The sequence below is a fragment of the Mauremys reevesii genome, linkage group 4 (assembly GCF_016161935.1).
Source record: "Mauremys reevesii isolate NIE-2019 linkage group 4, ASM1616193v1, whole genome shotgun sequence".
Taxonomy (NCBI): Eukaryota; Metazoa; Chordata; order Testudines; family Geoemydidae; genus Mauremys; species Mauremys reevesii.
Genome location: NC_052626.1, coordinates 114,027,882 through 114,172,060, shown reverse-complemented (window position 1 = coordinate 114,172,060; position 144,179 = coordinate 114,027,882). Strand labels below are relative to the sequence as shown.

Sequence of the window (144,179 nt, the reverse complement as noted above, 5' to 3'; positions counted from 1 at the left end):
AGGAGGAATGAAATGTTGTCACCCTGATTGGGTAAATGGGGAACTACAAAATTGCCTTGTGATGGGGGGTTTCATTGTCAGCTGGATAGCGCTTGCTAGATGGGGCACATGGGTTCCAAAACCCATTGAAAGGAGAGAGGCTGGGGACAGATGTCTGTACTTGGTGGTGCAGGCTCCTTGTGTGAGCCAGAAGCACCAGTTCCACCTATGCCTCTCTCCACTGTAGAATGTCAGAGTTAATTTTTTGATTCCATTAAGAATTGAGATACCAGTTACTGAGCTGAACTCACTGGCACTGGGGCTCCCCTACTATGAGCTGGAATCACTAAGAGCTGAAATCACTGAAGAGCTGGACTTGCTGAGCTGAGAGCACTGAGTACTGTGCTAATGAGTGGGGGAGCCTGAAGCCATACTGTGGAGCAGAGCAGATGGCAGAGCGGAGTGGAGCAGTTTGTGCAGCCACTGGGTGAGTGGAGCCAAGCAGCTCGCGAGGATGGCTGGAGTGGCTCACAGGACAGCTGGTGGACCAGAGCAGCCCACAGAGCAAGCGGAGCTGAGCTGTTTGCGGGGATGACTAGTGGAAGCAGAACCCCATGAAGAGGCAGGGCAGTTGGCCCCAAAACCACGTAAGGTGCCCCTTTCTACCCAGACTGGGGAGGGGGACCTCTGCAGAGAGACTCTTGAGCTCTGGGGCTGCACTGACCCGGGACAGAGACTTTTGGATTGTGGGACTTTTGGGACTGTGGGTGATTTGGGGGTTGCTGGACTCAAGGGCCCCGAGAGAAGGACATGGCCCAATTTGCTGGAGTGGGTCTTTGCTCACGGTTTGACCTATGAACTCTAGCTGAGGTATTTTCCCAATTTAATGCTTGTTGTTTGTCATGTAATTAAACCTTTTCTGCTACACCAAGACTCTGTGCTTGCGAGAGGGGAAGTATTGCCTCTTCGAGGCGCCCAGGGGAGTGTGTAAGATTTTCCCAGGTCACTGGGTTGGGGCTCGAGCTGGTTTTGCATTATGTTGTGGGGAAGGGACCCCTATGTATTGAACCCGGCCCTTGCTGCTATCGTTTCGGCCCAGCAGAAGGGTTACAAGAGGTATGTTTATGCCTGAAGCAGGAAGGTTTATATATCTTCCAAAACTCTTCAATTGTTGGTTTTTTCTAGTATCTACGACAACCTTGGATATTCTCATTATCCATATAAATGTATAATCCCTTTTTGCATCCTACTAAACTCTTGGCCTTCATCATATCTTGTGGCAATGGAAACCTCCAAGCTATTTGTGCATTGTATATATAGGTTTGAATTTGCCACATACGAACTTTACTGAATGTCCCCTTGGTCTTGCATTATAAGATGGGATAAATAGAAGGTACTGATTAAGCAGAAAGCAGCCATACCACAGTTAGGATCTGGGCCTGAAAGTCACAAAATAAAACAAACACATTAAAAAAAAACCCAGTGCTGCTCTTGGGTGGGCCAGAGAGGGCTTTTAGAATGACACAAGATGTTCCCGCTCCTTGGGAGAAGAGCGAGTTCCTTCTGGAGCCCTTGAAATTGCAAGTTATTTAGTGTTTTAATGTTTGTTTATATTATCCAGTGTGCCAAACTCTTCCTCTTGCCATCAGAAGATTATCACTTTCCTTAGTACAGTTACTAGCTGGTTTCAAGCTGTGCAGCCAATCTCTGCTTTAGACTTCTAAACAATATGTTTCCTTCTCCTTTCCGCAACCCCAATAGGCAGTGAACGTGTGTCTGCTTTTCAGACAAGTATCATTCAGATGATTTGGGGGGATGGGGGGTATCTCAGCTAAGAAGAAAATCTGTTTAAGCAAGTTTTGCATGTGGTGGCAGCAGCTAATTAATATGAACCCAACCTGATTTCTTCATGTCCTAGCTACAGGAAGGCATACAAGGCTGCCTGATGCACGGCTGGAACAAAGGGGAAAGTGATATTGCATCCAAAATCAGGGAAGACACCATTGTTTGGTGCTTGTTGGGACACTTTCCAATGACAGGCCTGAGATCAGGTGTCAACTGCCAGAACTGATCTCCACTGGCTTCAGGGATGAGGTTCTCCTCCTTTCCCCCTTAGCTTTCTTTTCTTCTGCAATGAAACTCCCCACCTCAAAGGCCAATCCATAAGGATGGAATATGAAGCAGAAACAGAGGGATGGAGTGTGAACTAGATAGATGAGATTGCAATACTTGAGCATTAAGAAACTTGACATTAGGCATGGGGCTTTCTCTGCTTCAGGAAAGTGAATCTGTGGTCCCTTCTGACAATTTGTCATCTCAGCTCAGACACTTGGAGAATAATGTCCATTGCCCTGGAGGATACACAGCAATAAAAGGCTTTTATGAAAGATTAAATGCCAAGGTTTTGCTGAAGCAACTGATAATGGCAATAGCTGTCAGCAGTAAGTACTAGTCCAATAACGTGAACATTATATAAAAATTAGATGACAAACCACAATATATAAAGAAAAATCTTTTTTTTTTCTTGACACATGAAGGATGCTAAATTCTGTTCTGCCACCATCTTAGATTTTATTTCCTGGGACCCTGGGAATTAGTCAGGATTCAGTGACTGAGAGCCAGAAATCAGTGTAGTTGTACCAGTGCTGATCCCTAAATATAGACAGGAACTAACTGGAGTTTGCACCAACTGAGCTAATCACCTCTGTGCAAACAATGGCATGTCCTTGACTACACTTGAATTGCTAGCCATCAAATGCTGAATGAACTGAGGATGGACAAGCCCTTAGACCAGTGGTTCTTAACCCGTGGCCCATGGGCCTCTTGCAGCCCAATCAGCACACAGCTGCAACCCATGCGACATCCTCAGGGCCATAAAGATAGTATATGTATTGTGTGGATGCGGCCCACATAACACATAGAAAGCTGCATATGTAGGCCACAATGGTAAATAGGTTGAGAATCACTGCCTTTGAATCTCCACTGGCTCACGGTGAGGTTGTGGCTTGGAGGACTGAGTGTTTGAGGTTGGATTTAAAATAGGATTCATTCTCTGAAGGACCGGTCTGCATGGAAAATGAGTGATTAATAATGCTGGACCAAATTTAAAAACAAAACAAAACAGACTTTACATTTATGTCATTAGCTGACCTCTCCACTGGAGAGAGAATGCCTGTTGTATTTGTGCTGTAAGCAGTCAGCGAGGCTACACTGGGTTCTTTAGCCAAATAAATTTGCACAAAAGTGAGAGTTTCACCATCTTATTTCCCCCTCTGGCCCTCCTTTCTGTTTCCCTAAGCTCCTTCTGCTGTTCTCAGGCACGTATTTACTCACTCCTACGCTAGTCAACATTTCATGTATTGTTTCAATTTTCTCTTTTTTACAAGATATTAAAATTTTAACATTAATATACCTATTATATTTTAATATGTATAATATGAATTACAGTTGATATTTTATAATATAATGGTTTGACACTACTGAAATCATTCAGCATTATCTAAGTAAAATGTTTTCATGGTCTCAAATAGAATTTAATGACAGAACAAGGAGTAAAGGTCTCAAGTTGCAGTGGGGGAGGTTTAGGTTGGATATTAGGAAAAACTTTTTCATTCAGAGAGTGGTGAAACACTGGAATTGGTTACCTAGGGAGGTGGTGGAATCTCCTTCCTTAGAGGTTTTTAAGGTCAGGCTTGACAAAGCCCTGGCAGGGATGATTTAGTTGGGAATTGGTCCTGCTTTGAGCAGGGGGTTGCACTAGATGACCTCCTGAGGTCCCTTCCAACCCTGATATTCTATGATTCTGTGAATTGGTCCAACACATTTGATATCGGATTCAGCCGGGACTGATACTTACAGGATGAAAGGAGTAGATGGATTTTATGTAGTTATATTAATTAGGTTAAACAGCAGCATTTCAATTCAATGTGCATTTAAATAGAGAGTAAACAAAGTTTACCCACTATCATCCTCTAAATAATCCGTATGCTTACTCTCTGTAAACAAGAACCTGACCAGATAGCAGATTCCATACAAAATGGAATCTTCAGCATACTGCTTTGAACCAGTATACACTGGGATTTTCAATTGCAAAATGTTGGCGTTCCAGTTTTTCATTTCCGTGGCCACTCTCTCCCCCTTTTCCTACCCACGAATGCATTGGTATCATTTCAGGCAGGAGATCCAGCAGCAGCAGCAGTGAATGACCCCAGTTTAGAACTTCACTGATCTCAAAGAGTCCGTGACCTGGAAAATAAGTAGTGTTGTTCCTGTCTCCCAGTTTCCTGGAACATGACTTCTTGGTTGGTACATAAACAGTTTGAACAGAAATCAAATCAGCTCCTACTACCAGCTGTTTCTATTTGTTAGGATAGATGTCATAGATTAGATGTAATATTTGTACAGTATTTGCCCAGCTTGGTTTGCCAGCAAGATACCAGTACGTATAAACCAGGCTGATGATAATGTACTAGCACAAATATTTACTTAGGAACAGATAAACATGTGAATAAATCTCGGACCATAGTGCTTGTCATAACGGGCCAGATCAATAGTCCATCTAGTCCAGGGTTTCCCAACTTCCCTCTCACCCAAATCCAGATTTTTTTTCTTTTTTTAGTAATTTAGAGTTATGGGTCTAGTTTTGCTTTTTTGACAATAACAAATAAAATCTTCTGGGGAAAAATGCGCATTGTGCTACTTTCTAAAAAAAAATTCTCTTCTCTCTTAGACGAAGGGTGCCCTGTCATGTATCTCATCACAGTAAGGAGATTTGGATAGTAAACATTTTCCTTACATGTAAACACATTCCTTAACGTTGCCCTGCATATGACAACTTTTACACCATTGATACTTGTTATTGGCCAGCGGTTCAACAAGAGCCACACAAGACCCTCGCCAGGATGCTCCAATATTGTCCTTGCCTCCACTGGAACTTCACGTTGAGTGCTGGCAGTTTCCTTGGAGTGATCTTGGAAACACCAGCTGCTCTCACTGATGTCTTTAGTTTTAGTTTTACCTGTGCTAGTGCACTCAGCTGTAAAGCAAAGACAGGGCAAACATAATGTAAACTCTACATTCTCCTGGGAGTACCAGTCCATCTGTGCAACCCACTCATATCATTACTTAAAGGCATGACATTCCCTCTCCTGGAAGAGACTGGTTATAACAACCAGAATATTGGAATAGACACTCTGGGTGACACAGGTGCCAGAGGCATGAATGACCCTTTGGGCTGCTGAAAATCCAACAGGAAGCCTCCAGAAGACAGTTGTTCAATGAAGTAATGACACATTCCTGATAGGACTGTGAAAGTGTGACCCCTTTAAATATAAGGAAGCAAAAAGATCTCATATGCACAACCACTGTTTGCATGCACTCCTGAAAATGACAATGGGGCAGCCATGAAATCTTTAAATCATGATCTGAGGACTTTAGTAACTCAGACAGAAGTTATGGGTCTACGACAGGAGTGGGTGGGTGAGATTCTGTGGACTGCAATGTGCAGGTCAGACTAGATGATTATGATGGTCCCTTCTGACCTTGTAGTCTATGAGTTGCATGCATTCGGGCAAAATTGCTATACATGTAACATCCCATTAGTTTTCATGAAGTTAAAACACCAAATACACTCTAATCCATTTAACAATTACTTTGATCCGTACTAATACACAAATGAATTGACTTGGGATTTCGGCATGAGCTGTCACCTGGTCTGCCAGCATCCTACCCCATTTAAAAGTTATTCTGTGTTAACCCCATTCAGGGGAGAAAATTGTAGGCATTTGTGAGGGGTTGAGAACGTTTGATACGTATTGTATACAAAGCCAAGATATTTTCAAAGGATATTTTCAAAAGGTATTTTCATAAGAGGTGTCTAATTCCCATTGAAGGACCCTTTGAAAATCCCACACTAAATAAATAAGTGTTGATGTCACTCTCTTTCAAAGTGGCAAGTCATAAGAAGATGGAGAGGGGGAGGAATGACTGTAATTCCTTGTTTGTTTACAGCCAGATTCTCACATCCTTACTCCATGCTGAATAGTACCTTTATTCATGAACACTCCCATCGACATCAAGGTACTAAAGGTGAGTAAAAGTGGCAGAATTTGGCTTCCAATTAGCACTTAACTAATCTCTGAAATGTCAGAAGGAATGCAGACAATGAAGCTCTTTAAAACAATTCTGTTTTAGAGGGGTTTTAGAGGAAATCATAATTACATTTAAAGGTCCTGATCTTCAATGAGCTTCATTCAGAGGAACCCCTGTGCCCTGTGGAATGCTGTTAGCCTTCAATGGGGTTCCATAGGGAAACAAGAGGTCTGCCTTTGTGAAGTTCAAAGCAGGATTGTACACTACAATTGTACACTGGAAAATCAGGGATCAAAAAAATACGTTCCTGGTTTAGAGTGCTGGGTGACTTTTTGTTTTGTTTTGCGAAAGTATCTACTTTCTGGCTACCTACCACCAACCACCAGGAAAATCCCATAACTGGTTCAAGAAGTTCTCATAGCATATTTCATACTAGAGTAGGATGAAATGAGAAATCCAGGAAGTACTCGGGAAGAAAAGAGAAATAAACTTAGAATTAGCTCTTGGTTTTTGAGGAATTTCAAATATTCCTCAGGAAAATTAAAATTACACTATATCCACTTCTTCTAATCTAGTATAAAATGAGATAACAGAACAATTTGTGCAGGCACTTAAAGTGGAAACATGGGGCAAAAATAAGATGGTAGAACTTTGAAACATTCTGTTACAAATTTTATCAGTGTTGTCAACCTGAAGCATGCAAAAATCATGAGATTTTTTTAAACATAAATTTGGGGTCTTATTTTCCTTCTGTCTTTTGAGCCTTTAGGGTTTGCATTTTCAAGCTTTTTCTCTGCAAATGTGAGGTCAAGAAGTTTTATTTTAAAATGAAAACTGAGATTTGCCTGCACTCACATGACTACAGGATCTGGGGCTTTCGGATAAATACTATCAGACTCACAATAAAATCATAAGAGTTGGCAATGTTGTATCATATGTCTAGTCTACCACTCTCAACCTCCAGATATTAAATGCCAATTATGAATTCGATTTGATGCATTTAGACCAGATTTAGCAAAATAACTTTATGAAAAGGAACAGATGTAAGGGCTCCCTATATCTATATTAATAGATATGTACACACATACTCCAAGTCTTGATGCCTAAACTAAAGGGGAGAAAGGAAGAGTCTGTGTGTGTGTGGTTATAAGTGAATGGAGAGTCCTATTTTGGCTACATTTTATATTAATTTTGAACAGATGTAAATGACCACACAAAGTGCGAGGTAGTAGAAAATCAGGTTTCTAGATTGTAGGGCTAAATTCTCCTGTATGACAGCACTTTCTCATGTAATAGGAACATACAAATTGCCATGCAGGGTCAGATTCTAGTCCATCTAGTCAAGTATCTTGTCTCTGACAGTGGCCAGTAGCAAATGCTTCAGAGGTAGGTGCAAAAAACCTCACAGTAGGTAGATGTGGGTAATCTGACCCCGTGAAGGCCTAATCCCTAAATAGTTAGAGATTGATTTAAACATGAGATTTTTATGTCCCTTGCAATACTCTTTTTGTTAGCATTAGCCACACGAGGGCAGCAGAGCCTATTTTATTTCAAACTTCTGCACTAACAAAGGATTTTATCTTATAGGAAAGGACTCTTCAGCAAGGTACTGAACACACTGCCAACATATCTGCTCAATTTAACACCTATGGCCAATATTTTTCAAAAATAGGAGCCGAATGTTCGGCTCCTACATCCACATTTAGGTTCCTAAATAGGGGGCCTGGTTTTCAAAAGTGTTGCCTATATGCACTTCAATTCCCATTAAGGTCTGCAATTTTGAAAAGAAGATCACTTATTTAGGAGCCTAAATATGGATGTAGCAGCCTATTTTAGGTTACTTTTATAACACTGTGGGTCAAGATTTCTTTTTAAGTTGAGTAATGTCTAATAGGTTGCATAGGTTTACTTTCTTCAGGGTCACTTTCAGATGCTTGTAACTGTCAAAATTTTACCTTTTCAGGCTATATAGGACTCACAATTTAAAGCAATTTAGTTTAAATTTCCTAGGAAGTCCACTTAAAATCAATCACTTACATTTTCCCATGAATATCAGGCACTGATCACACAGAAGAATGCCTTCCTCTTTTAAACCATACTCAGAGAAACACTGCTCCAGACCTAGCTATGGAATTCATTGGGAGTCAAATATAATTAATTATAATCTTAGACAACTTTGTAAAATGGGAATATTGCATTTTCCTATGACTTACACATTTTAAATCTTTCTCAGAAGTATTATCTGTATATAGGTGCCGTTTGAGCCCACTGACTGACTGATTCAATTTCTTAATGTCCCTAGGATAAGATGTTTTTCATGCAAGGCAATGTTCAGATTTGTTGGCACTACATGCTTTAATAATTCCATATGCTGATGACAATCTAAAGTTAGCCAATTTTTCCCTTGGTATTTCATTAAATTAAAAAAATGAATTCATGATGTGTGATATTATCATAATTGCTAAGCAGGGCATTTGTGCAGTCCTGAAAGCCATTATCTCCACTTTTATTGCTCATACAAATTGAGAGCAATTTGTATGAGCAATAAAAGTGGAAGGAAACAAGAATGCAGATCACATGGCTTTGGAAGAGTAACCCCTTTGTCAGAAACATTTTATTTAAAAAAAATAATAATCACTTGTGAAAACTTTTTCTCTAAAGCTCATCTGTTTGCACTAAACATTCTACAAAATCTATTATAAACTATCTTCTTTCAGTATTGGAAAATGCTTTTAGAAATTATGTTATCGTTTGTGGTTGCATTCACCTTTCCTTATCTGTTTTTGGATCTTTATTAACCACATGCTTTTTAGACATTCTGGGCAACATTTGTCCTTGGTGAAAAACCACAGAAGTCAGTGAAATAACACCAGGGATGAATTTGACACTGTCTGTTCAGACACAGTGTGCTTATGGACAAAGTCCACTGACAACATATAACATTTGTAAAAAGTCCACCAACTGCTTAATAATCATTTGTAAACTTGTTCTGTTTTCATTGCACATCTTGAAAGGGGCTGAAGTCTGTAGTTCAGTCATCAGGTTTTATTTTCTTTTAGCTATAGCAAATATTTTGATTAGCCAAGGTCTTAATAAACACACAAACCACAATAATAAACCTCTCAGCATTTGTAAATCCTCACTGAGCCAGTTAAACAGAATTAAACACTTCAATTTCTGCTAAAAATCTGAAAAATATTTTTTTTTAGATGCTTGCCTATAGACTCAAAATACTCTCTACTGACACATTTTGGTCATGATTGCTATAAACCTCACCACCCCCTTCTCCAAGTGCAAACACACTTTCTCAGTTTTGTTTTGCTAATATAAATACATTAAACAGTGTACATATAAAGATGCTAAATTATATATACTAAAAAATAACCCCCTACAATTTCCTTCTGAGGAAGGAAAGAAAGAAAAAAATACATGTGACAGGTGCTAGTCAAATTGCCTACTGCACTTCTGGCAGATGTTCAGATACTATGGTGATGGGCATAAGACTCTGAATAGAACAAAATAGAATAGACACGGCTGCACATTGAAATTTGCTGTCAGTGAAATTTCAAGCTTAAAATTTAGTTTTTGCAAGTGTTCATGTTAGTAAAGTTCAAACAATTGAATGTGCATTGAAAGCAAGCAAAAAAGGGTTGTAAACACGGTTGAATTACTTAGGGTATGTCTACACTAGGAAATTAAGTTAAATTTATAGAAGTCGATCTTTAGAAAGCAATTTTATACAGTTGATCGTGTATGTCCCCACTAACCTCAGTAGGTTGGCGGAGTGCATCCTCAATACAATGGCTATCATCGACTCATGAAGTGGTGCACTGTGGGTAGTTATCCCACAGTCCCCGCTGCCCATTGGAATTCTGGGTTAAGCTCCCAATGCCTGATGGGGCAAAAACATTGTTGCAGGTGTTTTTGGGTACATATTGCCAGTCTCCCCTCCCTCCCTCCTTGAAAGCAATGGCAGAAAATCATTTTGCACCTTTTTTCCTGGGTTACCCGTGCAGACGCCATAGCACGGCAAGCATGGAGCGCGCTCAGCTCAACGCTCCTGTTGTGAGCATTGTAAACACCGCACGCGTTATCCTGCAGTATGTGCATAACCTGGCTAGGAAACAGCAGCACAACGACGATTGTGAGGAGGACATGGACACAGATGTTCCTGAAAGCACGGGCTGTGGCAATTGGGACAGCATGGCGGCAGTGGTTGATACAGTGGAATGCCAATTCTGGGCCCAGCAAACAAGCACAGACTGATGGGACCGCATAGTGTTGCAGGTATGGGATGATTACCAATGGCTGCGAAACGCCACTTTCATGGAACTGTGTGAGTTGCTTTCCCCCACCCTGAAGCGCAGGAATACCAAGATGAGACCTGCCCTGACAGTTAAGAAGCGAGTGGCGATAGCTCTGTGGAAGCTTGCAATGCCTGACTGCTGCCGGTCAGTCGAGAATCAATTTGGAGTGGGCAAATCTACCGTGGGGGCTGCTGTGATCCAAGTAGCCAAGGCAATCACTAACCTTCTGCTAGCAAGGGTAGTGACTCTGGGAAATGTGTAGGTCATAGTGGATGGCTTTGCTGCAATGGGGTTCCCTAAATGTGGTGGGGCGATAGATGGAATGCATATCCCTATCTTGGCACTGGATCACCTTGCCAACCAGTACATAAACCGCAAAGGGTACTTCTCAACAGTGCTGCAAGCACTGGTGGATCACAAGGGACGTTTCACCGACATCAGTGTGGGATGGCCGGGAAAGGTGCATGAAGCTCGCATCTTTAGGAACTCCGGGCTATTTGAACAGCTGCAAGAAGGGACTTACTTCCCAGACCAGAAAATTACTGTTGGGGATGTTGAAATGCCAATAGTTATCCTTGGGGACCCAGCCTACCCTTTGTTCCCATGGCTCATGAAGCCATACACAGGCAGCCTGGACAGTAGTAAGGAGCAGTTCAACTATAGGTTGAGCAAGTGCAGAATGGAGGTAGAATGTGCCTTTGGATGTTTAAAAGCTTGCTGGAGCTGTTTGCTGACTAGGTTCGACCTCAGCGCAGCCAATATTCCCATGCTTATTGCTGCTTGCTGTGTGCTCCATAATATCTGTGAGAGTAAGGGGGAGACATTTATGGTGGGGCGGGAGGTTGAGGCAAATCATCTGGCAGCCAATTTTGAACAGCCAGACACCAGGGCTATTAGAAGAGCACAGCTAGGTGCACTGTGAATCAGAGAGGCTTTGAAAACCAGTTTTATGACTGGCCAGGCTATGGTGTGACAGTTGTGTGTGTTTCTCCTTGATGCAAAACTGCCCCCTTTGTTGAATTTACTTCCCTGTAAGCCAATCCGCCTCCCCACTTTGACCCCAGCTGGCAAAGGAAATAAAGTCCCTCTTGTTTTGAATCCATGCATTCTTTCTTTATTTAAAAAAAACATGAGATCACTGACAAGGTAGCCCAGGTGGGGTGAGGGAGAAGGGAAGGACAAGGCCACATTGCTTATTGTAGCCACACTACCGATCAAAACTGTTTGAATGACAGCCTTCTGTTGCTTGGGCTATCCTCTGGAGTGGAGTGGCTGGCTGCTTCCCCCCATCCACTGCATCCCCCCTGGGGAATGATTGTAAAAGGGGCCGGGGGTAAAAGCACAGTGGGGCAGGAGCTAGGGTTGGTCTCTGGAGCAACTGAGGGGTCAGGGGTAAACTGCAAGCACAGCAGGGCTGGGGAGGGGGCAAACAGGATCCCCCGCAGTCCCTGCCCACATAGAGCGGGTACCTACCTGGTTCTAGCCCATTCTCTTTGTCTCTCTCTGCACTGAGCTGCCCCACCTCCCACAGCAGCAGGACAGGTTCTCTTCCAGCCCTCTGGGGTGGGTGTTGGGAGTGGGAGGAGCGGAGGCTAATGTGGTTCCTCCTATAACCAGACATTTAGTTTCCAGTCAGCACTGCTAACCAGACACTCAGGTCCTGTTTTCTACTGGAGTTTCCAGTCTAAAACTGGATACCTGGCAACAGGGCTGCCAGAAAAGCCTGAGAGGGGGAGAGGGGCAAGCAATCATTTTTAAAAGTAAGAGGGCTAAGCCTTAAGGGGGGCGGGGCAAGTGGTGGGTTGGCTAGGGAGTGGAGAGGAGCTGGTGAGCAGGGCCATGTCTGCTGTACTGCCCAGGTAGGTTGGAGACTGTGGGGATCAGCTGACACAGTATCCAGGGCCGGTGCAAGGATATTTTGCACCCTAGGCGAAACTTCCACCTTGTCGCGCCTCCTCTCCCCCGACCTCCGGAGCATCGCTTATTATAAATTTTCAAAAATGAATCCAGTGGAGTCACATCTTACGCGGGGGTTAGAGTCTAAGGTCAGCGTGTAAGAGGAAAATTGCATATAGTGAAAATTACCATAAACTACAGTATACAAGCTATACACTGTATACTCTAGAACAGAGGTCTACAGCACACGTGCCAAAGGTGGCACGCGAGCTGATTTTATTTATATTTTTAATGGCAGGCTTCAGGTCCCAGCCCCGCTGAGCCTGCTGCCAGTCTGGAGTTCCATTCACTCAGCTGCCAGCCGGGGTCCCAGCCAGCAACTCCGCTCAGCTTCCTGCCGTTCACCCAGGCTGGCAGGAGGCTGAGCGGGGCTGGTGGCCGAGACTCTGGCTGGCAAGGGGTCGGCAGCCAGAACCCCAGATTGTCAGTGGGCTGAGCAGGGCCGGTGGCTAGGACCCCGGCTGGCAGGAGACAGCCCACTGCCGGCCCTGCTCAGCCTGCTGCTGGCTGAGTGAACAGAACCCCAGGCCGGCAGCAGGCTCAGCAGCGGCTGGGACCCGCAGCCTGCCATTAAAAAATTGTTGGCTTGCATGCCACCTTTGGCATGCGTGCCGTAGGTTGAGGACCCCTATTCTAGTGTATACTGTACTTTATGGTAATTTTCACAACACACAATTTTTCTCTTACGCAGTGACTTTAGAACCTAACCCCCATGTAAGATGTGACTCCACTGTAGTGTAAAAAAAAATGTTGGGCATCGCTTTTTGGCACTCTCAAATCTTGGCATCCTAGGCGGTCACCTAGTTCACCTAGTGGTTACACCGGCCCTGACAGTATCCCCAGCCCAGGTGACATGACAGCCGGTGGTGGATTTAGAGTTAGTAGGGCCCCCACAGCCCTGTGCTCAGCCTCATTTTTGGTGCTCCTCCATGGGACCCAGCCAAGAAAAAGAACATTCTCTCTTATCACCCCCCACCCCCATTTTTCATTCTTTTTTTCTTCATCCTCCTCCTATAAGTAATAGCAAGTAAATGAAAATAAAGTGAGGTACCTTGATTGTTCTTGTAGTCTAACTTATTTTTCCACTGACCACTTGAAAATCACAGAGGGTCTCGACGGACCACTTAATGATCTTTCCAAATATTGTAAAAAAATGTTCGGGTGCAGGGTCTGGCCAGGAGCTAGAGCAAGGGAGGGGCTCAGGGTTGGGGCAGGAGGTTGGGGTGTGGAGTGCTTACGTGGGGCAGCTCCTGTTTGGTTCTCAGGATGGGGGTGGGGTTGTGGGGGGGTGGGTGCAAGTTTAAGGGCAGGGGCTGGGGGGGGGCGTGAGAGGGGATGCAGGAGTCAGGGCTGGGGAGGTGTGAGGGGAGTGCAGGGGTCAGAACAGGGGGCTGGATGTGTGTGGGGGGATGCAGGGGGCTGTGTGTGGGGGGGTGCAGGAGTCAGGGCAGGGGGCTCAGGGTATGTGAGGCAGGGCAGGGGGCTGGAGGTGTGTGAGGGGCTGCAGCGGTCAGGGTGGGCAGGAGACTGGGGGGGTGGGTTGGGGTCATGGGGGTGCTCACTCCGGGGGCTGGAGGAAGAACGGCCCAATTCCAGCCCCTTCCCCAAGGCCTCACCCCACCTCTTCGCCTCCTCTTCCCCGGAGCAGTGAGCGTGCTGAGGCTCCCTTTTCCTCCTCCTCACCCCCTCCTGCCAGCAAGCAGCTGATCCAGCTGATTGGTGGCGGGGCTGGGGGAGGGAATGTAGCACCCTGGGGAAAGAGGCGGGGCAGGAGCCAGGCTGCTGCAGGCAGCATCAGGCTTCTCTGACCCCACAGGAGATAGCGGGGGGCGGAGAAGAGCAGGCCAGGGACCCTTTCAACCATGGGCCCGGCGCCAGTTGCGCCACTGTAAATCTGGTATTGTCTCCCCATACAGCAATCAGATACAGTGTCTCCCGTTTGCTCCATGCTGGAGCTCATTTGCTATTCTGGGGGGATTGCATGGTCACCTGTGCTGCTGAGTTCGCCACGCTGACCAAACAGGAAATGAAATTCAAAAGTTCCCGGGGCTTTTCCTGTGTACCTGGCTAGTGTATTGGAGTTGAAAGTGCTGTCCAGAGGGTCACATTGGAGCACTCTGGGATAGCTCCCGGAGGCCAATACCATCGAATTGCACTACGCTGCATCTGCACTACCTCAAATTCGAACCAAGAAGGTCGATTTTAGCACTACTCCCCTTGCCGGGGAGGAGTATAGCAGTTGATATTAAGAGCCCTTTAGGTCGACGGAACGGGGTTGGTTGTGTAGCCGCATTGCTTATAAAATCGACCTAACACGGATAAGTTCAACCTAACCTTGTAGTGTAGACCAGGGTTTAGTTTGTAAATTCTTTGGGAGCAGGGACTAGCATATTTGTACAGCACCTAGTACAGTGCGGCCTGGTTGCTGACAGGGGCCTCTAAACATATTGTCTGAGAACTACTATAAGGCAAATAATAGATAATACTAATTAACATTGTAGAACTCAAAGAAATATTCACAAATAATTTGCAGTATCCTCTCAGCTCTTGGTACATGGCACACAGTTCAACAGTTCTGAATCTATCCACTAGATGGCGATGATGACATGTAGACTCATAGACATGTAGGGCTGGAAGGGACCTTGAGAAGTAATCAAGCCCTGCACTGAGACAGGGCCAAATAAACCTAGATCATCCCTGACAGGTGTTTGTCCAACATGTTCTTAAAAATCCTCCAAAAATGGGGATTCCATAACCTCCCTTGGAAGCCTATTCCAGAGCTTAATTACCCTTATGAACTAGAAAGTTACTAATATCTAAGGTAAATCTCCCTTGCTGCAGATTAAGCCCATTACTTCTTGTCCTAACGTCAGTGGACATGGACCAAATGATCACCGTCCTCTCTATAACAGCCGTTATCATATTTGAAGATTATCATGTCCCTGCTCAGTCATCTTTTCTCAAGACTAACCATACCCAGCTCTTTTTTTTTTTTAACCATTCCTCATAGGTCAGGTTTTCTAAACCTTATGTCCATTTTGTTGCTTTTCTCTGGACTCACTCTAATTTGGTCACATCTTTCTTCAAGTGTGTCACGCAGAAATGGACACAGTAATCTAGCTGAGGTCAGGGCCAGCTCCAGGGTTTTTGCTGCCCCAACCAGCAAAAAAAAAAAGCCGCGATTGGCGGCAGCTCCACTGCGCTGCTTTCTTCTTCAGAGGCAGGTTCTTCCCTCCAATAGGGACCGAGGGACCCACCGCTGAATTGCCACAGAAGAGCCCAATGTGCCACTCCTTCCCCTTGCCGCCCCAAGCACCTGCTTGCTGAGCTGGTGCCTGGATCCAGCCCTGGATGAGGTCTCATCAGTGCTAAGTAGAGCGGGACAGTTACCTCCCATGTCTTACATATGACACTCTTGTCAATGTACCCCAAAATATTAGCTTTTTTCACAACTGCATCACATTGTTGACCCATATTCAATCTGTGATCCACTATAATCTCCAGATCCTTTTCAGCAGTACTACCAATTAGCCAATTATTCCCCATTTTGTAGCTGTCCATTTGATTTTTTTTTTCCTAAGTATAGTACTTTGCACTCGACCTTCTTGAAATTTCATTTTGGTAATTTCAGACCAATTCTCCAATTTGTCGAGATCATTTTAAATTCTAATCCTGTCCTCCAAAGTGTTTCTACCCCTCCCAGCTTGATGTCATTGCAAATTTTATAAGCATACTCTCCACTCCAAGACTTTAGTGAAAATATTGACTAGTACTGGACCCAAGACTGAACCCTGTAGAACCCCACTAGATACAGCCTCCCAATTTGACAACAAACCATTGATAACTACTCTTTGAGTATAGTTGTTCAATCTTTTGTGCACTCGCCTTATAGTAATTTCATCTAGACCACATTTCCCTAGTTTGCTTATGAGAATGTCATATGAGACTGTGCTAAAGCCTTACTAAAAATCAAAATAATCACATCCACTGCTTTCCCCCATTAACTAGCCCAGTCACTCTGTCAAAGAAGGAAATTAGAGTTGGTTTGACATGATTTGTTCTTGGCAAATCCAGACTCGCTATTTCTTATAACCCATTATTCTCTAGGTGCTTACATTTGACAGTTTAATAATTTGTTCCAGTAATCGAAGTTAGGCTAACTTCTATAATTTGCTGCATACTCTTTATTCCCTTTTTAAAAGATGGGTATTTTATTTGCCCTTCTCAAGACCTCTGGGTCCTCACTTGTCCTCCATGAGTTCTTGAAGATAATTGCTAATGGTTCCAAGATTGCTTCAACTGATTCCTTAAATACCCTAGGATGAATTTCCCCCTTCTTGTTGATAATTAATTGTGTTGGGTAACTGGTTACCATTAACCTCTTTAGTGAAGACTGAAGCAAAACAGGCAAAACCTAATCCTTCTTGATGTAATCAGTTATTAGCGCTCCTTCCCTGCTAAGCAGAGGACCTGCACTTTCCATCATCTTTCTCTTGCGCCTAATGTATTCATAGAACCTCTTCTTATAGCCTTTTATGGCCCTTGCTAAGTATAACTCTTTTTGTGCTTTAGCATTTTTGATTTTTGTCCCTACATGCTTGTGCTATTCTTTTTTACTACTACTTAGCAATTGATCCATGTTTCCACTTTGTGTGAGATTCCTTTTTGATTTTCAGGTCATTAAAGAGTTCTTACTGGAGCCATATTGGCCTCTTACTGTTCTTCCTATTTTTCCTTCACAACAGGATAGTTTGAAGTTGTGCCTTTAATGTTGTCTCCTTGGGAAACCCCCTGTTCTTCTGAACTCCTTTTCTCATATACTTTCTTCCTATAGGATCTTTCCTACCAGTTCTCTGATCTTGTTAATCTGCTTTTTTTGAAGTCCATTGTCCTCATTCTGTTGCTCTCACTCCTTTCTTTCCTTAAAATCATTAAATCATCATCTCATGATCGCTTTCACCCAGGCTGCCTTCCACGTTCATATTTTCAACAAATTCTTCCCTGTTGGTCAGAATCAAATCTAAAATGGCTGCCTGCTCTGGTTACTTCCTCCAGCTTCTGAAACAAAATATTGTCCCCCATACATGCCAAAAATGTAATGGAAATTTTGAGTTTTGCCATATTACTTTTCTAACATATGTCTAGGTCGTTAAAGTTCTCCCATTATTAATCGGTCTTGTGTTTTGGATATTTCTGTTACTTGTTCTAGAAATGCCTCATCTACCTCCTCTTCCTGATCTGGTGGTCCACTATAGACCTTACATGATGCCACCCTTTCTTCCCCCTCCCCCCTACTTTTATCTTTACCCATAGACTTTCAACTGGTCTGCCTCTCCCCTCCTTCTGGCCTTCAGAACAAGTGTGTATATTATTGATATACAATGCAATACCACCTCCCTTTTTTATCCTGCCTGACTTTCCTGAAGGAGCTATATCCTTCTATATCAATATTCCAGTCATGAGGCTTATTCCACCAAGTCTTCATGATGCCAATTAAATTATGATTTAGCTTATGTACTAATTTTTCCAGTTGTTCCTGTTTATTCCCCATACTCCTTGCATTTGTGTATTGACATGTAAGATGTTGAGCACATTTTCTCCCCCACGACCCACTGATTTTCTTCTTGTTGCTTTTAAGACATTATAGTAATTTTTCATATGTGTCCACCCTAACATCTAGACCTCTGTTAAGGTCACCTTTCTTTATACCTACCTATGGGCTTTTGTCACCTGCCCCCTTTGAATACAGTTTAAAGCCCTCCTCACTATGTTGGGAAGTTGGTGTGTGAAGATAATCTTCCTCTTCTTAGTCAGGTGGACCCCATTGCTTCCCAGCAGACCATCTTCCTGGAACAACATACCATGCTCAAGGAAGCCAAAGCCATGCATCTGCTCAGCCATGCAGTCATCTCCAGGATGCATGTGTCATTGCCTGGGCCCGGGCCCTGAACTGGAAGGGTGAACGAGAACACAGCCTATGCCCCCAATACCTTCATTTCTACTTCCAGAGCCCTGAAGTCATTGCTGATGTACTCAGGTCATGCCTAGCGGTATCATTAGTGTCCACATGAATGAGCAGGATGGGATAGTGGTCAGAGAGACAGACGAGCCTTTGCAACCTTTCGGTAACATCTCTGATGCACACCTCCCAGGATATCTTGGCAGATGGATGCCTCTGTCTCCCCTAGAAGGGAGTTCCCAAGAACCAGCACCATACACCTTTTTCTTGAGTGCAGTAACTGTGAACCTCCCAGCATTGAGAGCATAGGTCATCTCCTCCTCCTCTGCCATTGGGGTCTGCTCCTCACCTCCTGTTGCCATTACAGCATACTAGTTCTTCACCTTGATGGACAGGGTCCTGGGTGGAGCACTGTCTATTGCCAGAGATGGCCAGCAGCCAGACTCCTTCCTATAAAGCAGGTTCTCCTTCCTCTCTGGTGCTGCTGCAGTAGGCTAGCATCCTCTGTTCCAGATGTTTCTACATGTGTCCTGTTGATTAAGTCCTCACACAGATGCTACGCAGATAAGCTACTTCCTCCTGCAGCTCTCTTACCTGCTTCCATCTGCCTTTCTTTCATCAGCTGCGACATGCAGGCCATGTTCCCAGCAAGTAAAGACACAGACCTGGGTGGAAGCCTCTTGGGTCAGGATGCCTCTCTGGCAGGGGTCTATGGGTGCAGGCAGAGGAAGAGCTAGCAGTGGTGATGGAGACATGCTGTATTCTCCCCATTGCAGGATCTTCCTTGTAGAGCACTTACAAGTTAAAGAAAGGAAAAAAACAACACACAGCCCCTCCTTCCTCTGCTGGCAAACTCCCTTAGTCTCCCAACTATCTTTGTCTCATCAGCTACTGGGAGCCTGCATGCCCTTTGAAGCTGAGAAACAGCTGGACCCAATAGACAGCTAGAAGGGTGACTCTGTTGCCTCTAATAATAATCACTAGCCTAAATGGATCAAAAACTGCACCGCTCTCACTTCAAAGAGTCCTGCTAGAAACCTGGTGCTGCCTCACCTAACTGCAAGGCAACCTAGCCCAGAGACAGCAAGCAAGCAAGCCAAGACATATACATCAGTATCTGATGCATCTATTGGCAAAGAAACTGCAGTGTAATAACTTTTGACACTGATACTATGCATTAAGTATTAAAGAAAACTCTTATCAGTAGAATGTGCATAAATATTAGGCTTTTGAGTGACCGATAGCCCCAGAATGGTGGATTATTAGCAAAATGTTTCGCAGGTGGACATTGTACTTAGGTATATTGCCTCAAAAGTTTCCAAGAATGCATTAAAATTCTACTTTTTCCTAACAATGTTTTCAGGCTAAAAGGGTTTTTCCCCCCAAATCTTAGAGGGGTGCCAAGAATAAGGCTTGTAATAGGAGATTGGTTGCAACATCAAGGCTTGGCAGAACTTGATTTTTATGATTTTAATGGATTTTTATTTTTAAGCATTTTTAATTTTATTTTTATCAATTTAAATGTTTGCAGTGGTGGGAAATATGGTTAGTGGTCAGACAATGGAAGGGAGTCAGAATAATTATCTTATGCCAGATGCGGAGATTCAAAAAGTTAAAGCTTTGTACCCATTCAAACACAAATTGTCAATATCACATGTCAAAATATACAAAATAAATATCCTTAAATCAGTGCTAACATTCTCAAGTAGCATGTCTTTTTGCCTACCTGTCCATTTCTATTATAGATGGAAATCTTTTTTTCATTGGGATGTGTGTGTGCGGTGAAATAGACATTCACCAACATTAACTGATTACAAAATCTAATTCTTCCAAGCTGTAGCTGTTGCTAATATGCAGGGGCTGGATTGTAGTTTTTACCTGTTCCCTTACTTTAGAAAGCCTCCAACTGCAGATCTTCATCTCAAAGTCTGGTCATCCTCCATTCTGCTAAATGACCTTAGGCGCATGCTGTGCTGCAGAAGATGCTGTCCTTCACACTCAGGACATGGCTCATATCCCAGCATCCAGTGTGACATTAGGGGCCCTGTGTTGCTAAAGGGGCTACCTGAGTGGATGTGACTGTGAACAGAAGGGGAATTGGAGATAAACATTTGAGGGAAGGGAGCGGGCACTAGGAAAGAATAAACAGCTGAGAAACACAGCAATTAAGGAGAGAAATTACAAGCTATGGAAATTTGTACTCTTTAGAGTTCCTTAACCACCTACGATCTAGCTTTAGGCCTTGGAATGGAACAGAAACTGCAGTCACCTCAGTCAATGATTTCTTGCTGACAAGGGAAAAGATCAAGTGATTGTGCTGAATGTCTTAGATCTATTGGATGCTTTCGATGCCACTGCTAAAAGATGATCTTGATATGCTTGCAGGCTCTGGTGGAAATAGAGTGGCTTTTGGCTGGCTTTCCTCTTTTCTGTATGGAAGGATTCATGTAGTGCTGGGTGTTCTTGTCTTGTACAAAAACTTTTTCATGTAGGGAAGTCACAATGTTCTATTGTCTCTGAACAGGAAGGGCAATGTGTATGGGAGGTAAGTGGGAGAGACAGTGAGTCAGTGGAGTGGTTGTGTCTCCATTATGCAGATAACATTTCATTTCAATGGGACTTAGGTGCCAAAATTGCTCAGGCACTTTTGAAAATCCCACTAAGCAGCTATCTGCATCTTTAATCGCTGCCCCCTACTGCCAAATGCAGTTGCCAACTTCCTTTGTGGACTTGCTTGTAGGGAACATATTGTACCTGTGCTCCAGAGCTTGCATTTGCTTACAATACATGTCTTGGGGCAGCCTGGTAGGTGTTAGAATACAAACAGTGATCAATACTATGTGTCTGGCTGCTCTCTTCAAGTAATTCTAAAACAGATGAGATCAGGTGAGGTGCTCAAGCTAGCAACTCTCAAAGGTAAATACCAGGGTACTGGGAGTAGGATGTTCATAGTGAAGAATCCTTGTGTCAGATCCTCAGCTGCTGTAAACTGGCATATTTCCATTGAAATCAATGGAGGTATGTGGCTTTACACCAGCAGAAGATCTGGCTCTTGATCCATGGAAGTCCTATCGCCTGTGTTATACAAAGGAGGTCAGACTAGATGATCTCGATGGTCCATTCTGGCCTTATCTATGAACTCTAGAACGAACTCCCATGCTGGTTCAGCAGAACCTAAATTTGTTAGGCTTTGCATGCCTTTGCATGCATGGTTTGAAAGCTTTCTTTCAGAGGATGGATAGAGTGATGAGGAGGTATTGGGATGAGGGAGTTGAAAGGGTGGTTAATTGTAGCCGTTTGCTCAATCAGAGGTTTTTATGCATTCTAAACTTAATATACCTAGGCACCTGGAACACTGGAGAGGTGTATTTATATTATTTAGATTTATAAACTACAACTAATACCAATCGCATGCTCTAGGTGATCTTTGTAATTCATGTCCACGATAACTTACATGGATTGCCGACTTCAGAAAAATAAGTCATTAAAAGAAAACCTAAATAAATAGATTTTTTTAAAAAAGCTTAAAAAAGCTAAGAGCTGGCTCCTATTTCCCTCTTCCTACTGCACTCAAGGATGCGCATAAAAAGCTGACTAGCAGATTTTCCTGCTAGATCTAGCAGCCATCAGGAAAGGTTGACTGTGTAACAGACCAGATTAACAGTGGTGCTCCTTTTATTAGGTGAAAGAAGCAGGAGTTAAGAGAGACAAATTCTACCCTTCTAAGCTTTGGATGAGTCAGCATTATCTCCCTATTCTACCATATATTTAAGGCTTTAGGGAGGGGTCAAGTCAAGTAGAACTCCTCTCCTCTGCCAAATGTTGGTAAGATGGTAGAATTTGGTTCCACTCTTATGAATATGAATGACAGTGGCTAAAATGGCTGAATCATTACCATTCTGGGTGAATAGACCTGGGAGAGAAGAGGGCCTGGGATCTATAAATACAGGGCTTTCTGCTTTCTCAAGTATCACAGACCAGGTATGGCGCAAGAGCCATTCCAAACAAGCCTCTGGCCTTTGTTGCTGGTATGTGTAGATCTTGGCTGATATAAGTCACTTTTGAGTAGTTCTTGTAGTTAGTAGTATTCACACTGTTTGCTGTTTTGTGAATAAATCAAATTTTGTCCTTCTGACATAAAATCTTGTGTTTAGTACTTTGCTGATGTCACAGTTCTGCCCCTATCACCGTACACAAAGACATGCATGGCCATTTTGTATATGTATATGAAAAGGCATTGACACAAGTAGCCTAGCAACCTATACAGAACGATTTAAACAGAGCAATTTCAATGCCTTTGTCCCACATTCTTGAACAAGTGTTCCAGTTCAGTTATTACCAATACATTTCCCCAACATATTCTTGGTGGGAAAGTTGCTATGGGACACAGAGTTGCCAATGGTAACATCCTAACTATGAACTGGAATCTTCTGTTGCAACATAGAAGAGAAAGAAATGTGAAGGAAAAAAAATGCTCTTAGTTCTGTTTATAAGGAAATCACACTGCTATTTTGGCCAGCTAGCAAACTGGAAAAACATCTGTTCATAAAACTGACATTGAACCTAACAATGTAATTCTCTCGATGCCATCAAGTCTCATGTAATTCTGCCTCAGGTTACTCAAAGTGGAGTGTTTGTTCATGCTAAACTGGTTGACTTCTGAAAAATTGAGCAATGAGGTTAATTCAAGTAAACACATCAATGGCTAACTTTATGTGGTTCCTATCTGGAATGTTCAGATTTCCAGATAAGATGCATGCTGACAGTTTTTACCAGTGTCTAAGGCCATGTCTACACTACCACTTTTGTTGGTATAACTTATGTCACTAAGGGGTCTGAAAAAACACACCCCATGAGCGACATAAGTTTCACAGACAGAAGTGCTGGTGTGGACTGCCACACGTGGAGGTGGTTTTATTATGCTGATGAGAGAGCTCTCTCTCACCAGCATAGAGCGGCTACACGAGCGATCTTACAGCAGCACAGCTGCATCGGTACACCTGTGCCTCTGTATGCTTACTAGTGTGGACATGGCCTAAATGCTAATTTGTCCAGAGTAGACACAAGTAAATTTAATGGAGGTCTTTCAGATACAGAAACATTGTAAGAAAATTTAGAGCAGGGAAGCCATACTGCACATAGGGTTGCCAGGTGTCTGGTTTCCTAGGTGCTGACCGGTCCGCTAAAAGTCTAGTTGGCCGCAGTGGTTGGCTCCATGCAGCTCCTGGAAGTGGCTGGCATGTCTCTCCAGCTCCTAAGTGCAGAGGCAGCCAGGAGGGCTCAACGTGCTGCCTCTGTACATGGTGCAGGCACCACCCCAGTCACTGGCTCTGCAGCTCCCATTGGCCGGGAACCGCAAGAGGTACATGACGGCTGCTTCCAGGAGCTGCCTGAGGTAAGTGCCACCTGGATCCCGCACCCTGAACTCCCTCCTGTGCTTCATCCCATTGCCCCAACCCAGAGCCCCCTCCTGCACCCCAAACCCCTCAACCCTAGCCCTAGCCAGAGCCCTCATCCCCCTGCACCTTAACCATCTGCCCCAACCCTGAGCCCCTTTCTGCATCATAAACCCCTCATCTTCAGTCCCACCCCACAGCCCTCACCCCAACCCTCTGCCATAGCCCTGAGCCCCCTCCCACACTCCAAACCTCTCATCCCCAGCCAGAGCCCTCACCCCCTACACCCCTCCCCTCCCCTTGAGCCCCTCTCACACCCCAAACCCCTCATCCCCAGAGCCCTCATCCCCCTGCACCCTAACCATCTGCTTCAACCTTGAGCCCCCTCTTGCATCATGAACTCCTCATCCCCAGTCCCACCCCACAGCCCTCACCCCACACCCCAACCCTCTGCCATAGCCCTGAGCCCCATCTCACACTTCAAACCTCTCACCTCCAGCCCCACCCCTGCACCTGCCCCCTCCCCCAAACTCCCTCCCAAAGCCTGTACCCCCTCCCTCCACACCCCCTCCCATCCCCAAACTTCCTCCCAGCGCCTGCACCCCTCCTCCACCCCAGACCTCCTCCCCCACCCAAACTCCCTCCCAGAGCCTTGGGCAGGTTGGGGGTGGAGTTTTGGGGGGGCAGAGTTTGGGCAGGGGCAGATCTGGGCACCATCAAAATTTCTACAAACCTGCCGCCCATGCTGGCCCTAGCCCAGAGCCCATACCCCCTCCCATATCCCAGCCCCCTGCCCCAGCCTTGAGCCTCCTCACACACTCCGAACCCCTCATCCCTGGCCCCATCCCAAAGCGCACACTCCTGGCCAGAGCCCTCACCCTCTCCGGCACCCCAACCCATGCCCCAGCCCGGTGAAAATGAGCAAATGAGTGAGGGTGGGGGGGAGCAAGTGACAGAGGAAGGAAGGGATGGAGTGAGTGGGGGTGGGGAGAAGGGGCAGGTCTTCGGGTAGGTGGTGGGGCCAGGGTGTTCAGTTTTCTGCAGTCAGAAAGGGTATGTCTACACTACCCGCCGGATCAGCGGATAGCGATCGGTTTATCGGGAATCAATATATTACGTCTCATCTAGACGCGACATATCGATCCCCGAACGTGCTCCTGTCGACTCCAGAACTCCACCAGAGCGAGTGGCGGTAGCGGAGTTGACAGGGGGAGCCGCGGCCATCGATCCCGCGCCGTGAGGACGGGAGGTAAGTTGAAATAAGATACTTCGACTTCAGCTACGCTATTCAGGTAGCTGAAGTTGCATATCTTACATCGACCCCACCCCCTAGTGTAGACCAGGCCAAAGTTGGCAAACCTAACTGCACATACAGTAGCCAAGGGAGTCTTGGAAAGGCAGGGGAAGCTTGTTGGATGTGATTAATTTTAGTAGCTCCAAATATGCTGAAATACACCAACAAGTTGTTTCAAACCACCTATTGCTAAGTGCAGGTAAATTAGACCTTTAGCTGATCATTCAGATCCCATTAGCTTGCCAGGGTCAGATGGAAGAGTCCTATGGAACGAGTCACATCATGTTTCTGCTGATGGTGTTCATCACATCTTTAGAAATGAGAAATACGCCAGCTACAGAAAAGAAATCTGAAATGTCTTCATTGGGAAATGAACGGCACCTCTAGCAGCACAGGACTCCTTAAGGCCATACTGCATGCCAGGACATGGATCATATCCCAGATATGAAAGGCAGCATCACAGCATACAGTAACTCCTCACTTAACGTTGTCGTTATGTTCCTGAAAAATGCGACTTTAAGTGAAACGATGTTAAGCGAATCCAATTTCCCCATAGAATGAATGTAAATGGGGGGGTTAGGTTCCAGGGAAATTTTTTTTGCCATACAGTACAGTACAGTACTATAGTTGGGAGGTGCCCCTGCCTTACTCCACTGGCACTGGAGACAGTGAGGCAGGCAAGGAGGCTGAAGTTGCTGTAGGCTAGGAAAAGCACGTTGCACAGCAGCAGAGGCAGCTTCCCCTACTCGGCAAGCACCAGGGTGGAGGGGCTCAACCCTCAGCCTGCCCACACCACCCATTCCCCCAAGCCTCCACCCTTAACCCGCCTCTTCTTCCCCCCCCCCCCTTTACTCCGCACTCCATGTCCTCGCTCCTCCCTCCCCTGCCTCCTGCCAGCAGCAAGCCAGCTGATTGCTATGGGCAGGAGGCGGGAGGAGGAGGGGGAAAGCACTGATCTGCTGGGTCTGCCAGCGGGCGGGAGACACTGTAGGGGGGAAGCATAAGGGAGCTGATGGGGGGCTGCCAGTTGTGGACAAAGCAGGCAGCCAAACGACATTATAGTGAAGCATTGCACAACTTTAAATGGAGCATGTTCTGTAATTGATCAGGGACGTAAGATCGAAACAAGTTAAGTGGGGAGTTACTGTACTATTAACAGAGATGACTCATGGTCAATCTTTGTGGGGGAACACCTCCAGCAGCACCCACTATCATGCTGGGAGATGGCCCAAGCCAGGCTCTACTACAAAGGGTTTCACTTCAAGCAGTTTACCATCTGTCTCATGCCTGATTGAGTTACTGGGAAATGCAACATGGCCAAGTTATGAGAGACAGCAGCTCCAGTAATCCAGGGCAGGAGTGGCTGTAATATTAGTCAGGTAGGGAAAGTCAAGTTAGGTTTGCGTCTATGACTTCTCTGACCCCATATGATGCAAAGCTTCTCGGGGAATACTTCATGTTTATCAGTTGTAGCTGAAGTAGGATCAGAATTGTGACAAAGCAGTGACTCTAGCCTGGTGCTCTCTGATTTGGGACAGCTAGCATAGTTATTTGGTGAAATGATAAATAACCCCAGCATTTTCTTCCAAATGACATGCTTGAAAACCTGTTCCCTTCCACATATGGATGGTGTAGGAAAACATGCTGATTATGACCTGAGACATCTAGGAAGTCCTCCAGCAAAACAAGAGAAGACCAGACTTGATGTATTTGATATTTCAAAGGTTTAAAAAAAATCAGAAGAGAAGCCTTAATAAATAAATTCAGATTGACAGAATTACTTCCCTCACCAGGAAAATGAATGGCCATCCAGCTGTTATAAAATTCTAATGAAACAATATCACCCTTATTCAAACTGAAAAAGTTAACAGAGTTCAAACAAACTTTCAGTACTTTCTCGTGACAAAATGTAGATCCACTTTTTGGTACTACTTTTATTATTCAGAATTATGTAAAGAATGTGAAGTCTTTTTCCAGGAAGTGTGATATCTACATCTTTTCTTAAAATCCAATTGTTCTTTTTTGCAGTTCTTTGGGTAAATGATATTGGCTCTCAGGTCTCTATTACCAGGAAAGTTCTACATATCTTGCACCTGTGTTTTCCAGTGTCATGTTTTTCACTCTTTCCAAGGTGTCCACAATGACAAATGTTTGTTTCAAAGAAGCTATTGTTCTTCAGTGAGACTGACTGTATTTATCTTTTGTACTTTATTGTATGGGTCAGGGGCTATTATTTCTCCCCTTGTTATAATTCTGTCAATGCTTTAACACTAAATAACGTAACCGAGCTGGTTCAGCATTATGTAATGAGGGTCTAATTCAGCACTGGTCTGAGCAGGTACAATTCAAATTGACTTCAGTGGAAGTTACACCTAGTTATGTGAGGGGACAGTTAGATCCAGTGTTTCTGCTTTATTCCTTATCATCTTCTCCTAGTCTCTAAAATGATCCTGCCTAGCTTTTCTCAGGGCTATTATTTTTCTCCTTCAATATAAAGAAACCTCTATTCCTTATATCTTGGCTTTAAAGGACGGCGCGATGGCCCCTGCATGAATTTCACACAGAATGATGGTCACCCTCCCACTTAGTGTTTAACAATAAGCAAATATCCATGGCAGGATTCCCACATGAAAAGCAACGTGATTTGGTAAGTGGCCTTAGCATGAGCCCAGCTGTTCCCTGAGCACTACAGAGCCGGTTCCCTGCCTTTGCCTCACATTAGTCCCTTTTCACCAGAGAGCAGCACCTCGCCCCTCCCTTCTAACACCCAGCCCCCCCAACAGCCCGTTGTCCCTCCCCTGCCCGGACCTTCGCTACCATTTAGCCCCGCCTCCACTTCCCCATTTTAGCCCCGCCCTACGTCACAACGTCGACGGCTTCAGGGGCGGGGACTCAGCGGAGGGGAGGAGATGGTTTCCTCCGTCCCCGCCCCCACGCGCCTCTTCCCTGCCCCTCTAGGCCCCGCCCGTTCCCAGCGCTGCGCGCCTCTTTCCCCTGCTGGCCTCCGCCTCGCTCCGCCCCGCCCCGCCTGCTTGCGGCTGGCTCAGCCAATCGAGGCGCAGCCGGTAGCCGCGGCGCTCGCGCAGCTCCTTCAGTGCCTTGGCTGGGTGTGTGCGTGTGTGACCGGCCGACCGGCGCGCGCCCCGCTCCGCCGCTTGTCCCGTAGCTGCCCCTGCCTCCGTCCGTCCCCTCATCGTCGCCGCGAGCCCCGGTAAGTGACACCCCCTCTGCGCAGGGACACGGCAGCGGCCGGGTGGTAGAGCTGCGCCCCGTAGCAGGGGGCCCCCATGGCAGAGGGCACGGCGGGGGGGGGGCGGAGGTCGCTCCCTGGCAGAGGGCACGGCGGGGGGGGGCGGAGGTCGCTCCCTGGCAGGGGGCTGCGAGGGGGTTGAATCCCGCCCTAGTAGTGGGGTCCCCATTAGAGAAGGGTTTAGGTTGGGCGTGGTGGGGCAGGGCGATGGGTTGGGGGCTCCTCGGGCGGGGCTGGGGGTGGGTGAGCACTGCAGGGTCCTCTCATAGCGGGGGGCTTGGGGGTGGGGTGTACGTTGCCCTCAGCTTGACTGAATTCCAGAGCGGCATGTGCAGCTTTTCCCTGTTGTCAGCAACGAGGTTCCCTCCCTCCCCCTTCTCCTTGCTGGGGGGTGCCTGTCCTGTTGGGATCCTGAAAGCGACCCCTACCCAGGCAAGTCTCCCAGTCACTCTGCGGTGCTCCTGCAGGGGTGCTTCAGACTGCAGGCTCACTGCACCGGCTCCCGCACTGAGGAATGAATGAAACGTCAGTCATTTTGCCTCACCCACCCAGAGCTCCTTCAAGAGAAACGGTATCCAGCTGATTCACTGTCACCCCACGGCTCGGCCCCACCAGGGCCAGCGTCCACCTCATCTGAACGAGTGTTCGTTCTCGGACTGAGATCACTCTGGTTAAAAACGCAACATTCTAAAATAAGGCCAAATGTAAAACTGTAACTGTGCAGCAGTGCCATTTTACAAGGAAATATCTATACATGATACATGAAAGTTAAAATATTCAGGCCAGGAAAGTTGCAGAAACCTTTCATTTGTTGTGCTACAAAACATCCAGTTTCTGTGATCAAATACACAAAGTAAATTATACTCCATAGCATCTTATCTCTAGTTCTCTGTATGGTACAAGAAAGGGCAGGTACATCACAAAAATGTGACTTTTTGCATCTGACTGTATTTGCCTTGACTTCAGTTTTAGAACAATGAAGCTATAAATACGGGGAGAAGGGTAATGGTGGGATGGAGAAGGCTGTTAGAAGATAAATAACATGTAATTCATGGTTAGAATTTACCACAAGTGTAATTTGTAGCTCTAGGAGAGTGGGATAGGGTGAGTGGATCTTGGCTAAAAAAAAAAAAACCCTTCACAATCAGATATCATGAGCTGCTTTCCAAATTTTCATGGTTTCCTGCCCACATGTGCTCTACCATGGCACTCTTTCTTATGTTTGGGATGGTCAGCTGTCATCCAGTAAGCAATCTAATTATGCTGGAACTGTAACATATTTGAACACTATCTCATACTTGTCAGTATTCTTAGCTAACATCTGAATATAGAAAACACCTGGAAGTGAGGCACTTCTCCTGATTTCAAAATACTTCTCAAGATACTTAAAATCCTTTTCAGTGCAGTCTGTACACTGGTGTACGGCTTCTGGTGAATCTGCTGCACCAGGGGAGATTTTTCCAAAAAAACTAGTGTAGGTATAGCCAAGTGCAAGAAATTTCAAGTCTTATAACTCAAATTCTGTTTCTACCTTGTAGCTGATTTGTGCTTTACGTGATCAGTGAATATACTTTTTTTTGTTGTTTATTTGAAAGGCTAGATTTTGGAGTAAATTTCAACAGGAAAAAATACACTTTGCATCATGGTGTCTTTAAGAGTGCTAGGTCTAAGAATGGGGAATGTCTTTAAACTCTTTTTATTACACTATTCTCTTCCCTAAGTGTCTGATTACTTGTCTTCCCAGTTCTAAAAGTATATTTACTTTAATCAGCTTATAATACACTTTATTACCTGTAAATAATAATGGAGAGAAACTGCTCTCACTGATGTCAGTACTTACAGCAGTGAGGTTTCGTGGCTACCAGTCCTCAGACTGTTGTTTCTGACTCTGTGGATACTGAAAATGATTGATTGAGATAACACAACTTAAAACCACTACTACAAACATGTGACTAGCATAAATATAGAATGTCAACAGAGATCCAGAGGGTTACATTTGTAAGCTGTTATTAAAGTATTAAACTTCATACTAGTGCCTTATATCTGTATTTGGAGAGAGAATCAGATGCATTAGCTTGGGGATGGGACAGTCTGGGGAGAAGAAAGAGACCTAAAACCTAGAGGAGCAGACCCCAATCCTGTTACAAGTTCCAAGCTCTGCAACAGTCTTGGCATAGCTTGAAAGCTAACTACTAGTGCCTGAGCTTTCTAACACTTAAAATTTTGGGGAGCTACAGCTTTCACTTATGGACCTTTTCCTTAAATGAACAATTATATTTAGAAAAACCCTCGGAAATCAGACTGAACATTTTTTACCTACTATAAAGACTATTACCACAGAAAACAATTAGAGAAAAAAGTCTCTTTCAGTTTTACTTTGGGCAAAATACCTCTTTTAGTATCAATTTCTTAGTTCTATGATGGGCTGTATCTTTTTTCTACTTTAAATTAAAGACAGCTTTATTCCCTCTGACTTTTTTTTTTTAAATGGGGAATGCATTTAAAGTCTGCTCTTAAACTCTCATTTCTTGTTAGTAGCGGCATGTCCCATTTTGTTAGACCGCTGGCAGTGAAACAGGATCTATAGTCTGGAGTGTAAAAGACAAATTGAGCTTTTGTTGTTCAGTAGTGCATTCTGCAGCAGCATAACCTTTCACCTACTTTTCTGCAGCAGTCATGTGACTTTCTAGTGCTGTGGAGGAGGAGTGCGGTTTCAAGAAAAGAAATATCGGTTGCTCAGTGGAAGTGCCCTTCAAATGACGCATCAGAGCTTCATAAAACTAAACTGCAGATCCAAATGTATTCTCAGTTATTTGGTCGGAGGGTAGGGGTAAAAAAAGAGAACAAAAATGCATATGACTGTCCAATTCAAATGTTTTCCTGTCAGGAAAAATGGTTAACCTTTACAATATGCCAAGGTAATGGAACTGGTGGATCTAGCTTCTTGCTACTTTAAAAAATGTTTATAAGCCCAACCTTGGAGAGTTTTTTATATAAAAAGCATCTTAAATGGAAGCTTTTTTTTAAATTGGCATGCATCTAAGTTGGGTATTGTAATTCAATAAGTCCTCTAGGACTTGCAGTATACTGTAAAGTATTCCTAAACTCCAGATTTTTAGGAGAACATGCATATAAACAATTGTAAAGCAGTCCTCCTGCATGTTCAAATCAGCTTTTTTTTGTAGGGTCTATTTAAATAATGGCACCAGTGTTTGACTTTTTTGTGTGGTCTTTTTAGTCCCTAGGGCAAATGAAAAGTCTACCTCTTGAAGGCCTCTAGTATTTATGCCTCACCCACTTGCACTGTAAATCAAATAATCTGCTGCCTGAGGTGACCTCACTGTTTTTTGTCCCCATTGGCCCTGCTTAGCAGTCATACTGATAGCAGTTTTGAGCCCCCCCCCCCCCCGGAGAATGTATGCTTAGCTGATAAAAAGCCTGTCACTCCAGTTATCTAGGTTAATGTACGGGAGGGTAAGCATTACAATTCTCTGTTACTGCTGGAGTATTAGAGAAGCTAATTAGTGGAATGTCATTATTCCGGTAATGTAAACGTGTATCTTTCACAACAGCAAACCAACCCCCCTCCCCAATCCCACCTCCAAAAAAACCTACCCACTAGTCTTCAGCTCTTTTTTTGCTGCAGAGCAAAATATCTGTATGGTGTTTTGGTTTTACATATCTGGCTTTTATGTAGCAGAATGTACTTTAAACTTCCAGAATGTCATAAAAGGTCGCTTTTGCATGGATGTATAGAATAACATGCATTGTAGTACAGGTCTGAAGTAATGCCTTTTTCTAGGCTTGTACTATATAGAAAAGAACATATCTGGGCAGAGAATAAGGAAAATATCTTTCTACTAGTATTTTCCTGATAAGTGAACGTTGAACTGAGTTGAGCTGTGTGTCTGTCAGTCTGTGTTGTTAGACTGTACATTTTAGTGCCTTTCCTCTACCTGTATCATGCTGCTGTGGAAGTGTGCTGGAGTGACAGTCCTCTAGTATTTATGCAGTAAGTACAGCTCAGGCTGCTGCAGTCAGGTTACCCCATTCTTATTTGCCCATGTGCCTCTACCTTGACAAAATAGTTTATTCTTATACTTGGTAGAATTTGATTTTTTTAAATAATTTTGATGAGTAATATTGTTTGTTTTTTAAGCATTTTTAAAAATTTACCTGTTTAAAATTTCACAGTTATACAAAATTAGGAGTTTTAAACATTTTTTTCTGGATTTCCGTTGATTTAAATTTTCTCAGTTGTGGGAAAATATTACGGGAGGGTGTCAGGCAATTATTTAATGACAGTAGATGCTGAGATTAAAAAAGTTAAGCTTTATAACAGTTAAAACCCAAAATGTCAATATCAGATGTCAAAATATACAGTAGAACCTCAGAGTTATGAACACTTTCGGAATGGAAGTTGTTCATAACTTTGAACAAAATGTTACTCTTGTTCTTTCAAAAGTTTACAACTGAACATTGACTTAATACAGCTTTGAAATTTCACTATGCGAAAGAATAATGCTGCTTTTAACCATCTTAATTTAAATGAAACAAGTACAGAAACAGTTTTCTTACCTTGTCAAATCTTTTTTTAAACTTTCCCTTTTTAAGTAGTTTACGTTTAACACAGTACTGTCCTGTATTTGGGTTGGGTTTTTTTTTGGTCGCTGCTGCTGCCTGATTGCATACTTTCAGTTCCAAATGAGGTGTGTGGTTGATGGGTCAGTTTGTAACTCTGGTGTTCGTTACTCTGAGGTTCTACCGTACAAAGCAAATATCCTTAGATCAAACTATAAGTGCTCAAGTAGCACTTTTCTTTGTTTGCCTATCTGAAATATGTCATCAGTTTGTGTACAGTGAAATCAACATTTACTGATTAAAAATCTAATCCTTCTAAGCATACTTAGGCTTGGTTTACATTAGCAACTTATATTAGTATATCTTCTCACTCAGGGGAGTGAAAGATCCATACTCCTGAGTGATGCAGTTATACTGACCTAACTCCCAATGTAGACAGCTCTATGTCAATGAGAGAACATCTCCGATCAACCTAGCTACCAGCTTTCGGAGAGGTGGAGTACCTACGGAGAAGCCCTCCTGTTGGCGTAGGTAGCATCTTCACTGAAGTGGTACAGCTGTACTTAAAAATGCGGCAGCAGCATAGAGAATCCCTGAGTTTGCCAGCTCATTTTGCATAGGCCTCCAAACAGGTAAAAGTTACATGACTTGGTTACTCTGGTTTGGAATTGGTGACTTAGATTTGGAAAACACTATAACCATTTACCAGTCATTTCCCCTATATGCAGCTGTACAAATAGGGCAGGATGAAACACATCATTCAATTTAGATCAGTGCCTTTAAACAAAACCTAAAAAACTTAGTTCTGTTTCACATTGGACTATCACAGCAGCACACTACTTCTAGAAGAAAAGCAGAATTTTTATTGAACTCCATTGAGATACAGGAAGAAATAATAATAAAAAATAGTACAATCTCTTGCCTGTGCAATTTATAGAACTTTCATTTTTCCCTCTCTGCCATACCCCCCAGCAGATGGTTTTCTTTTCTCTCAAGAATTGCCTGAAGGGGAAGGGTTTTATAGTTGCTAGTATAGTAGGCAGAACAGCCTGGAGAAACGATACCTCCAAAAGGGGTATCTCCGTCCTTACTTGGCATTTGGGCCCCCAGCATCATTTTACTCTGTATGTTAGCTAAACTGGTTTGAGTCCTTAGAATCCTTGCTGGGGACACTGGGTTGTTACTTTCAGCCCTCTCCACTCGTGATCAGCTCTGACCTGCTGACTAAAGATGGTTCAGCAAGGGAAACAGGTCTGTTTAATATCTGCACCTGAGGACATGGTGTATATATGTGTGAAAGGGTAGTATGGTTTTGAAGTTTGTATTTGGGACTACTCCCTTGTTTGTCACTAAGTTTCCTGAAACCCTTCCCACTCCTCACCTCTGACATAGTCTCACTGTACTGGGAGTAGCAGTCAGTTTATGAAACCCAAGAGACTGGGGTGGTTCAAAGTCAAAGCTTTTTTTGTGTGCGTGTATCTGTATATGTCTTCATGACTTCTCCAGTGGGGCGCTATAATGGACTGTTTTTTATTACTGTATAACTCTGTATCAGTTGATAGTATTAGACTAAACAGGATGTCTTTCTTCTCCCACTTCAACTGAAGGTTCTGTGCCAACTCCACAAGGATATCGGACCCAGCTGGTTTGGGAATAAGGTGTTCTCTATGCCAAGGGTTCTTAACTTTTTTTCTTTCTGAGCCCTCACTCCCCCAACATGCGTAAAACCTACACAGACCACCTGTGCTGCAACAATTGTTTTATTGAATATCCAGTAGATTAAAAGCTAGGGCTGGTGTTAGGGGGTAGCAAACAGGGCAACTGCATGGGGCCCTACGCATAGCTAAGTTGCTTGGGCTTTGGCTTCAGCCCCCAGTGGTGGAGCTCGGCTTTGGCTTTCTGCCCTGCACCCCAGCGAGTCTTAACACTGGCCCTGCTCTATGGTTTATTTTGGTGCACCCGCTGAAACCTTTTCAAGGCTCCCAAGGGAGCCCAGGAACCCACAAAAGAGTGCTGTGTTGGGTGACTTGGTTACAACACAATTCTATTTAATAGGGTAGGTGGGTCTTTAATCGTATTCACAAACCATAGTAAGAACTTGGACCATGCAAGTTATTAGCATGGTTTGGGAACTCTGAAGTTCTTCAAAAATTTTTGCACTTCAAAATGGAACTTTGTAACCAGATCCCCCATTATGCTTCTGCTTGGGCCTCAGTGGGTTTTTGTTGGTCAGGTCTACATGCAGGTCAGCATCACTGGTTTTTGTTTCTTTCCCCCTCACTCTCCTTCCCCCTCCTCAGCATTGCCCAAATTTAGGAGGGGAAAGGAGGTAAGTGGCAGAATTAAAGTAGAAATCTGGGTAAAACTTCCAAAAGGATCTCCCATAGAATGCAGGCCAAGAACAGCTAATATGAACAATGCACATTCTCAGCTGCCCAAGGCTGACCACAGGAATCCAGGGATACACTTACACTACAGTAAAAAGACCTACAGCATGGCCTCAATTGGCATGGGCTTGCGGGCTATAAAATAGCAGTAGAGATGTTCAGGCTTGGACTGGGGCCAAGACTTGGACACCTTCCCTCCCTTGTGGGGTCTCAGAGTCTGGACTCCAGCTCAAGCCTGAACATCTACACTGCTATTTTTAGGCCTGCAGCCAAAGCCCCGTGAGCTCAAGTCAGTTTACCTGGGCTCTGAAACTTGGTGCCACAGGATTTGTATTGCAACGTAGATATAGTCACGCTCACAATACATAGGTGCAGCTTGTTCTTTGCCATTGGCCCCAGCAAGCCACCCAAAGACTCAGACATCAGGTTGCCTGTAAACATTCTGGCTTGCAACACATCCCCAGTGTTGCGGTACATGTGTGAAGGACTTTGGCTCATCACTGTAGATGCACACTGTAAATGCAACTCTTACCCCAAATAACTTTTAAAATATTACTTTCCCAAAGGGACAGTGTCAGACACTAAGTCAGATTAATCCAGGGTAGGTGGTATGAGTTTCAAAAGGATGAGAGCCTTGGGTCAAGCCCCAGGTGTGCTAAAAAAAATTAAAAACTATTAAATTTGGATGATGTGACTTTGGGGTGGGGGTGCTGTATCTTGGGAATGCCTGGCTCAAACAACCTAAAATGTGGACTACTAACTATACCATGGACTACCCCGAGGCGCACAAGTTTTCACGACAAATCAGTCAGCATGCAGATTTTAAAGTACTTTTCAAAATTTGGCTGTTAAACAGTAAGCTAGTGCCAGTCTTAACTGTAGTGGTGCTATGACCCCAGTATAATTGTTTGCTAGAGTCAGTCAACTTAATTTTGTTTTCATCCAAGTTAAATAGTAGTTAAACTGAATGTTTCTTTAATTCAGGTTTGAGGGCTATGTACATCTGAAGCATCAATTCTGTCTATGTCTCTGATTATGTCTGTATTCCTTTTGCTCCATCCTTTTGCTAGAGCCATCAGATTCAGCTGTCAAGTAGAACATTTTGGCTCATGCAAGTCTCAAGCCATTTCTGTGCAGTGAATATTTGTTTTCACTTTTGCTTTGCAAATTTCTCTGAACAGTGTTGCCTGTCTGATATATTAATAGTCTTAAAATACAACTTTCTCATAGCCACTGTAGTATCAGTTGTACCGATAAGAATTAAGTGCAGTGAGTTTGTGTGTGTCTTGGGCTGTTTACCTGCTAAAGTTGAATAGCATGATTAGATATCAGTAAGGATGAGTAGAATTTGAGGAAAATAGGGTACTGCTTTGAAATGGAAATACTTAAGTGAATAACAGCACTTGGAGGGCTTTCACAGGCAAACTTAGACATCAGTTTTTGCAGGGGTGTCACATGGCACGGAAATGAGATAGCTACCCTGATTCTGAGCTTCTGCTGTCTTACCACTATTTTTTAAACTTGGAAAGCTATTAATACTACTACTTTCCTGTCATGAATGACTAATATAAATAGCCAATAGTCAGAATCCTCTTTCTTCACACAAGTGCTTCTTCACACAATTTTCTGAGGACATGAGTTCTAGCATTCTTTGAATGGCATAGCAAGAAGTGTTCAATTAAGCTTCCTAATAGCTATACATGAGTATATAAAATTCTAGAAAAACCTGATCCCCAGTCTAAGGTATGTTTGGCATTCTACTGAATTGCATATTTTTGATTAGCTTCATGTTATGAGGTCGTTGTTCAAATACTGCCTTATGTGAGCAACAGATTCACACCAGTGAAGAATTTTTTGGCATCTTTAAGCATGAATAGTCAGCTTACCCTTAGGGCCAAATTCTGCCATGATGAAGGTGGATAAAGCAGCCCAGAAGTTAATGGAGTTGTACTCAAAACAAGCCTGAATGTGACCCTAAATTACCAAACTGATACTCCAATGAACAGAATTCTCTAGTATGGGCCGTGTAGAACAAACTATTAATTGAATAGTGAAAACTCTGAAATATACCTCTACCCTGATATAATGCTGTCCTCGAGAGCCAAAAAATCTTACCGTGTTATAGGTGAAACCGCATTATATCAAACTTGCTTTGATCCGCCAGAGTGTGCAGCCCTCCCCCCCCCCTTCTTTGCTGTGGGGCTGGCTGGGGTTGGCTCTAGGCGCTGCAACCTCCAGGATTGCATCGCTGCTCAGGTTTGGCCCCGCCCCACTAACTGGACCAAGTTTGTGTGAGTAGAGTTGTGACTTGGCTCATGGAGTTTCAGTGCCACTCACTCAAATTTGGCCTACCCAGACTCCCGACATCATGACAGTTGGGCCACAGCTCAGTGGTGCTGGGACCCCAGAAGTTGTAGTGCCTGGCGCAAGGAGATGAACCCAAACAGCCCTGTAGGACAGGGGCTATCATGTGACCCTTTGAAACATTCTGGCAACCTAATTTTGGGTTCTGATCCATGGGTTGAGAAACCCTGTACTAGTGCCCCCCCTCCCATCGTTGTTACCACAGTAGAGCTAAAATTTTCATAGCAATGTTGGAAACTTTATGGGGGGGAATCCTAGTATAGGCACAGCCTTGAGATGTTTTGCCCCCTACATCTTTTAATTTTGTCTCTTTCCTATATTCTAAATTGACAGGTAATTTTTATTTCTCTTAGAAAACTTGCCATTGTTTTGACTTTTCAGTTAATTGATTTTACTGGTTGATAGCCATTTGATTTGAAACTTGCATCATCTGTTTGAAGTAACTTGATAATTACAGTGTGCAAATGAATTGCTGGCTGTCTCATCTGACTTTGTTTTCTGAAGCATAGTTTATCTATTTTCAAGTTGATGAGTTTACAAATATTTTAATATAGTAGGCCGCATTGTAAAAGGCCACCAACTTGAAAATCACATTTTTACCTGAAAATCTTGTTCTTGCTATTAAAAATAATACCTACAACTTTTAAAATTGAAAGACAAAAGAAAAATGTATTTCACTTTTTTCTGTTTACTTTGCACTTTTGACTGCAGTATCTATGCAGCTGGCAAGGGTAGAGTGCTAGCAGGGCAACGGGCAGCGTTAAGTCTGCTCTTGCAGACACCCATGCACACAAATGGCTTGTGAACTGCGCTAACAGTGAATTGAGAGATTATAATTATTATTTTTGCAAGTGTAGATGCCGCCCAATAGTGCGTTTAACATCAATGGTAGCAGACAGGGAGGGAGCAGTGGGCCTGATTGTACTTCACAGATTGTGTTTCATGGAAACATCAAACAAGATGAGTTGATAGACTTCAGTTCTTCTGCAGCATCCAAACTGGGATAGACATAAGGGAGTTCAGCTTGATGTATGTGTAATCATAGTTATTTTTTAAGAAAATTATTACAGTACTATAAAAATCCAGCATTTTACTTTTATGTGAATCCAGTGCTGTATTTTTGACATAATGAGGTGGTCACTTTTCTATGAGAGCGCGTGAATAACCGCTGAGAGTGAGATGTCTGTTGGAACTGTGGACCTTATTCATAAGGAATAGGACCTGGTTTCTGAAAATGAATTTGCATATGAAAAAACAGGAATGTCAGAGAATGAGGTTTTTTTTTTTTACTATTTTTTTCTTTTGGAGCTTACTGCGAGTTTGTTGGAGATCTGAAGAGGCAGCAAGGCAGGCTGTTCCACTACCTCATCTCTGAACTGCCAGGTGAATGACTCTCATGTTTTCCCCCTCTATGATGATTATGCTTTTGTTTCCACCCAGCTGTACTTAGCTGAAAGTAGAAACTATGATAAATTCCTGAGATAAGGGAAAAATAAGGCAAACAGCAGTGTGTTCACCTTTTTGCTGTTCTGTGGCATATGACCTTTATCAAACCCACATCCAGGTGAAGATATTTTGATTAAGGCTAATGATTACTGCTGTGTGAGACCTTGCAGTATAATTTTTTGCAGTTCATCTGTTGGTTATAATGGAAAGGAGATTGCTGGCATGGCTGTGTAGAATAGTTGCTTACCATTAAACTGTGAAACTGATGGCAAAGTGGAAGTAATCTGAAAGTGGAAGTCATTCTGAAACATTGGCACTGACTGTGTTGTGTTTTAGCTACTGCAGTTTTACTGCCAGCTGGAATGTCTATCTTAAGTCAGTTGCTACAGGATGACATGGTTTGTATACTTTGCTTAGATGGCGTAGAAAGTCTTGACTACTGCACTTATGAGCCACAACAACAGGAATCGGAAGAATCCTCAGAGTATGCCAAAATTCTCTTCAATCTGCCTCCAATCTGTAAAATTTTTGTGGGGATTTTTATTTATAATCGGACTTATTATTTATTTTTATATCGTATGTCAAGACACAAAAAAGGTCACTGAAAAAATGTTTGGCTTTCTAACCTGCCTTTGCTGCAGATAGAATAAGTAGAAACAGTTTCACAAATCACACAGGCACAATGTTTCTTAGTTTCTAGCAATATAACTGTCTTTTCTCTCTAGTTTTTAAGATAGTTAAATATTCACATGGAAAAAAGTCATATTTAGAAGTAAGGTATAAAGATTAAGTTTTCCCATCTGTTGAGAGTGTTCCCACCACCCGGAAAGGATGTTATCAATCTTAATTAGTAAACATTGTAGACTTTTTAAAGCACTTTACATACATGCTATGTTAGAGGTAAGTTCAGCTGCACTAATTAAGAAAATTAGTTGGCTGTTTCTAGTGTGATCAACCATGAAAATATTCTCTTCTGTTTAATATCAAGTTAAGATGATTGCAGGAAGCTCAAACTTCTTTCAGTACTATTGTTTCAGTAGCTACCTGCCTTAATTGCAGTACTGTGTCCCTTGGTTATAACGCCCAACATAATCTTGTAACATAGACATAACTGAAGCACTTCTGAATCTTGCTACAGCCTTGGATTTCACTAAGTTTAGTGCAAAACCTTGGACTTTACCATGCCCTATTCTAAATTCCAAACTGTGTCAACCCTAGAGCGTGCTGTTGAGTTTTAACTAGGTCCAGCCAAATGATATGCCAGTTGACTGTCAAAGCAAAGGCAAACAAGAAATTATATTACTTCTGTGTTTGTCTTTTCTCTTTCCAATAACTGGAAAAGTGTCTGACCCATAAGATAATTTAAATAACCTTTCTGACTACTTTGAAGAAAGGGATAAGGAAGAAAATGATTGGTTCTGAAGAGCCTAAAGTTTAACAATTCCCATGGTTGGAATCTCTCAAAAAACTGGGATACCTCTTAAAACATATGTTCTACCATGTATAGCTTCTTCTGATAACATCTGTTTGTGAAGGAACTCTTATTTCTGTGCATGTTTATAGAGATGAAGGCTTCACTCTTGTGGTTTTTCTTTTGAAATATAGCTGTTTCAGAACAGGTAAAGACTCTGAGCCAATTGCACAAAGTTTCCCAAGGCCTATTAGATTCCAATTTTAAACTGAACGTTTAATGTAGCTCAGTGAAAGTGAGTGTCCAGTGGACTTTCTAACTAGAATTGGATGTAATGTACTTTCCAGTGATGCCCCTCTTCCCAACTCTTTAAACAATGTAACTGTAACTTGTCAGTATCACTTTCTTGCCCCTCTCTCTCCACTGTTGCTGTTTGCCACAAGTGCTCACCTAATGGACCACAGTTGCAAGTGTATTTTTAGGTCTCACTGATATTCTCTGGGCTCGCTGCTTGTGATGAGACTGCATTCTCTACTTACTGTTTCTCCAAGGAATCATTAATCTTTGATCTTGAAAACAGAATAGTAGAAGAGCCTTTTTTCATTTTGTGTACTTAGTTTGTCATCAGGCATTTAATTAGCATTTATGTACAGAGCACACATTTCATAATAATCTGTAAATATTATTAAAATACTGTGAAAACCACTTCTTAAATTATTAAGTTGGTTTGGAGGTGATAGTGGTGGAGATACAATCACTCACCAGATATTGAGATATGGCTGAACCTTGTAGCCTTAGAAATCTGCACTTCTGTTTTATTCAGTTGTTTTGCATTTACTAATTTGCATCTTCTGAGCTCTTACTGCTATTATTATTACTTAAAATGTCTGTTTTCTTCTATCTAAATGTCTTAAAATGTACTGTGACTCAGAAGGTTTGGCCTCTTGACTACTGGGGAAGTGTCAGGCCTCTGCTACCGCAGGGGAAACCAAAGAGTTTTCTGGTTCTGTAGCAGATGGGTCATAAAATGGGTGGGAAGCAAGTGGCTAAAATGAGTGCAGGGGTGGGGAGTGCCTGGATATCTTATTAAGGGCAAGGGAGCTGCGGGGGCAGGAGGTGATCTTCAGCTGCCTTTGTATTCCCCCACCCTACACAGTCATTAGATCTGATTGAAGAGGGAGTTCTTTCTACCAATAACATTCCCAAAATAATCTCTGCTGCAGAAGAGCCTGATGCTAAATGCCCCCATTGTATGTAATATGTTTTCTAAGATGTTTAGTTAGACTAAATCTTTTCTCAATTAACCTGATGCTGTTTCAGATATATATATATAGAGAGAGAGAGAGAGAGAGTGATTATTCTGCTGTGTTCTAGGAGCTTGTTCACTAGAACATGCAATAGTATTTTTCAAATGTCCACTTTCTAACTCCAAGTGCCTTTTTTTATACGCTTGATTAAATGAATGGGTCCTGTAACTACTGCCTTTGTGAGTTTGATTTATTTTTCAGATCTGAGATCCTGATTATTTTTTTTAAACACAGCATTTTACTTTGTGTTCTCTGACACAAAAGGTGTTACAGAGAGACAAAGTGAGTGAAGTAATATATTTTATTGGCCCAGCTTCTGTTGGTGAGAGAGAGAAGCTTTCAAGCCAAAAAGAGTTCTTTTTCAGGGCTTGGAAGCTTGTTTCTCTCACCAACAGAAGATGTCCAGTAAAAGATATCTCACCTACCTTGCATCCTGGGACCCAGATAGCTACAACTACACTACATACATCATAGGAGAAAAGGCTGTTGTTCCCTGAAATCATAGGGGAATATGGGTCAGGGGCATGTCTGGTTAAAAGTTAACTTTCGGTCGGGGCAGTATAAATGTCCTAAAGAGTCGCAAAGATAACATAGTGGGCAGGATTAACAAGTAGATTTTAGGGCTTGGCTATGCTTGAAAGTTGCAGCGCTGGGAGTTACAGCGCTGGTCGTGCAGCTGTGCAGGAACAGCGCTGGTGTGTGGCCACACTCACAGCTACCAGCGCTGGTGTGTGGCCACATTTGCAGCATTTGCAGCGCTGTTGGGAGTGGTGCATTATGGGCAGCTATCCCAGCGTTCAAGTGGCAGCAACGCGCTTTTCAAAAGAGGGGGGTGGAGTGGGGTCTAGTGTGACAGGGAGCGGGGGGAGAGAGAGAGAGTGTATTTTTGGAGCCAACACTGTGTGTTACCTTCCTGCCTTGAAAAATCAGAACATGTTCCCGATCCCTTACCCTTAACTCTTAACTGCAAACAGCCTGCATCCAACACGACTCCCCGCTGTTTCACTCACTCCCTGCCTGCCTCTCATTTGATTGTTTACAGCCAGGTACAGATTGATCACAGCAAACAGGAGTTCTGTTTGTTTTTTAGCTAAGCAGCACCGCAACGGAGCTCCGCGCGGAGCTCGGAGTTCACAACAAAACAAAGAGAGGTTGCATAACAAAACAAAGAGAGTAATTTAGTTAAAAGCATTCTGGGATATCTCCTAATACCCTGGAGGCCAATTAAAGTGCTGGTGTGTGGCCACACTTGACAAGCAGTGCTGGATCACCAGCGCTGCACTCGTTATACCCCAACCAGACCAGGTGTACAGCCAGCGCTGCAGCCAGGGAGTTGCACTGCTGGATGTGCCTTGCAGGTGTGGACAGTTACTAATTGCAACGCTGGAAAGCCTCCACCAGTGCTGCAACTTTCAAGTGTAGCCAAGCCCTGAGCTGGGGAGGTCAGCAATATTATTTGTTGTTTTTTCTTGTTTGGGAAAACCAGCTGGGCTGGTGGTATTCGCTGTTGTTTTGTTATAACAGAGAAAAAGCATGCTGAACTGTGGTTCCTTTTTTTTAAACTATCTTGCTTTGAATGAGTGGTCTAACTGGGTTAATGTTACAGCTGGTTTCAGTAAGATAGAAAACAGGAGAGTGTGTGGAACAAGCAAATCTTACACTTTCCCTCCTGAAAGGACATTGTAAGATTTCTTTACACTTGTATGGATGTGAATGTATTTTTAAAGAACACTTACAGAAATGAAATTCTGTTTCAAAATGACATTTTTAGAAAATCATAGTCAACTTTTTAATACTCTAAGATTTTGCTGAGTCCTAAGAAAGTCACAAACATCCTAGCTTTGTGGTTCACTGTTTGGGGTGAGGCTTATTAGCATGTACTGTATGGAAACATTTTGCTGACTACTAGTTTGCCTGCAGCTAAAATGAATGATTGTTTTCCTCTTGGTTTGAATGAGTGGTGTGGCGTCTGTGTTACTAAACATTGGCAAATCGAGTTGATGAATAAAACGCATGCTCAGTTGAGCTGTGCCTTTCTACCTACTTTACTGACAAACATGTGACTGCCTCAGAAATGTGGAAGCGGGGAATGCATGGAGCAGATTATTAAATTGGCTTTGGAGAAGCAGAAAAGAATTCCCTTAAAGAAAAGGGCTTCAAGGAAGCTTTTTTTGGGCTACACAGCCAGTATTTATTTTGAAAGTGCTTTTTTTACCCCCCCCCCCCTCCAAAAAAAAAAAAGCAAGCAGTAGTTTTGGTTGGGAAGCTGCAGTTCCTCTCTTTATGAGGAAGGACTTCTGATACAGGGATTACCCTATACTCCCCCTGAATTTCCACAATACCTCCCCAGTGGTCAACTAGTTACATGCAGTGTTGCCAATTTAGTCATTGGTTGGGAATTTGAATGGAAATCGAAACATTAATGCATGTTTTAAAAGCATTTACAGTATATGATAAAGTACTTGAACCTATTGTGTTTTTTCAGGTACAAGTATGAACAAAGACTAGCTTCCTCACCCAGCTGTTGTTTTTTCTGACAGTGTCGGCGTATTCATTTCAGTGATATTGCCCAACCTAATAATTTCAAACGATGATTTGTAAGCAAGGTCTGAATGAGCTTTCCCCTGACGGCTAATGATGAACCTGGAGATGGGGGTGTGGGAAAGGATTCAGGACCAGACTCTATTTACATGAACACACCTATTCTGCCTAAGTATCCGGCAGACAGAGCTGTGTTTCCCAAGTGATCAATTTTGGCTGGTGTTAGGTTACAAATCATTTCATTGCCACTACATTCAATATTAAAGTGTTGGTATCCTTATTGTATACGTAAAGGGCAGCAGAACTGTACTTAACCTGTCCTGATAGGGGGTCACTTTTAGTGCCAAATCTTTGCCGAGTCTGAGCCCCGGCACATCTAAAGTAATAAAGTAATAGTAATAATTGGAGATATACCCAGTGATGAACTGCCAAAATCATAACAACCGGTTCCCTCCTCACCCCAGGAGGAATCATGCCCCCCCCGCCGACTCCTGCCCCAACCAACCCCCCGCGTTCCTTGATGCCCCCCCCAGGGACCCCTGCCCCATCCACCCCCCTTCCCTGTACCCTGAGTACCCTCCGCCGCCCCATCCAACCCCTCCTCTCATTCCTGATGGACCCCCAGGACCCCTGCCCCATCCAACCCCCCCTTCTCTCTGTCCCCTGACTGCCCCTGGAACCCTTGCCCCTGACTGCCTCCCACCGCCCCATCCAACCCCTGATCCTTTCTAACTGCCCCCCCAGGACCCTGGCCCCCGTTCAAACCCCCTGTTCCCTGCCCTCTGACCCCCCCCCCCCAAACTCCCCTACCCTCTCTCCAACACCCCCTCCCTGCCCCCTTACCGCACTGCCTGGATGTGGCTGGGCCGGGACAGGAGTCGCGCGGCCGGAGCCGGAGGATGCAGCGGGAGTCCGGCGGCCGGAGCCAGGTGGCTGGCCAGGTGGAGCCAGGGAGGGCTGGAGCCGGGCAGCCGTGGCCGCCGCTACACCCAGACCTGCCCTGTCGGAGCCCGGCTCCCTGGCAAAACAGCAGGAGTGGCTGGAGCCACAGGGCCAGGCTGGGCTAGAGGTGGGGGGCCGTGTCCAGAGCCGGGCATCCCGGTAGGTGGGGGCACGGCAGGGCCGGGGGTGGGGTTCGGGGGGGGGGGGGGTCGGGGATTCAGGGCTGTGCTGCGGCCGGTGAGGGTCGGGCGGGGACCCGGGGACGGGGGCGGCGGCAGGTGAGGGTCGGGCGGGACCCGGGACGGGGTGGGGCGGGCTGGGCCGCTGGGCAGGGTTGTGGCTGGGGGTGGGGGGGCGGGGGAGGGTCGGGCGGGGACCTGGGGGTGGGGGCGGGGCTGGGCGGCTGGGCAGGGTTGTGGCTGGGGGTGATGTGGCTGGGGAGGGTCGGGCGGGGACGTGGGGGTGGGGGCGTGGCCGGGGCCAGGGTGGTCGGGGATGCGGAGCTGGAGCCGGGTGGCCGGGGAGGGTCGCGGACGGGGCACACGGCGCCCCCCCCCCCCAGTTTCCTACCTCAGCGTCGTCTTCCTGGGCCAGGGAAGCCTGCTTGCTTCTCAGCCCTCCCAGGCTTCCTGCACGAACAGCTGATTCGCGGGAAGCCATGGGGGAGGAGAAGCAAGAAGGAGCATTCATGGCAGGAGGTGGAGGCAGAGCTGTGAGGTGAGCTGGGGCCGGGCAGCAGGGAGGGAGCGCTTGTTAAATTTAAATGCCCTTTTAGAACCAGTTTGTCCCACGGGGAGCAACCGGTTCTAAAGGGGGCTTCTAAATTTAACAACCGGTTCGCAAACCGGCTGCAGCTCACCACTGGATATACCAATCTCCTAGAACTGGAAGGGACCTTGAAAGGTCATTGAGTCGAGTCGAGTCCAGCCCCCTGCCTCCACTAGCAGGACCAATTTTTTTTTTTTGCCCCAGATCCCTAAGTGGCCCCCTCAAGGATTGAACTCACAACCCTGGGTTTAGCAGGCCAATGCTTAAACCACTGAGCTATCCCTCCCCCACATACCTAGGCTTGGTATTTCATGGCTGCAGGACTTCTGGACTTGCCACATCAGTTATGAAAGTAAAAAACTTTCCTGAGCCCCAGCACTTCTTTCATTATGAATTAAACACTGGTCACCCTTAACTGAACTGCACTCACTAAGCGAGGGTTTGGATGGCAGATCCCAGTGAGGGGGGGAAGAGAGAGAGGGTGGGGATAGATGTTTTGCTTACTGGTGTGTACTCTGCCTAAGAGTCACAGGCACTATTTGACCTTCCCCCTTTCCCTTTTTAAAGATAGAGCTGATTAGGCTCCACTGAAAGTTTTTTTTGTTTTGTTAAGTGACCACTAGAGCTGAAATAACTGATAATTAGGTCTCAGTGCTTAGACCCGAGTGGTTCTGTGGAAGACCTTGCCCAGCCTGCACTAGTAGTGAGGTTCCACCACTGAGAGCTGAAATCACTGAAAGCTGGGTGGAACCTCAATAGACTGATTCATAGAGGTCACAATGGCAGGTGGCAGCAGGAGCGGTGACGTGAACAGTGGCACAATGGACAACAGCGGCTGGAGTGAGTGGCAAATGGCTGGAGGAATGAGCAAGATGCCTTCTCTCGCCCGCCACCCTCAGGGTGGGAGGTGAACTCATGCGAAAGCACCTCTGAACTCTGGGTCTCCATTGACCAAGGACAACAATGAGTGAGGTGCGGTGGAGGGAGAAGGGAGGAGTACGTTAAAGGAACATTTGTTTGTTGGACTATGTTTTAGTGACTTTGCTCCAGAATGCTAGATTTGTGACTGGGAAACTTATATAAATATACATTTTCTAGTAGGCCAAGATTTCTAAAACGTGTTATTTGCCAAGGTCGTTATCTCACATTGTTGCTATCTCGTGAGGTCGTTATCTTGGGGAGTTTCTGTACTAAACATTTTTATTATTATTACTTTTTATGTAAGAATGACCATACTGGATCAGACCATTGGCCCAGTATCCTGTCTTTTGACATTGGCCAATGCTAAGTGCTTCAAAGGGAATGAAAATAATAGAGCAATTATCAAATGATCCATCCCCTGTTGCCCACTCCCAGCTTCTGGAGAACAGAGGCTAGGGACATTCAGAACATAGTGTTGCATCTCTGCCCATCCTGCTAATAGCCATTGATGGACCTATCCTCCATGAACTTATCTAGTTCTTTTTTGAACCCTGTTATAGTTTTTGCCTTCTCAACATCCCCTAGCAAAAAGTTCCATGGGTTGACTGTGTGTTGTATGAAGAAATACTTCCTTTTGTTTGTTTTAAACCTGCTGCCTATTATTTTTATTGGGTGACCCGTAGTTCTTGTGTTATGTGAAGTATTAAATAACATTTCCTTATTCACTTTTTCCACATCAGTCAAGATTTTATAGACCTCTATCATATCCCCTGAGCATGGGTAGCAAGTTTGTAGAAATTTTGGTGGTGCCCAGAACCTGCCCCCCATTCGGCCCCCCCAAACTCCGCCCCCACCTGCCTAAGGCTCTGGTAAGGGGGCTTGGCGGGGGAGGTCTGGGGTGCAGATCCTGGGCTGGGGATTAGGGTGCAGGAGAGGTGCAGGGTGCAGGCTTTGGGATGGAGTTTGGTTGCTGGGTGCAGGCTCTGGGCTGGGGCAGTGGGTGGGTGTGCAGGAGGGGGTGAAGGGTGCAGGCTTTGGGACGGAGTTTGGGGTTGGGAAGGGGTGTGTGGGAAGGGGGAGGGGGTGCACCTTCTGGGGAGGGAGTTTGGGGATAGGGAGTACAGGGGTAAGGGCTGTGGGGCTGAGGATGAGGGATTCATGATGCAGGAGGGGGCTCAGGGCTGGGGCAGAGGATTAGGGTGCGAGGGGATTAGGGTTCTGGCTGGTGCTGAGGATTAGGGTGCAGGGGGATGTCCGGCTGGGGATGAGGATTAGGGTGCGGGGGGATGAGGGCTCTGGCTAGGGCTGAGGGTTTGGGGCGTTGGAGAGGCTCAGGGTAAGGGCAGCCTGCCTTGCCATTTGTGGAGGGCAGGCACCAGGACCCTGGGGCAGCAGACAGCCGTTTTGCCGGGAGCTGATCTCTGACAGCTCCAGCAGGCAGGGGAGAGGCACGGCTGCTTTTTGTCAGGCAGGGACGCGGCGCGGGGCGGGGGGGGGTGGCAGGCGGGGGCTGGGACCTGCTCCAGGCAGGGACGCGGTGGGGCTCTGCCAGTTGAGGTGAATGTTCCTTTTGTTCTAAGTAGCTGAAAAAGCTAACCCTATATCTCTGTATACAGTTAAACAGGGCTGGGGGAAGAGACCCAGCTCCAAATATTGCTGGAGCAGGGCACCCGGCTCCTGAATATTCCTGGAGCCCGGGCACCGCAGGTGTATATAACCTGCCGCCTATGCCCCTGAGTTGTCTCTTTTCCAAGCTGAAAAGTCCCAGTCTTATTAATCTCTCCTCATGTGGAAGCTCTTCCATATCCTTAATCATTTTAGTTGCCTTTATCTGTGCCTTTTCCAACTGCAATATATTTATTTTTGAAATGGAGCGACCAGAACTGCACGCAGTAGTCAAGATGTTGGCATACCATGAATTTATATAGTAAAAGTGAAGGAGCTTGGTTTGCCAGACTGATCGGCAAACCGATGCTGACAGCCTTTGTGAAAAGGCTGCAAAATACCAAGCCTCTGGACTTCATTAACATGCAGAAAACCTTATCAACCAATCACTGTGAGAACCAATTTAGAAATACTTCATGAAGCTGTTAATAGAGACAACACAGTTTATGCAAACAAACATGGCTGTCTCATCATACTTTCTATTTAAAAAGAGAGACCACACAGTACAAACTGGGGACCAGTGTTAAGTGCATTGTCACTTGTTAATTCTGAAATTGGACATTGATTCTGACCAACACCAGCAGATGCTCACTATCTTTCTGTAAGAAACTCAACTGACTGGTTAGAAGCATGTGCTGCAACCGTGAAAGACTCAGCAGCTGAAAAAGTGAAGAATTCTCTTACCGCATTCAGAAAATGTGCATATGTGGCCGATTAATCCACTGATGCAAATGGGCGTCAAGTCATTGCCTAGGTTATCTTGATGTCAGTGGTAGGCCAATAGATGCATTTCTAGATGTTCTGGTTATAGAAGACATATCGGCTGTATCTGTGACAACTCATATCTTAGAAGAGTTAAATGCTTGTAAATTGAACCGCAAACAGATTGCTGCTTGTGCATTTGATGGAGTTGCAAACTTCTCTGGAAGACATAGTCGAGTACAAGCTTTGCTCAGAGAAAAGTGTAATCCTAATCTCTCCTATACACACAGCAGAGGCCATCTACTCCAACTAGCACTAGTCAAGCTGCAGAATCTTCAAAAGACATTTAAAAAAGCCTTAAATTTAATGTGTTCGTTATACTTCTTATTTTTCAGCAAGAGTCCAAAAGGACTGAACATCTTGGAAAAAATAGATACACTAGGACTGAAGTTCAAATGAGTCCAACCTGAGAGAACCTGCTGGCTTTCTCATGAGCAATCTTTGGCTGTTATCTTAAAAGTACAGCAACCGTTATTATTGACTTTGGAAAGTATCTACCAAGATGGGACGGATCTAAGTAGTGAGGCTGGTGAACTACTTTTGCTACTAAGTTCAGAGAAGACTATTGCCATTCTCTCTCGTAAGTCTATTGTTGAAACCACTTGAATTATTAAACAATGCCATCCAGGCATCTAGTACAACAGTAGTAGATCTTTGTCCAGCAATAGAAGCTTCACTTAGATCAATTGACGAGAGAGCCATTGAAAACATACTGGAAGAAGCAAAGACTTCAATTCAGAAGTTGACTAAGGCATTTATATTGACTACTTCAGTAAAGAGGACAAAAAGTGTTTAAGCCAGCTGAAGAAGTACACAGACTTGATTCTTACAAATCTACAACAGCAACTTCTAGATTCTACTAAACCTTTATTCAACTTTTACAGATGCCTGTCTTATAAAACACCAACAGTTGAGTGGAGTGAGGCACTACCACCAATGGAGCTGCTACGTGATCAGGATAGAACAGAGAATTTGAACACAGAGTGGAATATCATATGATGAATGAACAAAGATTTGATTTCAACTTCTTTATCATCACTAGTGGTTCGACCCAATCTTTGTGCTATGTTTCCTGTGATGAAAGAAGTAGGAATTCATCTCTTGCTATTCCCAGTCACAACAGCTATAGTTGAACATACTTTTTCCTCATTGAATTTCCTCATTGTGTTCTGAAAAGAGACGCCTTCTGCCTAATCATGAGCATATCACGAAGGACCGGAAGTACCAGACATGTGAGAAGCCACCAAAGATGAATGCACTGCATTCGAGAAGTTCATTAACAGAGTTGTGCAAAATTACAACAGGAAACCAAGAAGGATGTAGATATAGTACATGCTTCATAGTAGGATTGAGTAGCCAACTTTAATTTGTGTGATTTTTGAAACATAAGTTAAATCTAATAAAATGGTCATGAAACATTTTTCAGTTTTTATTATTGTGCCATACAGCCCACCTTCGCCCTCATAGTCTCACCCCATGTCAGCTATTCTCCCCCCACACACACACACACACACCTGTATATTCGAACACTGCCACCCTGCTAATTTCAATTCCTGGGGAAAACACTGTTGCAGAAGGAAGACTATTGCCACGAGATTTTTCGTGTCTCTAGGGGTGTAGTAATCTAAGCAGCAGACACTGTTTGTTTTCAGGGCTCATACTGATGAGGTGATTCTCATTGGATCACTTTTTTTCTTAAATCTGAACTTTTGGAGAGGCTAGGTTATTTTTCCATGGGAGCTAATATGCCTGTATATTTGAGACATTCAGATTAAAAATATTTTTAAAATGCTTATTACCTAATTCCTTTATATTAAAACTAAAATCTTTTAAAATGAATATACTTTTCACTGTTGATGCTGTTTGATTTACTGGTTGTAATTCTCTTAGCTTAGATAATGGAAAGAGCATAGCTGATTTCACTTTGAGATTCTCATGCACTAGCCCGGTGGTCCTCAACCTTTTCAATTATAAATCAGCCCATACACTCTTTTAAGTCTAATGATTTCTACCTTCTATCTTGTAATGCTCAAGGAGTCTTCTTTAGAATAAGAAATAAGGGTCGCTCATAGGTTTAACTGCATTACACTCATTAATGTGCTGACAAATTCACATGGCTAACTCCTGCTGAAAATATGACCCTGAATGTTAAAATATTCTAGCTTCTGGATTTCTCAATAATGAGTTTAGTAGGATATAGAAAAAAAAATTGGGGGGAGAGGGTCTTAAGCTTACGATTTGGCTGCAAATTTGTTTTCTCCATAAAGTCAGATCTCAACTGGCAGAACCCTCCACACAGGTGAATGTTCTAAGTACCTTTTGTTCTAAGTAGCTGAAAAAGCTAACCCTATATCTCTGTATATAGTTAAACAGAGAAAAGTTTACTTACTGCTTGCTCTATACCAGGGGTCGGCAACCTTTCAGAAGTGGTGTGCCGACTCTTCATTTATTCATTCTAATTTAAGGTTTCACGTGCCAGTAATACATTTTAACATTTTTAGAAGGTCTCTTTCTATAAGTGTATAATATATAACTAAACTATTGCTGTATGTAAAATAAATAAGGTTTTTTAAAATGTTTAAGAAGTTTCATTTAAAATTAAATTAAAATGCAGAGCCCCCCGAACCAGTGGCCAAGACCTGGGCAGTGTGAGTGCCACTGAAAATCAGTTCAGGTGCCTTCTTCGGCATGTGTGCCATAGGTTGCCTACCCCTGCTCTATACTGTTTTCTGAATATAACTTGATTAAGCCATTATGCTGTTCCAACTGTATTCTAAGGATATGTCTGCACTGCAATTAGACGCCTGCAGTTGGCCTGTGCCAGCTGACTTGGAGTTGCAGGACTCGGATTAATGGGATGTTTAATTGCAGTATAGATGTTCAGGCTTGGGCTGCAGCCCAAGCTCTGAGACGCTCCCATCTCTCAGGGTCATAGCACCTGGGACCAAACATCTACACTGCAATTAAACAGCCCCTCTAGCCCGAGTCAGCTGGCATGGGCCAGCCACCAGTTTTTGATTGCAGTGCAGACGTACACTACCTCCATTCTGCAGATATACACACCATTTGATTAATTTTACCAGTGAAAAAACCTAATATAATTGGGAGAAGATAAGACTCCTATTTATAGATTCATAAATTAAGGCCTGAAGGGGAACATTAAATCATCTACTGAGATTTCCTCTATTGCATGGGCCATCTGTCTGAAATAGGCCATATGGAATTGGGTAGTACTGTACATAATTGCAGCCCACTTCATGATCTCTCCCAAAAATATTGGGAAATTGAGCAAGCCAAGGATGTTTCACTGGAAATGGAGTAGCTTCTGGACCAATAGTTCCTCTGGGATAGTAAAATCCGATTTGTTTTATATAATTTTTAACTTTTTTCTTTTGGCAGAACACTTTTTGAAAATGGCAGAAGCCCATCAAGCAGTAGCATTTCAATTTACAGTAACTCCAGATGGGATTGACCTGCGAATGAGCCATGAGGCTCTCAGACAGATCTATCTTTCTGGTCTCCATTCCTGGAAAAAGAAGTTCATCAGATTCAAGGTATTGAGTTCCTGTAGGTTTGAATGCATAATCCAAACCTATTTGATATTTTTAAAACTTGCTTAGATTTTGCATGAGTAGAACTAAATATTGATGTAGCTATAGAAAATAATCATCATTCATCCTGATTTAATCAAAGTCTTTTTTTTATTCTAACAGGCTGATTTTGTTCTCAGTTATAAGTGCAAACATTGAGTTATGCTGAAGAATTTAGCACTGAGCTATTTTACTGTTTCCACAAAATATCACTATGTGAAGGCTAACATTGAGGCATTTTTATTGGCCTTTTATGTATGAGGCCCAGGTACACAAGTTTCAATTATTTTGCTAATTTATTTCAAATACCCGTCAGCAAGTATGTCTGTAACAATACAGACAACAAAAGAGGGTATGTCTACACTACGGGATTATTCCGATTTTACATAAACCGGTTTTGTAAAACAGATTGTATAAAGTTGAGTGCACGCGGCCACACTAAGCACATTAATTCGGTGGTGTGCGTCCATGGTCCGAGGCTAGCGTCGATTTCTGGAGCGTTGCACTGTGGGTAGCTATCCTGTAGCTATCCCATAGTTCCCGCAGTCTCCCCCACCCATTGGAATTCTGGGTTGAGACCCCAATGCCTGATGGTTCAAAAACAGTGTTGCAGGTGATTGTGGGTAAATGTCGTCACCCATTCCTTCCTCCATGAAAGCAATGGCAGACAATCAGTTCGCGCCCTTTTTCCCTGGATTGCCCTGGCAGACGCCATAGCATGGCAACCATGGCGCCTGTTTTGCCTTTTGTCACTGTCACCGTATGTGTACTGGATGCCGCTGACAGAGGCGGTACTGCAATGCTACAGAGCAGCATTCATTTGCCTTTGCAAGATAGCAGAGATGGTTATCAGTTGTTCTGTACCGTCTGCCATGTCTTTGTAAATTGGCGATGAGATGACGGTTATCAGTTGTTCTGTATCGTCTGCTGCTGTCATGGGTGCTCCTGGCTGAGGTCGGCCGGGGGTGCAAAGACAAAAATGGGAATGACTCCCCAGGTCATTCCCTCCTTTATGTTGTATCTAAAAATAGAATCAGTCCTGCCTAGAATATGGGGCAAGTGTGCTAGAGAACCAGTGTATCAGAGAGCACAGCCGCTCCGTGTCAGATCCCACAGAAATGATGAGCTACATGCCATTCTAGGGGGTGCCCCTGCAACAACCCCACCCGTTGCTTCCCTGCTCCCCCAACCCTCCTGGGCTACCGTTGCAGTGTCCCCCCATTTGTGTGATGAAGTAATAAAGAATGCAGGAATAAGAAACACTGACTTGTTAGTGAGATAAAATGAGGGGGAGGCAGCCTCCAGCTGCTATGATAGTCCAGGCAGTACAGAATCTTTTCTTTAGACATGAAGGGGGGGGGCTGATGGAGCTCAGCCCCCAGTTGCTATGATGAAGACGGTTACCAGCCGTTCTGTACCATCTACTGGGAATGACCGGGAGTCATTCCTATTTTTACCCAAGCGCCCCCGGCCGACCTCACCTGAGGCCAGCCAGGAGCACTCACAGGCTGATGATGACGATGGACAACAGTCATATTGTACCGTCTGCCACCGGGGATGGGAGGGGAGAGGATGCTGCTGTTCACTGCCGCAGAATCGCGTCCACCAGCAGCATTCAGTAGACATAGGGTGACATTGAAAAAAATCAAATGATTTTTTTTCCCTTTTCTTTCACGGGGGGGGGTAAATTGACGAGCTATACCCTGAACCACCCCGGACAATGTGTTTGACCCTACAGGCATTGGGAGCTCAGCCAAGAATGCAAATGCTTTTCGGAGACTGCGGGGACTGTGGGATAGCTGGAGTCCTCAGTATCCCCTCCCTCCCTCCATGAGCGTCCATTTGATTCTTTGGCTTTCCGTTACGCTTCTCACGCAGCACTGTGCTGAGTCCCTGCTGTGGCCTCTGTCTGGAGATTTTTTCAAATACTTTGGCATTTCGTCTTCTGTAGCCGAGCTGTGATAGAACAGATTTGCCTCCCCATATAACGATCAGATCCAGTATCTCCCATATGGTCCATGCTGGAGCTCTTTTTGGATTTGGGACTGCATCGCCACCCGTGCTGATCAGAGCTCCATGCTGGGCAAACAGGAAATGAAATTCAAAAGTTCGCGGGGCTTTTCCTGTCTACCTGGTCAGTGCATCCGAGTTCAGATTGCTGTCCAGAGCGGTCACAATGGTGCACTGTGGGATACCGCCCGGAGGCCAATACCGTTGATTTGCGGCCACACTAACCCAAATCCGATATGGTAATACCGATTTCAGCGCTACTCCTCTCATCAGGGAGGAGTACAGAAACCGGTTTAAAGAGCCCTTTATATCGATATAAATGGCCTCGTTGTGTTGACGGGTGCAGCGTTAAATCGGTTTAACGCTGCTAAAATTGGTTTAAACGTGTAGTGTAGACCAGGCCAGAGATTCCCCCAGGAGTAGAGTTAATGAAACCCCTATGACAACCCAGTTCCTGTTTCTCTATTATGCTTTTGTTGGACACCTCAGTATGGGTGTGTCAGCGTGCCAACTGGGCACATTTTTAGGGGCCTCTGGTCTCAGACACCCATACCCTCTACCTCCCAGAGTCCACCTGCATGGCGTACCCCAGTCCAGACACCTGTACCCCCCAGGGAAGAGCTGCATGATGTGCTCCCGCCTCCTGTACCACCCAGGGATCCAGAGAGAGACAGCCTGATGTTGAGTCCTGGGCATGTACAGAGTTTCCTGCATGCTGCCTCCTTCCTTCAGGATGTGCTGGGAACCCTCTAGCATCCCCTTTCCCTCCTCCTTCCCCTGGCAGTGTCCTGTATTTGTGAGCTGGAGAGCTGGGCTCTGCTGGGTCCAGCCACCCCTAATGGCAGCCAGCAGCTCTGCAGCACCATTCTGCAGGGGGAAATGAAATTCTGCACAGAACATTAATTCTGTGCTAATTTTGCTTTGTACAGTGGTGCAGAATTCCCCCACAAGTAAAATTAAATAAATCTAATGGTAGGGTTCTTCCTTCGCTCTTCAGTTAACAATAGTCCAAATCCCAAAATACCCAGAAGTAGCATAACATGGGTTGTCACATTTGGTGGTCATATTGTTAATGAGAACACCAGGAGTGAACTAACAGTGTTTAAATTAGAGTAGGTAGTCATTTCAGATTGAGAAAAGTTTGTGACTCTTGGTTGAACAAAATTTTGGCTCTTCTAGATCCCAGTCTTCCAAACGTGTATGCTTCTTATTACTGAGAAGCCTCACTGAATTATTCCCGTCTAAATTTTCACATACATAAGAATTTACAATAAAACCCTGATTGTGCATACTTTCTGTCAAAATTAAGTTTCCAAACTGTCAAAAAAATATTCATGAAAACATGACTTTTTGAAGATTCTGATGTTACACAAATGTGTTCTAGTAAATTAAACTAAGAAATAGATAGTGGATCTCTGATGCGTGGAACACTTAGAATTTAATGTAAAACCCAGATTTGACTAAGTATTGGAGTTTAGATTGTTGTGAATTCACTGAGCTTTTTTCCAAATGTCTGTTTTTACATTGTTTATTTATGCATTATTCCTATTAGCGTTGACAGACTGTAATCTGATATAACTGTATGTGAAATACTGAAATTACTTTCTAAAATAGTTTTATTGTAAATATAGAAGTGTACTTGGGATTCTTATATCTGTGTAGAGAACTGTTTTAATTATATAGAAAACTTAGCTGTGTTTTTAGAATCCAAATTGATAAAATGTTGCTGCCACACTGAGCATCTGCTTTAGAGAGGCCAGTTTCAGATGAAGTGGATGTTCCATTAAAGAGTTACTTGTGCTAAAGAGAGCCATTCATTTCAACCTCTCTTTAGCAATCTTCCCCACTGCAAAGTGCAGCCCCTCCTGGTACGGCTTCACGCTTGCACAAGGCTTGCAGTTTGGGTGGGCAAATATATATATTTGATATATAACTGAGAATCTCTATGCTCATTTCATGCATCATCTGGGTATAACAACTTCTGAATCACAATTGCTTCTTCCTCCCAATCTAGTCATCTCATCTGTGTCCATCTCCTTGTTCTGAGTTAGACGTGTATTTGGAAGAAAAATATTGGATACCAATGTTAGTGTCCTCTTAAAAGCTGTTTGTATAATTAAGATTTTTTTTTTGTATTGTGAAATAAATGACTTTCGTATGGAAAGGCTAAGTAAGGGATTCTGTTTTTCCAGAATGGAATTATCACAGGCGTGTATCCTGCTAGCCCATCCAGTTGGCTTATTGTAGTAGTGGGGGTGATGTCAACAATGTATGCCAGAATTGATCCTTCTTTAGGAATAATAGCTAAAATCAACCGGACCCTTGATACAACGTAAGTAGACTAGTACCTATTTCCTCTGAATGAATCAGTTTTTTAATGCAAATCAGCATTTCTCTAGTCAGATATATAATTTAATAAACTTTCACATACCAAGTTTTAAGTTAAAGAACTAAATCATAATACGGTATATAATGTGAAAGTCACCATTACCACCTCATTTTGTTAGCATGAGTATTATTTGAGGAGTACAACTGATAGCTTTTCATCGGACAAGAACAGACAGCACTGGTGTTGTGGACAGGACTGAAATACATTAACAGAGCCTGTAAAGAGGAATCTTGTACAACCCTGCCCTACAACTTGCCTGGCTTAGGCAATGTACCTCTGAGTGCTAAATTAATTCATAATTTTAAGAAAATAAAAAAATAAATGAGATATCTCAATGGGATGTTTCACCTGCAGACTGACTTGTATATCAGGACACTATATTCATGTCTCTGTTTAGATATGAAGTACAGTTGACTACAAAATGTTGCCATGATTCTATTTATACTGTAGAAATTGATTTAAACCTTCTTTGACTTGTTCAGCTATGTAAGTATTAGGCTACTGGTAGCCAGAGCTATTTGGAAGCATCTGTAAATACTGTAAGCTCAATCCTCCAAAGTCGTGCAGAAACTTGTGAGCATGAGTTTAGGCCTCTTATCCTGTATTGCTTTAGAAAGCTATTGCATGCATCTCACTAGCTGGATTGGAAATATAACTTCAGTTAGTATTTTCAGAAGTCCACCATATGTTTCAAATGTGGTTGGGAATATGTGTGTGATAAACTGCACTTTTGACACTATATATTTAAATAAAAGAATTCTTATCATGCCAAGCTTGGATGGGCATATTGTTTTATGAATTCCACATATATTCGACACACACAAGGTATAAACACTAAAGTCTTTGATATGGTATTTTTCACCCCAATGTTCCTTGTCAGAGGAGGAATAGTACAGACCACAGCCAATCAAAGCACTGGTAGACATGAGGCAAGCTTTCTACCGTGTCTTCTGCTAAGTTAGTCTTGTGCAGGATGGAACCCACACAATATACTGCTCTTCCGGCTCTGGGCCTTTCTTAGTAGTGGCAGAGTATGTGGTAGTTTTCTGATATGCACAAATGAGACAAGGATGAAACCACAAACTCTTTTGTACTTGTGACTGAAGGAAGGAATTTGTTCTCTTATAGAGTTGTAAGGCTAATAGGTCAAATCATTTAGTGCTACCTTTCTCTCAGTTACTACCATTTTAACACACTTTTCTGCACATCTTGTATATACAGTCACTGCAGAATCTGGGTGAATTATGTTAAATCATGTTGGACCTTTCTAGTGACTTACGAGTGTAAATCCAGGGTGAATGAGAACAGAATTTATCCTCTTCTCTATTCCTACAGCATGATGAGAGGAAGTGTGTGGGAAAGATGCTACTAATACTTAAATATTATTTAAAGCTCCCTTTTTAATAGTCATTTTTAAGGATTTGGAGAATTGATGCCCCAGAGAAAATTCTGATCCATACTTTTTATCTCTCTCAATTGAAGAAAGTGGACTTAGCATGTAGAAAGAGACTAGCTTGGCAATGGCCTCAAAAGGTGAAGTTGGTTTATCCACAGTCTAGGTACTGCATTGACAGCTGAAGTACAAGTTGCATCACAGCACCCTCCAGTGTGTCTCACCTCTGAGCAGGAAGGATCACCTATAGGGAGTGAGAAACTTCCCTTTGCCATTCAGCCACTCTCCTCTTTGAGTTTGCCTAGATTAGTAAAAGATCTAACCACAGTAGTTTCCTTTGTGTAAATGCAGGTTAACATCTTTTACCTCAATTTCTGTTGCTCAAGGTCAACCGTACGATAAAGCCTAGGGACCAGTGAGGAATTAGGCATATTGGAGCTCCTGCACACACACCTTATTTCCTCCCCCATCCTAATCATCCCCTGCCTCCAGAATAGCCCTTACATGTGTGCACACAACTGCTTTTATGTAGGGTAGTTGGCAAAGGAGGTGGCAAAACTATCCCAATAGAGTTTACCTATGCCGGAGGAATTCACCACCACACAATAGAGAATGACTTTAATGGACCAAAGAACCCTCTAATTCTCCCAGAAATCTGTTGGTGAAAGGTTAGCTATAGGACCTCCATATAGAGCTTAATGTGGCTAGTCACTGGGAACAAGCAGGGTTCATGTTAGCACTTTGGTAGTTCTTATATACTGTTTTACCTCTTCTGACATTAATTGGTGTAAATTGACTTTTATTTTAAATAGTGGTTATATGTCCAACCAAACGCAGAACATTGTGAGTGGGATGCTTTTTGGCACAGGGCTGTGGGTAGCCCTTATTATGACAATGCGATACTCACTGAAGATGCTGCTTTCCTATCATGGATGGATGTTTGCTGAACATGGCAAACTTTCCTCAGCAACCAAGATTTGGATGGTAAGGAAATTTTGTCTGTTTCTGTTTTAATTGTGGCACTGATAAGATATCTTAAATACCATTTGATCTTTTTTGTGTCATTAAGCTCTTAGAAGCCAGTTCCTTAGTTATTTTTCAGTTTTCTTTGTCTCGTTCATTCATTCATTCTTAATGTTTGGTATGCATTGGGGAATGTCCTTGTACAATGCTATTTACTCTCCCAGTGTCTTTGGTTGCTGTCATCCAGTTGCCACCCGGGTTGTTGTTGAAACTGTTCTGGTAGTTCTTGGAGAAGGGAGAGTACTTATATAATTTGCTAATTCACCCAAAGTGGGGGATCAGATATACGTCCTACAGCCACCTCTTCTTTAGTGTGAAAGTACAACTCCGAGATTACAGGTCCGAGCATACAGTGCTGCATCTTCTACAGAATGACTTGACCTAACTGACTAGTGCAGGATGGAGCACTACATTTTGGGAATTGTAATCCCTGCAATGTGATATCCCTGCTCTAGTTGAGAAGCACTGTAATCTACTCGATTTAAAGTAAAATAGTTGCAGCCCTCTGGTTCCTGGCAACATGGCTTTCAGTTGGATGCTCTTGACTCAAAACAACTGCAACATTTGAAAGACTATGGTTGTGCCTGGTGAACAGAGAGACAACAGCAACACAGAAGATAAAACCTGTTAAGCAGTCTAAAACAATAAAGCTCCCTTTTACTGTTTCCCCCATGATCCACCTTTTTATTGATGTTTAGTTTAATTTCATTTACTTGAAATTTTTTCTCTCAAATTGATTTCCATATACACCTCTACCTTGATATAACGCAACCCGATATAACACACATTCGGATATAACGTGGTAAAGCAGTGCTGGGGGGGAGGTGGGAGCTGCGCACTCTGGGGGATCAAAGCAAGTTCAATATCATGCAGTTTCACCTATAATGCGGTAAGATTTTTTTTTGGCTCCCGGGGACAGTGTTATATCGAGGTAGAGGTGTAGTTGAAAATAAAGGACTTTGGTCATTTTATGGTAAACGTGCAGTTTTCTATACCTATTTTGGTCTACAGTATATATGTATTTGTTTTTAACTTTATTTTGCAATGAAAGAAAACATAATCTTTTCAAAGTATTTAGCACTTTTATGTTCAAAGCATGTTGAAAACATAAAAGCACAAAATGCCTTTGTGAGGTTAGTTGGTTTCTGTTACCCATTTTACAGATATGGGGGGAACTGAGGCAGACACCTAATGATTCATCCAAGATAGCAAAAGAAGCCATATGCCTCAAATGATGTGTTTAGAGAGGTCTGTTTGCATGTGAGTGAATGTATTTTGGGGAGGGGATTTGCTGTTAATCAAACTCAATTATGTCAACAAACATACTTACCTTGTTTTGCCCTTGGTTGTATTAAACATGGAGTAGGAGCCTGATTAAAATAAACATGATGATACCCCTTATTCACCACATCCTCCAGGTTTACTACAGTGTGTGGTTAACATGTAGTGGCTATGTTATGAAGGATGTTCAGTAGGCATGTAGAATGATATGCTAAAATAATTCAAAGGTAAATACGTATGCTATAAATGAAATTTTTGATAGTCCCCTCAGATATGGTACTGAGAGCCTCCTGATATGAATTTATACAGTACAGGTACTGAATGGTAAGGTGCAGTCCGCTCTGTCAAAATTGCATACACTAAGACTTGGTTATTAACACTGGCATCCTCATACTTGTTTTCATTGCATTCTTAGAAACTGTACTATGGACTTGTTGGGCCAGTGGTTTTTGTTAGGAATGTATTTTTTGGGGGGTGAGGGGGAAACACTGTCTAAGTTAGATTTTTATATCAGGCTAAAACTGTGTAGGAAAATGGTTCTCAAACTATTTAATTTTTTAAAACGTTGTAGCTAGCTAGTGTTCTTATTCTAGCATGCGCCTTAACCCAGTGATGGAGTAGGTTTTGAGAAACCATATAGATATGTTCGATTTTCAGTCTTGCCAATCCTTTAGTCTTCAAGGATGTACAGTAACTCCTCACTTAGTCGTCCCGGTTAACGTTGTTTTGTTACGTTGCTGATCAATTAGAGAACATGCTCGTTGTGCAGTGCTCTCTTCTAACATTGTTTGGCAGCCACCTGCTTTGCCCACTGCTTGCAGGAAGAGCAGCCCATTGCAGCTAGCTGGTGGGGGCTTGTAACCAGGGTGAACCAGCAGCTCCCCACTCACCTAAGTTCCCTGTGCTGCAGCTGCCCAGCAGGCTATCAAGGCAGTTCAGCTGTCCCTCCCCTCACTGCCATGTGCTGCTCCTGCCCTCTGCCCTGGAGCTGCTCCCAGAGACTCCTGCTTGCTGTGGAGGGGGGGGCTAATGTCAGGGTGTCCCCCTGCTCCTGCACCCCGCTTAGCCCTTCTCCATATAGAGCAGGGAGGGGACACGGATGGAGAGAGACAGAGAGCTTGGGGCAGCAGCTGCTGTCTCAACTTCCTGATCCACTTAAAAAGACAATGCACTTAAGAGTGGGTCAGCTTACTTAAAAGAGCAGTGTGACACGCGCGCGCACACGCGCACACACACACACACAGTGTGTCTGTCTCTCCCTGCTGTGCTGTCTCCCTTCTCTCGTATTCGTGTTGCCTTGTGTGAGAGGCTACATTAACAACGTATTAACCCTTGAGGGCTCAGCTGATTGCTAGTTCATCATTTAGCAGCAAGGCATTCCCTGGGAAATATCTCTCCCTCTTCCACCCTCCAACTTCACCAACTCAACCAAGCTTCGCAGTCATCATAGCTGTGAACAGTATTAAATTGTTTAAAATGTATACTGTGTGTATATCTATATATAAGATATAGTTTTTTGTCTGGTGAAAAAAATTTCTCTGGAACCTAACCCTCCCCTATTTACATTAATTCTTATGGGGAAATTGGATTCGCTTAACATTGTTTTGCTTAAAGTTCATTTTTCAGGAACATAACTACAATGTTAAGCAAGGAGTTACTGTAAACATATTCAGAAAAACACTTTATAGAGAACTTTTATGGTCTACATCATAGACATTTCTCCTGTCAAAGGCCTTTGGGATGGGAACAGAGGCGTTTACCAGGCCTTTACCATACAACAGAGGCAATGTGTCCTAGTGGCAGAACATTAGATTGGAAAACTGAGGCACAAACAGGTAAAGTGACTTGCTCAAGGTCACTCATCAGGCTGGTGGCTGAGCTGGGGACCCAGGTCTCCTGAGTTCCAAAATGCACTATGAGGATAATGATGTTTACCTCTTTTGTAAAGTGTTTTAAGATCTACTGATGAAAAGCTAGGGTATTAACTTTCATCTCGCACATACTTTCAGTTGTTTTGAATGTAATTGTTTTTTTTATTTCAGAGGCTGGTAAAGCTTTTCTCAGGTCGTAAACCAATGTTGTACAGCTTTCAGACATCTCTTCCACGACTGCCGGTCCCAGCTGTTGAAAACACTGTAAACAGGGTGTGTTGTTGGAAGAGCTGAATTTACCTTTTCACAATTTGATTCCAAATGTAGTAATGGTTTTCAGTGTCTTTTATATGCTAAATGTACTGAAGTGGTTAATGCTATTAACATTCCAATCCCTCCAATTTTAGTAACAGATTAACAGTTATGTATCAATTAAAATAAAGGCTATGACAGACCAAGGGTAATTCAGAGTTAAAGATTGACGCGTTTTCCCTTAATCTTTATCTTTGGGCCTTGGCTCTCAGTGGATAAATGCATGATATTACATGCCTTGTCAGTAGATACAGCAGCACACAATGGGATAGAGCCCTTGATATCCCTTGCTTTCATTATCTGTACTGTGTATTCTTGATGTTATTTAAGTATAGTGCTCCTGTTATAATAGGCTTTGTATTAGGAATTCCTTTAGGGAAAACTGCAACTAGTTTTAGGCTTATTTTGATTCTTGCAGGTAAAAAGTCTCTGTTGGCCTTAGGCAAACTAACTGTATATGAAAATTAATAGGCAACAAAAATAGTGATAGCAGTTAAGTTAGCCCCCTCTAACTAAAAAACATACCTAAAATGGCTCAAAATTAAGGAAATACTTAATTCATAATATAAAATATATCACCTACTAAAAGGAAAATCACTTTTCCAAAAATTCTATGCTAATAGATGTGCTTTCATTTATGATTTGGTAGCAAGTAGTGAGTAGATGGGGTAGGAGTGGGAAGAGAGAGTACCATATTTGAAGGGAGAAATAGATACAGTAATAGAAAATGAGTCTGTCTTTCAAGATGTATGCGCTCAATTATTTTTTTTACCAACACCTGTTACAGCTAAAACCCTGTAAACCAACTTTAGAATACTTCCCTTTGTTTATTAAGCGCCTTGCAAATAAATGACAATAAGCTCTAGTGAAAGCTATGGCACTGACATTAATTCTTTTCTCTATTTGTTCTAGTATCTGGATTCAGTTCAGCCACTTATGAATGATGAACAGTTCAAAAGAATGGAGGGTCTTGCCAAAGATTTTGCATTTAATCTTGGACCAAAACTACAGTGGTATTTGAAACTGAAATCCTGGTGGGCCACAAACTATGTAAGCAGATGACCCAAAGGCTCTTATGAAAGCACACAGTTTAACTCCCTCTCCTATTGCATTTTTTCCTGGTTTTAATACACGCTTTTTCAATTTTCAATCTTCTGTAATTTTAAAGGAAGTCCAAAACCAAAATTACTAAAAATGCCTTGCACTTACATCTTTACTGTCTTTCATATCCATTAATTCTTACAGTACCTCTGTGTACTAGGTGAGTACATGTGCAGTCGAACACCACAGTTAAGAACTGACCGGTCCACCACACAACTCATTTGGAACTGGAAGTATGCAATCAGGCAGCAGCAGAGAACAAAAAAAAAAGCGAATATAATACAGTACAGTACCGTGTTAAATGTAAACTACTAAAAATATAAAGGGAAAGCAGCATTTTTCTTCTACATAGTAAAGTTTCAAAGCTGTATTAAGTCAATGTTCAGTTGTAAACTTTGAAAGAACCATAACATTTTGTTCAGAGTTGCAAACATTTCAGTTGTGATCAACCTCCGTTCCCGAGGTGTTTGTAACTCTGAGGCCATTTTCTAGGTGGAGAAATTGAGACAACGATTAAATAACTTCCTCAGTGTGGCACAGTAAGTGACAGAGCCACGAGTAGAACTTGAGAATTCCTGTCTCATTACTCTAGACCAGGCTTCCTGTCTGTCATTGAACAGGACTCAAAACCTACCTACTGCTATATTTGCTTATTAAATTAACTTGCAACATCTCCACCTGGCCGGTCTGAGATCCAGGGAGTGGAAAGGCAGTGTGGTTTAGAGCCACCTTTTCCTCCTGCTCTCCTCAGCTGCACTGAGTATGAACTTAATGCAGATGTGAATCTGTCCAATTATGTGTACATGTTAGAGCGGGAAACAAAGCTGTAGCCACTGGGATGGCTGGGGCAGGAAGAGTGCAGTTGGGGTGGGAGGAAAAAGGGGGCACAAAAACACACCTTACTGGCCTGTTATCTAAATCTTAGCTATACATGGTAGCTTGAACAAGCTTATACAGTCCCTAAAGCAACCCTAACATAGGATGAATAATATTTCAGAAGCTTTATTATGATGTGTATTGTAAGGACACTTTAAAAATACTGTCTGAAGAGGAGATGGGAGATTGCGTCAAAAGTTGCTTACCTGAGAGTTAAGGCTCAATTTCTGACCTTAGCTTCGTGGGTCCTTGTGGCTCTCTTTCCCCAAACAGTGACTCTTCAGCATTCAGAATTAATTAAAAAAAAAAAAGCAATTCCTTCTGCACGGTGTATAATGTTAGCAATGTTTTGGAGCCACTACAGTCGAGGACCTGAATCAGTTGAAGAGCAGAGGTACAGGCTAATGAGTTTATTCTAAATTTTGTTCTCTTCATTCTGTAGGTTAGCGACTGGTGGGAAGAATATATCTACCTTAGAGGACGTGGGCCAATTATGGTTAATAGTAATTACTATGCAATGGTAAGTAAATCTTCTGAACCTTTTTATAGAAACACTCCTTCTTAGGATTCCTGTTATCTTTTGTTTAATACTTCCTTTCTTAACTCCACTGCTACTAACTGATATGATCTGTGCTTTCTTCCTGCTGGCATAGTCTGCACATAATATCTTACAAAAGCGCTGATGTCTTTTAATATGGAAATTTTCATAATAAATTCAGTTCCTCTGTCTTTAGCCCTGTTTTATTAGGTAGGACTCTACTTCAGATTTAGAAGTTCAAAGAGTATTATTGCTTCTTGTAGATCTTACTAAATATTTACAGTGACAAGCATTGCCTCTTGGCTCATAAATGCCTATGACTGATTCCAGTGAGCATTCTCTGTTGACTACCCACTAGGATTTCTGTAAGGAGAATCCAAGTCTCTGTGTCTGGACTTCTGGGGGTGTGTTAAGTTTCTACACTTACTATAGCAAGGGAAGCTGTTCTTCAGTCAGTGTAGTAAATCTACCTCTCCAAGAGGAAGTAGCTAGGTCAGCTGAAGCATTCTTCCATAGACCTAGCACTGTCTACAGGGGTGGGCAAACTTTTTGGCTTGAGGGCCACATCTGGGTGGGGAAATTGCATGCAGGGCGATGAATGTAGGGCTGGGGCAGGGGGTTGGGGTGCAGGACGGAGTATGGGGTGTGGGAGAGGGTGTGGTGTGCAGGAAGTGGCTCAGGGCAGGGGGTTGGGGTGCAGGGAGGGGTGCAGAGTGTGGCAGGGGGCTCAAGGTAGGGGGTTAGAGGGCTCAGGGCAGGGGGTTGGGGTGCAGGCAGGCTCTGGCCTGGTGCCACTTACCTTGAGCGGCTCCGGGGTGGTAACAGTGTGCAGTGGGGCTCAGGCAAGCTCGCTGCATGCCCTGGCCCCACGCTGCACTGCTCCACTACCAGAAGCAGCTGGCACCATGTCCCTGCGGCCCCTGAAGAAGAGTGGGGGGCAGAGGGGGCCACAGGGACATGGTGCCAGCCGCTTCCAGGAGCGGCGTAGAGCTTGTGGCACCACGGGGAGTGGTAATCCCACCGGCTGGATCCAAAGCCCTCACGGGCTATATCTGGCCCACGGGCCGTAGTTTTCCCACCCCTGGTCTACACTGAGGCTTAGTTCAGCTTAACTGTGTCTTAGTGGTGTGAGATTTTAGGTGTAGATCAAGCCACAGACACTGATGACAGCAGTTTTTCATAATACAACTTCACAATGTCAATCGGAATTTATAAGTTGTACAGACATAGCCCCAATTCATCACAACTCCATATACTACTTAATCCACAAGCATGTTGTTATACTAGATGCTGCTTTAAATTCTTGAATATGTACATGTTGGAAGTAAAAAATATATAAACTTCTGTTATCAGAAAACAAGCACTAACTGCATCTAGGCTTCACTGTCTCCATGATTTGATTTGAATTAAGGTTTTTAGTATTGCTCTTCTGTTGCAAGTGTGATGCCTGGTCTACACCTAAAATGCAGGTCAGCCTAGCTATGTTGCTCAGGAATGTGAAAAATTCACACCCCTGAGAGATGCAGTTAAACTTACCTAAGCCCTAGTATAGACACTGCTAAGTCAATGGAAGAATTCTTCCATCAATCTAGCTACCACCTCTAGAGTGGGTGGATTTACTACAGCAATGGAAAAACCTGTTCTGTCGCTGCAGCAAGTATCTACACTACAGTGCTGACAGTGGCGTAGCTGCAGCTCTGCTGTGGTAGTGCTTGTACTGTAGACCTAGCCTAAACAAGCTGTTTGAGACACTAGATTTCGGTCAACAAGTCTTCAATCTGATGCTATTCGAGGAGCAGGTACTGCTATTATTTTGTGACTTTTTAAGAAAACTTGTTTAAAGTAGGAAGTTGTTAGTCACACTATGGCTAGTGACTTGGCCAGTTTCCCTACATGAACACCTTTTCTGTAATGACGCTGGAATTAATTATGGGGAAAATTGTATTTTGACTAATGCATGATTAATAAACTCCGTTTGCTGAATGGAGTTTAGCAATTATAGTACATATATTAACTTACCTTTCTTCTATATTCAGGACTTTCTGTATGTTGTTCCCACTTCCCTGCAGGCAGCTAGAGCAGGTAATGTTATCCATGCCACCCTGCTCTACAGGAAAAAACTGGACAGACAGGAAATCAAGCCAGTATGTAAATCCATTTCAGTAGTTTCTAATGTCTTCAAATTTACTTTTTTAACAAATCAGCCTCCTTTTTGAAAAGTAACCTAGGAGAGAAGTAGTGCCTTATGTTAAGGTACAGTGTATGTAACTGTAGCTAACGTGTGACCGCAAACTCATTGTGGGTGCTAGTTAAACTCCACTTGTGGGACCTTTTATTTAGAAAGATGTAGACCTCTACAATGGAAGCTAAAGGAAAACTTCCTTTTGCTACGGTAGTGTTTGAATTTAACTTTGCTGTGAGCTGCACTCCACTGGAGGGCAAAATAGTCATGTTACACTTGAGTATTCTGTCTAGTAGAAGCCAACGATATACATACATGTTAATTAGTATGATGATATATTCAAACTGCAGAATTCTGGACTACTCTGTAGGAAGATGCAATTGTGTTGGGTTTTTTTTTTAAGGCAAGTTTTAAGATTTGTGCAATAGGATTTTAGTGGACAAAAGCCAGATGATAATGACATTCCTGCTGCTCCTGGAAAATGTCATTTTCATTTCGGAATAGTTTGCATTCTTTGTTTACCTTCATGCTGCTCTCTGTATTCTTAAAATGCAGCATATGTATGCATGCACGCACACATGAAGGACAAACAGGACCAACCTTGAGTCCTTAAACCTAGGCAAATAAACCTGGCAAAATGGAGGAACCTATGTAATGGGCATATTGATGTGGAAATTGAAATGTGACAACTACCATAAATCTCAGTGGCAGAAATCCATCTAACTACATTTCCAGTCTATCCTCACAGTACTTCAGTTCTAAAATGAGTAAAATTGTGCTAAATTTTGAAAAACTTCAAACTTTTAAAATCCTGAAAACTAAATGTAAAAATTCGGTAACTTTATCAAAAAGTGCAGCCTTGAGGAGAGTAATAAAAAGCATCAGGAAATCGGGGTTTTTTAATACCTGGGTAAGATCAGATCATTTCACTGCCTTTTGAGTAGACATTAAGTGCTAAATAAGTTAAGAGGCTAGAGGCATTTTCAAACCAAAAAGTAGATTAAAACTTGTGTAGAGCTAGAAAACCCTTTCTGTGCATGCCATTGAAATGGATACTGCATACCAATAATGCATCACATAGGGCTGTAGGAACCTACTGGACAAAATTGATTCCTAGACAATCTTTTTTCTTAAAGCAGGCATCTCAGCGAAGTGACTTCTACTATTACGTTGCAGCTGAAGCAGTTGAAGGATGTGTCCAGGAAATCATACTAGAGACAGATGCAAACCAAAACCCAGCATCTGAATAGTTCCAAACTTTGGGGAAATTCAGATCCTGATATGGGCCTTATGGCTTTAGTACATTTCGCTGCGTCCTATAAAAATTTAAAAATAAGGCTAGAAAATTCTTAACCGCTATTTAAATGGTGTTTGAAAACTTTAGAAGAAAACATTTCTAAATATGAATATCTTCCCCTCTCCATTTTGGTGGTATCACTGTTTGTTTTAAAAACAGTCATCGAATGAGTCTCAGGAGGAGGATGATTTTTTTTTATGGAGTAATGTACAGGTAATGCCATGCCAATGGCTTTTCTGTTGTTCATACAAAGGGCTTCCCCTTTCCTCTGTGCCTTCAGTTTGTAGTTAATGTCTACTCAGTTTTGTGGCCATTTATTTTAATGAATAAATGCTGCTAATGGAGGGAATCAGTTCTGCTTGAGACCTAGGATCATATGACTGTTTTAAGAGACTGCAGTCTAATAAGAATCTGTTCTCTTGCATATATACATATATAAAATATGTTCACTGATATGCCATGTAACTGTGAGGCATCACAGGCTGTGAAGAGGCAACTCCCAATGGATGATATGAAGTTCTGCATCAGTGATTGGCACTGAGAAAACCTTGAATCTGTTAATCCCCAGCTTTGATCATCTGCTTTTAAAGGGGAAGCTTGTAGTAGCTGGGCAGTATATATATACGACTAGTGGAAAAACTATGGAACCTAACATGGGTAGGTCAGAGGACAACTGAAAAGAAAGGGGGGGGGGGGAAAGGGTCTTTGATGTGTTAAGAATCCTCATGTTATCCTACAGTCTCTCTCTAACCAGCATGTGTGTTTTTTCTCTCAATTTGCTAATTGTATATATAAAAACGCAATTGTAATGTACGTTTGCGGCATAGATTCTTCTGATGGGATCCACTGTTCCACTCTGCTCAGCTCAGTGGGAGCGAATGTTTAATACCTCCCGTATCCCAGGAGAGGAAACAGGTAAGCGGGGCCAGCCAAGGACAAGGAACGTCAGGGAGTCCAAACAGTCTGCAGAATATTTCCGAAGGGTGTCCTCTTAATATATCCATAAGCTGCTAGACCTGTACTTTCAAAGAGCAAAACCTGAAAAAGGAGTAAAAGATGCTCTTATGTTAAACTGAATGTGTGCCATGACCATTTCTCAGCGATTAGCAAATTAGCATAATAGTTTCATAGACATTTCTCCTTTTGACTGACTTCAATTAGTACGGTAGTATTCTGACAGATTAATGGTTTTTGGCTGTTCCTTTCCTTTGTTTAGAAGCTGGCCCTAGGAAACTGTTAACTGCCTTGTTATTTCATATTTACTTTTTCTCTATTCTGTTCCTTAAGGTCCTTTTGGTTTTATCTACGTTTTTACCTCCATGAGAGTTCCATTCTCTGTGAGATCTCACAATCGTTTGAAATCTTTTTATTTTGTTTTTGACTTTCCTTTTTTCCTTTCAGCTTATGATTCAAAATACCATCCCAATGTGCTCTTCTCAGTATGAACGTATGTTCAACACTAGTCGTATACCAGGCATAGAGACAGGTACAGTTTTAGTCCTGTCAGTGTTTTTAGCCCCTAATTGCATCTTAACCTTCTTTGTACTTGGCAAGAGATGTCACGGTTGAAATCACCTATAGTAATGACACTTTTTTTTTATCCAAACTGTGATTTCTCCGTAACATGCTCTAAGATAATTATATTGCTTTTTAAAATAAGTAAGAGCTCAATTCTTCAAAGTTATGAACTACTTCCACAGCGTTGTGAAGGCTTGTCGATATAATAAAGGGAGTGTCTACTGGTTAAAATGGAGCAGGGAGTCTACTCCTGCAATTTGTTCTGTGTCTGCCACTCATTGTGTGACACTAGGCAGTTCCCTTTCCTGTGCTTAGTTTACCTGTAGGAAAAAAAATTATTCATCTACCTTACAGAAATCGTGAGGTTTAAATAATTGTAAAAGGTTTGAGCACTCTTCAAACACAAGTCACTCTAATGGTGGAGCAATATAAATAGGACATAGTAAATAGGTGTAGTTAAAATCTTTAGACAGAGAGAAAGGGGAGTGGCTAGAAAGTAAGGCACTATTTAAATTGTGTATGTTGTATTCCAGGTCTGCACTCATAAGAGATTTATACATACAGGTAGTTCTGGGGACTAGCAAAGGGATATGAAACCTTTCATCACTAGTACAAATCACTGGGCTATATGAAATGGGTTGATGGTATGTGACCGTATTACAAAAAACACTCTTGCAGTTGGTATCCTTGTTAATCTGGGAAACTGTGGCTCAAGTAGACTTGGAAACTAGAGCTATGTTCTTATCCCCTAAAGTGAGAGTTGAACTGCTAAGGTTATTAATCTCATCTTCCACCAGCAATTACAAATTGCTACAAAAGAGAGCATCCTAGCGAACATACAAGAGTACATATATTTTACACACTTTGGCATTTTTAAAAATGTTTCCTGCCATTTCTTAAAATTATATCCTGCAGCCCATCTTCTGTTACTTAATCCTGCAGTGAAGTCCCAATGGTGAGTGTGATATAAACTTCTGTGATGGTGGATTGTGGTGTCACAAACACAAGGTGTAATGATTCACGCAGAATAAAACAATTACTTCTATTCAGGAAAAAAAACAAAGAAACTGGATTCAGAAGCAGATAGCTTTTTGTTTTAAAACAAAAGTCTTAACAAAAACAGGCCAATTCTCCTTTGTGGAGAGATTTGTTAGGAGTATTTAAGCCATCAAGTATCCTCAGTGAGCAGTGAAGACTTATAGAATCAGACTATCAGGGTTGGAAGGGACCTCAGGAGGTCATCTAGTCCAGCCCTCTGCTCAAAGCAGGACTAATCCCTAGACAGATTTTTACCCCAGTTTCCTAAATGGCCCCCTCAAGGATTGAACTCACAACCCTGGGTTTAGTAGGCCAATGCTCAAACCACTGAGCTATCCCTCCCCTATGTCAAGTAGAACCTTGGACGATCACAGCTGATGCTTTGATAAGAATCTTATTACACATGGGAATCAGATGAGAGCTTGGTTGAATCTTCTCAGAACCAATGGAAATACATTTCACACCAGTAGTTGTTAGCTCTCACTTGGAGCCAGGATGTCCGTGGCTAAGGCATAGAAGGAGGGAAAGGAAAAAAAAGGCTTCCAAGGGGAAGGACCTTCAAAAGGTCCAGGGACCACAGAGACTGCTCTTTTTGTCTGCTTCTCGGGTACATGTTGCCCCAAAATGAGCAAGGAAGAAAGCAAGACTATGGCACTGATCCCCACTTCATATCCTCTCAGTGCCTGAAGAGTGGTCTGGGCATAGAGAGGCTTGGAGGAATAGGCTCTGACCTGTAGGCAAGTTCAGGGTTTGTACTATAATTACTTGGAATACTCTGAAAAGAAATAGGCCTTGATACTGAGTGTAAGAACGCTACGTGTAACTGGTTCATATACTTTCTGTGCATTGAGCTTTGCAGAAATATGATATAAAATTGACATACTGTTGTTGTAACAAATTACAGTTAAAGTAAATTCTGTACATTTGAAAACCACTACAGTTGTACCCTAATTTTTCTGCTGCTCCAGGCAGCAAACTTAAAGTATTTTATATGAAAATCTTCTGTCATCTTCATAAAATAATTAATCACTTTCCCTTAATCATTGTTTCATGTCCTGTTTGCTCTTTTCAGTTTCAGCATGTTTTTCATTTTTCTATTAAAAATAAATTATTTCAGTTTTCTATGAATAATGCATGTAATGTGTTGTGGCTTTGTTCTCATTTTGCACAATGTTTACTGAAATCAGTTTCTCTGCATCTTGAAGGGATTAATTTCTATTTTCAATAATGACTGGCATGGTATCTTAAATAATTTATATAACAGCCTTAAAATACAGGAATTTTGTTTTAAAAATATGTATTTCACTTCCACATTGCCAGTGATGAAACCTTAATTATCTCAGTACAGTATCCATTAAACAGTTACATTATGTTTAGTTGTAAGAGAAATTTTTTAAAAATATTATGACAACAGAGAACTGTTTATATGAGACCTCAGCGGCAGAAAAGACCAGAGAGATCATCTGGTCAGTCCACCCCCATCACCGTAGGAAACCCCTGCAATTTTCTTCAAACATTACAGATGTACAGAAATAATGTTATTCTTCTAGTAATAGAACAAATGTTTATGGAAAGTTATTTATGTAATATGCTAATCTTTTCATACTTTTTAGGCACCTAAATCTATATTTAGGCACCTAAATAAGTGATCTCATCATGAGAGGTGTGGAGCACCTGAAATTCTTATTGAAATAGTGGAAGCTGGGGGCATTTGGAACCACTGGAAAAGCAGGGTCCTGATTCTCAGTCAAGAGCTGTGGTCCCTTTGTAAAAGCATAAAGGAGCCATAAAACTAGTGTACTGTGGCCAGATAAGACTCCCCAAAAATAGAGTTGAATCCCTGAGTGTCAGTGTGTTCCTTACGTCACTACCCTTTTCATAGCCCCCATCTGAGGGATGTGGTGGTAGCATTGCTGACTGCACCCATTCCCAGCTGCCAGAACAGATATGATTGTGGGCTACAGGCATAAGTTAGGGCAGTCCTGAAGAGCCTGGATGATGTAAAGCCACTTTTACACCCGCCCTTCCTGCACTAACTTCCTGGCCATATCACAGAACTGGAACTCGGGTCACTTTCTTAGTTGCTTAACTTTGGCACCCAAGTTAGAATGTGTTTGCATTATGTATATATGAAATTTAGGGTTTTGTTTGGCTATTTTGTATAGCAGTATTTTCTTGCTAAATTTCCAATAATAAAATGGGTCGCCAATGTTATAAATCAAATGAAAATGTGGGATTTAATATTTTGTAAACAAGTGTGCTTAGACACAATGGTATTTTATGGTAAGCATATGCCCTTTAGAGTTAAACATTCGGTATCTGATTGTTTGCATCCTAACATCACATGATCTAAGGTTGCTTTCAAACCTTTGATTCCGATTTTAGACACTATCCAGCACATGAAGGACAGCAGACACATTGTTGTGTATCATAAGGGCCGTTATTTCAAAGTCTGGCTATATCATGATGGTAGACTGTTGAAGCCTCGGGAAATTGAACAGCAGATGCAGAGAATTCTAGATGACAGTTCAGAACCTCAGGCTGGAGAAGAGAAGCTAGCAGCTCTTACTGCAGGAGATAGGTATGAATTTTTTTAAACAGTAACTTTTCTGATATTTGAAGACAGTTGTTTAAAGATGCCAGGCTCGGTGCCAGCTTCTGAACCTTACTGTCTGCAGTTAGTTGATTATTCCATAATCTGTGCTGTTGCATATCACTGTCATGTGAAACAACTGTTGAACCCTTTCTAGTTTGAGTTAGAAGTAACTTGGCAGTGACCAGTCACCTTCATGCACACTTTCTGCCTATTTGGAGTTTGAGAAGCTTGCTTTAATTATGAAATAAGTGACTCAATAAGTGTTTAATTGAACAATATTTGACGGCTAATGAAAATTTGTATAAATCTATTTTCTGGGGCATTACCATACCTACTAAAATTATCAAATTTTAAAATCAAGACACTTTGTCAGATTCTGCTGTTACACTAGTGTAAATCCAGAATCTCTCTTAACTTTAGCGGTGTTACTCCAACCTAATTTATGCATATCTAATTGAGAAAGTAGTCTGCTTGTGTTGACTGAATTTATCCCTGTTACAACTTTACTGAATTCAGTAGCCTTACATCAGAGATCAATTTGTCCCCTTGTTTCTGGAAGATTTGGAAAACAAATACATGAAAGCTCAATGGTTCCTTATTTTTACACTGTTCACTTCTTTTTTCAGGTTTTTGGTTTCAAATGCACATCTTAATGGTAAAATGTAATGTATGTTAAATGTACAATTCAGTAGCATAGTATATGAAAACCTTTCGTTTGGAGAGTACAGTCTTATTTATATTATAACACACATTTTGGGTATCTATAGTATATAAATTATACAAATATACACACTCACTCACACTTACACAAATATATATATGAGCAATTGTACATGTTTGACTCCAAAAATCTAGCCATCTGCATACAAGAGAATTGAGTTACAGTTCTTGGACTCGGATTTCAGATAGTCAGACCTTTATAAGTTAAAATCTCAGACATAACCATTTCATTAGCATAGTTTTAAGCTGAATGTGTGGATCTATCCAGGTTCTTACATTGGTCTCCTTTGTCATAGTATTTGAGCACCTGTAGATTTGTTTTGTGACCTTTTTATATCTAATTTCTAGTGTGCATGTGACTTTCCACAGAGATGCATCAAAAAGTCTTGCTTTGTTAGGCTGTAAATGTGCAAAATGTGTAGTATGCATTTTGTGTAACAGACACGTTTAATTCCTGAAAACCAAATTTCCTGTCTGTGTACTACTACTTGAGTTGGCCTCTAATGGTACTGTAGTAATTCCTTTTTCATCCCAGGACTCTGATTCAAGAATATCTGTAGCAATATCCTCACCTGTCACAGCTAGTATAAATTCATTAGGCACAGGGTGAAAGCCAAAGGACATTTAAATCTGTTAAAAAGTAAGATTGCCCTATAGAATCATACTGTGCTCTTAAAGGTAGTAAAACACTGACCAATTTACATAATATGACCATAAATTGAAATTCTTGCTGCAGAGTACCCTGGGCTAAGGCTCGTCAGGCCTATTTTGGACGCGGAAAGAACAAGCAGTCCTTGGATGCTGTGGAAAAAGCAGCTTTCTTTGTGACTTTGGATGAAACTGAGCAGGGCTACAGGAAAGAGGATCCAGTGACTTCAATGGATACATATGCAAAGTCTCTGCTGCATGGCAGTTGTTACGACAGGTATAGCAATGAGCAAGTGGGAACAGTGCCACTTAGTCACAATGAGCAGGTGGCTATTAGCCAGGATGGGCAAGGATGGTGTCCCTATCCTTTGTTTTCCAGAAGCTGGGAATGGGTGATGGGATGGATCACTTGATGATTACCTGTTCTGTTCATTCCATCAGGGGTACCTGACATTGGCCACTGTCGGAAGACAGGATACTGGCCTAGATGGACCTTTGATTTGACCCAGTATGGCCGTTCTTATGTTCTTAGGTGGGAACAGTGCCACTTACTCACGTTACTTTACTGAAGAGGATTCTGGTTCATGTGTAACGTAGTGTGGTGTTTACCTTTTGTGTGTATCCTTTAAATTGCACTGCATACTCTTGTGGGTTTTGGTCATCTGGCAATCAACTCATTATTTATTATTTTACCATAGTGATGTTTTTGTTCAATCTGCTACTTAAATCAGTCACTTTTTCCCCATGTTTTTTAAGCATCATATGTACCTGTGTCTTACATTTCATAATTCACAGCCAGTTATAGTGTCAGTCACACTGAAGTTCGTGAATAACCATAACAAGCAACATTTAAGTTTGATGATGTTTTGCCCCAAAGAAAACTTTAAAATTTCAGATTTTCTTTTAGTTAAAAATAAATGCACTTGTCTATTTGAAAACTTAAAAATTTTCAATATCTGGAATATCAGACGTAAAATGGTTAAGTGCCTTTATTTATTATATAGTTTTTAAATACAAATCCTAATACACAGTTGTAAATTATAATCTAGAATTACCAAATTCACTTGATAGGCAAAATTCACAGAAGACATCAACTTGTTTAACTCTGTTAGCTTGGGCGGAGTTGCACCTGTTTTTGCTTCTAGGGCATTTGGCCCAGTGAATTTATAGGCTGGTTATTTCTGTAGCATGTGTTTAAATCTTTTCTCTTCTGTTCGTCACCTGGAATTGTGTGCTGGTGTATCTAATTGAATGAGAGAGATTCAACAAGGTGTCACTTTGAATGAAAACTTTTAAACATCCAAAAAAAACTTTTTTTTTTTTTTAATTTTAGATGGTTTGACAAAACATTCACTCTTGTAGTGTTCAAGAATGGCAAAATGGGCCTGAACACAGAGCATTCTTGGGCAGATGCTCCTATTGTTGGACACCTTTGGGAGGTGAGTGTTTCTATAGCTGAGAAAGTAAGGTAATGGAAAGGATTATCTCATCTTGGTTGGTTCTGTTTTGTGAATCCTGAGGCTAAAGTTTGTTTAAAGCTACGCTTACTAAGAAAGTTGTGTGTTTGAGATTGTGAGTTCATAGTATTTCATGTGGGTACGCATGTGTTCCATATGCCTGAAACCAGAAAATTTTTCCAACCAGTGTCCGTTGATTTGCACCTGCACCTTTGCTCTCCTCATGCTTTGCACCAAGAGTATAAGGGGACCTACTGCCTCTCCACTTCCTTCTTACTGCCATATGGTCTGTGTCAGAACCTCCTAGGGTCTGGAATGTCTCCTTTTTTCCAGACTTCAAACATACAACTATTTCAAAGTTTTATCTTTAGTGGTGGTGTTTAGTTTTATTAATTTAGTTAGATTCTCCCCCCTCTTCCCTGGGAACCCATCTGTCTCCTGGTACAGAAATTAGATTATGCCCAGAGCACCAGGCTTCAAAACTGTCTCTTGCCCTCACTCTTTCTGGGTCAGAAATGACCACCAGCGCTGCCTTAGAGAAGCACATATCTCCACGAGGTGCAATATCTGTTGCTCCATCCCTAGCAGAACCTGACAGGTGCTGCAATTTCACCTTAAAAGGCAGTTCATGGAAAAGGTTATTTGGACCCAATCAGACTTGGGCTGAGAGACACACCTTCTCCCTTTCTCCTATACATCATCCAGAGTCAGCAAGGAGCATGACAGAGGATGCAAAAGTCACAGTACCTTGGACCTTCCACATCGACCCAACCTTCCCCCTTCTCCCCCCGCCAATAAATATTTTTGATGGGATGATTGAGAGTTGTGAACCACTACTGATGCCATTTTCATCCAATCTTTGCATATACTTGGTCATCCAGCACTCTTTTCCCCCAGCTGGAGTGTAATAACAGATAAGAGGGTGATGAATGTCATCCATTCCAGCTATATCATCACATTTCTCTCCATACCCTCTCCAAAATCTCCTTCCCATACCTCTTCAGGGACCATTCTCACAAGGAGATCCTCCTCCAGGGAGTAGAATCCCTCCTCCAATGGGGAGTGATAGAGTGGGTGCCTCTTCAACATCAAAGAAAGGGTTTCTGTTTCTAGTAGTAGTAGCACAGTTCAGACATAGTGGCTTTGCCATTGTCCCATATTTAGACGACTAGCTTTTTGCGGGAAGGGCATGCATCAGCCTCATCACTGCTTCATCTGTTATCCCTAGGAGTCTATGTAAACATGGAAAAGTCTATCCTGATACAAAAGCAGATTATAGAATTTATAGGAACAAGTCTAGACTAAATCCAGGCAAGGGCTTATCTCACGCCATGAACAACTTGATAGATCAGATCATGCACAACCCTTGAACATTGGTTCAGATTTCCCTTTTTCTCTTGGGGTGTATAGCATCATGTTCTTCTGTCATGCCATTTGTCAGTCTCCACCTACATTGCCTGTGGGCTGGGCTCCAAATATATACCAAGCAAGCATAACGTGAACATCAGAGTTAGGGCCTCACTAACTTGATGGAAAAATCCTGGACAAGTCTGTGTGGGTTCCTTTCCTATCCCTTACACCCAACAAGACGATAATTCTGGATGCCTCTCTGCTAGGCGGGGGAGCCTATGTGGACAGTAATGTGGTGCCGGACACTTGGATGCCCCAAGAAATCAGAATGAATATAAATCTCCTGGAACTCCAGGCAGTCTGAGAGGCTTGCAAAGCATTTCTACCATTCATCCAGTCTCACCATTTATTCATAGTATTAGAAAATATAACAATCATATTCTACATAAACAACCAGGGAGTGAGATCCATTCCCCGGGTACAGAAGCAGTCACCTTATGGAACTGATTTTATCAAAAACCATATCATGCTATCAGCAGTGTACTGTCCAGGAATCCAGAACTCACTGGTAGGCAGCCTCAGCAGGTATTTCACCATCAATCGCAAGTGAGAGCTACACAATTCACTAGTGAACAGCATGTTCACTCGAGGGGAAACCCCACTTGGGACCTGTTTTGCTTCTAAGGCAAATAGGAAATGCAATACATTACTCCAGGGGAGCTCAGGGAAAGCACTCCAGAGGCAATGTTCTCCTACTGCTTTGGACAGATCACTTCAGCTATACTCTTCCCTCCCATTCCGCTACTAACTCAGGTTCTACAGGCGACTGGACAGGGCATAAGTCATCCTCAACACCTCTGAGTGGCCTGGAGAATTCTGGTTTCCAAGTCTATTGCAAAAGTTGTCCCATCCACCTGTCAGCATTTGGTCCTCTCAGATCTCTTGACTCAGAAGAACGGCAGTCAAATATCCAAACCTGGATGCGCTTCATCTCACAGCTTGGTATGTGGATGACATCAAACCTAGAACATACCCTCTGTGCAGAGTAAGAGGCGATCAGGGCACTGGCATGGACTAGCAGACACTGCTTGCAAGAATTTTCAGGTCTCAATGTGCTTCCCTACAGTGGACTACAGATAGGGACCACACACCTCGAAGAACTCAAGTTACAAAGGTAGATAACAGGAAGTTATCTTTATTTGCACATGTAGTTGTGCACAAAGGTTTATTTGGTTTATAATCTGTCTACATTTCACTTAACCTGTGTGCATATTTCTGAAGTTCTGACTTTTTGTGCTTTTTATGAAATTGTGATTGTGAAGAATTTGAGGAAGCATAGTATCAAGGCTGAACAGTCTTCTAAATCATTCATTGACAGGGCTGCAGATTGACATGTTCAGGTTGTTCATTGTTATGTATACTTTCAGTGAGTGGAGTGAAGAGTGCCCCCCCCTTTTTTTAAATGCCCATCTGTTTCTGTCTCCTGGCCCCGTCTATTTTATTTCATTGTCAACACCGTTCATTGCCCCAAAACATTGTTTGATCTTTTCACCTTTTAGAGTTTAAGCATATATCCACCCTTATTCACTCTAACAGCTCTCAAAACCAGTACAAAAAGGGTAAATTGGTTGAGACCATTTCAACTTTATTTTACATTTGTCTGTTATACATTTGTCCAAAGTGATTTGTCTTTTTCATACATTTTTGGTTTTAGCTAGTAGTTTTTAATAATTCAGCAGGGAATATCCTCATCTAAAAGCCTAGTAGTTTTTCTGTTGTCTCTAATTAGAAATTGCAAAGGTATTCTGGGACTGAGATTGCCCCCAAGAGTTTAATTCTGATTAGCTTTTCTATTCAATCACTAGAGAGGAAAAATTCTTCTAATTCTTGTTTTAGGGAAGCACTGACTATTATTTGTTTATCTCCTTTCCTTAATATAGGCGCTTTTAGGGTGGGGAAACAACTTCTTGCTAGTATCTTAGAAGCCTAAGAATAAATTGAATTTGGTTTAATTTTCTAAAGGATTAACTACTGCTAGCTGATTATACCTAAAGATATAATAAATTAATGATTAGATTCTAAGTACCAGTTGTGTACCAAGTGGTTGGCATATTCTGTCTGTCCAGTGGAGAAACTCAATAAGAAGCAAAAGGTTGAAAGTATGCATGGAATAACAGGTTTGATACAAAGATGCCCTGTTCTGTACTCAGTGTGCTACCACTGTGTTGAGCAGATTCAAATATCAACTTGGACTCCGTTGAGAAGGAGTATGTAGACATCAGTGGGATAGTCACTTTCTTCTCTAGTCTAGTTTACTGTACAGCTGCTGCTGAGACCTACACAAATTTATGGAAAAGGTCTTTATTGCATTTGTGGTAAGACATACTGTGGAACTCCCATTTTTACGTTAAAACTGTTTCTGTTCATTTAAGAAATCAAATATTTCTACCATGAATACTAGCAGTCTATAAAAAGTGCTTACAATAAACATAAAAAAGCAAGAGGCAGCATTCATGTATTTATTATCTAGATATTTTTACAAGCCTTTATTTTATAAACCGAGAGGCAGCTCTTATCTAGGATCAGGCTAGTATCCAAATAGCTCAGTCTCTTCTTTTGTTAATGCAAGGTTCTGGTTTAAAATAAACAAATCCATTGTGGTGGCACTTTAAGAAAACGCCTACACCAGAGCTGCACGTCTGGTCTAAATACTAGCGAGAGAAATTGAATGTTCAGTGCATTCATGAACCTATGTCTGCAGATACTGTTTTGTGTTCTGAATCTAGTAATTAATATTTCTGTAGGTTGAAAATGGAATTGTTAGCCTAACTCCAAAATGAAATGCATTTGAACTCTATAACATGCAACTCTTTATTGTATAATACATGTAGTTACATATGTCTTGTTCTTTACAGAATGTTATGTCTTCTGATTGCCTTCAACTGGGCTATACAGAGGATGGTCATTGCAAAGGAGACATCAATCAAAATATTCCTTTCCCCACCAGACTACAGTGGGAAATCCCAGAAGAAGTGAGTGCAAAACCACAGCTAAGTTCTTGAGTTCATTTACTTCTCTGTTAGTCAGTAGTTACCTTACAGAGAAGATAACTTGCCCCGCTATGTTTCAGTTCATTTGAGCCTTTTCAGAGGTTCAACTGTGTTTTTCACATGAGGAGCCTTGGAATAAGAGACAACCACAACATCTGGTTTCTTAAACTGAGAGGACTTTTAATAAAGGCTTTCCTTCAAAACTGTTCAATTTTTTGTCCAGATTACTAGTAGGACCTTAACTAGGTTGCACTTGCTAATTTGTGCATATCAGCATTGAAAAATGGCCATCCATAATTTTTCAAAGATTTAATAGCAGCACTCTAGTATCACTAAGATTTCATTATTTCATTCAACTTATGCTCCAGAGCACTTGTTTGCTATGTAATATAAGCAATTGTCCATTTATAGCTTACTTAAAATACATGTTGTTACACAGGAACCTTGCATTTTTAATTACTCACTAATACATAAAACTGTGAATGTAAGTCAGTTGAATAGGGGTGTCTGCAGACAATGGAGCATTTTCCCTTCTTTCCTTTCGTGTATTTTACGTGGGGCCCGAGGAACCAGAAGCCTTTATAAATGTAATCATATAATACTATTTAAGCTCTAGTGACTTAGAAAACATCTCAGAATATGAAAATCAGAACAATTTTTCTGGATTCCTGGAAGCATATTTTTAGCATAGGAGAGTTTAAATATCTTTCTGGTCAGATTTTTTTAGCTATTTATTTAAGGCGGGGAGCAGAATATATTTAGCTATAAATAAAATATATGAATGAGCTTTTTGTCATTTTTCTTAAAGAAACAGTGCCATTTTATATTATGTATGTATTTTAAAAAATGTTTTGCTGTTCTTAGTGCCAAGAAGTGATTGAGAGGTCCCTGTGCACTGCGAAATCTCTAGCAGATGATGTGGACTTTTATTCTTTTCCCTTTGATACTTTTGGAAAAGGGTTAATCAAGAAAGCCAAAATAAGCCCTGATGCCTTTTTGCAGCTTTCCCTTCAGCTTGCTCACTATCGGGTAAGAACCAACAGCATCTGGTTACTTACAGAATGTCATAAAAATGAATATAATTAAGCCGTACCATGGCTAAAAATATACAGACATCTAAGATGCTTATGCTTCAATCCAACGTCTACTAAAGTCAGTGGAGACATTCCCTTTGACTTCAGTGGGAGTTAGATCAGGCTCTAAATGGTCTGCTAGCTGGAAATTCATGATTCCAAAGGTCATTTCTATGACACACACACACACAGATTGTTTGCTGCTTAATTAGTGATCTATTTACAGAAGTCCTGCAGTTAAAGGAAGTGGATTTGATTATCTAGTAGGTATTTTTTCATATGTAACATCTGTTATCCTAAACCATACAAATGTACTTAAACGTTTTTTAATCATATATGTTTGGTTACTCCAGTAGTGTTCATAGATATTTGGACTTTGGTTAATCCTCTGTCTGTAGTATGCATTTCTGTGTCAGAAAGATTCTCCATTCCTGTTGTTGACTTTGCTTGGTAGCTTTTTCTCAGTTTAAGGTATTTGCACTCCGTTTTTCTGATGCTGTTGTAGATGGAATCTCTTTTTAACGTGATCATAAAAATTTAGGTTTTCTCACTACTGCAGCCAATTTTCTCATCCTGAATTCTGAAAGTATCCATGAATGCCCCTTGTCAGGCAACCACCCTGAGCAATAGTTCATGTCATTATTACTTGCAGCCTTCATTAGAAGGAGTAACTGGCTTGCACACCTGTCCTGATTTGTATTTTAACCAGAAAGTTGCTGATACATATTAATTGTGTAACTTCCTTGGTAAACTTTAAAATCAGTGTATGGGCTATAATGTGCCCAAGTACAGTAATATGTAGGAACCTTTCCATTGACTGTTCAAATGGGCTTTGGATCAGGCCCTGTCAAGCTATAGAGGATTATGAAGGAAAAAAAATGTGTGGGATAGTTTTTGTTAGGCTTTTGGTTGCTTTTATCGGAAATTTTGGCAAGTAGTTGTTGAGCCAATTTTGTTTTCATAGGCTTTAGGTACAGACTGTGTTTCAAGTTTTAGGATGAATGGATAAATACTTGGGTCAGTTTAATTTATGGTGTGTTTTTTTTATTAGTTTCTTTATGCTTGCCTTGATCATCTGCTTTATAACACCAGGTTTAGTCTGAGTAGATTTTTCAATCTTTGTTTTTGTCTCCAAGGACATGGGAAAATTTTGTTTAACATATGAAGCCTCTATGACCCGCCTGTTCAGAGAAGGCAGGACAGAAACAGTGCGCTCATGTACTACCGAATCGTGCAATTATGTTCAAGCCATGGAAGATCCAACCCAAAACGTAAGTTCATTGCAGCAATTCATGATAAATTCTCATCAGTTTTGTGTACATATATAGGTATCTGGTAATAAAACACAGACTTCCTGTGTCAGTACACTAGATTGCTTTACTACATTGTCTACCAACCCGGAAATAACATTAACTATGCAAATAAACTCCATAATAGGCCCGGCTTTGGAGCAGAACCCAGAGCTGGAGCATGGACCAGTAGGTTTTTGCCTGGAGCTGGAGCAGAGCTATTCAAAAATTTGATTGCTCCAAATCCCTGATAATAGGTTTTAAATGCTTAGAAACTACTATATCTTTCTTTCCCTAATGAGGAATAAATATCTAAGTTTGTATCTACACTGCAAAGTTTTGTATGCATAGCTATGTTGGTCAGGGGGTTGAAAAAACAATACCCTCTATCTGACATAGCTACGCCAGTAAAACCCCCAGTGTAGACACAGCTATGCTGAAAGAGTACTTTTGTCAGCATAGCTAAGGTTTGGGGATGTGGTGGTGTCATGCCAACATTAAAACTTCTTGTGTTCGCATATACTGCATATCCAATAGGGGACTCTGCCTACATAGCTACACCAGCAAAGCATTTGTAGTATAGACAAGGCTTAAATGCAGACTACCGATGATCTGTACTTCTCTATCATTGCAGCAGGATTTCTGAATTGTTACATAAAAAGAGAACCGCAGTAACTAAAAAACAAAAAGTGACCCTTTTCTTTGCAACTCAAGATTTTCACAAATATAAATCAATCATCATTTTTGAGCAAAAATGTGTTCTCTTCTTAGGAGAAACCTGAGCAAATTAATGCTATTGCAAGGTAATTTTCTGTTACGCAAAGTACTGTGCTAGCTATGTTTGTGTTTTACTTTAAGGAATAAATATTTGGTAGTGGTTGTAATAGTATGAATGCTGACAAGGCAATACAAACATTTCTGGATGACATCCTCTGATAATACCAATAAAACACTCTAGCTAACATAGACATAGAAGAAAATACTGAACTGTATTGTGGCTCTTCTCCTGGTTTTTATCATGAATTATGCAGTGGCTGTTCATCTCCACTCTGATTGTACATTAAAAAAAGCTTGCAGAACTTTCTTTTCTTTAAACGTTTGAACGTGTTAACATTTTATGGCTCAGTTTTGTGCTGGTTCTTATTTACCCAGAATTTCTTGATTAGAATCAGAAGCCAACATTAATCCTTTTTACTTGAACGTAGCTTGTCATATAGTTACTAGTCACCATTTCTAAAGGAGCATAGAGCAGGAAAATAAAGCCATAAAGAGCCCAGAGTGTTCAAGATGCTGTAGAAGTGTAAACTGTTCAGTCTAAAAGTTTCCTTCCTTACCACTCAGTATTTTTGCTAGTCTGTTGCAAATAATTGCAAAGTCACAAATGTAGCATTAGGACCTCACTGTGAGACTGAGCAAGAGAACTCCAGGCCTTGTTATGGGTAAAAGGTTGTGGGGGGGAAGGTTGTGTGGCTTTTTTACATAGATGTTTAATAAGTAAATGTCATGGGAAAACCTAAACAGTTAAAAGGTAAATGGAATACAGTCTAAGTAAAAATTTTCTTGACTGTGAATATCTCTTTAAGTGAAGCAGATAGTTCTGCTACTGCACAGTTGGTAGGGTAAAGTCCTGTTTTACAGCTGTGCAGGTCAATGTCTTGTGAACATACTCTATTAAGATAACAGAAAACATGTTCATTTTATGCAAGAATTGCCCACATACTGCTCAGTCCAACAGTGTGAAAGGTCGAAGTGAGGAGACGTACAGGCTGAATGACGTCAGTTGAAATTGTCACTTTTGAGTTTACAACTACAAGTAGGCATATTGCTGAAGACACCTTTGTGACACCACCATTGAGTGAGTCCAGTTAACATCATGTTAAATACTATCTTTGCAACTTCCTCGTATTATGTAGTTTTAAACAAAAATTCACAGTTGAAATGGTTACTTTTCCCTATGATCTCTTATTTGGTGCTCTCAGACTTGTAATGTAAAGTACTACAATATGTCACATTTCACAAGATAGCTGGTGCTTTCGATGAGCTTGGAAATTACTTACCTGAATTTCAGATGTGCTGAGCACTCACAGCTCCCATGGACTTCCCATAGCTACTCCAATTGCTAGCTAGTTGGAGTGCTAGCAATACTGAAAATCAGGCCTAGAATTCAAACTTAATTTTTAGAATTGTTTTTATTTATGTGGTATGAAAAGTGCTTTTCACCCTGTGAACTTACTGAACGCCATGCCAAAAAGTCACTGGAAACTGTAGGTGCACAGCATCTATGAAGATCTTTCTTTAGGTGCCTAGATTTGAAAGTCTGGGCCAGGGCTCATTTCAGAAAGTTCTGTGACAATGTCCTATTATTTGGCCAAACATATTAAACGTAAAGGTTATAGTCAAGGTTTTTTTATTACAGTAGGTCAGATGATTCAATCATCTCAATCACTTACGACTTCTCCAAGTCGTGAATGGGCTTTTCTGAAGGCAGTAGTTCAGCCTCTGACAGGATGCTGTTTCTACTAGAATACTTTTTTCCTTTCTTTATTTCTCTGTTTGATTTTTTTTTTCCTCCCCATTTTTTCTGATCTCTGCTACTTCTCCTTTTCGTTCTGTTTTTCTTCCTGCATCCCCCTGTGCGCCTTTCCGGCCACCCTTGTTCCTCTGTCCCTCTCTTTGCCACTCTTCCCCTTCTTCTATTGAATGCTATCATCTCAAATAACTAACAGGAGAAGTATTACCAGCTTCTTATGCCAAACCAAGTAGGCTGTCTCATACCCTATACGGATAGTACACCATGCTGTGATGGGAGAGGGCTAGGGAAGAAGTGACAAATTATCATACTGAGATAGCACACTGGGTGTATGAAATAATCTGACAGAATATGCTTGACTATCTAGAAAATGAGTGTTTTATTTAGTAACTAAAATCTTCTCTTGCCATTGACTGCACTATCTATCAGCCTCTTAAAATAGCTGTTAAGCTCCCAGTTCTTTCATCAGTTCTGTCAGACCTGCTTTTTATAGCTGCCTAAGCAGGGTAATACAAAAACAGTAAGATTAGATTTTTTTGATCTATAATCTCCCAGGAAGCTTGATTTGATTAGATGCACAATGAAGAGGCAAACTTCATAGGGCTAGTATTGTAATCATATCTCATGCTGTACCTGATTCAGTTATATCACACAGTTTTCTAACATAAACTATTGACATATATGCTAACTCCAGAAATTGAAATATGTTAAAACTAGAAAAGTTGGATTAAAAAAAAATCAATCCCACATCACTTCAAAGTTTCTTTCCTGATGTTGGTGGTAGTTCCTCATAGCTGGTTTTTGATGCATACTTTGTCTTGTACTTGGCTTTTAGTACTGCAGGTTGAGACCAGTCACTGTAATTTTGATTTCCCAATTTAAATACCTTCTGTCTTTTTTTTCCTTGGTGTTTTCTTTTTTATTATTATTCTTTAGAATGAAAAGAGGTGTAAACTACTCAGGATTGCTGCTGATAAACACCAGCACTTGTATCGCCTTGCCATGACTGGTGCAGGCATTGACCGCCATCTGTTCTGCCTTTATGTGGTGTCCAAATACCTTGGTGTTGAGTCTCCTTTCCTTAAGGAAGTAAGTAACCTTTCTTCATTGCTATCCAGTAATGCAGCTTCATCAAGTAAACAAAGATTAGTTATCAATAATTAGCTTTTTCTGATATGAGTTTACTATAATTTTATGTTAAAATGTGTAGTTCTAAGGAAAATGTGAGATTGAGCTGGTTACCCTGGCATATGTTATTGAATGCTAATTTAGCCCTGGTCTACACAACAAAATTACTGCGGTGTAACTATGCTGCTCAGGGGTATGAATAATTCATACCCCTGAGTGATGCAGTTATACTGATCTAAGTACTGGCAGAAGAGCTTCTCCTGCCGATATAGCTACCGCCTCTTGCAGAGGTGGAGTTAAGTGTTAAGTCTTCACCAGAAGCACTACAGTGGCACAGCTGCAAATTTGTAGTGTAGATCTTCCCTTAGTATTCAGCTTTATAGGAGACTAGATAAGCTACAAAGACACAACTTTCAGAAAACTATTTTTGTAGAGTAGTAACTGTCAGCAGTGGTTCAAAGAAACATGACAGATATTGCAAAAAAAGGAATGATTGATAGTGATAAAGGCAGTGGAGTTAAGGTTTTAATTTTTCTCTAGATCACAGTACTTGTAAGATGAAGTCACTGTAAAATATCAGCCTTTGAAGTTAATGTTTCCTAAGAAAACAATGTGGAGATATGTAAATGTTATGTATTATCACACTAACAGAAGAGAGTATTATCTTGATCAGTGATTCTCAACCCACAGCCCAGCTGTGTGCTTAAAAAAACCAGCCACGGCTGCCTGACCCCATATGTGGCAGGGTCCAGGTCCCAGCTCCAGCTGCCTCACCCTGCACGTGGCACTGTTGGCCCCACTCTGTGGAGGAGTCTCTGGGCAGGGGGCACGGGCCATAGAGGTCTGTGAGGGGGTTGGTGGGGTGGGCGCTGTGGTTCTCAGCCTGCAGCCCATGTAACACATTTAGGTTGAGAACCACTGATTTTCTTTAATGACATTAAAGAACCTTATTACATAGTTTGGGTTTCTAAGTTCTAGACATGCAAAAATGGTGCAGTATTGCATTTGCTTTCTCATAGATGACAAAATCTTTGCTGCTTCATTCCATAAAAGATTAATCACGTGTATGATCATTGTCTGGGCCACAGAGATTAATTAATGTAATGATCAGGCTGAGGAGGAGAACAACTTTTTGCAGTTTTCCTTAGTCCTGTCTTGAAACCGATGTGCTATAACTAGAGATTACACAAAACTCTTACTTTTTGTAAGGATTACAGTTTCTTAATACTTTACTGTTGCAAATCAAGGGCCTGACCCAAACCCCATTGAAGTCCGGGGAAATCTTTTCACTGACTTCAGTGGGCTTTGGATCAGATTCCTAGTGATCACTCTTCTTATTTCAGCAAGCCTTTTCCAAATATGCTACTAACAGGATCTTATCTGTTTTCTGTATGGGATCAACATCAAAACCTTGTGTGCTGCTCTTTTTATTTTATTTATTTATTTTGGACATAGCCTGTCCTGAAATATAGATCATTCATTTTAACCTATTGATTCCATTGGGAATGTTCTAGAGTTCATATTTAGTAGTAGTGCTTTATTAAGCAAAGTGTTGTAGCTTAGCTAGATCACAACTACTTAATTGCAACACACAAGCTGCCCATATGCGCATTACTCTGGACTTCATGTGCTCTAAAGGTTTTGTCAGAGCCTTGGAGGTTGTCAACAAGTCAGACACCACAGCAGCACATTGACCTGGAGAAGAACCCTGAGTTTGTATCCAGTGGCGGAGGCTTTGGACCTGTAAGTTTTTGGGGTTTTTTAAAACATGTTTTATAATGCATGCTTCTTTTAAATGGGCTTAGTTTGTATGCTCCTAACTTGAAACTTTCATCTCCGTAATAAGACTGAAGACTTGTTGGGGGATTCTGAAAGCATGTGTGTTAATGTTTTCCTTTTGTATGTATGTGCTCAGGAGAATCTGTTGGCTTGGCTTTGTTCTTTTATTTCAGACTAGGTAAATTGGGTGGGTCTTGCAGAGGAGTCCAGGTATGCTAGGCAGACATAACTATACCATGAAATCTGGTGGATGGGGGCTTACTTCACCTCTTACTTGTGGTATTTGTGTTCATTATGACATATTCCCATTTTTTGCTGAACAACCACGGAGAACACAGAGTAGCTGCAGATGAAGGCTGATGTGTTCTGTACCTATTTTTGTTAGATTCTCTCCAATCAAAGGTGAGGATTGCAGTATATATGCTATGTGATACTGTACTCTGACCAGCTAATGAGCTTGAAAATACCTTTAAATCACATCCTTGGTATGATTTTATCTTTTCTCCAGTACATTGAGGTACATTTTTTAAAAAATGGCAATGCCATAAAATAAGAGAGTTCTCCAAAGGGGTGTTCAAATTAGGAGGCTTCTGCATTTTTTCCAAATAAGACTTTTAGCTACTCAACAAGACTAAGTGAAACTTCCCCTGGCAGCATTTGAACCTCTGAAATCCTTTCTGTGGGGTAGTTTGACTTGAGAAACATTTCATGAACCACAACATCCAGATTATATATGGTCAGTAATTAGTATCCAAAAGAGGACACTTTTGCCAACAAAGAAATGTATCTCAGCCATAGGGACTTCAGTCCATTCTTATTTGTCTTTTCATTTTTGTTCTTACTTATGTTCCATTGTCTCACTCATATTCTCTCTTCCTGTTCCTTTTTATTATTTCTTTTGTCTTGCCCCTGAATGTTCTCTTCACTTCCAAATGGGCTCCCCTTCCCTCGGCTTGTGATAACTCTAGCATCTCTCTGAAAACTGAAGGAGAGGAGCTCTTCCACTGCGACAATGGAAGCCCAAGGACTCATTACTTCATTACTTCCTAGTTTCTCTGCTCTTCTTTTAATGTTCTACGGCGCACGACCCTGTAGTTGAAAGAAAGAACACTAGGGTATCAGACTGCTCAGCAAGAATGGGAGATGCCCCCACGTTCAGGGAGGATGCATTACATTTAATAAGTAGGAGGTGCACAGCTGGACAGTCCTTCCTATGTGTATTATAGGCTCTGTCCCATGGAGCTGCATTTTGACACTTGGATGGTCATGTGCTGATAACATTGAAGGCAGACTATTTAAACTGTTCTGTGTTCCTCTAAATAGCAGTAATTCTTTGAGCTGAAGCATCATTAAATATACATTACAATTTATTTTTGCATTACAGCAGAGGTTGTCAACTGAGAGGTATATCAAACTTTTTAGAGAGCTGCTGCAAGTCTACTAACAGTAATTATAGTAAAAGTGAGGAGCTAAATTTGGCCTGGCTGCCTGTTGTGACCTGACATGCAGGGTGGGAAGGGGGCAGGCTCCAAGTTAAACAATAAAAAAAAAAACCTGCCAAGGTGAAGCGTGGTTCAGAAAAGGTCAAGAATCCTGGCTTTAGAGAAAACTTGAAGTTTATTTTAATACCTAGTTATAGAACAGGAATTGTGCTGTTATATATGAGTGTATTAAACCTATTGCTAAATACTTTTTCCACAGGTTGCTGATGATGGTTATGGTGTGTCTTACATTTTTGTGGGTGAACACCTCATCCATTTCCATGTGTCCAGCAAATTCTCTTGTCCTGAGACAGTAAGTGTGAAGTAAAATTACAATTCTATTAACCTTTCCTACACAGCTCAGTAGTGATTACATTTGCAGATTCATTTGTGAAATGTCCCTTGAGTCATATTTTTAAAAACATATCTTAATCTGTAGTATATGGCTTCTCTGTGGTTACTCCTGCTGACTTTTTTTAGATCTGCTGTGAATCTGTTTTTCTCCACTTGTATGTGTTGAATATCTTTATAAGCAATGGAAGCTGCCCCCATTCAAGTTCATCCAGACTTTCATACACTATGCAAATATATGGCCTGATCTTTTTCTCTCACATGCAGTGCCATGGGACTCATGTAAGATAGTCCTTATCCATTTAGTAAACACCACTGGTGGATTCTCACTAATACTGCACATCTTTCTTCAGGCCTTCCACTAGTTGGAGGCATTGGAGCTTTAAGACAGTGCAGAATGTATGCCATCTCTTTCTGAAAAAAAGTTTATCTCCTAGCTTAACCATAGTATGTGAAGCTTGTCCAGTTATTGTGTTGATTTAATAAACGTATAGTATATTCTGAAGCTTTTAGTGCGGGTCATCCATTAGGACAGGGGTAGGCAACCTATGGCATGTGTGCCGAAGGCGGCACGTGAGCTGATTTTCAGTGGCACTCACGCTGCCCAGGTCCTGGCCGCCGGTCCGGGGGGCTCTGCATTTTAATTTAATTTTAAATGAAGCTTCTTAAACATTTTAAAAACCTTATTTATTTTACGTACACCAATAGTTTAGTTATATAGTTTAGACTTATAGAAAGAGACCTTCTAAAAACATTAAAATGTATTACTGGCACGCCAAACCTTAAATCAGAGTGAATAAATGGAGACTCGGCACCCCACTTCTGAAAGGTTGCCGACCCCTGCATTAGGATCAGGTGGAAATATACTATGATACAGGGCAAGCCACAGTCATTCATTTTATTTTTTTACTGTGTTTCTATAAACCTGCTGAATTTTAGCCACATAGGTGATCTCATTGTCTTGTTGGGACTGATCTCATAGATAATTTAAGGTATCTTAACGATGCTTCCAGTGCTACTATTCCCTATTCATAAATGGATTAGGACATAAATTGTTGTCCTTGCATCATGCAAATTCATCCTTTAGTTGCCTCAGGTTTTTGCCTTAGTCATCAGTGAAATCAGAGTTCCACACCAAGAAGGAAGCACTTTTTATTAGTGACCTTGACTTCAATACTGTTTCTACATCCAGTGTGCACTGTGTTCAGTGTTATAACTGTTTGGTCCTATTTTTAATCTTAATTCCTTCTTTTCGTTATTGATCTTTAATTTACAAGAACGAAAGCTGGTCTGGTTCAGAGTTTATTATTAATAGACTAGAGCATTGTTGTACAATTATTTACTATAGTTTTCATAACCCCCTGGTGCCAGAAAGATAAGAGATCCTAATACAACCTCAAGTACAAAATGTATTTGTGACGGGTTACCCCCTCTCTTCCCTGCCCCACCCCAGCTGTCACTTGATGTACTGGGGTACCAGTGAGCCTGCCTGCCTGTTCCAGCAGCCTGGGCTCCCTTACACTGTCCTCTTGAGCCAGGCCCTCAAGCCTACTCCAGCACACACACAAGTAGGGACACACCCAGCTGCAGAAAGCCAGACACTGAAATCAGCTCTGCATGGGAAGACTCAGCTAGCGAATTGTGCAGCAGTCGAGTGCACACCACTTTCTGGAGTGCAAACTCAAAATTGTATCGTCTTGCATTGCACAGAGGACTGTGCGGTGTAAGCTCATGAAAATTGCTTCCTCCCTCAATGTGGAGGAAGATATGCACAGCTTTTTGCCCCCCCCCAGTTTTGAAAACTATTTTTAGAGAAAACAAAAACAAATTTATTAACTACAAAAGATTATAAGGGATAGCAAACAGATCAAAGCAGATTACTGAGCAAATAAAACAAACACGCAAACTAAGCTTAATACACTAAAAAAAATGGTTACAAACAGTAATTTCTCACCGTAAATGTTGTTTTAAGCAGATTGCAGAGATTCTTGATGGCCGGGACGGCTCTAGCCATTTCGCCGCCCCAAGCAGGGCGGCACACCGCGGGGGGCGCTCTGCCGGTCGCTGGTCCCGTGGCTCCGGTGGACCTCCCGCAGACGTGCCTGTGGATGCTCCACCGGAGCCGCGGGACCAGCCGACCCTCCGCAGGGACGCCTGCGGGAGGTCCACCGGAGCCACCTGCTGCCCTCCCGGCGACCGGCAGAGCACACCCCATGGCGTGCCGCCCCAAGCACGCGCTTGGCGTGCTGGGGCCTGAAGCCACCCCTGTTGATGGCAGGTGTCTCTTGCTTGCAGATTAAAACTCCCACAGGCCAGACACTTTCCCAACCTGGGCTCAGTCCCTCCCCCCCTCCACTTTCTCTTTGTTTCTTAGGCCTTGTCTACATTGGCAAGTTTCTGCACAGTAAAGCAGTTTTCTGCAGTGTAACTCCTGAGGTGTAGACACTGCCAGGCCACTTAGTGCGCAGATACTCCTCAGTTGCAGCGTTGCAAAAAAAAACCATCTTGATGAGCGTCATAAGCCTTACAGCACAGAGGGACCAGTGCTGTATTGGCAGTGTAAACACATAACAGCGCAGAAAGTAATCAGTTGGCCTCCGGAAGTGTCCCATAATCCCTCAAGTGGCCGCTCTGCTCGTTGTTTTGAAGTTGGCTGCCCTGGAGATATGCACCCCTCCCCTTTCAAAGCTCCATTTCTGACAGCCATTGTGTGCTGATCTTTTCCAGGACACAGAGCAAACCATTAATGTGGAATGCTTGTGCTGTTTAACACAGAGAGGGGGTGCCTGTGTGTGTGCGCATGTGTTGTGCAGAGAGTCCAGGGAGGGAGGCTCGTCTGATGTCAGCGTTTCCCACTTCCCCTGGCTGAGGACTGGTAGCTTCCTGCCACTGTCTGAACTTCAAAGACAGCATGTTGACACACTCTGTCCCCCAAAACACACTGTCTGACCTTCCACCCTACATACACACACACATACACATACACACACACTCTCTCTCTCTCTCTCTTTCTGCCTGCCCCCCACTTCAGTTGAAAAGCAACTGGCAATGTACTAGGATGCCCATGGAACAATGGGATTGGGAAACCTGCATCATGTGATTCTGTGCCTGCCCCACAAGGCATTGCAAATCCTTCCCACAGCACCCTGCAGCCAGTTGCATAGTGGGATCGCTACCACAATGCACTATTCTTTGCCGTTGCAAGAGCTGCTAATGTGGATGCGCCCCACTGTCATAAGGAGCACAGTATGGACACGCAACAGCAGTTTAATTCCAGCACTTTAATAAAAGTGGTATAACTTGTTGCGCAGAAACTTGCCAGTGTAGACATACCCTTAGGCTGTGGCTACACTTAGCACTTCAAAGCGCTGCCGCGGTAGCGCTTTGAAGCGCTAAGTGTAGTCAAAGCACCAGCGCTGGGAGAGAGGTCTCCCAGCGCTGTCCGTACTCCACCTCCCTGTGGGGAATAACGGACAGCGCTGGGAGCCGCGCTCCCAGCGCTGGGGCTTTGACCACACTGGCGCTTTGCAGCGCTGCAATTTGCAGCGCTGGAGAGGGTGTGTTTTCGCACCCTGCTGCAGCGCTGCAAATTTGTAAGTGTAGCCAAGCCCCCTGGGTATGTCTACACTACAAGAGTAGTTCAAATCAACTTAAGTCGAATTTGAAGAATCGACCTTACAAAGTCGAATTTGTGTGTCCACAGTAAGGACACTAATTCTACTTTGTGAGTCCACACTAATGGGGCAAGCGTCGAAATTGGAAGCGGTGCACTGTGGGAAGCTATCCCACAGTTCCCGCACTCCCCGCTGCCCATTGGAATTCTGGGATTTCCCCCCAATGCATGCTGGGGGAAAAACTGTGTCAAGGGTGGTCTTGGGTAACTGTCAGCATTCAACCGTCACTCCCGCCGGCGGGAAATCAGTTTGCGCACTTTTCCTGTTAGTGACAGCGCGGACGCCACAGCACTCCACTGCGATCATGGAGCCTGCTGCGATCATCACTGCACTTATGGCCATTGTCAACTCCTCGCACCTTATCGTCCACCTCTTCAACAGTCAGATGCTGAGAAATCGGGCGAGGAGGCTCCGGCAGCGCGGTGAGGACATGAAGTCTCAGAGTGGCACAGACCTCTCAGAAAGCACGGTACGCCGCACCGTGGAGATCATGGTGGCAATGGGTCATGTTCATGCTATGGGACGGCGATTCTGGGCACGGGAAACAAGCACGGACTGGTGGGACCGCATAGTGCTGCAGGTCTGGGATGAATCACAGTGGCTGCGAAACTTCAGGATGCATAAGGGCACTTTCCTTGAATTGTGTGACTTGCTGTCCCCTGCCTTGAAGCGCAAGGACACCCGGATGCGAGCAGCCCTGACTGTGCAGAAGCGAGTGGCCATAGCCCTCTGGAAACTTTCAACGCCAGACAGCTACCGGTCAGTAGCGAACCACTTTGGCGTGGGCAAATCTACCGTGGGGGTTGCTGTGATGCAAGTAGCCAACACAATCGTTGAGCTACTGCTCTCAAAGGTAGTGACCCTGGGAAACGTCCAGGTCATCATAGATGGCTTCGCCGCGATGGGATTCCCAAACTGCGGTGGGGCTATAGATGGGACTCACATCCCTATCCTGGGACCAGCCCACCAGGCCAGCCAGTATATTAACCGAAAGGGCTACTTTTCAATGGTGCTGCAAGCAGTGGTGGACTATAGGGGACGTTTCACTAACATCAACGTCGGGTGGCCGGGCAAGGTTCATGACGCGCGTGTTTTCGGGAACTCTGGTCTGTTTAGACGCCTGCAGGAAGGTAGTTTCTTCCCGGACCACAAAATAAGTGTTGGGGATGTGGAGATGCCTATAGTGATCCTCGGGGACCCAGCCTACCCGCTAATGCCCTGGCTTATGAAGCCCTATACAGGTGCCTTGGACAGTGACAAGGAACTCTTCAACTACCGGCTGAGCAAGTGCAGAATGGTGGTGGAGTGTGCTTTCAGACGTCTCAAGGGGAGATGGCGAAGCTTACTGACTCGCTCGGATCTCAGCGAAAGCAATATCCCCATTGTTATTGCTGCTTGCTGTGTGCTCCACATTCTCTGTGAGAGCAAGGGGGAGACCTTTATGGCGGGAGGGGAGGTTGAGGCAAATCGCCTGGCTGCTGATTACGCTCAGCCAGACACCCGTGCAATTAGAAGAGCCCAGCGGGAAGCGCTGTGCATCCGGGAGGCTTTGAAAGCTAGGTTCCTCAGGGAGCGGGGTAACCTGTGACTGTTCAGTTTCTTTACAGAGAAGCTGAACCTGCCCCTGCTTCAGTTACTGTTGACTTTCTTCTGCGGTTACATACCCCGTTCACCACGTTTCCCCCCTTCCAACACACGTTTAAAAATAAAGTTAATGGAATATTGTTAATTAGCAATGTTTTCTTTACTAATGAATTCGCGTTAAAGGGTTGAAACAGGGACGCAGACTGTGGTGGGTAGGGTGTGCAGTGATGTACAGACCGCTTCTACACTCGAGGAATGACAGGCTCCTGCCTCTAGAGCGGTCTGCACTGCTGGACTGGTTGTTTCAACGGAGACTGCCATCCCTCCTTTTCGGGACTCTGTGTGCGGGGGCTATGTGGCCTTGTGGCGGGGGAGGACTGGGGGCAGGACGTTTACAGGTGGGTGTGAAGGAAGGGGTGAGGGGTGCAGGCTCTGGGCTGGGGGTGGAGGCATAGGAAGGGGTGAGGGGTGTGGGAAGGGGAGGAGGTGTAGGGGGATGAGGGCTCTGGCTGGGGATGAGGGTTTGGGGCATTGTAGAGGCTCAGGGCTGTGGTGGAAGGGCAGGGTAAGGGCAGCCTGCCTTGCCATTTGTGGATGGCAGGCGCTAGGACCCTGGGGCACCAGACAGCATTTCTGCGGGGAGCCGCTCTACTGTCAGGCAGGTACGGAGCGCGGCGGGGTGGGGGGGAGACCTGTGGGGGCCAGGGCCCGATCCAGGCAGGAGCTGGGGAGAGACCCAGCTCCAAATATAGCTGGAGCAGGGCACCTGCCGCCTATGCACAGAACATGAAAAACACCTCCCAGACTGACCAGGGTGCCTAGTGACTGCACTATGTGTGTGTGACCTGCTGTAGATCCTGCCCCTGTGTATGTATCCACGTAATGGTGACCGTCCTATGCAATTACCAAACCCCTCCTCCCCCCCTTCACACAAAGTCTTCTGTAAAGAAACATGACGGAAACAGTAATGAACAGCAAACTATTTTTAATAATCAACTACACAGTGAGGGAACGAAACTGGGATTTGGGCTTGGGTGATCCAGGAAGGGAAGGACTTCTCAAAATTTAGCAAATGAGAGCTTTTTGGTACTTGAGCACTCTGCTGGGGTGGAGTGACAGTTTTCACGGCCCCTGGCGCACCTCCTTCTTGTTATTTTGGGTGAGGGGGGTATGGGACTTTGTGGCGGAGGAGGGCGGTTGTAGATATACTGCAGGGGGGCTCTGTCCTCCTGCCTGCGGTCCTGCAGAACATCCACAAGGCGCCTGAGCGTGTCCGTTTGCTCCCTCATTAGTCCAAGCAGCGTTTGAGTCGCCTGCTGGTCCTCCAGACGCCATCTGTCCTCCCGTTCGCTGTGTGAGCGCTGCTGCTGAGAGAGGTTCTCCCTCCACTGGCTCTGCTGGGCCGCCTCGGCTTGGGAGCAGCCCATAAATTCTGCGAACATCTCGTCCCGTGTCTTTTTCTTGCGCCGCCTAATCTGCGCCAGCCTCTCTGAGGGGCATGCTGGAGCAGGTCGGGATACAGGTGCAGCTGTGTGATGGGAAAAAGGGATTGACTTCCTTATAAAGATACATTTCCGCAAAGAGTCTAGTCAGTCTCTGTGAACAAGACCATGCACAGCACTCAGGGAAAGTTCGAATTTTCGGAATTCGCTTTCATTGCCTGGGGGATTGCACTGCAGACCAGACAAGCGGGGCGGGACAGCAGAATCCGTGGAGCAGCCAGGCATGGTAAGCCAAAAACTTTTGGCTGCTTAAAAGTCAATGTATACCACTGTCCTCTTGCTACAGGCAATCCTGAAAGCATAAACTCTGCCCCTGTTGCACCCCCTCGCGTCTGTTCCCTGGGAAAGATCCCTGTATGATGCCACTCTGCAGCCTCCACCACGTGGCTGTAAAGTGACGCTCATTGTTATGCAAAGGAACAGTGAAGCACTCCCAATACTAATAGTACACAAATTACTGTAATTAAATGCAGGAGCCTCCAAGCGAGATCACCCTGAGGAGGGTCACTGAGGCAGATAGAGAGCGCATGCTGCGTGAAAGCCAGCACAAACCAGGGGCATATGCGGCCATGCTCGTGGAGGCAATGCTCCCGGAGTACCTGATGATAGCCTGGCGCGGAAAAGTGTGCTACCACGGAGCACCCAATAAGGCAGCTCTCCCCAGGAACCTCATGTGGAGGCTTTTCGATTACCTGCAGGAGAGCTTCTCGGAAATCTCCCAAGAGGATTTCTGTTCCATCCCCATATATATTGACCTTCTTTTCGCATAGTTAATATTCCTGTTCTGTTAGAAAAAAATGTTTACATGTTTAAAGCACTTACCGATTGATCCTTCCCCTGATTCAGGGTCTGGGGTAACTGCTGGGGAGGGTTGGTAGGGGATCTCAGTGAGGGTGATGAAGAGATCCTGGCTGTCGGGGAAATCAGCGTTGTAAGCGCTGTCGACTGCCTCATCCTCCTCATCTTCCCCGTCTGCAAACATCCCCGAGGAACAGTCCGTCGACAGTATCCCATCCTCAGAGTCTACGCACACTGGTGGGGCAGTGGTGGCAGACCCACCGAGAATGGCATGCAGTGCCTCGTAGAACCAGCATGTCTGGGGCTGGACTCCGGAGCGTCCGTTTGCCGCTCTGATTTTTTTGGTAGCCTTGTCTCAGCTCCTTGACTTTCACGCGGCACTGCGTTGTATCCCGGCTGTATCCTCTGAGTGCCATGGCTTTGGAGACCTTCTCGTAGGTCTTTGCATTCCGTTTGTTGGAGCGCAGCTCCGAAAGCACAGACTCCTCGCCCCACACAGCGATCAGATCCAAGACTTCCTGGTCAGTCCATGCTGGGGCCCTCTTTCTAGTCTGAGATTGCATGGACACCTCTGCTGGAGAGCTCTGCATCGCTGCCAGTGCTGCTGAGCTCACCACGACGTCCACACAGGAAATGAGATTCAAACTGGCCAGACAGGAAAAGGAATTCAAATTTCCACGGGGCTTTTCCTGTGTGGCTGGTCAGAGCATCCAAGCTTGGACTGCTGTCCAGAGTGTCAACAGAGTGGTGCACTGTGGGATAGCTCCCGGAGCTACTAAGGTCGATTTGCATCCACACCTAGCCTACTTCGACATAGCCATGTCGAATTTAGCGCTACTCCCCTCGTCGGGGAGGAGTACAGAAGTTGAACTAAAGAGCCCTCTATGTCGAATTAAATAGCTTCGTGGTGTGGACGGGTGCACGGTTAATTCGAATTAACGCTGCTAAATTTGAATTAAAGTCCTAGTGTGGACCAGGCCTTAGATGTTTCCAGCAGTCATCCTGGGCGGGGATTCGGTGAAGAATGAACTCGATTAAGTCACTCTCTGGCCTTAAATAAGTTTTCCATATAGCGGGAATCCTTTGTTTTCCAATGTGGTGTCTTCCCCCCCTCTCCCCCAGTGGAAAAATACTGGTATTCTATTATGGAGTCCAGTACCATGTGACTTTGATCACATGACCCTGCAGTGTCAAAGCAGCCATGAGTCAGAGGCCATTTGTAGCATCCCAGGAAGGTGGGAAATTAGCATCTTCAAAGACCTATTGTTTTTCCCATAATGGCCCATCCACACTGATTGCATTCTGTCTGGTGGGCGTTCCTCAGGTGCAAACACTTTTGTAGTACAGATGTATAGTCAATATTCCTAACTTTAGATACAAAAATCATACATGCATACAAATAGGATAATCATATACAGTAAATCATAACCTTTCCAATGGTATCTCACAAGACCTATCTTGCATAAAATACATCTTAGATATGCTATAATCATATTATAACAATATTTTTATAAAGAATATGGGGTGTAGTGTCACAAAATTGTCACCAGAGACTTCATGTTAAAAGATTTCTCCCAGGTCATCTACATTTCCTTATATTTTGGTGTCCTTTGAAAGTCGGTTCCTGCTGAGTCTTTTTTTTTTTTTAAACACGTCACTCTTTGAAATAGTAATCTGCAGAAGTCAGTGCTGTTCCTGAGGGAGAAAATTTTTCAATTTAACCTACCATAAAGACACATTCAAACTAAAATACAGCTAAATTCCGTTTGCAGGGAAGTAAATGGATATGGAGGAGGATCCAGGCTGAGATAGCCCTCTTATATACGGCATTAAAATTATTCAGATTTTCACATTCTCCTGCTTCATTATGAATAGATGACTGCTTCATTCCATAAATTTCAAAATGACAAAAAATGAAAGGAGGAAATAGATAAGTTTGGCTGCAAGATAATGGTGGCAGTTCTTGCATTACAACTCTCTTCCTATGTCTTTTTATTCTCTTAGGATTCTCATCGTTTTGGAAAAAACATCAAGCAAGCAATGGCTGACATCATCACTTTATTTGGCGTTGGTATGAACTCCACCAAGTGATTCCCTAATATCAATGCCAGTGTCCTACCATTGGGGTGAGAACTCTTCTGAACAATGAATGAAAGCAAAGTGTACTATGCAACGGTTAGAGGGGCATTTGGGTCATAATCATCCAGTGATCACCTGTGAATAAGGATTCAACACCTAGGCTGAGGTTCAAATGTCCTATCACTTTGCAATAGCTCAGAAGAGTTTTCTTCCCATAAGGGGTAACTTTAGACATCCTGTGTGATTCTAGGGATAGTATAAGGCAACATCATGTGAAAGGTATGTGTACTGTAGCTACTGTAGGCCTGTCTCAATTTTGTGTACATTTAGTAACTTTTTACTTAAAATCTGGGTCTACTTGGATTTCATAAATGAGTGGATAAAATTTATTAAGTCAACCTCAATCAGCAGAAAGTATTTGACTTCATACATACTGGTAGCAAAACATCAATTAGTATATCTGCTGCTTCTGTCTGAGAGTGACAAGGCTTGTGGGTATTCATCTAAGTTGTCACTTTTTAAAGGTATTTCTTTGCATTGAAAATATATCATAACCTGACATAACCTATGTAATGCACTAACTGAAAATATACTGTGCTTCTTGGAAATAAGTATATGCTGCAGTGGGTGGTAAAATAGTTGCATTACATAAGAGAATGGCAGGTATCACCTATTTTCCTCTGTTTTATAAGCATATAGTTTACCACATCTTAAATTTTATTACCATCTGAACATACCTGCATATTGTATGAGCCAGTGCCTTAAAAATGAAAGGCCTCAAATACAGGGAAATCTTACACTGTGGGGTTCTTGTATGTGTTTTTTTTAATTATTTCTATACGTTTTCTATGCTGAACAAGGAGAATGGGATTGTAAATTTAATTCTCAAATTGATTTATTTAGGTGCAACATAGGATAAGAGTTCATGTTTTTACACATTGCAATTTGGCTGAGGGGCTCTATGTGAAATGCCCCTTTGTCTGTCTAATGAAAGACCAATCCTGTTGAGACAATGAATTAACTTTGTTTCAGAACCACATTTCTAAAAACCACCATTTTGCTGTATAAGTCACCGAAGATAACTGCTGCATCTCATGCACGTTTTCTCCGGGACTCCAGGGAATGTAGCCATTATCTACATACAAACCTGTTGGGCAATCCATAGACTGTCTGCAGATAAGGAACTGCATCTTGTCTACCCTCATGCTTAAAGCAGCACCCACCACATTTCCAAACATCTTTAAGGGGAAAGGATTAAGACAGCCAAATGGTAATGCCAGAATGGTGAAATCTAGCATTCTCTGGTCTCTGCCTGGAGCGGCTCTGGGTAGGGCCGGGGGGAATCAACACACAGTTAATGAGGAAAGCAAATGAGGAGGGAGAAAGGGAGGGGGGAAAAGCAGCAGTACCACTCAAAAAGGTATATAATGGAAATTTTAAAAGCAGAGTAAAGAAACCTTCACAGTTCATGGTTGCTATGAAATTAAATGAAGTAGCTTTTTGTGATGCCTCTCTTCCCTGGGATTCAAGGTTATGTTCCTATTAGACAGTCTTTATATCACACAGAGCCTAAGCAGCATAAAATGTGGCAAGTACTTGTCAGAGCAACTGTATATAAAAGGATCATGTAACATATACAGCGGTGGTCAGTACAAAAATGACTGCTGCTCCAAGGCTATAATAACATTAACAGCCCTGTAAAGGAAACTGTCTAAATTTATCTTTAGATTGAGAATATGAATATTTTCTGACCCTTATCTTGTTTTGACTCTGCCACATAAATTTTTTTCCCTCTGGGTTTCACACGAATTTGATACACAAGTTTGTGAAGAGGCCCTGCTGAAGATCACAGATGCATAGTCATGTAAATATTGTAATGCGGGAACCTGACAGAAGTGAGCCAGATAATTTTTATTGGGTCAAATACAGTGTGCAGGCAAAAAGATTATCAAATAAGCCTTACTGCAATTGGCAGGCATGGCATCTAATCAGACTATTGCAGCAACTTCACAGTGAATTGTCCTTTTGGAGCTGCAGAAATCATGCACTATTTATAATAACCACTGACCAATCTGTATTAAACTAACATTGACATATTAGCTTGTAGGAGAATTTTTTATTAAGAAAATATTTAGGTTTGACTCTCAGGTTTTAAATGTTACATATGTAATTGTAGGTAGTGCAGTTATCAATGCAACTTTACATTCCTTAAGAGAGTGTAAATATAATTGGCACAGGAAGAGTTTGTTTTTATTGTACATGTTGAAAAGGATGATAAGTCTTACGTATTTTTTATTTGGCGCAGATAACTTCTAAACATTGTTTGTATTTCATTTATCTTAGAATGTCAACTGCATGTAAATAAAAATGTGCTCTTTTGGATGTAAATCTTAAAAATGCACAGTGAATGTAGGTTATCATTAATTAAAAATTTTTAATCTTTCTATCCTCTACATTATGTACACACAGTGAAACTGCTCACTTTTGTTTGCGTAAATTGTATGAAAGTGACAGTTTACCTCTGATTTTTTTTTTAGTGTGGTACACATAATACTAAGAAGCACGGCCAAGTTAAAATATTGTGTGTATATTTAGAAAAATTCTTGATTGGTTGATTCTCAACCAGTGATTTAAGGAGGACAAAGCTAAGGTTGAGTAGGCAATAGAATTTGGTAGGGATTATAGTAAATCAGTTGTTACATGGCACTGAGGAATTGGCTGGACAACTCAATTGTGCATTTCCAGAATTTCTAATATTTAGCTTTTTGGTGTGATTTGGGAGACTTAATATTTAGGTGTTAACACTTACTCTGATTGATGGCCCTAACTATTTTTAAAGTTTTTTGGGTTTTTTTTTTTTTGTTTTTGGTGGGAATATGGATTAGGGTGTCTGATTTTAGCCCCACAAGTTTAAAAAAGTTCCTAATTTATTATGCTTTGTACCATATTGATTTCCTATATCAGATTTACTAATTTATACTGGTTTTATCATGCTCATTTACTCCACTTGTACTATCGTTGCATCAGTTATTTACATCTAACACTTCTAGTTTGTTTAATTATATTTGTTCTGCCTTTCTAACTCTGAAAAATAAAAATTAAGGGTTTCACAATTATCACTCATCCTCTTGGAGTCTTCTTCCTTACCCTTTGCTCCCATGTCTCTGCTCATTGACCTAGAGTTACCACCTTGCCAGTATTTGAGCGGCCTGGCTTTTTTTTTTTTTTAAACGAATTGGCCAGTTTCCAGAAAAATAATTTAATCTACCAAAGTTGTTTTTATGTGGGTCTAAAGATTTGCGTAATTATCATAATACACTGGGATATCTAATGTTAAAAGTTTGTGTCCAGCTAAATATGCTGCAGTGTTCCCACTTCCACAGTTTACGCAATAACAGGTCAAAACTGTTGAAAATACAGCAGCTGTATGTTAGGGTTGCCAGGCATCTGGTTTTCAACCAGAATGCCCAGTCAAAAATGGACCCTGGCGGCTCCAGGCCACAAAAATCTGGTCGGCGGTGCAACAGGGCTAAGGCAGGCTCCCTGACTCCACATGGCTCCTGGAAGTGGTCGGCATGTCCAGCTCTTAGGCACAGGGGTGGTTATGGGGGCGCTGCGTGCTGTCCCTGCCCTGAGCGCTGGCTCCGCAGCTCCCATTGGCTGGGGGTGGCTTCTGCAGGTGTGGATAGCACACTGAGCCCCCTGGACTCTCCACCTAAGAGCCAGCTATGCTGGCCACTTCCAGGAGCTGCCTGAGGTAAGCGCTGCCTAGCCAGAGCCCATACCCTGAACCCCCCCTCCTGCACCCCAACCCTCTGCCCCAGCCCAGAGCCCTCTCCCATATCTTGAACCCCTCATTACCCCACCCCCAGAGCCTGCACTCCTAGCCAGAGCCCTGACCCCCTCCCGCACCCCTGCCCCAGCCTGGTGAAAGTGAGCGGAGGAGGAGGAGGATGGAGTAGGCAGGGTAAGAGTGTTAAATTTTGTACGTTTAGGAAGTGGGTAACCCTAGTGCATGCCCAAGTGTGAGAGGTTTGTGTCAGAGTGAGAGGAGATATATTACTAATCTTATTTTTGTTATCTCTATAGATACGGTAAGTGGCTATGGGGGGGGGGGAGATGCCTTGTGACGGGAGGTTGGTGGTACTGTGGGCTTGCCTTGTGGGGAGGGGTGAGGACAGGTTTTTTTGCATTTCAAAGGTGGTAACCCTCCACGGACCTGGAATTTAAATCCACACGCTGTTAGTCTATTAGAATAGAATTGCTTGAAGGAGTGAATGCGAGAGTTCATTTCACTACATTTATAACGTCTGCAGCAGTGCCTACAGCTATGGTTCGGTGCTCGTTTTAACTTCATTTTTAAACACCAAAAAAGACTCGGGCTGCCGGGCACAACAACGCTAGTTCACGCGAAGCGTTTGGCAGTCGGGTAATGATACGGTCGTAAGGATAAAAATGTGGGCACTAGAGGGCAGCATGGCCCTAGGCGATAGATCAAACACTCCGGCCGGGGCCCTGAGCAGCCGAGCCCTCCTTGCATTAGAGCTCAGAGACATCAAAAGACACCTTGGTGGTTTTCTCCTTAGGCCTCCAGTTTTGTTTCCTTACCCCAACCTCTTCCCCCATTATTCTGAAGTCCCCGTGCCCGCAAAGCATGAGTCCACGCTGCTGAGCACTGTCCCCACGGGGGGAACGGACGGACCCACTCAAAATGGCCGTGCCTAGGCTGGGCCGGAGGCGGCGTGGTGCAGAGCGCGCTCTCTAGTCCCTTGCCCTCCGTCCTCCCGCGCGCTGCTGGGGCGGGGGTGGCCATGCGGGATCCGGGGAGGGACTCGGACACTGCCCTAGAACGCAGCCCTGCTTCTGCGCGCGGCGGCATTCCCCGTGCACGCGCCCCTCCTTCACCAGCCCGCGCGAGGCCTGAAGTGGGCTGGGGCTCCGCCTTGGCCCTCGCCACGTGACTCCACCAGCCCCTCCCCTCGCGCAGGCGCTCGCGGCCCCCTTCCTCTCCCTCGGCCCCAACGGTCCTTCCCAGGGCGCGCGGCGGCGGGTCTCGCACGCTGACCCCTCCCAGACCCAGCGCGGAGCCGGAAGGGGGATGGAGGCGGAAAGGCGGGAGCTCGCTGCAGGGCGAGGGGAAGGTGAAGGAGGCTGCAGCCTGATCGCCCCGGCGGCGTGAGCACACCCTGTTGCCCCACCCACGGGGCGGGAGATGCTCTCCAGCCCCGGCGCAGGGTGTCCCACTGGGTGCCCCCCTGAGGTGGGGGTGATCCCGGGATAGGGGGTCCCTGCAGCTAGAGGAAGTATCGTGAGCCACACATGGGAGAGCTGCCCCTAATACAGCCCACAGTGCTCTGGGGGAGATGGGGGTCACAATCCAGCCTCCCTTGTGCCCCACTGGGGATCAAACCCATGTCCTGCTCATATGGGGCAGGCTCAAAATCCAGTCATACATACACACACACAGGGTTGAGGCTCATGATCCCATTGGGGTCCCAATCTCCCCTTTCTTCTTCTGCAAATGATAACACAGGCAGTGTTTAGAAACCACAATCTACTAGTTCCTTCACATACCTCATCCCGGATCCCTGCAGATTCTGGATGCAAATCTATCACTCCGGCTCCAAGGCACAACAGGAATAATAAAACCTTTTCTCTTGTTGCTACCCGTCTTTGCACTTGCCCTGTTTTCTATCTTCTGTCCCCTGGGGTTAGAGGATTGTACCTATGTCTCCCCACCACACTCCCATCTCCCTTGGGGTTGAATATGAGAATCCATCCCACCCCTCTTTGAGTATTGAGAATAATAGTAAATTAGTCTTCAGGGTATGTCTCTTTGTTATGTATTTGTAGAGTGGCTAGCACAATATTGCCCTGGACTCTAGGCCCTACTGTAATATAAATAATATTTATATAGAACTAATGTGACTAACAGTTGCTATAATAGAATATAAAGTGTTGGATTTGCATTTTTTTTAAAATTGCTAAAATTCCTGCTGTATATTCAGTTCTGGTTATGAATTTTGCAAACATGGGTTTGTTTGGAATTAGACTTTGGTTTGGGCTCACCTTTAATTGTGTGTGTTTGTTTTGTTAAAATTATGCTATTTATTTTATAGAGGAAAGACTTACCAAGAAGAATTTTGATCTAGAAAAGTTAAATATCCCCAAGGAGAAAAACAGATATGAACAAACTGAGTTTCCAACTGTGGCTATGGAAAATCAGACACTGCTTGGTGGAATTTCAAGTACAGAAGATGGATTTATCACTGAAATATTTAGACAAAATAGTCCATTTAGATCTGAAAACCTTAACTTTGAAAATACAGTAATTAATAAACCTGGTGAAGAAGGGTTTCCCTCCAGTCAAGACAGACATTTATGCACTATGGCTGTTGGAGAAACTTTGCTGGATCAGTTCAAATACCCTCTTACTATTGAAAGTCAAAATACAATACTCAAGGTCAAAATACAGCCACTTGTAGAAGACAATCATGATAATGAAATCCTTGGAAATTATCAGAAACTACAAGACCTAAATCCTTCAGAAGAACCTAAACATATATATCCACCGTCACACTCATACAATGTCCATTTTCTGTCTTCCTTAATGATGCAACATAGAAATTCTAATGTTTTGTCACTAAGTACCTGCCCTCCAGAAGGAACAATCAATCAAAATGTCAGAATGATACCCGTAAGATTCAACAAAATAGAGATTGCCATTTATAAACTTTCTCTTGATTTATGTGTGTGAATAAGCACAGTTCCCATATGAAGAAAAAGCATAAGATGCTTTAAAGTTATTACTATATACGTTGTATTAGCTACAATTTCTTTGTCTCTTTTATTCTTCTCTTCTATGTGGAACATAGGACCTTCACCACTGCCTTCCATTTTTGCCAGTCTCCTGCTGCATTCTTAGGTTCACCATGTCATTTTGATAGCTTTCAATTCTGCTTATATTGTGCATTTCCATGTTATCCCTGGTCTTGTTGCTGCCTACCCCAGAGGTTTCAGTCCAACATCCATCTTGTTATTCTATTTGGGTCTTTCCTCCATGTATGTCCTAGCCATCTTCCTTTTTTTTCTGTAATTTCCTGTTCTACTGGTTTCTGTTTCATTCTCCTCTAGAGTTCTTCCTTAGTGATTATTTTCTGGCTATCTTGATATTGAGGATTTGTCTAAAGCTGCTAGCTGTTTATGAAAATTTGGAGTTTAGATAGGTCTTAATAAGTCTCCAAGTTTCAGTACGATATAGTAAAACTGACTCTACAATGGTGTTAACTAGTCAAAGTTACTTTGGAGGCCAAGATTTCTGTTTCTACAGTTGGCTTTAGAGTTACAAAGGCATGTCTGGCTTTCACTATTCTCTCTTTAATGTCTTTGGTCCACCTGTTGTACTTACAGTGCAGCCAAGATATGTGAAATATCCAACCTTTTCTATGGTTGTTTGCAGTGTTGTAGCCGTGTTGGTCCCAGGATATTAGAAGGTGGGTGAGGTAATATCTTTTATTGGACTAACATCTGTTGGTGAAAGAGACAAGCTTTTAAAGGAAGCAGTGCTCTTCAAGTCTGGGAAAAGTACTCAGAATGTTACAGCTAAATACAAGGTGGAACAGATTGTTTAGCATAAGTAGTTATCACACTTTCTAAGGGACCTTTCAAGGTGAAGTGGCTCGTTAGCACCTCTGCAGTCATAGGACAAAAAAGAGAAGCTAGTGGGTTACAGATTGTTGTAATACGCCATAAATCCATTGTCATTATTAAGACCATGATTTGTAGGGCATGGCTACACTTGCGAGTTAGAGCACACTAAAGCAGCCCCGGGCACCCTAACTCACGACACGTCCACACTGGCAAAGCACGTAGAGCACCCGGACTCCATGGCTGGAGCGCTCCTGGTAATCCACCTCGACGAGAAGCATAATGCTTGCTGCGCCCGAACTGGAGTGCCGTGGGGCTAGTGTGGATGCTCTAGTCTATTAATGCGCTCTGATTGGCCTCTAGAAGTGTCCCACAATGCCTGTTCTAGCCACTCTGGTCATCACTTTGAACTCTACTGCCCTGCCTCAGGTGACCAACCATCTGACCCGCCCTTTAAATTCTCTCAGAATTTTGAAAATCTCCTTCCTGTTTGTTCAGCAAGGCATGGAGTGGTCTCAGTGAATCTTTCCAGGAAACCATGCCTCCGCACGCCAGGTGATCCGCAGAATGGAGCAACAGCGAGGTGCTGGACTTCATCAGTGTTGTGGGGGGGAAGCTGTCCAGTCCTAGCTGTGCTCCAGCCGTAGGAATTATGATACCTTCGGGCAGATATCAAGGGACATGATGGAAAGGGGCCATGACCAGGACGCATTACGGTGCAGGGTTAAAGTGAAGGAGCTGCAGAATGCCTACCACAAAGCCCATGAGGCAAACCACCACTCCAGTGCTGCCCCTGTGACCTGCTGTTTCTACAAAGAGCTGGACACAATACTTGGGGGCGATCCCATATCCACTCCTAGGACCACCATGGACACTTCAGAGCCCAGTTCAACAAGGCAAAAGGAGGAAAGTGGGAGCGAGGGTGCTGAGGAGGAGGAAGACAGCCCAGCATCCCTAGATGCATGCAGCCAGGAGCTGTTCTCAAGCCAGGAGGAAGGTAGCCAGTCGCAGCGGCTGGTGCTTGGGGAAGGACAAACACCAGAGGAGGTGCCAGGTAAGTGGCTTTTATTTTGGGAAGGAAGTTGTTCGGTGCAGGCTCTTGGAGCGAGGAGGGTTAGGGCTGCATGCATGCCTAGATGCGGAATAGGGCGTTGATGTGCTCTCTCACATCGTGGTAATCAGCCTCAGTGAGCTCTTCAAAGGTCTCGTGCAGAAGCTGGACAATGCGTTTGCACAGGTTCCTTGGCAGAGCTACTGTGCTCCTTGTCCCAGTCAGGCTAACATACCCGTGCCACTGTGCCATGAAGGGAGGGGGGACCATTGCTGCACACAGGCAAGCTGCATATGGGCCAGAGTGGAAACTGCATTGTAGTAGAAGACCCTCCCTTGCTTCCCAGGTCACCATCAGCAGCGAGATATCTTCCAGGAGGAACTCCTGTGGAAAATGTGGGGACAGTGTTCCGTATAGGGGCCCCCTGCAGCTGTTAGCTCTCCCCAAGGCACAGAACCCCAGAGGACAGTATGGCCATGAAACAATCAATCCCCCTTACCCCTGTGCTTACTCACCATTTTGGGGCTCCTGTGGGTTATGTGTGTTAGCCTTGGGATGGGCAAATTCTGCTATTGTGTAGACTGTGCTTGTCTTTAAGTATGGACGAATCATTGCTCTGTCCGGTGTGAACAATGCTGGCTCTGTTAAGTATTGCATTTTGGCTTTACAGATGCAACCTTGAAATCTCAGCTGTCCTTATTATCACTGGCTGAAAGACTCCAAAGCATAGGCGCCAACTTTCCCTGGCACCAGTGGGTGCTTGCACCACCTCCGCCCCAACTCCACTCCTTCCCCACCCCCATTCAACCCCTTCCCTAAAGTCCCTGCCCCAACTCCGCCCCCTCCCTGCCCCTATTGGACCCCTTCCCCAAATCCCTGCCCCAGCCCCGCCACTTCCTGAAAGGCACCACATTCTCCCTCCTCCCCTCTCCCTCTGGCAAGCGCTGGGAGCTAGGGGGAAAAAGCAGGCACGCGGTGTGCTCAGGGGAGGAGGCGGAAGTGGAGGCGAAGGTGAGCTGGGGGTGGGGGGAGGCTGGGCAGGGGCACCTACCAATTTTAACCTGTGGGTGCTCCAGCCCCAGAGCACCCACGGAGTCAGCGCCTATGCTCCAAAGAATTAGGAAGTGGACACATAGAAACAAAGAGGATATGCTGCATGAAGTAATGCAGCAGTCCCTTAATGAAAATCAAAAAGCGCAGGAGTGGTGGGAGAGTGAAAGGAGGGTCCGCCAGCAACATGTGAGTCACCGTCACCAAAGCATGTAGCGGCTGTTAAGCATTATGGAGCGCCAAGCGGACTCAATACGGGCACTCGTAGCAATGCAGGTGGAGCTCTACCACACCCACCTGCATCCCTTGTCCCCAAACCCTTTCCCTTGTGCCCCCATGTCACCTCCAACCCACTTTCCCCCACCTCCGGGTTCTTATCGCCACCAGCTGCCTCCAACACTTGTAGCTTCACCACCCAGCCTTGCAAACTATGACCCTTACCCACTGCACTCAATCCCCATCACCGTGCATTTTAGCCAGCCTGAAGTGCAGCACTTATTGCACAGCACTCCAGACAGGAACGCTGAGTATGATAATAAGACATATGCAAATCTGTGATTGAACCGTTCCTCACCCCACCCCCTTGCCCTTTCTGTTTCCCAAGCAGTTGTGTTTCTTTTCAATAAATAAATTTTCTTTTCAATAAATGGATTTTTTGGCTTTGAAAACATTCTTCATTATTGCATTAAGTAAAAGATAACCTTAGCCCAGGAAAGCAACAGGCACTGCAAGTCAGTGTAGCAAACACAGATTCCTACTAACATTGGAACCACCGCTCTTAACTCCTGTGCAGGGCACCAAACATTACTGGTGGCTTTCAGCCTCAAATTGCTCCCTCAAGGTATCCCTAATCCTTGCAGACCAGCGCTAGGCCCCTTTAATAGCCCTGCTCTCTGGCTGTTCAAATTCAGCCTCCAGGTGTTGAACCTCCGAGTTCCATCCCTGAGTGAATCTTTCACCCTTCCCGTCACAAATATTATGGAGGGTACAGCACGTGGATATAATCGTGGGGGATGTTGTCATCGGCCAGGTCCAACTTCCCATACAGACAGCGCCAGTGGCCCTTTAAATGGCCAAAAGCACATTCCACAGTCATTCTGCACCAAGTCAGCCTGTTGTTGAACTGCTCCTTACTTCTGTCAAGGCTCCCTGTGCAGGATTTCATGAGCCACAGCATTAAAGGGTAAGCAGGTTCTCCAAGGATCACAATGGGCATTTCAATTTCCCCTACGGTGATCTTCTGGTATGGGAAGAAAGTCCCAGCTTGCAGTTTTCTGAACAGGCCAGTGTTCTGAAAGGTGTGTGTGTCATGCACCTTTCCAGGCCAGCCTGCATTAATGTCAATGAAACGCCTACAGTGATCCACAAGTGCCTGGAGAACCATAGAGAAATACCCCTTCCAATTAACGTATTCGGACGCTAGGTGGGCTGGTGCCAGAATTGGAATATGCATCCCATCTATTGCCCTCCGCAGTTAGGGAAACCCATTTGTGCAAAGCCAGTCACAATGTCATGCATGTTACCCAGAGTCACAGTTCTTCTGAGCAGGATGCGATTAATGGCTCTGCAAACTTGCATCAACACGATTCCAGTGGTCGACTTTCCCATTCCAAACTGATTAGTGACCGATTAGAGTTGCCAGCTTCCAGATTGCAATAGCCATCTGCTTCTCCATCGGCAGGGCAGTTCTCAATCTTGTGTCCTTGCGCCGTAGGGTGGGGATGAGCTCATCACACAGTCCCATGAAAGTGGCTTTTCTCATCCAAAAGTTCTGCCGCCACCGCATATCATCCCAGACATGCATGATGATGTGATCCCACCACTCAGTGCTCGTTTCCCAAGCTCAAAAACAGCATTCCACGGTGGTGAGCATGTCCGTGAATGCCACAAGCAATCTCATGTCATATGCATTATGTGAGTCGACATCATCTTCGGACTCCTCCCTGTCAGTTTGTAGCTTAAGGAGTAACTCGACTGCCAAATGTTATGTGCTGGCGAGACCCATCAGCATATTCCTCAGCACTTCAGGATCCGTTCCCGCAGACCAAAAGGGAAGACAGAGCATGCAGTACAAAAAACGTTGAAAGATGGCACCAAATGTGGACGGAAGCACAGGGATTGCTGGGATGCAAAACAATGCATCGTGGGGTGTTGGGACAGGACCCAGAATGCCCCGCGTACTCCCACGCCCTTCCCACAAGCCACAGCGCCAGAATGGAAAGAGGTGCTTTGTGGGATAGCTGCCCATAATGCACCACTCCCAATGCCGCTGCAAGTGCTGCAAATGTGGCCATGCCAGTGCGCTTGCATCTGACAGTGTGAACATACTGCAGCGCTTTCCCTACTGCTCTCTCTGAGGGCTGGTTTAACTCACAGCTCTCCACATCTGCAAGTGTAGCCATGCCCGTAGTGTCTAACAAAGTTATGTGGAACAGATTGTTTATCATAAATAGTTAATACATATTCAAAGGGACCATTGTTTAGCTTAAATTAATCACCTGATTGTGAAGTTCCAGATTAGGTGGTCTGTGTTTGTTGTAATTTCTGTTCATAACTTTTAAATTTGTAAATAAAAATCAGGTATTACAGATGATGCAATTATAAGTGCCCTGTATTTAAAATACAAAGATATGTCCGTGAATAAGAAAACAGTAGTAGTGTGTTCAGCTTTCTTTCACAAGGTTTTATTTTAGTATCTACTAGTACTAGATAGATTGAAACAGTCTTATACACCCCTCTGACTATCTCTAGATCATATAAATATAATAGACTCATAGACTGTGAGGCCAGAAGAGACCACTGTAGTCATCTAGTCTGACCTGTATAACACAGGCCACTGGACTTCCTTGAATTAATTCATATTTGAACTAGAGCATATCTTTTAGAAAAAATCCTTTCTTGATTTAAAATTGTCAGTGATGGAGAATTCACCATAACCCTTGGTAAGACGTTCCAATGATTAATTACACTCACTTAATTTTTTTACCTTATTTCCAGTTTTAAATTGTCTAGCTTCCATTTCCTGCCATTGAATCTTGTTCAGTCTGGTAGACTGAAGAGCCCTATATCAAAATTCTGTTCCCCATGTAGGTATTTATAGATTGTGATCAGGTCATCCTTAGCCTTTTTTTTCTTTTGACTAAACTTAACAGACTGAGCTCATTGCGTCTGTAAACCATGTTTTCCAATACTTTAATCATTCTCCTGTCCTGTTGATGGCTCTCCAGTTTAATCTGTATCCTTTTGAGGTCTTGGACATCACAACTGGACATAATATTCTAGTAGCGATTGCACCAGTGCACCATGTCCCCCCTAAATTTCAAAGTAATTGTAAATCAAGTTTTTGGATAACTAAATCTTTTTCTTTGAGTGCTGTTCCTGTGAGTGCTCCACTTCAGGTGTCGATGTGTCCCGTCTGTGATGCTACTGACATGAACTGCGGCTGTATAGATCATTGTTGCAACCAGGGTCCTATGGTGGCACCAGGTCTTGTACAGAGGAGGTCAGGTGTGTCTATGGAAATGTTGTAGTTTGCTGGTTATGATTATTCTGTCTGTCTGTTTTTGATTATGAGTTATTGGCTATGTACTTGTATCTCAATGTGTTTGATTCTAAGTAGCCTCAGTGAAGCATTTGGTCAGCTTCTTGGGAAAGGAGTAGTCTCAGTAAGTGCCCAATCAAGAAACACTTATCTGACAATGGACTTTGGGAGACGCCAATCCACAGCTGAGATTTCCTGGGAACATTCAAACTAACATGTAAACAATGGCGTCGACCTGCAAAAAGCTGAATCATTCATGGACATAAGCTTTATACAGAGTAAAACAGATTTATTTGGGGTTTAGGCTCCCAGAAAAACTGAATACTGAGTGCTGGGAAAGTTCCTGTTAACTGAGAAACTCCTGGGCCAAGCAAATCTTAGTTTCTGTGAACTGCAGGGGGGTGTAGTCCAGCCTCTTGCTCTGTGCTTGAGCCAACTGGTGTGTCTAGCTCAGCAAGATGGGAGTGGAGGGAAGCCTCTTCTGGCGGGGGGGGTTTGTTCTCAGTGGTATCCCAGCACATCTAGTGACAGTCTTGAGGGAGTTTCTGTGACCCAACCTGTCACACTGTCAATCTGTGATTTTTGGTAGCAGTGTCTGGTCAGGATGCACCTGTGCAGTAGCAGTCTCGTGGCGCCACTGGTGCCTCATCTAGCTTGCACACACCCTGACCCCTGCAGTTCCTTCTCAGCCATCCTCGGTTTGAGACAGAGTCCGGTAGCAGTGTCTCTAAAAACTTTCAAAAACATTAGGTTAAGTTAGATAACATAGTTATTACCTTTTTTTATTAGTAATTTGTTATTTTAATTAATATAGTTAAAGTTAGCATTAGCTAAACTTAGTTAGATAGCCATAAAAAAAAACTTTTAATTTTCTCATCCCCCTTTTTCATAAATATACCTGGCTCCCCAGGATTTAAAAGATGTACTTCATGTAAGGACGCAATACCAATTTCTGATGGCCACTCCTTATATGTTCTATGCTTAGGTGAGTCACATGTACTGCAGAAGTGCGCTCACTGCAACAATCTCAAAGCGAGAGCAATGAGAGATAGGGATCTTTATCTTAAACTTATTCTAATGGAGAAATCCCTCACTCCTACATTGGGCCTTGGACAACCCGCAACAAAGGACTCCGCAGCGCATCCTCCATGGACAGACTAAGTGCCAGCTCCTCTACAAAATCGAGGAAAAGGATCATGTCTCCACCAAGCTAAGAACTATTAAAAAAGAATGGTCTCCAATGAGATCCCCACCCCGTGGTGCCGACCTCCTCCAGAATGAGCACCACTGATGCATTGGGCACCTCCGATACCGTCCACTCCATGACCTCTGACGGCAGGAGAAAGGAGTTGAGTAGCAGGCACAAAGTGACCTCCTGCTCCACAGCTCCAACTACCCCTACAAAGGGCACAGTACCACAACCTCAACCACCTGTGATGGCTCCCCCTCTGGCACCAAGCTCATCGGCACTGAAGAAGGCTACACACAAAGGGTTGGCACCGGGCTCACTTCCACCTAGGACGGCAGCGCAGAAGGATACAGCACCGCATACAGTGGTACCAATCCCCGTTATGCACTTGTTAGATATGGAAGTGTTCTCTGTTCCCAGATCTCCACTGCTCGGCACTCCTTGTACCGATTGCACTGGACCAACCAGAATCTCCCAATACTCCACATTTTTCGAGTGATGAGGAGGACAACATGAAGGAAGCAGTTTTCTCATCTGGACACTCCTCCCCAGCAGGCATGGAACCTCATTACAGACCCAGGGAACAGAGCACCAGGAACTCCCCCCCATGGCTCACTAATCCATGGATGTGCCCTCCCATTCCATTTCCCATTCAGTGACCCATGGGCAGCCTACAGGTCTCAATTTCACAGACCTCCCACTTCCCACAGGAAACCCATATGCTCTGTGATGAGATCGGTACCTGAGCCCTCTGAGGTAACAGAGGAGGTGGAGGAAGACAGGGATGAGATCACAGAAAATGAAACATCCCCGATCACAACTCCTCTTCTTCTGCTGATGAGGCAGTTATGCCCCCGTTTCCCACTACTACAGATGATTTCAAACACTTTCAGAAGTTATTCCAGTAGGTGGCACAGAGCCAAAATATTCCTCTTGAGGAGGTACCAGAGACGCAACACCAACTCCTCAAGATCCTACACACTTCATCCACAACAAAAATAGCTTTGCCCATAAACGACGCTCTGATGGAACCTTTAGAAACGGTGTGGCAAACACCTGCCACCATCCCCCCCAACCCATAAGCAGGACAGGAAATACTATGTGCCAAATAAAGTCGTGGACTTCCTTTTTTCACACCCACAGCCTAACTCCTTAGTGGTGGATGCGGTAAACATCCTCAATTCAAATCCACACCACAAGACAAGTATTGGAAGAGACTAGACCTCTTGGGGCAAAAAGTTTACTTTTCTGCGACTCTTGAATGCCACACAGTCAATTACACACTGTTAGTTGCCAACTATGATCATGATAATTATCTAAAACTGAACGATTTCATCCAGGAAATTCCAGAGTTAAAAAAGAGACCAATTCCATGCCATTGTCAGTGAAGGACAACATATTGCTAGAACAGCACTCCAGACATCCCTCAACGTGGTGGACACAGTGGCATGCACAACAGCGACAGCTATCATCAAACACAGAGCATCCTGGTTGCACTCATCTGATATCCCAAGGGAACTCCAGACCAAGGTAGAGGACCTTCCCTTTGACAGGGACAAGCTCTTCTCCACTAAAATGAATGAGGTCCTCCAGTCCATGAAGGCTACACTGAGGACCCTCAAGATCTACATACACCCTAACAGGAGATGCAGATACCAGCCTTACAATCGTAACAGAGACAGCACGTCTCAGTGCCAGCAGAGACCACATGACAATCAAAGACAAAGATACAGACCACAGAGATATTGCCTTACCCAATTTCAGGCTGCAACGTCCCAACCACCACCAAACAGGACATAATTTTAAAACATTGGTCGAGGGTCTGACCAGCCTCCCCCAACCATTAACGCCAATGGAATAAACAATCCAAAACAGTGGTCATTGGCTTCGACCATTTTATCATCCGTGGGCCTCTGTCACCATGGATCATTGGGGTTTAGAGATCATTTGAACAGGTTATACCATCCCCTTTACCTCCATCCCACCTACCCGCCCCCTCTTCCCCGTTCCTCTTCAGGGACCCTTCTCACAAGCACCTATTGAGACAAGAAGTACATCACCTTCTTCAACTAGGGGCCATGGAACAAGTTCCAACACTGCACAGAGGGCAGGGATTTTATTTCCATTAATTCCTGACTCTAAAAAGAAAAACGGACGTTGGCAATTCATACTAGAACTCAGAAAACTCAACAAATTTGTCCGTACCCACAGATTCAAAATGGTCACACTAAACTCTATCATCCCTGCGCTGGAAGAAGGTGACTGGTTCTAAACCTTGGACCTGCAAGATGCGTATTTTCACATTACCATCTATCCCACTCAAAGATGATTCCTATGATTCACAGTGGGCCAAGATCACTTCCAATACAAAGTACTGACATTCGGACTGTTGACAGCTCCATGTGTCTTTACCAAAACCCTAGTGGTGGTAGCTGCTTATTTGTGCAGACAGGGAATATTGATATTCCCATACTTAGATGATTGCCTGCTAAAAGGCCCTACCCTGACAGAAACATTATGCATTACTCGACAAAGCATCTCTCTTTTTCACTCCCTAGTGCTACAAATCAGTGAAAAGAAATCTATCCTAACTCCAGTACAATAATTGGACTTCATAGGAGCGCACCTGGACTCAGTGGAGGCTAAAGCATCACTCCAATACCCCTATTCACAGCAATGACCTCCCTCATATCAGTGGTCTCAGACAGCCCATGGGTGTCTGCACACACCTGCCCCCAACTCTTGGGACATATGGCAGCTACCACTTTCGTTGTTAAACACGCCAGACTCTACATGTTCTGCTTCAAGGATGGCTGAGCTCGGTATATATTCCATGAAATCACAGCCTAAACAAAAAACTTACACCAACCTCAGAGGTTCTACATTCACTACGATAGTGGACAAACCCAATAAATGTTTGCTCAGGCATCCCATTTCAACAGGATCCACCATCCGTACAAATCACAACAGATGCTTCACTGATCACATGGGGAGCTCACCTAAACCAACATACAATCCAAGGCAAGTGGTCCCCCACTGAAACACATTTACATATCAACCCTGCTTGAATTATGCACGTTCCACAACACAAGCCTTCATTTCCGCCCTCTTATATGAGGCAAAATAATAAGGATCCTGATGCACAACATTGTGTGTGTGTTCTATATAAATCAACAGAGGTGAGCATGTTCCCACTCCTTATGCACAGAGGCCTTAAAACTATGGAACTGGTGCATAAAACACAACATCACTGTTACAACAGCATATCTCCCAGGTCGACTGAACATGATGGCGGACACATTAAGCAGACAGTTTTCCCAAGAGCACAAATGGGAACTGAATGACAAAATAACACAACACATATTTTACATATGGGGATCCCCACACATAGACCTGTTCGCGACATCAGTAAACAAGAAATGCCCAAAGTTTTGCTCATGAGCAGGGCTAGGGGCGCGATCCCTAGGGGACGCTTTTCTTATCAAATGGAACGCTCCCCTCCTGCACACATTCCCACCAATACCTCTGATCTCCAGAGTAATACACAAAATACAAACCAACAGGACCAAGATAATACTCATAGTACCTACATGGCCCAGACAGACATGGTTCCCTTACCTGACACCCATGATGATCTGCACACTGTTCACTCTCCCTGGCCTATGGAATCTTTTCTCTCTCAGGACGATAGTCAAGTCCTCCATACAGACCCAGAGAAACTTCACCTGAAGGCATGGCTCCTTCATGGCTCCACCATGACGAACTAACCTGCTCAGAACATGTAAAACAAGTGTTAATAAACAGCAGGAATCACAACACGCGTACTACTTACCTCTAGAAATGGAAAAGATTCTTCCTATGGTGCCAGAATAAACAAATATCTGCAAGCAAGGCACCACTTCCACTAATCCTACAATATTTATTATCCCTAAAGAACTCAGGGCTTGCTATGAGCTCACATAGAGTTCATCTTGCCGCCATCATGGCCTTCCATCAACAGGTAGACAGGACTTCAATATTTGCTCACCTGATTACTAAGCAGTTTCTTACAGGCATACAGAACATGTACCTAGATATCTGAGAACCCATGCCAGTATGGGACTTAAATCTGGTGCTCAGAAGTCTAACCAGAGCCCCATTCGAACCCTTAGCCGCATGCTCATTACTTCACTTATCTATGAAAGTGGCATTCCTGGTCACCATTATATCAGTGTGAAAAGTCAGTGAAATAGGGGCTCTCATGGCTCACCCGCAATATACAATATTCTTCAAGGATAAAGTGACACTTAGAACACATCCTAAGTTTATGCCCAAAATATCATCCTAGTTCCATCTGAACCAACTGATTCACTTAACTAAATTTCATACAAAACCACACACTAACACTCAAGAGGCGGTCCTGCACACATTGGACACGCGCTTAGCATTTTATCTATTTGGAACAAAGCTCTTCCAAAAAATCACCTTGACTTTTCACTTTTTGTATCAACAACAGAATGATCAGAGGGCTCTGCCATATCTACGCAAAGATTATCAAAATGCATAGGCAGCTGTTTCCAGGGGCGGCTCTAGGAATTTTGCCGCCCCAAGCACGGCGGCATGCTGCAGGGGGCGCGCTGCCGGTCCCGCGGCTCCGGGGGACCTCTTGCAGACGTGCCTGCAGATGCTCCACCGGAGCCGCAGGACCAGCCGACCCTCCGCAGGTCCACCAGAGCCGCCTGCGCTGGGAGGGCGGCAGGCGGCTCCGGCAGACCTTCCGCAGTCATGCCTGCGGGAGGTCCACCGGAGCCGCGGGACCAGCGAACCCTCCGCAGTCATGCCTGCGGGAGGTCCGCTGCTCCCGCGGCTCCGGTGGACCTCCCGCAGGCATGACTGCGGAAGGTCCGCCGGAGCTGCCTGCCGGCAAAATGCTGCCCCAAGCGCGCGCTTAGCGCGCTGGGGTCTGGAGCCGGCCCTGGCTGTATCCATATGTGCTTATTCACTGCACAACACTGAAGCCCCTCCAGGCACAGAACCCACTCAAGAAGAGCTTTATCTACATCCAAAGCATTCCTAACAATGTGCCCATTCTAGACATCTGCAGGGCGGCCACCCGGGCCTCTTAACACACATTCACAAATCACTACGCAATTACTCTCAGTTCAAGCTCAGACACAAGACTAGGCCTCACTGTACTAGCCTCAGCACCAAACTGAACTCCAAAGTCCTTTCCATCCTCATGAGGGCACTGCTCTACATTCACCTGAAGTGGAGCACCCACAGGGACAGCACTCAAAGAAGAAGAGAAGGTTACTCACCTTGTGCACATTCATCTGACAAAGTGGGTATTCACCCACGAAAGCTTATACTCTAATACGTCTGTTAGTCTAAAAGGTGCCACAGGACTCTTTGTCACTTTTCACCTTGTGCAATAACCTAGGTTCTTTGAGATGTGTGTCTCTCTGTGGGTGCTCCACTACCCACCCTCCTCCCCTCTAATTTGGAGTATGAGCTAAACACTCCACAGTAGAGAAGGAACTGAAGGGGTCGGGACGTGAGGATGCTAGATGAGGCATCAGCGGCACTGCACAACTGCTACTGCGAACACACACCCCAACCAGACACTGTTACTGAAAATCTCCCATCAATGGCACCGGGACACACCGACACCTGAAGTGGAGCACCCACAGGAACACACATCTCAAAGAACCTCAGTTACTGCACAAGCTGAGCAACCTTCTCTTAAACTTTGAACTAAATGGCAATGATTTTTCACAATTTAAATCAAATAGTTAAATTTTTCTATAAATGTGTTGAAGTTAAAGAAATGAATGAAAGAAAACATATTTTCTTTCTCTAGGTATTCAAACCACTACTAGATCCAGTTACTGGTGGGAATAATTGTATTTGTTATGACCAATTCAAAGGAATGCTTAATAGTTGTGTACAGTCACAAGCCTTGCCAGGTAGCTCCGATGGTAAGTGTTTGGAGAAGTCCCCTACTGTGAGTTTGATTTTTTTTTAATTTGGTCTTCTCCCATCTACAACTGACAGTATAAATGATTGTCCCTGTATATAGACGATTCTCTTTGTGCCTGTGTGTGCATGACTGTTCAGATTTCTAGTTTGTTTTTCTCCTCTAAGTGAATTTTTTGTTAGCACTCATTAAAGTGTGATGAGATTGGAGATGGAAGTCTTCTATTTATCATGCTTAAGGCTATGTTTATGTCATGGAGGTCCGTGATTTCCAGAGACCTCCATGACATTCTCTGCCTCAGCCCCAGGAGCCCCCTGCAAGGTTCCAGTGACAGGCAACAGCCTCCTGAGAGGGCCCTCAGGGTTCCAGCCTCGTGTGGGGGGGGGTAGGTAGGGAGCGCCTTTGGCAAGCAGCTAAGGGTGTCCAGTTTTCTCTTTGGGAAATATGGACACCCTTCAGCTCCCAGCCGCCGTGGTTGGAGGGGAGCCCCCCCTGCAGCTTCCAGCTGCCACAGGCAGAGAGGGAACCCCACAGCTCCTAGCCACCATGGTGGTAGGGGAAACCATGGAGCCGCAGCAGCAAAAGTCACAGATGGGTCACAGTTTCCACAAATTTTTGTTTATTGCCCATGACCTGTCCTTGACTTTTACTAAAAATAAGCATGACAAAATCTTAACCTTATCCATGCAGCGGTTACAGCAGTGCAAGCTTCTCCACATTCCCCTACCAGTGTGCCTCAGCCCCAATTTAGGAGGAGCTGCTGCTCTAGTTAGGGAGAGGGAGATTATCAGTCTTCAGATTATTTTACATCTTGACCTCTCTGCTGAGTTTGCCAGCAATGAGTGCCACTTGTAATTGGGGATTTGTAATGTGGATGCTTACACATTAGAAACAAGATTGCAATCACAAGCTCATTTGACATAAGCCACTGAACAACTATTAAATGGGAATGATTTTTGGTCATTACTCACAAGGGCCCAAATTTGAACCAGTTACTGAAAGGTAAGAAGTATGATATACCATCACCAATCCTCTGAATTGTTCCCCAGTGCTCTGATTTCTGATTGCACGTTAGCTTTGTGACCTTTGATCTTGCTGTGTGATAATGTGGGCTTTACATCATGGAGGTTGAAAGGAAATTGTTTTTAATTTCTAGGCAGTATTGTTTCTATCCATGTACCTCTTTTTACTTTGATGTCCATAAGGAAGCTGAAGAAGTTTGATAGAGTATGTGTTTGAAAAAATTATCGTAGCTCACTGGTTATCTTGAAAAGTTAAGATATAAAGTTCAATTAAAGGGTCGTTTTCTCCCTGGTCCTTTGAAAATATATTGCTCAGGTTCAAGTAGGTAGGAGTAAGCTCTCTTCTCATGGACTCAGTAATGACCACTTTGTGCCCTGTCCATACACAGGTGTACAAGGGAAGGAGACGGGGTGGGGTGGGCAAAAGGAGCCTTACACCATTGCATAGGAGCCATGCACAGTTGCACTCCCTGTGCGCAACAGTATTCCTTGCTTACTAGCCATCCCAAAGGGGAGAGGGAAGAGACAGGATTAAAGCCAGATATACAGAGCTGGACAGATACGCAGAAGTGATCATGCTGCATCTTCCTAAGCAGTGACACCGGGGGTGTGCTCCCTACAGTATGCATGCCTGGAACCTCTTGGAGGAATTGTGCATCCTTGAAGAATGTTGCCTTTTGGAGCTCCCGCTGCGATTGTGCTGCTCTGCATCAGTCCTAGCATGAGCCAGTGTCAAAAAGACAAAGCTGCCCTCATATAGATGCCAGACCACAAAGCATGTTCTCCAGTTGTTTCTTTTAATATATGAGGTATCTCATAGCCATTTGTCATGTGATCGGGTATTAGAATCCCTCCAGTGGCAAGGTGCACATTCATTAGCCTTTATTAATATAACATCACTGAAAAATGTATAATTTTTCCCAGCTGTTTTGAGAAATATCAAGCTGGCTCAATACTGGGGTCTTATTTCCCAACATTCCTGACAGGAAGTCTGTTAGCGAAGAATATTCAATATTTTTATGCAAGCCTAGCTGCACTTTCAGAGTGCTTGTTTAAATTTTTGTCAGTGTCCTACGCAATCCTGTGATGTCCATACTTTTTTCCTCAGACCTATAGTATAAAAGATCTAATGTTTGCCATTGTCATTGTTTGTTAAAAAAAACCTTCCATTTTGTGTGACAGAACCTTGCAGTGATACCAGCACTTTACCTCAGACTAGTGCTCCTGTCTGTGATGAACTTGTAAGTATGAATTTAGGATGTTATTGTTATTTTTCTGAAAGTTTTTGTTCTTTGTTTTTGATCTTGCAGGCAAAATATTGTAGAAATTGAAAACGGGAATCACATAAACTGCCAAAGGGTAAAATGTTTTTTCAAATACAGTCCTACATATTCCACATACAAAAGAAAAAAGAGAACATTAGACATCCATTTATGAAAATCTTGGCTGTAAAGTTAGGCTCCTAAATCCTCATTTAGGGGCTAACCTAAAACCCACTGAAGTCAATGGAAAGACTCTGATTTACTTCAGTGGGTTCTGGATCAGGCTGCTAGGCACCTAAGTAAGTGGCTGATTTTCAAAAGTGCTGAGGACCAGCGGCTGTCATTGAAGAGAATGGGTATGTCTGGGTTGACAGACTCAGGTTAGTGGAGCTTGCACTACCGCGCTGAAAGTAGGCTGTGTAGATATCATGGTTCAGTCTGGAGCTCGGGCTCTGAAGCCTAGGGAAGTGGGTAGGCTTCAGAGCCTGAGTTCCAACCCAAGCCTTAACTTCAAAACACTGTCTGCACAGTTCTTTTAGATCACTAGCACAAGCCCCAATTCCCCAAGTGTCTCATCCTGGGCTGGGAGACTTGTTTCTGTGGGCAATCTGCAGGCAACATGGACGTACCCAGTGAGGCTGTGCACATGCATAAGTACTTTGCTAAATTAGGGCCCAAAAGAGACACTAGTCCTGCAGATGCATTTTATTTGATAATGTAATGCACTATAGCTGCCTTGCCTACCCACCAAAGGATTTCCCCAGCCCAGGGGGATCTTGGATGGTGTAGTAGCTTCTATGCTACCCCTCTGCCTAAGACAGTCCCATGGACTGTGGCCAGTCGTCCCTGTACAGTCAGAGAATACAAAAGTAGCTTATGGCTACCTTTGCACATATCCCATCATGAGCTGTGCCAAAAACCCCTCAGCTGTCACTTAGCATCTGAGCCTGTATTATGTTGCATGCATACAAAGGGGCAGAGTTAAGGCTGAGGTACAACTATAACACTGGCAATTCCTACTGTTGGAGTGCTTCACTTTGCAACCCTAACATTCTCTTACTGTGTTTGGGTTTTTTAAATATAATTTCCTAGGTTTATAAAAGACAAACCATAAAAACAAAGAAATTCCAGGTTGGAGAACTTTTTGCTAGACATCTCTAGAACACTGTCATGGACAAGGTGTGCTGGGGTTCCTGGTGAGTGCTTTAGTGTGTGCTTAAATGAATCATGGATTTATTCAGAGGTTTGATCATTATGCAGTGGGTACTACAGTTCTTCCATGTACCAGCTTGACAAATGCTTTATGGTGGATAGTGTTGCCAATGAGTAAAAGTGCAGCAATTCCCATTTGAAGAAGAGTACCACCAACGTTTAGTCACTGACCCCTGAGAAAAATGTCATAGTATGGGAATGCTGCTTAAACTGTTAGGTCCCAGTCCTGATGTCATTGCTCAGTTGTTAATTAAATTAAATCCCTTGGGCCCATAGAGCTCAAGTTGTGTATTTTATGACTAATTCATGTGTTTCACATTACTTGCTAAAGCAGTTTCTTAGCTTCTTCAGGGCACCATGGAACTGAGTTGATGATTGCCAGTATAGGAAGGGAGGGAACGTCTTTGTTACTATAGAATATGTCTTTGTGCATTACCCATTGTTATTCTTTAGAAGTATTTTCATTTGAATATTAAATGAAAATCATTCTGCCTAAGATGTGACAGTTAGAACTAGCTATTCCCCAAATTAGGTTTGAATACAGTTTTTCCTTCAAAATGTATTGTTTATGCAGCTATAAATTTTCATCTCCTGTCCTATTGGCACTGCAATTTAGGGTAGCATTTAAAGTATTCCTTTTGAGATGTGAAACTATTTATTTTTTCAGGCGGAGGTAAAAGAGGCAATTGTTAGTAATATGGCTAATAACCAAAAGGAAGCAGTTTTTCAGATTTCAAATGCAGGAGAAACCAGCTGCAAGTTACTAACTGCACAAAATATAATGGAGGACCCCAGCTGTTCACACAGAAAAGATTCCAGTCCAGTGGTAATTACTGCCTGAAACTGACAGCAACAGTACACATTGAAGGAAATTATATGTATTTGTTTGCTTATTTATTTGTATTATAGTAGTCTAGAGGTCCCAGTCAGGGCACCACTATGCCTGTGCTATACAGACAAGTAATGATCTAGGAGCTTATATTTAATTATACTATATTTTGTCTATATTTACTATATAACATTAGAAACAAAGCAAGCGGTGGAGTTGGCTACAACCAAAAAAAGATGCTTGCTCTATAGTTATAGTTGAGTGAACAAAATGAAACACCATTGCAGAGCCATATTTCTGTCTTGAGAGCCAAATCCTAAACACAGAACACAGCACTAGTAATTGGAATGTGTCCTGGAGAGTTCCATGATTGGGGAGTCTAGAAAGCTATGAATCCTTCTCACCTGAGATGAGGAGCAGCAGCATAGCTGTTCAATGGCACTCTGCAATCATACAGCTAGGTATTCTTATAACAACCTTTGTATCTATGTTCCTAGAATGACTATCCTTAGATGAAAACTAATCATTGATGGTGTATTTCAGGTGATCTGCCAGTTGAAAGGAGGCACTCAAATACTCTGTATAAACAGTTCTGGCACAAGAGAACTGAAAACAGTTCATCTGGTTCCCCAGTATCAAAACCAAGATAATTATCTTCAGTCAGGTACAAAGAAAATGAAAATGTAAAATAACGTGTCAGACATTATGCCACAAATCAATGTGTATCTATGTGTTTGTGTTTCTAAGCAACGTTGGTGCTGAGATGACCAGGGGCGGCTCTAGCCATTTCGCCGCCCCAAGCACGGCGGCACGCCGCGGGGGGCACTCTGCTAGTTGCCGGTCCCGCGGCTCCGGTGGACCTCCCGCAGACGTGCCTGCGGATGCTCCACTGAAGCCGCGGGACCAGCGGATCCTCCGCAGGCACGCCTGCGGGAGGTCCACCGGAGCCGCCTGCCGCCCTCCCAGCGACCGGCAGAGCGCCCCCCGCGGCATGCCACCCCAAGCACGCGCTTGGCATGCTGGGGCCTGGAGCCGCCCCTGGAGATAAGCCAGGACTAATGTGGCTACCGCCAATTACTATTTATTATTTTACGGTGTCTGCTAGGTACTTCACAAAAAGACCACAATATTGCTACAACAGATGTGCTGAAATTAGTGAGTTGGTCATATGATGTTAATAAGCAGATTACATTCAGTAGGAAGCAGTTTGTCCAAGACACGTGCATTCTCAAGGATGGCACCCACTTGCATTTACTCAAACTTGCCACCAAATGTTACTCTTTCTCCAAAAATAAAAAGCAGCTGAAGGGGCATGGATTTAGCATTAAGATTTTTAGTGATTTAGTACATTTTCATCTACAACAGCAATGCTGTATGTACATGTAGTTTAATGGTAACATTTTAGTAAGCTTCTCTTTCCTCCAGCAGCATGACTTTCTTAAGAGTCATCTTACCATTGTCTCCTTCCATGTTGTTTTTATTATTATCTGTTGTTTGTATTGCAGTAGTGCCAATGGGCACCAATCTGAGATCAGGGTCTCATTATGTTAGGCACTGTAAAAACATGACTAACAGGCTCAATTTCACAAGGTGCAGAGCATTTCTAACCCTGATTGACTTCAGTAGATTCTGCAGATGCCCAACATATTTGATATAGTGTAAAAAAACCAAACAAAGCCTTTACAAGGATAAATCTTAAAGATCCAAAATGAGGAAAATATTTATATTAAAATTCCAAATTCTATTACAGTCACAATATCTCCAGAGGAGAGGAGAGTGAAACCATATCAGAGAACTACCATATGTCTTTATCTCCCATTTGACCAGACTTTCTTCCATTTTACTCAACTTCATAGTATAGAACAGAGGGCATTGGAGGCCCAGTATTAGAAGAACCAGAAATTAATTCCATTAAAGTTCCAGGGTGATGGACCCCAAAAGTTTCCAATTTGAGCTTTTTTCTGAGCTCCATTTTTTCCTACAACATCTGCAAGAAGGCATCTATAAATTAATTTCAGATAGCAAGATTCATCTTGTCAATCTCATAGAACCTAATCCTTTTTTTTCCCCCAAACTGGTGTGGAGGATTAATATGAATTAAAGTGAGTGGGACTGTTCACATACTTCAAGTTAAGCATGTGCTTGAGTGAATTGCTGAATCAAGACCTATGTAAAGAACCCCCCCACCCAGGGCTATGGCCTCCTCCTTATTTTTCTAGCAGTAATTTCTTGTTTGTAGGCAAATACTTCTGCTCCAAGTGCATTCTTTTGACTTTCAAAGTTGTAAAATAAGAATCTGAAATAAATACAATGAAAGTTTCTGTCCGTTACTTATTCGTAAAGGTATTTTAGGCTATAAAATTAGCATTTGGTGTATTTTTAAACATACTCTGATGCATTTAAGGTCAAAGAGTAAAGGCCTCCAATGGTCAACTTGTTGACAAACTGGTGATGGCCTTTGGTGGCTGTGTACAATTGTTTAGTATTTAATTCCAAAATGCAACCCTTTTGCAAATTTAAAATAAATGTTTCTGGAGAGATCTCTTAAAAGGTAATATACCAATCTCCTAGAACTGGAAGGGACCTTGAAAGGTCATTGAGTCCAGCCCCCTGCCTTCACTAGCAGGACCAATTTTTGCCCCAGATTCCTAAGTGGCCTCCTCAAGGATTGAACTCACAACCCTGGGTTTAGTAGGCTAATGCTCAAACCACTGAGCTATCCCTCTTCTGGGCCCTCCATTAACAGTATTTATTGTGGGGGAAGCATGGGTTTGATTCCAAGCTAATCTATGACAAAGAAGTGGAGTTGAAAGATAAACTCAGTAAATGTCTTTTTTTTTTTTAAATAAAAGGCTTAAAGATGCTAAATGGCACACCTGTTCCCACAAGTTTAGGCTTTGATCCTGAAAACACTTATGCATGTGCTTAACTTTATTACCTATGAGCAATCCAATTAACTTCATATAAACATTTTCTTATCAGATGTGCCTAACCCTATGACAACTCTGCTGGGACAATTTTTGCCAATTCCAGGTAAAGTGGATCTCAATGAACAACAGGTGAGGAAGCCTTTAAAAAAAGAAGAAGAAGAAGAAAGTAAATATACTGTCATTTCTTTTCTTAAGGCTTCTCATTTATTCATAAAATGGGATATTCATTCGACTTAGGGAAGTAACCAACACATTGTACATTCTGTAAAGACCCTTTAAATCAGAATATCTAGCTGTTATGTACATGTTATTGTATAACGCTTGGCTAGGTCTGCATCCAGTGTACAATAATCTTAGATATATTGAGGCCTGTGATTTCAATTTCATTTTTGGAAGAATGAAGGTGAACCCAATGTTAAGAACATACCTTTTAGCAAGAATGTAATTATTACAGTATCAAGATCTTGAATTTGGTGTTCATATATGAGCTGTTATGATTGGAAACTGTTTCAGGTGTTGTCTACACAGTGCCACAATCTAGACTATCGGTGTGTGATGAGCTTTTTGAAGTGTTCCACTCTAACTGCTCTGTGACGACCCTTCTGGCTTTCATGATCTAAAAGTTATCTTCTCTGAGTTAACATAGTCCTGTCTGAAACAGGACTACATCAATGTGAACTAGGTACCTTTTAGTTCATGTCAGCAGAGTTTACACAGGGTAGTCGGAGAGCAACTGTTTAGTGTGCTCTACAAATCACACACCTGTAGTCCAGTCTGTGGCACCATACAGACAAGGCATTAGAGACTTGTTTCTGTTTGTAAATGAAAAATCACAACTTCCTGATTTTTGCCTGGAAAGGCAGAAACTCTTCATCCAGAAGCTTTGAAGAGAGAACATGAACTAAGAATAGCAGTCTGAAAATTCACACTTGTAAGGTGCCAATTACCCTTCAACTCCCATTCGAATCTGTCAGAGTTGAAGGTGGTCAGCACCTTGGGGGATTGTGGAAGAAATGATTATATATAATATAATATAAAAAAATGAATTAAAATAAATTAAATTTTGCCTTCTGTGTGCGTGTGTGAGTGTTTGTTTAAAATGTCAAATTTTGAAGTGGAGCAATCACAACCCAATGTATAATACATATGCTGGGTATTAATTTTTTCTGCCATTGTAAGCACTCTGTCAAGCATCCTCTGTTGTACTTCAGTAGCATTTCCCTCTCCTCTACTCACCCTCGTTAGGACTTAAAAAAATGTTCATTGCTATTACGCTTTATAAGTATTCAGGTTGTTATGCTTGTTATTTATTTATTATCACTGTGGTAGTTGTTAGAACAGTGTGTTAGTTTAAATAAAACAATGGGACAGAAGCCTAATAAGAAGATAGAAAGCCCTGGATTTCTAGTCTGTCAGTACAAATAGAGTTCAAATCAATAGTAACTGGGAGTTATTACTTGATGACATATGATTTGAATGATATTAATTTGAATGAAATGTGTCAGATGAATTTGTGGCTCAGGCAAATTCCTAGTGGATAAGTGTCTATATCAAAAGAGAGAGAAGAGAAACCCTAGGCACTGAATGGAGCAAGGTGCCTGAAGTCTTCTCTTATCCATAAAGACGGTGTCTGCAGGTCAGGGGTGAGACACGTTGGAAATGTGGTGTAAAAAAATTTGCAGTTTTGTTTTCCATATCTTTTTGTATCCTCTATTTCTACATTCCTTCCCACCCTCTTCTTCCCAACAGTTCCCTGTTTTCTCCTTCCATCTGTATAACCTCCCAACATAGCCCCACCCTTTCTTTCCTGATCCTCTCCAAAAAGGTTCTAACCATTGTTTCTCTTTTTAAATTTCACATGCTTTGGGGCCAGTCAAAGAGTTTATTACATTTAAATTCAATGGAAAACGTCAGTGACAGTGGCCAGGCGGCTACTGACTGCCGGAATTAAAAAGAGATTGGACCCAGACTAGACAGCAGCATGAAAATATTGTGCCAGTGCTGAACAGCATAAATGAAACTTATTGCTATTTCTCTGTAATAATGAGGACAAGAGTCCTGGCATATCGAACCTTTCTAAAGAATGTGATCACATATTTTCCCAAGATCTATGCTTAGTAACTTTTGCCTGATTAAACCAGTCGACTGTTCTCTGTCTCATTCTCATAGTCACAGACATGATTTGTCTTTATTAAAACTTAGCACAGAATTTTTGCTTATTATTTTGAACAGCTTGAGAATGGATCTTTACAATCAGTAGCTAGCAGTGCCACATTCCAATCAGAAGTAAATCTTCAAGGGCCAACAAAAATGGCTTTAGTTGGGTAAGAAAACAAGACCTTTAATTTTCTACTAATTTCAGTGTCAAGCTATTTTGTTTCAGAGTGGTAGCCATGTTAGTCTATATCAGCAAAAAGAACAAGGAGTACTTGTGGCACCCTAGAGACTAACAAATTTATTTGGGCATAAGCTTTCGTGGGCTAAAACCCACTTCATCAGATGCATGCAGTGGAAAATACAGTAGGAAGATATATATACACAGAGAACCATTGTAATATTTCTTGTTGTTTTGGAGAGTTCACTTCAAGCACTGATACTGTTGTTCTTAATATGTCGTTTCCCCTCTCTTCTTCAGCAAAACTGAAACTAACTGGAAAGTAAGGCTTTACACTGGGGAAGGGGGAGTGCTCCAACTTTTAAAGGGACAGGCATCACATTTCCCCACCCTACTTTAAAAAAACTTCCCTAATCTATGTACATTATCATTTATGTGGCTAACATGAAACACCTTAAAAACTTAACAGTGAGCTCCACTGATATGTTGCTAATCTGTCCAACTTCTTTTTCAAAACTTTGGAGTGTCTACCCAGTGTTTCTTGATTTCAAGGTGCTTTTGTTATCATCTTGATCTTAATCCAATTCACCTTGAGCTTCTCAATTCAAGATCTGCCTGAGAATGGTGGATACTTTCCTTCAATCACATACAAGGGTAAAACAACTGATTGTCCATGAAGGTGAACTTTCACCTGGAGTATCCCTTGGGGACTAACTTTTCTCCAGTATAAGTCTTCAAAACCATGGAGGTGTCTTCCAGAGCAGGGGTTCTCAGCCTTTTTCTTCCATGCTGTAAAATCTCAATGGCTCACCTATGCCACAACAGTTGTTTTTCTGCATATCCAGTAGATTAAAAGCTAGGTCCGGCATTAGGGCGTAGCAAGCAGGGCAATTGCCCCACACCACAGGGGGCCCTGCAAAGCTAAATTACTCAGGTTTCAGCTTCAATCCGGGCAGTGGGGCTCTGGCTTCAGCTTCAGCCGCAGACCCGAGCGAGTCTAATGCTAGCCCTGCTCTCTGTTTTATTTTGGCAGACCCCCTGAAACCTGCTCATGACCCCCCAGGGGGCCCCGGATCTCTGGTTGAGAACCACTGTTTCAGAGGAACTTGTGACAACATCTGGTGATAGGTAGATGCAGAACTCAGTGAGATGGCAGCTCCAGTATCAAGCTGCATTCTTGAAGAAACTCCCTTGATCAAGAATGTGACCAAGATAGCATCTCTTACTCCAGCTTCTGATAACGGATGTAGTGCTAGGTCTTGATCAGTGTCACTAGAACTCTTGTCTTTTTCCATATGATGAATTCCCAACTTCCATCCTTTCTTAGGTTCAGTCTCCATAGGTGTCTTCTTAGCTGTATGGCTACTGTGTTGCTGGTAATTGAACTTTGTGACAGGTCACAGCAATGTGTCCTTTCTTTTTGCACTTCTTGAAGATAAGCTGGCATGCCCAGCATTCCTTCTCAGCACATGTGGTTTATGCATAACAGCTACACAGAAGTTCCTTAAGTTCCCGTGGTCCTCTGTCTCGCCAGTGCAGGAGGGGAACTTCTTGATTCACATTAAATTTCAGATCGTTCTCTACAGTCTCCATGACAATTGCTATCTCAACAGCCTTCTTGAATGTGTAAGGGCTGATACAGTCAGTAACTTTTTCCAGATCTGGTCATTGCATAATCCATAGACAAACTAGTCATGTAGGGCATCACTTAATGTTTGTTGGATTGACAGTGTTCTGACAACATCCTGAGAACAGCAACAAATTGTGTTTCCGAATCTCCACTTTCCTGATGTCACTGATGGAACCAATATTATTCTGCTTCATCGGCGGGGTAGGAAAAAATGTGCCTGCATTGTTGCAAAAATTGTGGCAGACATGGCAGTTCAGGGCACAGTTGGAGACAGTAGGTCACACAGCAGTCCATATGCCTTTGAGCCCATCATTGTCAGCAAGACTGAAACTCTTTGCATGTCTGAAATGGAGTTGCAAGCAAGAAATTGCTCAAAACGTTCAAGGTACACTACCCATGATTTCTGGTTTTCATCAAACTCACTAACATTGCCCACAAGAGTTGCCATTTCTCTGCTCTCCTGTTGGACTTCACATTTCCTGAAGGTCTTCTTTCCCACAATGAAACTATTTTTCCATTTTACGAGCTGCACTTAATCTGCCTCTTCTGCCTGTGTCTACACTGTAGAATGCAGAATTCTTCCTGTGGTTGCGCTTGGGCTCCCTCTCTGCTTGCTTCTCCCTCACTGCTTTGTTTGCACAACTCCAGCAGTAATTGCAGAACCCTTTATCTGTTGTTCAATTTTATTTGCCTACTACTCCCTCTGTAGCTAGCTGGCTCTCACAGTCCCAGCAGCAAAAACCAGCAGTTTGTCACTTTGTGCCTCTGAGTCTAGATGAACTTTTTTCCTGATGATGATGATGGTGATGATGATTGTCTTCTTCAGGCAAAGGGAGCACTAGACACTCATGAGATAAAAATTCCTCATCACTAATATGTTCTATTTGAACCCAGCACAGAAGGAGATAGACACAGAGGGAGCTGATAAAAGCACAGGTGACTGCTGTGATGGTAAGTTTATTGTTCAGCAGGAAAACTAAAACTAACACAAAAGTAAGTCTTTGCACTGGGGGACACGGGGGGTATGTTCAAACAATTAAAGGGACAGGACACCACAGCTGCAACCTGCAAATGGTGGCTTCCTCTGTGCTGCAATGTTTAGAGCACTTAAATTCAACCACTGTTTGTCATACGCTCCAATGCTGTATTGGTCCCATTGATTCCCAGCATTCTGTTTGCTTTTTTGACTGCCGCTGCACATTGAGCGGATGTTTTCAGAGAACTATCCACAAAGACTCCCAAGATCTCTTTCTTGAGTGGTAACAGCTAATTTAGAACTTATCATTTTGCATGTATAGTTGGGCTTATGTTTTCTAATGTGGATTACTTTGCATTCATCAACACTGAATTTCATCTGCTATTTTGATGCCAAGTCATCCAGTTTTATGAGATCCCTTTATAACTCTTGGCAGTCTGCTTTGGACTTAAGTATCTTGAGTAATTTTGTATCATCTGCAAAATTACCACTTTTTCCAGATCAGAATTCTAATAGGTGAGGCATGATTTCCCATTACAAAAGCCATGAAACAAACCTTGTTTTAGTTTGGGATTTTTTGGATCAATACATATATCTTCTCCCTTCTGCACTCCAAACTCTATGCAAAACTCTCTGTAGTGCTGCAGATTTATCCCATACTCTAACTCTTCAGTAAAACCCCAGCTGAAAACTTCAATAAAAACCAGATTCACCTCTCTCACCTTCACCTTTCCATAGGCCCAGTCACATTTGGGGTTCTTTCCTTTCTTTCAACTCTGAAATATTTCAAGAATTTGGCATTCCTTTATTTCATGCTAGATTAAAAAAACTGAGAAAACCTACATAATATGCTTTAAAAAAATCTGTTTTTCTGACATCTCCTAATCTGTCCCATAGGCCTGCTGTGTGTTCCAGCAGACTCCATACCTGATGTAATGTTACAAGCATAGTGCATGCTAGGCATCACTTGTAGTTAGTTATTTCGACTTTGGGGACCTGAAAGAATAAAATATGTCAGTTTTAAAAGTTAATCTATATGCTGATGACTCTAAATCTAACTATGGGGAATTCACCATATAATTCTATAGCTAATGAATCTTTCTTAATTATGCTGTATTTGCAAATAATCTTTAAATAATATTGATATCTGATGCTAAAAAGTCTGTATTTGTGGTTTGGGGGAAAATAATCATAATTAATTTTCATAAGTTTTTACATTAAAATATCATCTAATATCTTTTTTCCTTTTTAAATCTTTATAGATTGCCTCTTAGTTCATGGGATACAAAGTCTAAAAAACCGTGTAACTGTACCAAATCTCAGTGTTTGAAATTGTAAGTAACTAACCAACTAGCATTTATTATGAAATATGAGCTAAGTTTATTTTGGAAAAGGCAAAACTTAGAAAACACGAAATAGAATACATGCATGTCCCAATATACACAACTAGTATGTTGTGTTAAAACCAGAGAGGGTCAGATCCTTAGTGCAGGGTTTCTCAAAAAGGGGTCGCTGCTTGTGTAGGGAAAGCCCCTGGCGGATCGGGCCGGTGTGTTTACCTGCCCCGTCTGCAGGTCCAGCTGATCGCGGCTCCCACTGGATGCGGATCGCTGCTCCGGGCCAGTGGGAGCTGCTGGAAGTGGCATGGGCCGAGGGACTTACTGGCCGCCGCTTCCAGCAGCTCCCATTGGCCCGGAGCAGCGATCCGCGTCCAGTGAGAGTCACGATCGGCCAGACTTGCGGACGGGGCAGGTAAACACATCAGCCCGGCCTGCCAGGGGCTTTCTCTACACAAGCGGCGACCCCTGTTTGAGAAACCCTGCCTTAGTGGGTGTAAATTAGTGTAACCCCATTGTGGTCATTGTAGCTAGGCTTGTTTACACCGCCTGTGGATCTAGCCCAGAGGTGTACATGACTACATGTGGTCCAGAGTTTTGAAGAATAAAACTCGAAACTAAATAATATTGATTATAATATGTGGCAAAACCATTATGAAATTGTATACTTGAGGCTCTGTATACTTGAGGCTCACTCCTCTCCATGTATATACTGTATATATATAGAGAGAGATACAGATGCTGATACAATTTCATTATGTCATTATGTTTTTGGCATAGATTATAAAATGTGTGAGAGAGAAGTAAGCATCAGAATAGTGTGTGTGTGAGATGTAAATGTTTCTTGTTTGGTTACCAGAAATTCTTTCTTGAAACAGGAGAATGATGAAAAATAGTTAATTTATATATATATATTTGCTTTGTTAATCACAGATATTGCGATTGCTTTGCCAATGGTGATTTTTGCAACAACTGCAACTGTAATAATTGTTACAACAATCCACTTCATGAAACTGAGCGGTTTAAAGCTATTAAGGTAATAAAAGTTCAATATTTATCTAATTCAGACAGGAAAAAATATACAAGTGTTTTTGTTTGTTTTTGGTTTGGCTTCAAAAAGTCTGTAATTTAAAATAATCTGGTTTAAAACCTAGATAGAGTAAGTGGAGTATAGTCTATATATTGTTTTTAAATAAAAAAAGTCATTGCAGTTAAGAATTTTCATCCACTTCATAGGACTTTTGATCCTTTTGGACCATAATCGGTACTATTTTAGCTGAACTGTGATGTATGTCCTCAAAAAAATTGGAAGGAAGTGAAGTATATCAGAATTTAATTTAAGAAAAGGTTTTCACTTGGAAGAAAAAATGTGTAATGTCTCAAAATCAAACAGAAGAAACTGATATCCAAGTTGCTATCCAGTCTGACAGACCTCAACAGCTGAGAGGAATAGGTATCTTGCAGGGCCCTTTTGTTACTCTTTCTGTATGACTCATGCAGTAATGTAAAGCCTCTTTAATGGCAGCCACGTTGAACCTGCTCTCTTGGAAAGAAGGTTACCTCCATATATGGAGCCGTTGATTAACCTTTGTGAAAAATAGAGGGCTAATTGCTATGCAAGAAGCAATATAGTATATCTGTCTCAGCTGTTACTATGGAACTATATTATCTAGCTAATTTTTGTAAAATTTATAACACAATAAAAAAACTTTCTCCAAAGATAGGTGCTTTGTAATAACTCTGTATTACTTGGTCTGTGCTCCTAGAGTGCAACTGTCAGGAATTCCCCAATATGGTTCTAAGCTCTGTGAATAGTGGTAGTAGCTGATGCTGATCTCATCAGACTGAGAGTTTTGTCACATCTGATCACACAAAGCCATGATACTTCATTGCATCATACCCTTGGACTTCTTTCTGTGTCAGCATGGCTGTTTGGATGGTAAAGCTGGAGAGATTTGGACTCTCCAAGCAGGTGCCTGAAGTCCTCCTTGCTACTTCAGATTGCATCCTGGAGAGTATATTTGGGAGAGTACAGTTGGTTCCTGTTTCAGTTTTGTGTATCACCATGCTGAAGTCAGACCAGTTTCTCTGCTGTCCCTTTTCCTCAGATTCATGAGGGGCTTGTTACATTTAAAGCCTGCCTTTTAGAAGTCCTTAGTGTCATGAAATCTTAAGGCCTGATTGAAAACCCATTGAAGTCAACTGAAAGACTCCCATTGTCTTCAACAAAAGGGCTTTAGATCAGGCCCTTAGTATGATATTTATAAATCTGATGAAACCTCCTCAGATAAATACCAGTGACTTCAAGTTTCTTACATGGAATGTTATATTTCTGGTGACAGTGGCTTCAGTTTGCACAGAGAGTGAGCTTTAGCATTTTGTGATTGAGCCATGTTATATTAAGATTATTTAAGAATAATGTGTTGTGTACCAAACTAATCCCTAAGTGAACCGGAGAGAGTAGGAGTCACTAGAGTTTACCATAAGAGAAAGAGCACATGGTACCTTTGGTGGAGCCCTGTAAACTCAGAATTTTGAGTTATAAGAATTCCCACTTACTTTACACTAGATATCCAGACTCAGAGGTGCGGGTCTATTGCACAGACCCTAGAGAATAAGAATTACAGGTAAGTACTTTTTCTTTCATAAGCACAGTTGATCTTGTATTTTACATAAAGAAAATTTCTGTGAATATCTCACATGCCAATGCTTTTTTTTCTAGGCTTGTCTTGATAGAAACCCAGAAGCTTTCCTACCAAAGATTGGGAAAGGGAAACTGGGGGATATTAAACCTCGCCACAACAAAGGATGTAATTGCAAGCGCTCAGGGTGCCTTAAGAATTATTGTGAGTGCTTTGAGGTTAGTCAAGTGAACTTTCCTAGTATTAATCATGTTCTTAATAGAAATGGATATGTTCTAATCCAGCTGGTTCTGCATAAATAATATTAGACACTAAAATAAATATTCCCCCCCCCCCCAGATTGTGCATTCTAAATCTTATTCAGCTTAGGGGGACAGATTCTTTTCCCTGATCTGGCTGTGGCTCACCAGCTAAGAATTTCCCCATGGGGGTGGAGGAGCTCTCAGCCAGCTCCTATGCCAACTGCACTCCTTGCTCCAGTGATGGGGATGGGGAAAGGCTGTGTTGTGAGAAGCAAAGCACAACTTTGCTCCACTAGTTCTCAGTTGTTGTGTGGCTCCTTAAGGGGCTTGCCCCACACCTGATCCAAAAGTATTTGAAGATAGAGGAAAGTTTCCCATTGGCTTCATTGGACTTTTGGATCAGGACCCAAGTGCAGATTTTTCCTGTCCATGTGGAATGGTGGCTCAGTTGCTTCTGTGACATTGCCCTCCCATCTGATCCAGCAAAGTCCTCCACATGTCTGGAGTCCATGCTCGGGGAGCTGAAGGAGACTAGGCAGGCTAGAGGGAAGGAGTGGGTGAGCCGTGTGCAGGGTCGGAGGCATACACATTCCAATCATTCCCCTCTGTGGCCCCAGAGAGAATACTTGGAAAAGCTGATAATAGCCCCTTGCTCTGTTGACTTTTCTCTAGTCTCCCTCTGGGAGTCTCCAGGACTGGAACAGCCAGGGTGAGTCTGTGGTAGCACGGCTCCAATGGATACTCTTATATATGTTTAGCAATTTATGATTTTGGTGTTTGTTGTTTTCCAGGCAAAAATTATGTGTTCCTCTATTTGCAAATGCATTGGCTGCAAAAATTATGAAGAAAGCCCAGATCGAAAAACACTAATGAACATGCCCAACTACATGGAAATTAGAAATAATGACGAAAACATCCTTGTTTCAACATCTACATTTGAAATGTTATCAAAATCTAGAAGAGACAGGTGAATATTTGGCATTAACAAAATCAAGTCCATCTATCTGTCCAGCTATTTTAGATTTAGATCACTAACAAGGGTTATCTAAAAATAGTGACTAATATTGATTAATGGTTTGTATAACAGATATCTGTAGATCCACACATTAATTTTGGATTGATAGGATTAGAAAGATAATTTAAGACAAACCATTTAGGAATACACTATGCATAGCTTAGGGTTTATAAATATTACACCTACTTACCGAACTGCAATTATTTTTTAATGATTGAGAGACTGATCCTGCCCCCCCCTTCTCTCCTCCCCTGTCCCATTCACTTTCAGCATCCCTTCTCCCTTCATTTGTCTTGTCATCCTAGGGCCCATCCTAATAAACATAATAAAAATTAATAAGACTCCAAAGCCCACTGAAATCTATAGGAGTCTCTCCATTGACTTCAGTTGACTTTGCATCAGGCCCAGAAGTTTCTATGCAAGATGAATTTTTCACTGCCTCAACCACTGCTTTTTGTTTTTTAACCTTCATATATATATATTTTAATTGTATTATTAATTCTGTTTTAAAAACTGACTGGTGACTTATTTTGATTAATTTCAATAGTTTTGTAGGCTTGCTGTTTGTGCATGTGCTTGTGAGGTTGGTTAATTAGTTAGTTAGTACTAGGTCCTGCCATTACTTGCTTGAGTCATGCTGCAGGGGGAGTGGAATGATGGCAACCATATGGTGGTTACAAGAGTCATCCTGTTGACTTGAAGCAAGATGGCTCGGTGTGCCAGGAGGGGACACTCACTGCCTTTTCCTTAAAAATTAGCAGAATATGTTTCCAGCTAATGTGTGTTGCTTCCTGCAACATATACCATGGTGCCTGACTAGGCCTCTTAAATGGTAGACCATCTTCCTTGACTGCAAAGGTGGGAATCTGACTGTTTCTTACAAAAGAGGAAAGAAATTCATTGCACCATCATTCCCATCTTGCACTACGTGTGCAGCACTTGGATGCACTAATCCCTTAGTGTGAACAGATGATTTAGCTGGGAATTGGTCCTGCTTTGAGCAGGGGGTTGGACTAGATGACCTCCTGAGGTCCCTTCCAACCCTGATATTCTATGATTCTATGATTAATTAGGAGGATTCAGAAGCAGCTTGTTGGCTTCTAGAGCTGTTACAAGTAGAGGAGTAAGATGTCCCACAAGAATATGCTATCTAGAAACAGTGCAACTACTGTGACTCAGCTCTATGTATTTTCAGTTTCAGTAAGTTTAGTAGAGTGTAATTTGTCTTTCGCATATTGAGTGTTTATTATTCAAATATTTTATATTGGGGTTTTTTTCCTGACAGGCAACCTACTACATGTATATCCTGGGAAGTGGTTGAAGCAACATGTGCTTGTCTCCTGGCACAAGCTGAAGAGGCAGAAAAAGAAACTTACTCTGTTTGTCTAGCAGAACAAATGATCTTGGAAGAGTTTGGGAGATGCTTGTCACAGATTCTGCATTCAGAATTTAAGTCCAAGGGGCTGACAGTTGAGTAATGTACAATGTATTCTAAAACTAATGAGTGTTCACTTTATTGAGCACCACTATATTCTGAGTACTGTTATTACTCAGTGGCCTGATTTTGACTTAACTTCATTGATTTTGACTCAGTTGATTCTGAATTACAGTGGTTTAAGTGAGATCAGAATCAGGACCAAAAGATTTAAAGAGTCACCTAGAATATTTTACTTATGTTAAAGGATTTTCCATAAAACAACATCATTGCTTTGGGCCAAATTCTGAAGTCTTTAGCCAAACAAAACTGCCATTGAAATCCAAATAATTTACATGGCTTTGATAGGCGTTTACCTAAGTAAGGTATTTAAATCAATGATTTTAGGATTAGGCTCCAAAAGAGGCCTGATTTAAGATTAGGCCCTTTTAGTACTATGAAAGCACTTAGTACAATCAGAAGAGTAGAGAGCTACTTTATAACTTGTAATATACATCTTTTGGTGTTTTCTCCACTTTTCCAGTTTGGGAAAAAATTAAATATTAAAACCAAGATTTTTATATATGGCCTTCATTTTTGCAGTTGCAATTTTGCTCCCACAAATCCAGTAGTTAGATGTGAATGATTGATATTTATATTATGCAGTTCATTACAACTGCCCAAAAACACCTGCAGAAATGGAGATTGGATGGAGGCGCAGCTGAAAACTAGGGCCTCAAAGTTTTCTCTAGACCTGTCTCAACACCTGCTCTTCCAATTACAATGAATAGAGCTGCACTACTTTAAAAAGGATTAAACAGTCACTGCCCATTTTTGTGGGAGTTTTGTGAATATTTGGTTTTGGTCTATATATACTGTACCTGTCAATATTCAATCTACCTGCAGATAACTGTATTTTGAAGGTGTTCACATTTTTTAATCCTCACTTAGGTCCTTCTTTATTCACACAATAAATATTTAATCAATTTATTTCCAAGTTTTATATGTTATCACAAATACTAATGTTCTAAAAACCCTTCCACGCTGCTCTATACTGGAGTTTGATATGACAGAGCAATGTTTTTATTTCATTTGTTTTTTCCTATTTCTCATAGTATTCTTCCACTATGTCCCTGGTCCAGCAAAGTATTTAAATATGGGCTTAAATTTAATCACCTGGGTAATCCTATCACCTTCAACAAGGACTATTCATGTGAATAAAATTAAGCAAGTTAAGTGCTTTGCTGGAGGGCAGCCTAAATCTTATTTCCAATGTCATTGTTTTTATTTAATATAACTTTGTTGTGAACCATATGTATAAAAAAGCAAATAAAACATAAGAGGTGTAGTGTATGCTTCAGAACTTATTTTTGACAATCAATAGCTTATACTGTTTATAGGTAATTTACATGCCACAACATTCTGTATTTTGAGCAATTTCTAGAATCAGTGTTTGAAATTAACATCTTAATAGCTTAATTTATCACAGGGTTTGTCTACACAGCTTGATAATGCATGCTAGAGGGTTGTGAGTTGTAAAGCACACTGCCTGCTGCACACTAACTGGCCCACGTAGACCCTGCTGGTCAGAGGTGAAAATAAGCCAGTACGCCCTGGTACGGTGTACCAGCAAGAGCCAGTGTGCTGTACCGGGGTGGATCGGCTTCCCCTGGTGGCAATTAAAATTGACGCCAGAGCCCTGCTGCCGGAGCCCTGGGGAAGAGACGGCAGGGCTTGGGTGGCGATTTTAAGGGCCAGGGACTCTGGCAGCCGCTACTGCCCTGGCCCTTAAAATAGCCGCCGGAGCCCCGCTGCCACGTCCTCAGGTCTCCGGGGATGATTTAAAGGGCCCGGGGCGGTAGCAGCTATCAGAGTCCCGGACCCTTTAAATCATCCCCAGAGCCCTGCTTCCGGACCCCTGGGGAAGCGGCGGCGGGGCTCAGGCAGCGATTTAAAGGGCCTGGGGCACCTGCTGTAGCTACCGCCCCGGGCCCTTTAAATCGTCCCGGAGCCCCCAGCTGCCTCTGCTACCCCGGGGCTCTGGCAGCGGGGCTCAGGTGGTGATTTAAAGGGCCCGTGGCTCCCACTGCCACTACCCTCTGGGGCCCTTTAAATCGCCACCCAAGCCCCGCTGCTGGAGCCCTGGGGTAGTGGCGGCGGAGCTCTAGCAGTGATTTAAAGGGCCAGGGGCTCCCAGCTGCCACTACTGCAGTGGAGCCCTGGTCCATTTAAAGCTCTGCCAGAGGCCAGGGTCCGAGGGTAGCGGCGGCAGCCAGGAGCCCCCTCCGATGGTAATTTAAAGTGCTGGGGGATTTAAAGGCCCTTCCGGTTGAGGCCCCAACCCCTCCTAAGGACTCCGGAGTACCGGTAAGTCCTTTAAGTTACTTTCACCCCTGCTGCTGGTGTACACTAAATGTTCCCTACTGCGCGTTAACATAGTTACTGATTCACTAGCACTACAGGAACATGCACTAAGGAGCATAGTGTGGGCTACCAGGGTCTAGAGAGGCCAGTTAGTACACAGCATGTTGGTGCTCTTTAAAATTCACACCCCTTTAGTGGGCATTGCTACACCATGTAGACAAAGCCTCTGAAGCAAAAATTCTTCAATAAGACTTTCTCAGTTTTTTGTATCTTATCCAATTGCACTGCACTAGTAGGATATTTCGGTTCAGTATTGTACAGCAGAGTTCCAATCCATCCTTTATCAATCTATATACAGATACTGTATATTGAGCCTAATTCTCCTCTCACATACATCAATGTAACCCCACTGACTCCAATGGATTTACACTGGTGAATCTGAGAACAGAATTTCACCTATTTTATTTAGATATAAAGCATTTAAATTAGCTAATCAAAGGGGAAATTAGTTTTATCAAATCATGCAAATATTTAAAATGTGCAGCTATTTAGAGTTTTGAAATATCAGCAATTATACTAGCAAAATGAAAACTACAGTAATTAATATATTTAATTTCATAAGCTGATCATCAGCTGAGGACATGAAGGGATTCCCTCTATGGTATAGTATTGCACCATTATTATTATTGTTGTTGTTGTTTATTTATTATTAAGCTTCAACAACATGGGGATTTTACACTTTCTTCTGAAACTTATAGTGTTGGCAACTGCAGAGAAAAGGTACCAGACTAGCTGAACCTTTGGCCTGGTCTGACAATTTCTGTTACTATAATGTCTTTCTTCCTGTCTGCAGACAGGAAGTCTGCAGACTTTCCTTATTCAGCAAGTTAAGCAGATTTCTCAATACATTTTGGTATTTAACATTGAATATCATGTGTTTCAAATAAATGCTGAAACCTCATTTTCACAAAAAACACACAAATATCCAAACACAATGCATTCCTATGACAAACGTTGTGTTGAGTCCACTCCTCACAAAATTAACAGAGGTGGGCGACCTTCCCTTCCTCTGCTCTGAACTTTAAATTACATTTGAAAAGGACATTATAATTTACTGTTTAAATGTTCATAGAATCATAATTTAAGTGTATTTGCTGAATAATTTATTCATGATCCTGCACATAATTTATTTTTAAAACTCTGAATGTCTTTTATTTAGTTCCTATCTCTGTCTCCCTCATATAGATGTTGATCTGATGGAGTTTCTTTTTATGCTGTGGAATGTTCAGTTTAATTTCCTTAAATTACAACAGGCCTAGTTGCTGCCATTTTTCAGTAAAATAAACTCTGTTCTTCTGAATGATTAGTGGGATTAAGAATGGCACTAATTAGAATGCAGGCTATATCTGCATTAGACAGTATTTTACATTGGAGAGGGATGGTTTTATGACTAAGGCACTGAACTGGAGGTACTGAACTCAGGAAACCTGGGTTCAATTCCCAGTTCTGCCATACCCTTCTTGTGTGGCCTTATTAATCTTTCTGGCTCGGGGGGGGGGTTAAGGAGGCACCTTGCACACTCCACTGCTCAGGCACTCGGTCCTCACCCCAACAGCCAATTGCCACGCCTCTGCAGGGCTCTGCTCTGGCCTGCGCCACCAGCCTCCCTGCTGGCCGCTTGCTGCGCCTCTCCGCCAGCTG

At 43.0% G+C, this 144,179-nt stretch overlaps 2 protein-coding genes across 6 annotated transcripts; both read left to right on the top strand.

The window, feature by feature from the left end:
• The first annotated feature begins 27,880 nt into the window (after positions 1-27,880).
• Positions 27,881-103,957, top strand: CPT1A (carnitine palmitoyltransferase 1A). Of its 3 annotated transcripts, XM_039533672.1 has the most exons (20): positions 27,881-28,192; positions 52,726-52,880; positions 57,119-57,258; positions 59,521-59,692; positions 63,055-63,156; positions 64,108-64,245; positions 65,615-65,692; positions 67,747-67,854; positions 70,017-70,104; positions 74,131-74,326; positions 75,798-75,986; positions 77,043-77,148; positions 81,432-81,548; positions 82,431-82,595; positions 83,776-83,910; positions 87,395-87,547; positions 89,225-89,329; positions 91,067-91,159; positions 100,760-100,881; positions 101,867-103,957. In XM_039533672.1, the coding sequence occupies exons 2-19, from the start codon at positions 52,740-52,742 to the stop codon at positions 100,844-100,846; spliced, it is 2,313 nt and encodes a 770-aa protein (XP_039389606.1). In that variant the 5' UTR covers positions 27,881-28,192; positions 52,726-52,739; the 3' UTR covers positions 100,847-100,881; positions 101,867-103,957. The 3 variants fall into 3 exon arrangements, with proteins under 3 accessions (XP_039389606.1, XP_039389605.1, XP_039389607.1); XM_039533671.1 differs by lacking the exon at positions 101,867-103,957 and having other exon boundaries at positions 27,882-28,192; positions 100,760-100,976; XM_039533673.1 differs by lacking the exons at positions 70,017-70,104; positions 101,867-103,957 and adding an exon at positions 70,591-70,675 and having other exon boundaries at positions 27,884-28,192; positions 100,760-100,976.
• A 1,899-nt stretch (positions 103,958-105,856) lies between these two features.
• TESMIN (testis expressed metallothionein like protein) lies at positions 105,857-141,462 on the top strand. Of its 3 annotated transcripts, XM_039533674.1 has the most exons (13): positions 105,857-105,975; positions 106,954-107,531; positions 121,152-121,269; positions 123,473-123,531; positions 125,432-125,590; positions 126,137-126,257; positions 128,576-128,652; positions 130,756-130,847; positions 134,727-134,798; positions 135,735-135,837; positions 137,524-137,661; positions 138,477-138,652; positions 139,986-141,462. In XM_039533674.1, the coding sequence occupies exons 1-13, from the start codon at positions 105,933-105,935 to the stop codon at positions 140,176-140,178; spliced, it is 1,929 nt and encodes a 642-aa protein (XP_039389608.1). In that variant the 5' UTR covers positions 105,857-105,932; the 3' UTR covers positions 140,179-141,462. The 3 variants fall into 3 exon arrangements, with proteins under 3 accessions (XP_039389608.1, XP_039389609.1, XP_039389610.1); XM_039533675.1 differs by lacking the exon at positions 125,432-125,590; XM_039533676.1 differs by lacking the exon at positions 106,954-107,531 and having other exon boundaries at positions 105,860-105,975.
• Positions 141,463-144,179: the final 2,717 nt, after the last annotated feature.

What these genes read in the sequence shown, in the direction of transcription:
- TESMIN (XM_039533674.1), top strand. Translation starts at nt 105,933, where the DNA reads ATGGAGGCGGAAAGGCGGGAGCTCGCTGCAGGGCGAGGGGAAG. An exon ending in AGATAATTATCTTCAGTCAG is followed by an intron (nt 126,258 to 128,575) that starts GTACAAAGAAAA and finishes TTTTCTTATCAG; the next exon opens with ATGTGCCTAACCCTATGACA. An exon ending in TCAAAATCTAGAAGAGACAG is followed by an intron (nt 138,653 to 139,985) that starts GTGAATATTTGG and finishes TTTTCCTGACAG; the next exon opens with GCAACCTACTACATGTATAT.
- CPT1A (XM_039533672.1), top strand. Translation starts at nt 52,740, where the DNA reads ATGGCAGAAGCCCATCAAGCAGTAGCATTTCAATTTACAGTAACTCCA. An exon ending in CAGCAACCAAGATTTGGATG is followed by an intron (nt 59,693 to 63,054) that starts GTAAGGAAATTT and finishes TTTTTATTTCAG; the next exon opens with AGGCTGGTAAAGCTTTTCTC. An exon ending in CATGGCAGTTGTTACGACAG is followed by an intron (nt 75,987 to 77,042) that starts GTATAGCAATGA and finishes TTTTAATTTTAG; the next exon opens with ATGGTTTGACAAAACATTCA.